The 108,004-nt window shown below is 52.0% G+C and overlaps 30 protein-coding genes across 30 annotated transcripts; 17 read left to right on the forward strand and 13 right to left on the reverse strand.

Annotated features, from left to right (window-relative positions):
* Nucleotides 1–1,562: 1,562 nt before the first annotated feature.
* On the forward strand, nt 1,563–2,246 carry TM234 (Transmembrane protein 234; the record flags this gene model as incomplete). The annotated part of the gene is made up of 3 exons (XM_014693900.1): nt 1,563–1,848; nt 2,028–2,120; nt 2,182–2,246. The coding sequence occupies 3 exons, from the start codon at nt 1,563–1,565 to the stop codon at nt 2,244–2,246; spliced, it is 444 nt and encodes a 147-aa protein (XP_014549386.1).
* A 619-nt stretch (nt 2,247–2,865) lies between these two features.
* G6M90_00g011370 (uncharacterized protein) lies at nt 2,866–3,839 on the reverse strand (the record flags this gene model as incomplete). The annotated part of the gene is made up of 4 exons (XM_014693899.1): nt 2,866–2,997; nt 3,077–3,242; nt 3,334–3,571; nt 3,725–3,839. The coding sequence occupies 4 exons, from the start codon at nt 3,837–3,839 to the stop codon at nt 2,866–2,868; spliced, it is 651 nt and encodes a 216-aa protein (XP_014549385.1).
* Nucleotides 3,840–8,372: 4,533 nt separating this feature from the next.
* Nucleotides 8,373–9,524, reverse strand: LST8 (Target of rapamycin complex subunit; the record flags this gene model as incomplete). Its single annotated transcript, XM_014693898.1, has 4 exons — nt 8,373–8,792; nt 8,866–9,361; nt 9,427–9,448; nt 9,503–9,524. The coding sequence occupies 4 exons, from the start codon at nt 9,522–9,524 to the stop codon at nt 8,373–8,375; spliced, it is 960 nt and encodes a 319-aa protein (XP_014549384.1).
* Nucleotides 9,525–10,471: 947 nt separating this feature from the next.
* Nucleotides 10,472–10,925, forward strand: G6M90_00g011390 (uncharacterized protein; the record flags this gene model as incomplete). Its single annotated transcript, XM_014693897.1, has 2 exons — nt 10,472–10,569; nt 10,670–10,925. The coding sequence occupies 2 exons, from the start codon at nt 10,472–10,474 to the stop codon at nt 10,923–10,925; spliced, it is 354 nt and encodes a 117-aa protein (XP_014549383.1).
* Nucleotides 10,926–13,028: 2,103 nt separating this feature from the next.
* G6M90_00g011400 (uncharacterized protein) lies at nt 13,029–15,115 on the reverse strand (the record flags this gene model as incomplete). The annotated part of the gene is made up of 4 exons (XM_014693896.2): nt 13,029–14,469; nt 14,529–14,713; nt 14,806–15,014; nt 15,088–15,115. 4 exons carry the CDS (start codon nt 15,113–15,115, stop codon nt 13,029–13,031), a joined length of 1,863 nt encoding a protein of 620 aa, XP_014549382.2.
* A 3,051-nt stretch (nt 15,116–18,166) lies between these two features.
* G6M90_00g011410 (uncharacterized protein) lies at nt 18,167–19,567 on the forward strand (the record flags this gene model as incomplete). Its single annotated transcript, XM_014693895.1, has 1 exon — nt 18,167–19,567. One exon carries the CDS (start codon nt 18,167–18,169, stop codon nt 19,565–19,567), a length of 1,401 nt encoding a protein of 466 aa, XP_014549381.1.
* A 261-nt stretch (nt 19,568–19,828) lies between these two features.
* Nucleotides 19,829–21,589, reverse strand: G6M90_00g011420 (uncharacterized protein; the record flags this gene model as incomplete). Its single annotated transcript, XM_014693894.1, has 4 exons — nt 19,829–19,985; nt 20,055–21,185; nt 21,241–21,357; nt 21,414–21,589. The coding sequence occupies 4 exons, from the start codon at nt 21,587–21,589 to the stop codon at nt 19,829–19,831; spliced, it is 1,581 nt and encodes a 526-aa protein (XP_014549380.1).
* Nucleotides 21,590–22,447: 858 nt separating this feature from the next.
* On the reverse strand, nt 22,448–23,461 carry apdF_2 (Aspyridones efflux protein; the record flags this gene model as incomplete). The annotated part of the gene is made up of 3 exons (XM_014693893.1): nt 22,448–22,718; nt 22,774–23,262; nt 23,346–23,461. The coding sequence occupies 3 exons, from the start codon at nt 23,459–23,461 to the stop codon at nt 22,448–22,450; spliced, it is 876 nt and encodes a 291-aa protein (XP_014549379.1).
* Nucleotides 23,462–25,354: 1,893 nt separating this feature from the next.
* cyp51 (Lanosterol 14-alpha demethylase) lies at nt 25,355–26,894 on the forward strand (the record flags this gene model as incomplete). The annotated part of the gene is made up of 3 exons (XM_014693892.1): nt 25,355–25,660; nt 25,711–26,289; nt 26,346–26,894. The coding sequence occupies 3 exons, from the start codon at nt 25,355–25,357 to the stop codon at nt 26,892–26,894; spliced, it is 1,434 nt and encodes a 477-aa protein (XP_014549378.1).
* A 1,510-nt stretch (nt 26,895–28,404) lies between these two features.
* hpm3 (Non-reducing polyketide synthase) lies at nt 28,405–29,484 on the reverse strand (the record flags this gene model as incomplete). Its single annotated transcript, XM_014693891.1, has 1 exon — nt 28,405–29,484. One exon carries the CDS (start codon nt 29,482–29,484, stop codon nt 28,405–28,407), a length of 1,080 nt encoding a protein of 359 aa, XP_014549377.1.
* Nucleotides 29,485–30,923: 1,439 nt separating this feature from the next.
* Nucleotides 30,924–32,371, forward strand: G6M90_00g011460 (uncharacterized protein; the record flags this gene model as incomplete). Its single annotated transcript, XM_066129709.1, has 3 exons — nt 30,924–31,515; nt 31,584–32,202; nt 32,278–32,371. The coding sequence occupies 3 exons, from the start codon at nt 30,924–30,926 to the stop codon at nt 32,369–32,371; spliced, it is 1,305 nt and encodes a 434-aa protein (XP_065985679.1).
* Nucleotides 32,372–33,790: 1,419 nt separating this feature from the next.
* Nucleotides 33,791–35,570, forward strand: paxM (FAD-dependent monooxygenase; the record flags this gene model as incomplete). The annotated part of the gene is made up of 5 exons (XM_066129710.1): nt 33,791–34,492; nt 34,746–34,866; nt 34,961–35,056; nt 35,145–35,175; nt 35,240–35,570. 5 exons carry the CDS (start codon nt 33,791–33,793, stop codon nt 35,568–35,570), a joined length of 1,281 nt encoding a protein of 426 aa, XP_065985981.1.
* Nucleotides 35,571–37,510: 1,940 nt separating this feature from the next.
* G6M90_00g011480 (uncharacterized protein) lies at nt 37,511–40,114 on the forward strand (the record flags this gene model as incomplete). The annotated part of the gene is made up of 1 exon (XM_014693888.1): nt 37,511–40,114. One exon carries the CDS (start codon nt 37,511–37,513, stop codon nt 40,112–40,114), a length of 2,604 nt encoding a protein of 867 aa, XP_014549374.1.
* Nucleotides 40,115–45,283: 5,169 nt separating this feature from the next.
* On the forward strand, nt 45,284–45,727 carry G6M90_00g011490 (uncharacterized protein; the record flags this gene model as incomplete). Its single annotated transcript, XM_066129711.1, has 1 exon — nt 45,284–45,727. One exon carries the CDS (start codon nt 45,284–45,286, stop codon nt 45,725–45,727), a length of 444 nt encoding a protein of 147 aa, XP_065985832.1.
* A 331-nt stretch (nt 45,728–46,058) lies between these two features.
* On the forward strand, nt 46,059–58,134 carry rdc5 (Reducing polyketide synthase; the record flags this gene model as incomplete). The annotated part of the gene is made up of 7 exons (XM_014693887.1): nt 46,059–46,253; nt 46,325–46,585; nt 46,658–51,802; nt 51,861–52,025; nt 52,080–54,279; nt 54,376–55,337; nt 55,408–58,134. 7 exons carry the CDS (start codon nt 46,059–46,061, stop codon nt 58,132–58,134), a joined length of 11,655 nt encoding a protein of 3,884 aa, XP_014549373.1.
* A 1,347-nt stretch (nt 58,135–59,481) lies between these two features.
* patH (Cytochrome P450 monooxygenase) lies at nt 59,482–61,254 on the forward strand (the record flags this gene model as incomplete). Its single annotated transcript, XM_066129712.1, has 4 exons — nt 59,482–59,575; nt 59,628–59,691; nt 59,755–60,134; nt 60,191–61,254. The coding sequence occupies 4 exons, from the start codon at nt 59,482–59,484 to the stop codon at nt 61,252–61,254; spliced, it is 1,602 nt and encodes a 533-aa protein (XP_065986031.1).
* Nucleotides 61,255–62,369: 1,115 nt separating this feature from the next.
* Nucleotides 62,370–64,227, forward strand: G6M90_00g011520 (uncharacterized protein; the record flags this gene model as incomplete). The annotated part of the gene is made up of 3 exons (XM_014693885.1): nt 62,370–62,552; nt 62,651–63,397; nt 63,493–64,227. The coding sequence occupies 3 exons, from the start codon at nt 62,370–62,372 to the stop codon at nt 64,225–64,227; spliced, it is 1,665 nt and encodes a 554-aa protein (XP_014549371.1).
* An 818-nt stretch (nt 64,228–65,045) lies between these two features.
* Nucleotides 65,046–67,053, reverse strand: GLN1 (Glutamine synthetase; the record flags this gene model as incomplete). Its single annotated transcript, XM_014693884.2, has 7 exons — nt 65,046–65,375; nt 65,432–65,541; nt 65,600–65,769; nt 65,836–66,170; nt 66,722–66,814; nt 66,889–66,924; nt 67,051–67,053. 7 exons carry the CDS (start codon nt 67,051–67,053, stop codon nt 65,046–65,048), a joined length of 1,077 nt encoding a protein of 358 aa, XP_014549370.2.
* A 5,428-nt stretch (nt 67,054–72,481) lies between these two features.
* G6M90_00g011540 (uncharacterized protein) lies at nt 72,482–73,736 on the reverse strand (the record flags this gene model as incomplete). The annotated part of the gene is made up of 3 exons (XM_014693883.1): nt 72,482–73,350; nt 73,389–73,494; nt 73,551–73,736. 3 exons carry the CDS (start codon nt 73,734–73,736, stop codon nt 72,482–72,484), a joined length of 1,161 nt encoding a protein of 386 aa, XP_014549369.1.
* An 890-nt stretch (nt 73,737–74,626) lies between these two features.
* Rrp7a (Ribosomal RNA-processing protein) lies at nt 74,627–75,568 on the forward strand (the record flags this gene model as incomplete). The annotated part of the gene is made up of 1 exon (XM_014693882.1): nt 74,627–75,568. One exon carries the CDS (start codon nt 74,627–74,629, stop codon nt 75,566–75,568), a length of 942 nt encoding a protein of 313 aa, XP_014549368.1.
* Nucleotides 75,569–76,496: 928 nt separating this feature from the next.
* On the forward strand, nt 76,497–78,726 carry G6M90_00g011560 (uncharacterized protein; the record flags this gene model as incomplete). The annotated part of the gene is made up of 2 exons (XM_014693881.1): nt 76,497–76,679; nt 76,735–78,726. 2 exons carry the CDS (start codon nt 76,497–76,499, stop codon nt 78,724–78,726), a joined length of 2,175 nt encoding a protein of 724 aa, XP_014549367.1.
* A 374-nt stretch (nt 78,727–79,100) lies between these two features.
* On the reverse strand, nt 79,101–81,004 carry G6M90_00g011570 (uncharacterized protein; the record flags this gene model as incomplete). The annotated part of the gene is made up of 4 exons (XM_066129713.1): nt 79,101–80,118; nt 80,196–80,485; nt 80,532–80,707; nt 80,803–81,004. 4 exons carry the CDS (start codon nt 81,002–81,004, stop codon nt 79,101–79,103), a joined length of 1,686 nt encoding a protein of 561 aa, XP_065986058.1.
* A 1,332-nt stretch (nt 81,005–82,336) lies between these two features.
* Nucleotides 82,337–84,136, reverse strand: DIP5_1 (Dicarboxylic amino acid permease; the record flags this gene model as incomplete). Its single annotated transcript, XM_014693879.1, has 3 exons — nt 82,337–82,932; nt 82,997–83,441; nt 83,510–84,136. The coding sequence occupies 3 exons, from the start codon at nt 84,134–84,136 to the stop codon at nt 82,337–82,339; spliced, it is 1,668 nt and encodes a 555-aa protein (XP_014549365.1).
* A 1,691-nt stretch (nt 84,137–85,827) lies between these two features.
* On the forward strand, nt 85,828–87,227 carry G6M90_00g011590 (uncharacterized protein; the record flags this gene model as incomplete). The annotated part of the gene is made up of 2 exons (XM_014693878.2): nt 85,828–86,003; nt 86,168–87,227. The coding sequence occupies 2 exons, from the start codon at nt 85,828–85,830 to the stop codon at nt 87,225–87,227; spliced, it is 1,236 nt and encodes a 411-aa protein (XP_014549364.2).
* Nucleotides 87,228–89,406: 2,179 nt separating this feature from the next.
* Nucleotides 89,407–90,288, reverse strand: tcmP (Tetracenomycin polyketide synthesis O-methyltransferase TcmP; the record flags this gene model as incomplete). The annotated part of the gene is made up of 1 exon (XM_014693877.1): nt 89,407–90,288. One exon carries the CDS (start codon nt 90,286–90,288, stop codon nt 89,407–89,409), a length of 882 nt encoding a protein of 293 aa, XP_014549363.1.
* Nucleotides 90,289–91,195: 907 nt separating this feature from the next.
* G6M90_00g011610 (uncharacterized protein) lies at nt 91,196–93,147 on the forward strand (the record flags this gene model as incomplete). Its single annotated transcript, XM_014693876.1, has 6 exons — nt 91,196–91,583; nt 91,658–91,840; nt 91,920–92,254; nt 92,327–92,732; nt 92,788–92,889; nt 92,957–93,147. 6 exons carry the CDS (start codon nt 91,196–91,198, stop codon nt 93,145–93,147), a joined length of 1,605 nt encoding a protein of 534 aa, XP_014549362.1.
* A 723-nt stretch (nt 93,148–93,870) lies between these two features.
* On the reverse strand, nt 93,871–95,684 carry SUFS (Cysteine desulfurase; the record flags this gene model as incomplete). Its single annotated transcript, XM_014693875.1, has 3 exons — nt 93,871–94,293; nt 94,528–95,351; nt 95,432–95,684. The coding sequence occupies 3 exons, from the start codon at nt 95,682–95,684 to the stop codon at nt 93,871–93,873; spliced, it is 1,500 nt and encodes a 499-aa protein (XP_014549361.1).
* Nucleotides 95,685–96,856: 1,172 nt separating this feature from the next.
* On the forward strand, nt 96,857–98,364 carry RVS167 (Regulator of cytoskeleton and endocytosis; the record flags this gene model as incomplete). Its single annotated transcript, XM_066129714.1, has 3 exons — nt 96,857–96,892; nt 97,057–98,272; nt 98,342–98,364. 3 exons carry the CDS (start codon nt 96,857–96,859, stop codon nt 98,362–98,364), a joined length of 1,275 nt encoding a protein of 424 aa, XP_065985584.1.
* A 1,155-nt stretch (nt 98,365–99,519) lies between these two features.
* Nucleotides 99,520–100,134, forward strand: G6M90_00g011640 (uncharacterized protein; the record flags this gene model as incomplete). The annotated part of the gene is made up of 2 exons (XM_014693873.1): nt 99,520–99,813; nt 99,883–100,134. 2 exons carry the CDS (start codon nt 99,520–99,522, stop codon nt 100,132–100,134), a joined length of 546 nt encoding a protein of 181 aa, XP_014549359.1.
* Nucleotides 100,135–100,393: 259 nt separating this feature from the next.
* On the reverse strand, nt 100,394–101,903 carry atnC_1 (MFS efflux pump atnC; the record flags this gene model as incomplete). Its single annotated transcript, XM_014693872.1, has 3 exons — nt 100,394–101,279; nt 101,333–101,579; nt 101,660–101,903. The coding sequence occupies 3 exons, from the start codon at nt 101,901–101,903 to the stop codon at nt 100,394–100,396; spliced, it is 1,377 nt and encodes a 458-aa protein (XP_014549358.1).
* Nucleotides 101,904–108,004: the final 6,101 nt, after the last annotated feature.

Genomic DNA, 108,004 nt, shown 5'->3' on the forward strand with positions numbered 1-108,004 from the left:
ACGGTGTTTTAGATATATTTTTTTCTCGGGACATGGTGAGGTAGGCCACGCCTCGTCTATCAGCATTAAAGTATTGACGGTTCATTTGGCCCCATCCGCCAATCATCTTGCACCGCGGGGGGGAACCAGTCGTGCACTCTCGGAGTTTTACCTCGTGAATTGTCATTTGCGAGACAACCCGCCCTTGTTGTAGCCGGTTCGCTTAAATCCGAACAAAAAAAAAAAAAAAAAGAGGCACCGGAAACAATCTCACCCCGCGTACGTACGTAGTACCTGCTTGCGAGGCGCCAGGTCTCGCCAGGCTGTCGAAGCTAAATCGGTGATGCAGACGCCCGGGATGGTAGCGAACGACCACGGCGCGGGGAATGTGAAATTATCGCCGACTGACATGGATCCAAGGTTGCCGAACGACGTCTGCTTGCGAATGTTTCTTTTTTCCCTTTGCCCCGGGTATGTTTGCCGGATCTCCTCCGTGACGAGTTTCTTTGCTCGCCAACAACATACAAAGAAACGCTACGGAGTATGGAGTAGAGGCTCTAGATCCGTCCCTGATACCCACATCTGGGGGAGTGACATATCGCCGGCTTGTCGATCCAATCGTGGCGGCCCGGTTGGAAATTTCGCCCAATTTCGTTGCACGGGAACTTTTTTTCTTTCTCCTGTGTTAGCATGTACTAGTATTCCCAATGCCTTGGATGCAGGCCGACCCCCCCCTGGTCTGGCATTTGGCAAGGTCTCAAAACCAAGGAGCCAGTTAAAGCCATCGGGGCGAGCTCCGAGTCTGGCTGGGAAGTTGGGATGAACGACGCATCTCGACGCCCTTGTCCTCGGTAGTCCGTACCCTTTTTTTTTTTTTTTCGTTGCAGGCAGTTGGGAGCCCGAGGCATCGTTACACAAGTAGAGACAAGAAAAGAAGCGTGGCAGGCATGGCCTCACGAGGCTCGACGTGACACACCGCATGCGCACCTTGCATCGCATTTCAGCAGGACCACGTTTTTTCTGTCGTGCGTCTTACATACATCCAGGTACGTCTCTCGTCTCCGGAATAATGGGGACATGTCATAGCCATGGCATGGCCTTGCTCGATGCCATTGAACGGTTGTAAGTGACTAGTCATGACGCTGTTTCTCACGCCTCGGCGGTATTACGCATTATTCATCCAGGGCCAGTCTTGCCGTCGGTTGAGACAAGCCCGCATTAGCAATCGTCACCATCAAGACAAGTTTGCCGCTGGCTTCTTTCTTTCTTTCTTTCTTTTTTTCCTTGAAGAGATCCCATCCCCCAGCACAGTGGGGCCTGCCAATTCCCACCCGTCCAATAGTAGATCGTAATGTTGCGTCAACGCCCCCCCGCGGGGCAAAATCCAACACACCCCCCCGTCAAGAACCCAATTCCGCCATTCTCCGAATTTAACCTCACGTCAACAAAAACCACAAAGACGCATCGCCCTGCTCGCTGCCCGTCCACTAGCCCTATCGATAGACTGCTCCCTCACCCGTCAAATCAGACGCCATCCCGACTCTCTCGCTCCCGCATACACAACGTCCCCCCCTCCACCCACAATGCAGGACGACAAGCCCCCCGTCATCAACTACGTCGTCAGCTTCATCCTCGTCGGGCTCGCCTGGGGCCTCACGACGCCCTTCATCCGCCGCGCCGCGCGCGCCCACCACCCGCCTCCGCATCCCACGCTGCACCTGGACTCCGTCAAGAACCACTGGCTGCGGAGCAGGCTGTACGGCGCATTCTTCGCCGTCGCCGACCTCTTGCGGAACCCGAGATACGCCCTTCCCCTGCTCTTGAACTTGACCGGCAGCATATGGTTCTTCCTCCTCATTGGACACGCCGGTATGCCATTGATTCTTCCGCATTGCCCTCTGGTCCTTTTTCTCCGTTCCTGCCCGCCACGTAGTTTACCCCTTTTTTTTTTACTTTACTCTTCCTTTTTTCTTCTTTTTGCCACACGACAATTCATGTATACCCGCTCTCAACGACCAGTATCGGAACTAAACATCACGTGTTTGTAGAGCTGAGCTTGACGGTTCCTATTGTCAACACCATGGCCTTTCTTTTCACTGTTCTAGGCGAATGGTATGTCGAGGGCAAAGTCATTAGCAGAGGTGAGACGACTATCCCCTTTTATTGCTATTCAAAAGACGCTCATTCACTCACCACATATAGACACGGGCGTGGGAATGGTACTTTCCCTTGTTGGAATTGCGCTATGTGTTCAGAGTAAATCTTGACAAAATCCAACTCGTCTTTTTTCCCTCATAAAAACCAACAGACACAAAAAGAAAGAAGTGGTGATCCCATCTGTAAACCATATGCCATGATGCCAACTTGCCTGAATCCTCTTGTAAATACCTCATGTGATTGCCCAATTTCACGTTGCAGACCTAGGCCACTATGCAAAACAATCCAACACAAATAAAGTAAATCTAAATCAGAAAGAAGCCCATTTATTTCTCCAAAAATAATCCCTCTTGCCCTCCATATTAGGCAATATAAATAAGAACATTGTAGGCAGTGCTCCACGCTCCCTCTATATGTAATTTGACATAAAAATCCGCTCCCGTAAAATCCAACACTCATCTGGGAATGGCCAGCATCCCTTTGTCTTGACCCAATTCTCGCTTTATAACCCACCAATGCCATGCACCGATCCACTGAAAATCAAAATCAAAAAAGCGTTGAACTTTTGATGGCGCTGTCATGCCCGTTTTTCGTGGTGGAATGGTCATCTTCTCAGGCGGTCTTGCTCGCTTTTGATTATCTTTTTTTTCGCCACGACCTTTTCAGCATATAACCCGTCCCAGCCGTATTAAAGCTTGCAATTGTTGAGTTGGTCATTCCGCATTCACGTTATCGTTGTGGTGCCCTCAGCCAGCGCAGGACACTGCTCAAACTCGGGTCCTCGGCGGTCCAGCGTCCGCAGGCGTAGTCTGAAGCTGCCAGTTCATTGTATACGCTTTCGTCAGTGATTGAAGCGAGCTCCTATGGACGAGTCAGAATATCTCCTCCTAAACATATGCTCCTCAACCCCGGAGTGGCGGGTAGAACCATCGATACATACAGCGCGTAGCTCGTTATCACAAGCATCCAACTGATGCTGGATAGTTGCACGGGGTTGTTGGCTTTGAAGAATTGCGTCTCGATATGACAAGCAACGCTGAGCGGCACTTTGCCTCATATAGATCTTTTGTCCCTGGTGTCGCCTTGAGAAAGCATCTAGAAGAACCCTGCTCTTCGAATTAGTGACCATAACTTGGAATGATAAACATTGACTTGACTCTTGGTGAGACTCGTCTATTGAGGTGATGGGGAGCTTACTGCTTCAGCTCTGCCTTCATTTGCTCTTCTTGCCCCCCGTTGACTAGGGGCACCCCGGTGTCAGCGGCACATTCGAGGATGTGATGGCCGTCGATGGCACATTGCCGTAGGGTTGCCCATCCATCCAAGAAGTAGTCGTCCGCATATCTAGGACTAGACGGTGCATCTGTAATGCAGTGCTGCAACGTGCGGAAATCATCCAGAAGCTCCGCCACTCGGGCTGTGCGACATTCGTTGACTGTAAAAGTTTTGGTGTCAGTGGAACGTTGAGCATTCATGGTTTGTCTTGATTTGACATGCAGAGCCCCCTGGCAGTTGAAATGTGTCATTCCAAAGCAAGGCAACAAGAATTCTGTAACGTTGTTGGGAGCAGGTCATGATTCAAACTTACATCCATCCATGATGTCGTAGTTGGTATATGCCAAAGATGCTGGGTCGCCTTGGTATAGAAATGATGCGTCATAAGCAGAGGCCAGAGTACCAAAGTTGGGGTTATGGGAGGACATGATGGCAATTATATAATGATGCGGTGAATGTAGGATGTTCTTTGAGTCAAGCTCTGGCGATCCTGAAACGAATCCAACAAAGCGTTGAACCAGTCGGCCTTTTATGAGTCTCAGGAGGCTTAGAGATTCACAGGACAAGGAGAAGAAAGCAATGACTATCGTCGCGAATTACAAGACAAGGCCGAATGTAGAGCCTGTTCAAGCCAAGTCCCATTCTAGCGGAGGAGCTGGCTTTCTAGGTTCCGCCCCCCCGGGAACCAAGCCGCCTTGTGCATCATGATCGTCCCGTGGCCATGTTCAAGGATCCCTTTTGGGTTGCCATCCAACGGGAAAGCTTGGACCTCACCCAAAGTCTCGGTGCCTGCCGTCCGGATCGGCTAGTGATCATGGTCCCTGTCGATTGATGGCGTATCATGGGTCTTGGTAGGACGGTGGGGCCAAAATGGCGGCCCTGAGCATCCATGAAGATCCAAACGTCCACAGCCGCGACGAGAACAGAAGGAGAGGCAGTGGCAGACACGTCTGGCAGGCAGGAAGGTCAGCTTGCACAAGGCGGCCTGGGAACCAATGGTGCTCAAGGCCCTGACAATGATGCACTTGACATTTTCAATCAAGTCGTCGGATACGGTCGATGCAAGCAGTTGCAAGCTCAAAGCTGGATCAGAAACCCAGTCCTATTTCAGTCCAGCTACTGCCCGTCAGCCTTGCCGTCCAACGAGATGCTGGAGTTGGCCCTACCAGGCTGCGTCGTCCCCAGTTTCTCCTGCGGCCCCTATCCCTTTTGTTCCATTGTGCCTAAGCGTCGATGTCCGGTTTGTTGCCAATTAGTGGTCATACGTGACTGGTACGGCCACGATGGATACACATGATGAGTGGCGACTCGGACTGGTAAATGGCAGCAAATCGTCTGTAGTTGATCGAGGTGGGACAGCGACAAGGGATGCATGTTTATGTCGTAGTGTGAGCATCTGGCGGCAACACCGGGGGCACAACCACCCCTGGGACGGAGCATGGAAGCCATGTTCGGCCATGCTCGTTTTGTGATGTGGTCGACTTGCCGCTGACCAATGTCGTCCCGGCTCCAGGGCCAGGTGCGGTGGATGTGAAGAAACAACTTCAGATTTCAGACAGCCATTTTTCGCAAAACGTCTCTTTCCTTCCCCAACCGTCTTGCCACCACCATGCGGAGGGCCAACAGGGGGTCGTGTCCCCCGCGGCAGCGCAAAGGCGAATGCGCCAGTGGGGGCGATGCACGGCGATGTCGAGTAGCCCTACGGAACACAAGACGGATCGGGGGCTCAACTGACGTGCGATTTGTTAAAAAAAGGGGCATGGTGAGCATGGAATGGGTGACTGACTGACTGGTGCCTCGCCAATGTGAAAACGTGTCTGCTTCACAAGAGTCAAGTTTATGTGGAGAAGAGTACGAAGAGGTCAACCAGTTTCAATGTTTTCAAATGTCAAGTACGGAGTACCTTCAGCTGCTGTTTGACAGGCACATGCATGTGCAAGCTTTGCCCAAGTTGGCCAATTTGGCGAAGCTAAACACGGCAAGACCGTCCGACTGCCAATGATAAGTGTGACACACAGCGAGGGAAGGAACGTCTAAGCCATTGCCGAATCCAGTCAAAACTTGGCGGCACAGACAGCAATCAATACCTTCAACGCCAGGGTTTAAACGACGTTTTTTTGCTTTTGCCTTTTTCTTTGACGGATGTAAATATCCTTGGAGTGCAATTTTGCGCCGCAGCCATTGTCCTTGCGATATCCAACTCTATCACCATTACCTCAAAGACCTGAATAAATGGCGGCTCTCGTCGTTGCTTGTTCATCCCCCTGGATTATATCAATATGATTCCTTCTCACCGCAGCCTCAACCGATGCCGACGCTGAAGAATACTCCAGACCGTTCTCAATACTCATGTGGACATTCATTTCGCCTTTTACATTTTATATTTGATACGGAAATTAAACCGATCAGGGCCTCTTCATGATTCGCCCCAAACCGCCACTCCCGCCCCTAGCCAACGTTAGTCGTTTCTTGACCAGCAGCCGCGCCGTCTCTAGGGAAAATGGCTCCATCAATATCCGATTGGCCATTTCGTCTGGTATCTTGCCCTACCAAGGCCTCGCCTTTCCGGCGGCCAAAGTGCCGTGGAACCTGATTACCGACCCGGCCGTGAAGGCATGGTATGTCACTCGGGAATGCACGATCCAGTACGGAGGTGGACCCGTGAATGGCAGCCCCCAGTCGTTTGAAATCAGCTCTCTTGACCTGAATTGACTCTTGAGGGACTTGCATGGACATGCGTGGTGACATGTTGTAGTTAGAGTCGGGCTGATCTCACTCGGACTCTCGTCGTTTGTATCTGATGGAACCATAAAGCTGCTGCCTATTTCCCTTTCTATTCTGGCCAACACAGGAAGTCACCGATTCGACGCTGCGTTTGAGGCAAGGCGGGTATCGCATCTAATCTAAAGCGACGTGCATAACCTAGGCGGCCCTGCGGTCACAACTATCCAACGTTTCATGAGACCCTACAAGGATGAGCCTAGCAGTATTGTCTGCGGGTTGAAAGAAAACCTCCTAAGTGAGCGACTGTACTCTGTAAACAGTCTCTGGACACATGTCGAATTCTTTTGTATTGTGCCACAACTACGTTCCTAGTTGTTGGGACACATCAGTTATTTGAGACTCACAGCATGAATATACTTTTTTTCATTGAATCATATACATCTAGCATCATACTTGGCTGTACAGGTTCATGATTACGAATTACACTGTTTGAGTGATTGAAACACCAAAATTTACGGGCAATAGTTCTTTCCCATGACTTTGTCCAAGAACCCTAAACCGGAAGCCGAAGATCCCAAGATGGCAACAAAGTTATCATAGTTTGTAGGGGTTTTGTCCGGCATAGCTCACACAAAATATGCTTCAAGTCAGATGTAATCTCGATGGAACGGCATCGCATCCTACATGTAGCCTTTATTGAACCACCTCTTACTTGGGCCAACATCTCTCAAATTCCCTTGTTGGCATTCAATTATCGCGCTGTTACGCAACTCTGACCTCAACGACTTGAATAACAAAAAGACCGTGTGTAAAACTGCGCCGAAATATTTCAGGTACAGGAGGATCCGAAGATAGAGTAGTTTACGGGGGCCATATGTCTTCTGTCAACTCTTACCCGCCACCAGGCTCGCCCCAGACCACGTCGCCTACCGCACCCGGCTGAAACAATTGCTCCATGATTATAATGGAGATGCAATACTGAAGCTCACTCAGCGTGGCAAGTCACTGGAAACAAGCTCTAACAAGTGTAGCAGACGTAGTATGTAGCAGACGTAGTATCTTGGGTTCCTCTCTCTGCTCACTCGGTTGAAAGCAAGGCCTAGCTGTCACAAAAGCAGTCACCAGCTGAGAGGACCAGCATCTCTCATCCAATACAACCATGCAATAAATGGTGTTTTCTTTAATCCTACGTCCGGGTTTTCCAGACATGGTATCATATATCATTTTCGAGCCAGGGGGCAAGTGCATTTAGCCACAAAAAAGAAGATGTATAACATGCCAGTGTACACTTGCAATTTTTTTTCCTCAGATGAACATACGCTGTGGCCGAATTACCGGTAGTATTTTTCATGTGCGCCAACTGATGATGATGCATGACACGTCCCGAGGTCATCAATGACGGCGAAACATGCTCACCACGTTACACGCCAAACACCCACGACTCAGCTTGCGTCGAAGCGTGTAACTGAGCTGAGCAATGGGAATTGATCCGTCGAAATAAAGTGCATTCGTGCTCAGGGGACACGGTCAAGGGGCCAATCGATCTACGACTACGTCACGTGTTGCAACCCAATGGCATGCCCAAATCTACCTTGATAGATCTGGTTCTAGGGCCTTCGCCGTTTCAGGACTTGGAAACATGGATAGTTTTCATCGTGTCCAAAGGGGCTCTCCCGATAGTCGTTCGAAGGCCGTCGGTAGTCTCACGCAACTAGTTGCATCACAGCCAACCTTTACAATTGCCGTCCCCGGAATCCGTTTGGGGATAGAATCATGGTGCTTCACGGTTTGGCTACTTCATGTCAGTCAGGAGACTCGCTTCCATGCTTCCAGCCTAGTCGGACATATGTTACGCTGGCCGGCTCCTCTCTGGCCTACATGAAGCAGTGGCGAACGCTCTACGCAAACTTCAAGTCGGCAAACCCGCCTGCTACGTTATGTCGTGTATTCTAGACAGCCATGCATGCTTTGTTCGACGAGTTCACGAATGCGACCTATCGTGGGGTCGATCGCTGTGCGGGATTAAACAACTCGGCTAGCATGATATCTGGATGTCAATTAAAAAAATCAAGGGATATAAAAAATAAACACTATTCACCCAGCCCGACAACGCCCTGCCCATGAAAACCTTCGCTTATCGAAGTGTGGGTATAAAATTCAACGACCAACCTCCCCCAGGTCCTAAAACAAGTGCACGACGGCTACCATCGGGTTTCCTATGCGCGCGTGTAGGTCGTCTACCGAGTCTCCGAGTAATCATTCAGCGCAACGCAAACAGCGCCTCGGTGATGTCCGTTATACTGGCGGATGATCTGCTGGCTGTGTACCTCCCACAGCCGAGCGTAGTGATCAGAGCACGCCGTCACCAAGTATGCCGAATCGGCACTGAACGCACAGTCCCATACCCACCGCTGGTGTCCCGTAAGCGTTGCCTCGAGCGGAAATGGTTTCGGGTCCTTTTCCCCTTCGTCGCAGGGCTTGGTATTGTTGACCTCCCAAATCTTAGCTGTGTGGTCGGCACTACAAGTAGCCAGTTTCTTGACGTCTGGTGAGAGGAGAATGCGGGTTATGTATTCCTTGTGTGCGCTGAAGTGAGTCACGGGCATTATTTGCGTTTGGTCGTATGTTTGCTTGAGCGTCCATACAAAGACATTTCCCTGTGAATAGTCCATGGTTAGCTTGTTTGCGCTGCCAACGAGTCGACATCTTGAGACGCGTCCAAAAACGAACCAAGGTGTTTGCTGCGCAAAGAAGAGTGCCGTCACTGGCAACGGTGACGCTTGACACGGGAACATCTTCCTCTGGGACCAATTCATGGGCGCACGTATTTTCGGCCAGGTCCCATATCCTCACGGCGCCGGCCCTGTCACAGCTGATAATTTCGCCCTGGTTCGGGTGAATGACGACGTCGTTTGCAGGGTGGCCGTGGTTGTAGCTGCGCTGAATGGTGCCCGTTCTCGTTTCCCAAATCTTGACTGTGCCGTCTTCGGAGCTCGTCACCATCCATTTACCCTCGCAGTGGAAGGCGACGCCCGTAATGTTGCCCGTGTGGCCTTCAAATGTGAGGAGCGGGTTGGGGTTTGTGGACTTGATATCGTATAGCTTGACCGTGTGGTGGCCGGCAGCCGCGAGGAAGCGCTTGTCGGGCGAGATGCAGAGTCGGTTGACCTGGGAGTCGGGGTGCTGGATGGTGCGCGAACAAATGCCAGAGAGGGCTTCCCAGAACCTGTTGGAGTGTTAGCAGGCGCCCAAGACCATGCCCATGCTCGCGGGCTTGGGATGAGTGCGAACCGAATGGTGTGGTCATATCCCGCTGAAAGATGATTAGCACGCGACGACGCCTCTGATGGACAAGGGTTTAACATACCCGTGCAGAGGATGACAGACATGATGGCGACTGCAGAGTGAACAGGGTTCACTTTGCGCCCGACGGAGTGGTGATGAAGGGGCAGAGTCGCCTGCCTGGCTGTTGCTCGACGGTGATCAGGGTGGGAACATTGAAATGTGGTTAAGCTTGGACGGGAAGGTCTGCCGTTTAAAGATTGGAGGTGGTGAGTGACAATGACCGATGACGGATCCACTTGGCCTCGGTGCTGCCCCACTGTGCTCGCTGGGCAGAGAGACGGCTTTGTCGGGCTGGCCATCACTCTGATGCTTGCACGGAGCTAATTGTGCAAGTGTACAACTCTAATGTATTCACAACGACGCCAATTGGCATGGACTAACCGTAGCTCCAAGCTTCCATAATCCCCAGCGTCATGAGCACCCCGAGGCCTTCATAAAATAAGTGTGGTTCCTCCCCTGGGCGTGTATAAGTTGTATAAGTTGAAGTATAACAGACCCCGGACCACACTATCCACTCGACCAGACCCGGCGGCTTGTCGTGTCATCTTTTAGAGCGCTGCCGGCGATGTCATCTGCCTCAAAAAGCCGTCGATACATCTTCAGCTCCAACACTGAACGCGGCACTTACCATCGGGCCCTGCGAAAGCCCTCTGCGGAAGAATTTGTCTATCAAATCCACCAGTGAGGCTTCGAAAACTGCTGACACTGGCTCGGGCTATGCCCGTGCTCCGCTCAGACGACCCTGTCAAATCTGACAGATCTATTTCGCAAGCTGCCGAGATGGCTGAAGACCTTATTTTCGACTTCGCTGAGTATCTCGAAATGGTCCCCAGTGTTGCAGGCCGGCACGGCCAACACGGCAAAACGACGAGCATCGCCATGCCTATAAGTATCTCGGGTGAATCCCCCCATTCACAAAACAACACCCATCCATTCTCGAGAACCATCATCATCCCATAGTAAACACCACCATACAAAACACTCAGACACCATGGTCAACTTCATCTCCCTCGCCGTCCTTGCCATGGCCAGCGTTGCCGTCGCCGCGCCGCCTCCCCCCAACGGCAGCGTGTGGTGGCACACTTGCGGGTGAGTACGCTTTTCACCATACCCCCAGGCACCCGCACAAAATTCTTTCCTTGTAGTGGTTTGAGACAGACGGAAAACTAAATGAAAACCCAACCGGTAGAAACTGCAAGTGTGGCCACTCGGGAGCCTATGAAAACTTCAAAGGCGACACGGGCTGCCTGCGATTCGACCCTAACCAGGACATTAGAGCCGCTGGCCTCACGCGCCACGGACGCCTTCAAACGACTTGCAGTCTCTTTACAAGCGACAACTGCTCTGGAAAGGTTGTCCAGAGCATCGGAGTCGCAGGCGGTACATATGCCTGCACTGCCTTTAACCAGAATACGAAGAGCATTCGATGCTACTACGACGTCTGAGTTGCGTCGGGCTGTTGTGGCCAAAGACCTTCTGGATTCTTTGACCAATGCGGATCGTCTTGTATATAGGCCATATTTAGGTACCTAGGTAGTTAGAAGGATCTCTGCTGCGCGAGGTAGTGCGAATATTAAGCCACATTCAAGTCCATGCAATGATACTTGAACTTGGTTCTTGTGTCGGTCTCTTGGGATACAGCTTACAGCCATAACACGTGAAAAATATCCAAGCAACGTATTGTAATGTTAGTCGGGGCTAAGTCGCTTTTCTCACCTGGCTCCTCCATGTGACTACCTAGGTAGACTGTAGCACCTACATGATTCCAACCATCAACTTCCACCAGCTTCATACACCACTCCCCTTTAATCTACAAATCGTACCCAGAGGGGCTTAGGGACTTATGGATCATACAAGGAACGTAGAACGAGATTGTTGTGTCTGATGTGACCCCATTGCCTACCTAGGTCCATGTACTACAGCCAGACTGAGCATCCACGTATCCGTACAACAACTCGGCCCTAACCATCTCGCCACCGTAACTTGATTCTAGACCCAGTCACTGGCCATGTATCGATACACGTCCAAATATCTCAATACAGGTTGTTATTGTGAACTCCCCCGAGAATCTCTCCTAGTACCAGATCCCTTCGCATTCTCCCCCGACTCGGCCTCCCTATCCCGCCCGTCTCTCTCTATTCCACCATTTTCAACCCGCCACCAACGCTCACCCTCCTAATATCCAGGCCTTTCAAATCATGCACCTGTTTCCAGCGCCATACGCCGTTCCGCATCTCTCGCACATCGTCCACGGGGATGAACAACACCAACGTACCAAGACATTACTCACAGCTAGACCTACCACCATCGTCAGCAGCCCATCAACTAAAGATTTTTTTTTCCCAAAGCACCAGAAAAAGAAATGCAAATTTAGAATATAAAAAAGGAAGACCTGGCGGGGCAGTGCGGGAGAATACTCACGACGACCTCATGCTGCACGTAGCACACGAAACCAGAACATACTGCTCCGCAAACGCCTCGACCGAGTTGATCGTAAAAGCCATGACAGCAACGTGACTAGACATGAAAAAAAACCGACTATTCCTACCAACAAGAACGGATAAAATAAAAAGAAATACTGTATTATAAGAAGCAACCGTTCATACAGACTACACCGCAAACTACCACTCATACACAATTCTATCTAAACAGTCCGGGCTTCAAAGACACCCGATAAACGCAATGGCTGCCTGGCTAAAAATAACGCAGATAAGGGAAGCCAAGACGAGAGTGACACATAATTCGAAAGTCGGGAATCGGCGTGACACGATATCCAATTGAGCCGACGACTGCGCCCTCTGGACTCCAATCCTTGGAACGGGTACTACGCTCGTAAAGCCAGCGCTTACCTGCTTCCCCCCTTGAATGGAAATGCAGAAGGAAGAAAAACGAGTTCATGTCTAGTCTACAGGGTGTTACGAGTGGAATGCAAACCCAAAGGCTAGGGAAGGGCCTTCGGCTGCGCTAGCTCTGTGTTCCCAAACCTTCCTCGATGCAGTAAAATATACATCCAGACAAGGTACATATCCGAAAAGATGGTCATCACGCATCATGATATCTGTGCGGCCAAAGTATCGGGAAACGCCTTCTCACCATGGACTAGAGAGGAGATATGCTGTGGTCGCCATGGGAAGAAACCATGCATCTCCCAATGTTACACCATCGGTAGGAGCGTAGATTTGCAATGTAACGTTCTAGACGGGCAGAACAATGAAACATTATTAACATGATATACTCTTTAGCAACAAAAGACGCCATGGATGAGTGCAAACCGTCTGGTATCGATTATATCCTGCCTATGAGAAATTAAAAAACAAATTCCAATAGACTAAACGTCTTGAAGCAGCCTGTCGCGCAGTTCTGAACGCCATAGCAATTTCCGTACCGATTCATTTCTCATATAATGTCCGTTGCAGAGCCGAATTCGACAAAAGCCATAATCCTGACAAGAAGCAAATGCCACTAAAAGAAGAAAAGAGAACCTTAGACTAAGGAGGAAAGAAGGACTGTCTACAATACTTGTTCGCAGCGGTATATTATGGCAGCCATCACAATGAAGGTGCAGTGGCAATCAAGGCAGACATGACTGCGATGCCACCAAGTGCAGCGTAACCAACCGCCTCAGCGACTCGTCGAAAACGTTTCGCCGGGCGCTGGTCAGCGGAATCCATCGATGAAGACTCAACTCGAGGCACGTCTGGGGGCTGCGTTGCGCTGTTCAATGCAAACTCCGTCGGTCTCGTGGAGGGCTCGGCAATGGTCTGTGACGAGCTTGGCTCAGTTTCGTTTGGTAGAAGCTCGGATATTGCGTCAGACTTTCTCTTGGACGAACGCTGAACACTTCTAGGCGCCGATTCCGAGTATTCTGGGCTTGAATCCGAGACTGGCTTGTCTTTCCTACCCCCAGTAGCGAAGTTCACCGTCTCCGGAGGCTGTACATCTTCCACTAACTCTGCTCCTCTTTTACTCAATTCATATGTGTACGCAGAAGTATCATCCAGGTAATCCTCCTTCGGTGGCATTTCGACGAGCTCACCAACAGGCGTTCGCAAGAACTTTTCGCCGGAAGCTAGCAGCGCTGAGGTGGCCGAATCTCTCGTGCAGCTCTCCAGCAGTCCCGTGGTGAGGACATTGCCATGCTTCGGATATGGCGTCGAGCTTTCCATCGCGATGTCTAACTGCTGGAAGCTGGTTGGAAAGTCGTTTTCTTTATTTTCTTCTGGACCGAAGCAGACTCGACGGTTATGCTCGCGGGCTTCGAAGTATTCTGCCTTCCCAGACTTTGCCCCGAGCGATTCCGTGGAAATATTCTGACCGAGGTGTGGCGACTGGTAAGAAGACGAAGGGATCGCGTCAAAAAGAGATGGCAGATGAACATCGCCAGGCTGAGAAGTTTGAGTGATAACAAGGGGAGGTAGAGTATCAGATTCTCGACCAGATGAAGTCTGCAGGTGAGACGTGGCATCACCCAGGACTTCGATTAATTTACCTCGTCCATCCGCTTCGGGGATTGGAGGACTTGCATCCACGTGCAATGCGTCAGAGCATTTCCAACTATCTTTTTCATCCCAATCTGAATTTCCAACTTCTTCACCTGCTGCAATGCTTTCGGCTGAATCCTCATCATGGGACTCAAAATCGGACGAGGAATCAGATTCTTGGCTAAATGTGTCCTCATTGCCCTCAAGCTCCTCAGCCTCGACAGACCAGCGAACGGAGGGCTGTCGGTTTTGCAACTCGTCCGGCTCCTTATCCTCTGGGGTAGACATCTCAGGCACCTCCATAGTAACCTCGGGGTCGGCATCCGGCAGATCAGTATGCTCTTCGCCTGTAAGGTCAATAGCCCCAATGCCTTGAGGACCATCGAGAGTCATGCCGGCTTTTTGGAGGAGCGAGACACTAGTCTCAATCGCTTCATCGATATCACTAGTTTCATCCTCGCCGTCGGACGAATCCGGAACTTTGAACACCACAGGTCGTTCTTTGGGACTGCTTTGGTGTTAGATAAACACAGCGTCAACGTAAGAGGAAGAAGAGAGAAGCCATACTCTTGTGAACCATGGCAAAGCGATACCCTCATCTCGCAAGGCGGGAAGGTTTCTGACCCTTTTTGAATGGGGATGCCAAATCGAATTCTGTCGTTTTGATGAAGCCGTCGAAACTGCATCTTGTTGATGGACTTGTCATTTATATAAGTCCCGTGCAGAGAACCAACATCGACGAGGGCAACAGACTATGGCGGTTGTCAATTTGATTACTTTCCCAAAACAACTCTTGAGCCACATGGACCGATGCCAGTAGTAGGAAAAAACGAGACCAACTTACGTTGTTAGCCGGAAGATACACAATTTTGGCATGGTTTCGAGACATGACGGCTGAGTCGAACCAGCCGTTCTTTGCACCTGCAGCCAATCTGGCATCTCGCTTGGTACTGCGGCCAATAAAAATCTTGGGGTTATCCTTGGTGAGGAAAATATGACGGTCGCAAAATTTGGATTTCAATTTCGGATCAACGGCTTTGAGGATGACCTGGACTGCAATATTAAACGTCGTTAGTATATTCACGTGGAGCTGGCTTGTTCGGTGATGGTAGTGTGAACTACTAGCCTTCGTCCTTGTATTTCGGCACCGTCATGATGGCTGTTCTGATACTGCTGCCTCGATAAACGCGAGTTTAGATATTCTGTAGAGGGTGTTACTTGGCCAGAACGACGGGACCAAAGACAAATAATCGATCGAGGCCAAAGCTTGTTGCTTCACGATGACCAAAAGACGCAATACCCGAAATCTACACGATGGGCATGCCGGAGACAAGCGGGCCCCGCCTTCATGCAGAACAGTCGTGGACGATGACAGGTCGAGGTTGAAGTGGGAGGAGAGAACACGACCAAGAACGATAAGAGATTCAAGGAAAGGAAAGAGAAATCCTGCCTTTTCAACGTCCGGGGTGAGGATGTTCAGAACAAAACGGATGACAGCGAGAAGAGGGGCAGAGAAGGCAGAGCCGGAATATTGAGGCGACTCTGGGCCACGTCTGACGAAGGTCTGAGGGAGGTCTGAGGCAGGTCTAAGGAGGGCGGGGCAGGAAGACGGGCAGTAGTGGTAGACGTGCTGTGACTGACTAGGGCCCCGGGCCTGGCGGGGTGATGTTAGCGGCTAACAAGGGCTGGCTAGCCTTGTGTTGAACATCAGGCAGACGGACTGTCAACTGGTTAATGCTGCCTGGCCAGCTGCCAGAAACTTTACAAGTACGATTGACGCCGCGGCCTTATCAAAGCTATGGTGGGGCCGAATGGCGACACAAGTACTACTTGAAAGTACTCTGGGTACTGTGAACGGCGAGTGCATGTGAGCAGCTGACGAACCTGTGAAGTTATCAACTCGCGTACGGAGTATATTGCGCAACATCAAGAGCAACCTCGATGCATGAATAAAATTTGCATTGCTCTCAAAAGAGGTGATGCGTCCTGCTTTATTGTACCAGGTCCTTCCCCCCAGTCTGGAGTAGGTGTGTTACAGATGTACATCAGCACAGTGCAAGGACATCACTGGCATGGACTGGTCCAGACCGGTTCGGCATATTGGCTCGCGAAGAGCTAAAATCACGCCGTGCATCTCGAGGCTGATGGAAGCAATTGATTCCTTCATGACGAAACTGCCAGTTGCTCACAGTCGTCCTCTGGTCCATATAGCCTCGTAGCCGCGAGCCCCGAGCCAAGTCCCCGATGCAGTGATGAAGTTGCACATGAGACTGTGCGATGTGCCATGGCCCATGCTTGCTTGCTGTCCATCCTTCACATCGCACACCCTGACACGGTCGAGCTGGTATCTACACATGGACGGCGGTCGCCTTTGGGCAAGCCACCTTGTTGTCCGCACAGCCGAATGATGCTTGACCACTCAAGGCGGGCACAGAGGCGGCTGGGTGGATAGGCCAGCCTTGACTTGGTTCTCCAAGGAATGGCAACAGGGACTAGGAAGAGCCTCTCGTTTTATGCGCAGGAAGGGGTGGGAAAATTATTGGTTTGCCTGTGACTCACATGTATCCTATCCGTCAGTAGACTGGGCATTTCTCTTATCCTCCTAAAAGACAGGGAGAGTAAAGAGCTCTCAGTCTCTTTCAATATCTTACCACCACCAATAAACGCATGCAACACCTTCCCAACTACTTCGGGAACGAAGGAATCACCACTATTGCACGATGGTCACTGGATCTCCACAAATGTCTTGTCGGGTGACAAGCCAAGCAGCCTTAGCTCCAAAACAAGGTGGCTCGTCGTGCTGTTCAATCCGTCTACTCCCTAAGTACTCTGTCAAATGCTGATAAGACTGGCACTACAAGCTCTCTGGTACATGGGCCCATGGAAATTCCAGATTGGTTTCCCGGGTTTAGTTTCAGTTTTGTATTTGACACACCACGAACTTCCATTTCTCTGGTGGGGGCGGGGGGCTTTGAGCGCGTAAAGTGGATTTCCACTATGACGTAAGTCTCGAGTGCTCGTTCACCCAGCCGCATTTCTCGTAAAATGGACGCATGGGCAGCACAAAGTGCCAAGTAGAAACATTCCCCGAACAGAAATAGAAGAAGCGCTGAGGTGGTGTGCATGTCTGGTGCGCTTGTGCGCTTGCTGCAATGGCCCTGACAGCCGGTATGTACGGTAGGGTGGCAAAGCGAGTGGCCATGGCATTGAATGTAGATTGCATAACTCCGTAGATTCCTCAAGTGCGTGTTGTTCATGTTGCACAGATCTGGCCGGGTCGGGTGCTCGCTTTCACAATGAATGCTAGCCAGGTCTCAGACAGCATCAATGAGTTGTGCCCTTGCTTAACTCCCCTGCTTTATGCACACACTGCCCATCTACGGAGTACATACTACCTAGGTAGGTACTAGTCATTCAAGTGGTCTGTCTGGTGCTTGCACATCCGCCCACATTCGGCCAGTCAGCCAACATGACCATCGCATGCCACACCATTTGACAAGTCCAGATGCCCACATCGCAGCCCGGCCTGTTGTGGTCGTCAGCCCGCAACCGCGGAGTAATCTGTTAGGCCTCAGCAGCCTGCTAGCTTTAGCTCCAAATCAATGTCGCTTGGGCCGACGCGTTCGGGGTCTCTTGGGTCCCATGCCCCGGCCCGCCGTGCCCTCCATGCCCACTCAAAGCGCCACCCGCGCATCATTTGGCCTTCGCCTCTTGCCTCTTCTCCATGACCTGATGTGATCTATCTCAACTTACCGCCTTTCACAGCTTTTCTTTGCTTCCCACCATTCAGCTCAGCGCCCGTCTTGCTCCTTGAGCCTTGCTACCCGACACCGAAACTTGTCAAGGCACTGTTGGCCTTGTTGCAACCCCTTGTCTCCTATATCCTTTCCGTGTCCCTATGGATCGTGACCCTCGACCAGTTTTTGCAAACACATATAAAATTTACGGCACCCATCGACTACGCAACGCACTCAACGCACCGTCTTGACCCGAACAGGTTTTCATTCGATAGTCGAAAACTCGTTGAAACGGCCTGTCTCAAGGGCCGCGATAGGCAAAAGAACTCCTCATTCGCAGCTCGAAGATTCCGCACTCCATCTCCAATTGAAAAGGGACACACCTACCAGTCTAGCTGCCCCATCGCTGAACTCTCCTCCCAGCCACTTCAACTGGGCCATTCGAGGTCCCAACAAGCCGTCCCCATGATGAACCACGCCAGAGTCAAGGCTCTCAAGGGCAACGGCAAGACCACCTCGAAAAAGGCCATCAAATCCGGTCGCGCTTCAGGCAACATTACACCCAGAAGCTCTCCCCTGCCCTCTCTCCTGACGTCACCAACACACTCCGCGACGCACAGCCGTGTGACCTCCGATGTCAGCGACAGTGAGGATGAGGGTGACTTCGAGTTCGACGACACCATGTCCAGTGTTCACTCGGGGGGGTCCGGAGCAGCCACTCCTGACGAAGGCGGCACAAGTACATTCGATGCCCAAGCCTTGATTGAAGGTTTACAGGACAAGAAGCACAATAATAACGAGGTCCGCGAACAGTTTCTCGAAACCTACCTCAGAACCCTGCGCAATAGATACAGTGCTGATACTCACCTGTGGCTGGATCCTGCCGCTCCCGAGCTTGTCGAGGTGTTCCTCAAGGACGCGGATCGCGCCCCGACCGCTCGCGAGAGACTGCTCAACCTGCAGGCCTTCTGCCTAACTGTGGGGACAACTGATGACCTGGAGATTTTTGAAGGCGCCGAACGAACCCTGAAGCAGATCCTTGTGGACGATGATGACGATCAGTGCAAGACATACGCGATTTATGCCCTCGGTATGAGTGTGCTCTATGCTGGTGGCCTGGAAGAATCCGCTCTAGAAGTCATGCAGTACCTCCTTGACATTGTCCACAGCGACGGAGAAAGCATCGAATCACACGACAATGCCGCTGTTGTATCCGCCGCTATAGTAGGTTGGTCATTCGTTGCCGGCCACGTCAGCGACTTCTCGGATTATGCCGACACTGCCATGGACGCCTTTGTCGACCAACTCGACAGCTCCGACACGGAAATCCAGTGCAATGCAGGACAAGCCATCGCACTTATTTTTGAGTCCTCCCGACACCACGAACAGGAAACCGGCGAGCCGTTCCAGCTCCCATACGACCCGCAGCGCTTGATTGGTCGCATTAGTGAACTTGCCAAGCTCAGCAGCAAGTCTGTATCGCGCAAGGCCCGTCGCGACTTGCGCGAGGGTCTCATTAGCGTTGTCACGTCTCTCGAACGAGGGGTCGGCCCTTACTACTCTACTGCGCTCTATCTCCCAGAGAAGGACTCCTACGTCCCGCCATCACAGCGGACCGAAGATGGCCAAGCAGAGTATGGCTACAGATGCCGTCTCCGACTTGGAAACCACAGCACACGAATTGACACTTGGTCGCTCTTGTCGCGAGTCAACATGATGAAAATTCTTTTCAGGGGTGGTTTGCAACATCACGTTTTCACCAATCCCGTTGTCATGGAGTGTCTAGAAGATGCGCACTGGGGAGAGGAACAAGCTGCTGCTGCTGACTACGGCGGCGGCGGCAAGCCCTCCAAGGGACGCAAACGATGAGCCGACGACCAAGAATACGCAAGGATGACGAAAGTATAGTGAAATGCTTTTTTCTTATTTCAAAATGAGTTCATGAACGATGTTCATTGGGATACCACTACAACAGTTTTATAATTGGGTTGGCGTTTTGAGGCGGGTGTTGGTAAGCAAAAGCTGTGGACGGCGACCCCCCCCTCCCGAGTACAAGTAGGGAGGTAATAGTTTGGGTATAGTACACGATAGAGTAGAATCAATATCATTGCATTGCAACTCTCGACCCAGCTATCGACCAGGGGAAATGCCCAACGGGTTATCAAAAAAATCAGCATGGTCATACTTGGCCTTGATCAGCTTCAACCTATCCGCATTATGCCCATAGTACGACGGCAGTGGATCTGTCGAGATACTGGCATCCATATATCCGGCATACGACGCAGGACTATCACCGTCAGTCGTCAAAGAAACCGAGTTCAAAGTACCCTGAAAAATATTGGCGGGAAGCACTCACCCGGTCAGAGGTCTGAGATAGCCCTCCAAGTCCTCCTTCCACTCCGCCAACCTCTTATGCTTCTCCGCGTCCTCGGATCCCGTCAATATGAACTCCAGATGAGCATACGCTTCCCCTCTCCATGCAAACGCCGCCTCGTCCTCCCCCTTTCGACTAATGTTCCACGCATGCCACTCTCCCCAGCCGGCCGCCTCATCTGGCAACTCCGTCAGCCTGTCCACCAGACTCTGGACCACCTCCCTGCCCAGCTTCTTGCTCTTCTGCATGAAGAAGCTCTTACTCATTCTTCTGAACCTGGGCCAGGGCTGGGCCTGCGGGGAGTTTGGATCCTGACGAGTCTCGTTCCATGTGAATTGCGGATACTTGTCGACCTGGGTGAATGGCTGCTGGAGGACGTTCATCGCCGGTGGCGCGTATTTGGACACCTCTGTGTCGGGGATACACTCGCTCACAATGAACCCAAACATGCGGGCGTTGATGGAATTACACCCCCCTGAGATGTGGACTTCCGGTTTCCCAATTGCCAGCAGCCCGGATGAGTTCATGAGAGCCTTTGCGTGATCGAGCGTGCACCCGAGACACCAGCCCTGTATTTCAGTGCGGTTCTTGTACACATGGACAGAGGACGTGAATGCCGGGTCGGTCCTAGGGGCCCAGTCAAAGAAGCGAGTTGCCAGATCGACACGGGAGTCCGGCTCGTGCCATTTGATCTGGACCATGGACGAACGAGGGAACTGCGAGACCTTGAGGGTCCATTCGACGACGATGCCGTACGAGCCTCCGCCTCCGCCGCGGACGGCCCAGAACAGGTCGCTGTTTTCTGCGGGCGAGGCATTGACGAGACTGCCGTTGGCAAGGACCACCTCTGCAGCCACGACGTGGTCCACGCCCAAGCCCAAGGTGCGCATCTGCATGTTGAAGCCGCCGGCGCCTAGGAACCCGGACAGCCCGACGGTAGGACAAATGCCGCCCGGCCAGTCGCGCCCATGGAGGTTGAGAGCAGTGTACAAGGCCCCAAGACGGATTCCGGCGCCGACCCTTGCGGTTGTCTTGTCGGCCGAGACGTCGACGAAGTCGATGTGCGTGATATCAATGACGAGGGCGCCGCCGAGGGCAGAATATGCCATGAAGCTGTCGCCGTTGGCAAACGCTGGAGATTTTTTCCAGAATAGGAACCATCACTTACTGGTGACCTCCCGCCCTTGGAACAGCTTTCACACGCGACCGCCGCGCACACCGAATAAGAGGCGCAACCTGTGAGGCGTGGCTCGCGTACGCAATCAGCGCAGGCATCTGGTCAAACCTACAACAATCAGCCTGGACGCCATACCTAGACTCAGCATCGCCACAATAACTCACTGGATCGACTCTCCCATCCGAGCATCCGTATACGTCGATTGCTCTGGTCCGACGACGCGCTTGTCCGCTCCCTCGCCCAGCACCTCGGCGACGCATGTTCGCAGGTCCCGGCCCTGCCACTGGCTTCCAGCAGCCAAACTTGCACACAGAGCAAGACACACCAGCATTGCCCTCATGGTGCAAATGTCGAATGGGAATACTATCTTGAGGTCGTTGTATTGCTCAATGCGTGGGCGCTTGCCAACTGATTGTTCACGATTGTAAAAAATCAAGATACCTGCACGAGTCAATGTTTCCCAAAAAACTATGATTCACAAACGCAAGCGGCACAACTTGGAATATGACATCTTGCCATTTTAACATCTTTAAGAGAAAGATATTTTGGATCGCCGATATCTTGGAAAACAGGGAAACGGTATTCATGTGCCGATCCCGCATACGGTCGGAGCCCACATTGGCAAAATGCGCCCGACATCCGGCGGAGGGCGGCAACGCCCATATATTGCATACAGCCATTTGAGTATCACAGAGTCGCACAATGCAAAAGTCCTTCCTCACAATCCATCATCAGAGCACCGAATTGGAAACATAAGGAGATTCTCTTGACACCGGTGTTGTTCTAGAATGCATCGCAGCTGAAGCATCCCGAATGCTTATACTCCGTACTGGTGTCCAATATCGAAGTCTCTTTGCCGGTTAGTTACAAAATAGTAAATCAACATGATTCTTTCAGAAACTAAAACGGGCAGAAAATGAAATCAGCTTTGCAGACATGTTTGACTTGTTCTAAAGTCAGTGATTAATAGATGCAAAACGAAGGGCGGTAATGCCTGGCCATTTATGAAAAATGCATGCTAGTATTAATACCAATGGTAAAGAATATGTCGCAGAACCTTGCCTAGGAGACGAATCCAGCTACGGAACTCGACAATCTAAAACTTCGCCCACCAACGAGATTCCCATCGCAGCCTCACGCACTAAATGGCGGCAGCACCTATGAGAGATACAAGTGCAGCAAATCCTTGAACCACTCTCTAACCAGCTAAGTTTAGAAGGGCAACACTTAAAGGGGCGCCACCAAGGGCGCCGACTGCGCAGCAGGCCATCATTACACCAATCCGAAGACCGATATGTCCCATGTCCGGGGTCGTTTGTGCCACACAAGCAGAGCCCATTGGTACAAGACCACCTGAGAAGATACCAAATAAAACAGCGAATGCAGTCAGTTCTGCCGCAGTATGCACCTGTATCCACCACAGTGTCATCACCCCAACGATGATACTCTCCCAAAACAGGACATTGAAGCTAGGTTGAATCAGCTATGTTTGGCACGAGGACTCCACGCCCATGCTGCACTCACCAGCCAAAGAAGTCGGCAAGCAGGCCTGAACCAATTCTTCCAATAATGGAGCCCAAGTATGTGTATGCAACCAGGTTATACGCCACGTTTTCTGAGACCTCTTTTTCCCTGGCGTAGACTACGAGGAAGTTGAACGGAATTAGAACACCGGTATTCAGAATGACCAAAGACCAGGTCAGTGCGAGAAACCGCCACTCGAGAACGGCTGCTCGAATACTCCGTTGAGATGGTCGAACTTCATCGCCAGACTCATCATGACCGGCAGCTCCTTTTCTTTCTCGAATGAGCAAGCAACCAAGAAAGAGCAGAGGAGCCGCGAGGCCTCCAATCACCAGAAAGATAGCACCATGTGGTAGCATGTTATTCAGTTTAGGTATATATGTCGACCAAAGAGCCCCCCCAACAGCGGACCCCGATGCGGCTAAACCCAAAGCCAAAGGCCTCTTTTCGTTGAACCACTCCGTGATGGCACCGGTGGCCGGGTAATATCTATCCATGCAACATTTCGAATTAGCGACCGGTTTCTGTGCGGGCTCGCAAGGAGTCAAACAGACAAACGGGCAGACACTTACAGCAACGCAGTTCCCGTGCCAAAAAAGATGCCTTGAGTGACGAAGAAGTGCGGGAACTTGGTAGAGAACCCAGAACCTAGCAAGGACGTAGAAACGAGCACCGCACCCGTGATCATTGGCCAACGCGCTCCCTACTTGTCAAACATTGGCCCAGATATAAGGCCGCCGCAGAAGGCAATGCACATCTAAACAAATGTGAGCACATTGGAGTCGGATGTTCTCCATCAAATGGAAACAGGAAATACCTGGATGCTTCCAATCTATGAAACCTGTTCAGCCGTAGCATGTCTCCACGGATAGGATCCGAACACACCGTCAGTGTAGATGTCTTGAAAACTCCCAAAAGCGTTTAAAAGCCCTGCGACGTCAGGCACACCCTCTACATCTGAAACCGCAGGAAATTAAGACTCACCGAATACAAAAAAGTAGACGATGAAGCCACCCACAACGACAAGCCAGGCCCTCAAACCGCCATCAGGGACAACGATGTGGGATTTTCCGCTATATGTTATGCTCTCGCTGCCATCGACACTGGACGTTGAATCTGGGACGTCGGGCATCCATCTCCGGTCGCTTTGGGACCATTTCATCCGCGGCCAGCATGAATATGCGACATCAATCGTTATAACTGTTGGTAGCTTAGGTTCAGAGTCATCAGTGGCTCCATCAGAAGCTGACAGCGCAGCGCTTGGGTGGTAGAAGAAATTGCCACGATCCGATGTGTAGTATCCCGATTTGAGTCGCTCGTAGGCTATACGTGGGGGTGAATATGTTGATTCGTGCCAGGCGAGGGATACACGAGGCGGTCGTCTGACGTCCAGTTTCAGGGCATGGAAGGAAAACATACCAGGCTGACAAGTGCACGGGGGTGCACACAGAAGCAGCTTGCGATGATGGGAAGCAAAATAAAATGCTATTAAAAAAATACAGATTTTTGATATTTTATTGTAGAAAAGGAACCTTTCCCTCCATTTTTGCGACTCTCGGAGAAATCTATGCAAAGGGAAGTACAGAGAAACAAGCGGCGACGGAGGCAACGGCGTATAAGCGAAGATTGAAGCCGTCCTCAGCCAAAGAAGGCGCGAAGCAGTCGAGTGATGGGCCCCCCTTTGGTCTTGCCTTGTAAAATTGAAACATGAGCCCACCGGAAATGTGTAAAGCCAATTGACACTGAAGGCATGTATGTATTGAAAACATTACATAGTTATATCGAGTTATGTTCTACAATCGAGGTGCTGCACATGCGATATTCCTGCCGCGGGTCATGAAGCCCGATTTCAAAACACACGAGCGAAGATGAGGCCAGGGTAAACTACAGCTCGGGTCGGTCTTTTAATTTTAAATTTCATTTCATAATCGTCAGCGAAACTTTCCTTCTCGCAGATCTCTCAATAACTAAGCGGGAGCTGATGTGGCACGCAAGCTACTCTACATCGAGAGACAACCGGAGGTATTGAGCATGCCTAATTATGGCAAATGGTGATGATAATGTTGATTGTCTCAATTAAAAGGTCCGATTGGTCTCATTTTGAGGTTACATATGTGCAAATCATCGGCTTTCATTTCTGACTTGGTTGAAGCTCAAACGCCTTGATGCAAAGTCGTCATCCCACACGTCGCCGTCCGCGCCACCACGGAAAGTCGGTGGTAACACTTGGGCTCATATAGACACACCCAAGGAACGTGAAACGCTTGAGTGGACGATTTGGCAACTCAAATTACCATATGTTACTCGATTTAGGGCTGCTGTACTCGACCAGACCATGACATCAAGTGACGGTGCAAGCCGCGGAGCGGAAGTGGGCGGAATAGGCCTCGTGAAGTCGGAGGTCTGTGGTGTCTTGTGAGCACAGCATAATGAATCAAAGTTTTATACTTAAAGCGGTTCTTCTAACATGTCCTTCATTTTTTTTAAAAAAAAAGACAGAGCCCAGGGGGAATTTGAGAACGAAACGCTTGTCTCGTACGACAGCCATCGCAACCTACGAAGGCTGTTACATACCACGGCCATGGCACTCTTCACCACAATCGTCATCTTGCTTGCTGCTACTGCTGCAGCAGTTTTGACCTTACTTAGACGACGTTCGCCTATTTCATTGCCTGGGTATAAGGGCGAGGGATCCCTTGCATTTTTACATGACGCCAAAGCCTTTGCAACGAAGCCCATTGCACTCATACAGAAAGCCACGAGACAGTGTGGTGATGTATTCAGTATCCAGGTTCTTTCAGTGTACAATGTCTGGCTCCGTGGCAACCAACTTAACAGGGTGTATCTCGAGACGCGAGAAGATGTCTGGTCGTTTGTTGGCGGCATGGTGAGAAGTGCAGCGGCGTCAATTCTGACCAGAACACTGACTACCATCAGGGGTTGTTCCTAAATAAAATAATCGACAGCGGCTACTGGGATCATTACCGAGTCCTTTTATCCTCACTTAGTCGCTACGTAAGCTCCGGTCCGGCACAAAGATATGCTGCAACAGTGTCTGTGGAAGAGACGCAGAAAGCTGCCGCCGAGTGGTCATTGTGGGATGGCTTCGAGCTATTCGACTCGGTTTCTTATCTTGTGCACAAGATCATCGTTAGGTCGCTTATGGGAGAAGACTTTTACGAGCACAATGCTGCCGAACTGTTCAATCTCCTGCATTCCATGGAAGCTGATATTGGCAGTTTGCTGTCTTTCATCTTGCCCGACTGGGTTCCTCACCCACCTGCGCGACGCTTACTGAAGGCGCGAAACCGCTTCAAGGAAATCTTCATGGAGCGACTCCGAGAGAGAGACAGGCAAGAGAGAAGTGACGTTCGGCCTCTACAGGATTACGTTGCGTTCACCATGGAAGACGGCGCGACAGTGCCATTGAAGTATCTTATGCCCAGCCATCACACCATGCTCATGTTTGCTGCTCATACAAGCACTGCTGCTAGCATTTCATGGAATATAATTGCCGTAAGCAGGAAGGACAAGTCACATAATCACCAAGCCATTTGACTAATATAACTCAGCTTCTGCGCCACCCCAACGTCATGAAACAGGTGACAAGCGAGTTGCGCTCGATGCCCGAGGGACAAGAGTCGCTTCTCTTCCAAGCGTGCATCAAAGAAACGTCAAGATACTACTGCGGAATGAAGCTCCTACGGTTAGCTCGCGAGAATGTATGCATTCCTGGGTCCAACGTGAACATCCCCAAGGGAGCAGTAGTGTCTATAAGTCCATATCTCACCCACCTTGACCCAGAGAACTACTCTGAGCCGGAAGTTTGGAACCCTCAGCGATGGATCAACAACAAGCGAGAAATTGTGCAAATAGACAATAAAACGGATGGTGTGAAATATCTTCCATTCGGCGGCGGCAGCCACAAGTGTGTAGGAGAGAAAATGGCCATGATAATGGTGGTAAGGACGGTGGCGACACTCCTACGAGAATATGACTTTGCTTGGGAAACAGAGGACATCCCGGACAAGACTGACTTTTCAAATCTCAACTTTGACAAGGTTGGAACGCCCTGGCTTCGAGGTGGCGTACGGGTTCGGATGAGGAAAGCTACTAGATGACATGACGGTATGAGCGCCTGGTGATCTGTGATCCTGTTTTGTTACTTAACATATTAGGCGACATGGTTCACAAAGTCTGTTTTTGTAGGCCAATTAGTGCCGCACCATAGAATGAGCTGAATGAATATTTTCCCCCCTCCGCAACTTACATGCATCTCGGTCTTGCAAACGACAGAGAATCTAGCTTGCCAAGGTTCCCGCGGATCAAGTGCCATACTATTCGGTACTGTCATACATCATACTAGCACACACGAGATGTCAGATGAAGTTATACTCTGCCTTGACCTTGTGTTCTCTATGTATCTTACGGCCCCTTTCCAGCGAGTGGACAGCGTACATAACGCTACCATTTACAGAAACTCACAATACCTTGCTTAATGCAGAGCACAACCCCCCATGACAAGTATCGAAGGTTTCTAGAAAATTACAATGTATGCACTGCTGACAACGTCACTCGCCTTCCTTCACCATCTCACGCCCCCAGCGCGAACCGCAATGTCGGAAGCACGACCTTCGTCACAACGTAGCTTGTTTCCGCACATAACACATAGCCTATATCTGAGACCGAGAACTATGACGCAAAGCCAAATCCAATGGGATCGGACTGTCGGTGTGCCGCGGCCGCAGATTTGTGCCACGGCATCTCTCCGACTCATGTCGGGGGCCAAAAGACGCTGATCCGGGCTACTGGGAAGGGAAAGGGAAGGGGTGTCGCACCTAGAAGGCGTATTTGCCAACTACTTTGATGGGGAACCTGTGAGTTCCTAGCAAGACTTGGGTATTTAAAAAGAATAGCATTACGTGATTATGTGTGGCCGAGTTACGTCCAGTCTGCTCGACTGCAAACTGAGTCGCGGGTGGGCAGATCCAAGTCGCCACATCACTTTGCATCTTCGTCAATCCACGGAGAGGATAGACAGTCGTCACACAGGAGGCCTTAGACCCACCTCTACGAGGCGTGTACATCATTTCTTTTCTGTTGTTCTCTAAGTGGCTGCTTGCCTGCGGACGTCGACCGTGGATCCCCGATGCGGTGGTTGTCGAGGACTAGGAGGCACATCTGCGAGCTGGCAAACACATGAAACGGTGTGGTGTGCCCGGGGACATGGTGCTGCAGGTGGTTGCGTCATCTTGGGCTGAAGGAAGTCATGGGAAGCGTAGAGGCAGCAACTTAATTTGAACTACACTTTACTTGTGCCAAAGATGAAGCTAAGCTATCGGATGGAGAAGGCTGAATAATGAGGAGGTTGGCTTGAAAGGAACGAACTCTCTGAATGCCATGGCTATATACTGTAACCGCTCCGCCGTTGGACGTACGACAGTTGTAAGAGACATTTGATGCCGACGCCAGCGTATGCTCAAACAGTAAATTAAAGGGAGGGGGAACATTGAGATATATTCCAAGTTCATGCCCGTCCATGCTGTCTATGGCTAGAAGACTTCAGGATTCCGTTCGCGAAACATATTGATCCGTGGCCATTTCCCGTCATGTTGCCTCGGGGGTATCAAGCTACTCAACGTCTTCAATGCACTCTCGCAGGATCGAGCTCAGTTCCCCAATAAATTGTGGCTTAAATGCAGCGTCGTGGTCTCCGCTGAACGGGATGGACTGGAAGCTTCGGAACTGCGACGGATTCCACCGCATATTCTGCTCTCTCATGACAGTCTCAATCAGCTGTGCACCCGAATTTCCTTTATATTCCTCTGCGACGTCGATAGGCCCTGCAGTGCATTTGATAAGAACAGCGTCAAAATCGGACTTGGTGCCGGGGGTAAAGAGGTCGCCGGGCTGGACACTGGAAATGAGATCAAGACCTCGATGGATATGGGTTTTGATGTGCCGCAAAAATTCTTCCATGGCGGGCGGCTCGTCGCAATCAGAGCCACAGTCTGAATCGCAACCAGAATCATCAGTCAAGAAGTCGTCGGAAAGCGGAGACCCTGGAGACGTGAAGGGGCTGTTGGTGTCGAAGATGCTGGCTGCGCTGGATCGAGCACTCGATATCGTCGGGCTTGAAGGACTTTTCCAGACACTGGAATGCCGAGATTGGGTCGCAATGTAGTCGTCCATTCCGCAGTTGCTCGTAATGGCGGCCGAGACAGGAAAGTCGTCGGCGCAATCACCGTCATCGGACTGTAGCCCACCAGCTGAAATTGTGCGGTCAAAGGTGGTTTTGGCAAATTCCCAATGTTCCTCTGTGCTCTTGAACTTTGGGAAAACTTCCGGGTTGGCAGAATCAATCATGATGACTTTGTAGACCTCTTCTCCTCGAGCTTCCAGCATTTGCGCGATGAACATGGCAATCATGCCACCCATGGACCATCCACCCAAAAGATATGGTCCTTCAGGCTGAATATCACGAATGCCGTCGAGATAAAAGGCAGCCAGGCCTTTGAGGCTGGTGGGATACTTGAGGATATCGCCGCCGGGGCAGTGTAGAGGACTTGTGATGCCGTATACCGGTCTGTCGTCGTCGCTAAGGGAATCAAGATGAAGAAAGGGAAGAGCCACTCCAGAAATCGCGTGAACGAGAAAAAGGGGGGTCAGGTCAGACATATCATCACCTTGGATCAAAGTAATGACTTCCATGACTGCGTTGAGTATAGCAGTGAACACGCGGTGCTTTTCAATAAGAATAGAAAACTGTTCAAAAAATGGATGTGGGAATCTCGGTCTTTGCTAAATGAGGTCAAATTATTGTCAATATGAGGAAATCCCTTTGTGTGATAAATTTCCGGTGAACAACGGGCAATCCAGGCCCGTTGATACGAAACAAAACTTTTAGCGGGAAACCAATGACCTGCGAGAGAAGTCTACTTCCTGGAGATCTAGAAGGGCATGAGATCAACTCTGAACAAGAAGCAAAGAACGCAATCAACGACTCTAAACCCGTGAATGAAACGTGGCGTTCTGGAATCCAGTACTTCCATTCCCGCTTCCCAAGCCTCAAACTTTATAATATCTGTGTCAATTCGTCTCCGCGAGCATAGGGACGAATGCCGAGGGCGGTAAAGAGCGAGTTCAAGCACGTATCTAGAAATGAGGAGGCGATGAAAGCCGATCTCGTTGTTGATGGCGTGTCAAGCTATCTGGCTACTTGGGAGAGCTTGCGCCCCGAATGGGGAATAACCCTCGGCACAGCCGTCTGGGATTGCTCCGGTTGCAATGCTCTGTCTTTGCCTCTTGTTCGGGTTACCTCCATGGACAGCTAGTGTTAAGAAAAGGGTCCTCATGAATGAGTGATGCGTCTTAGCCATGATGGCGGATGACTCCCTAGACAAGCCTCCAGAGCACGTTTTCAAGTCGGAGGCATACTGGCCGTCCACGGGACAAGTTTCAAACTGAACCAGCTCCACATCTATTTCGGTAAATTTGCGTCATGGTAAATCACTGTGGCAAAGATCAAGGGCTCACGGGGGTGAGTTGAGTACTCGTGCGGTCAAGGTGGCGCATCATCATGGCACGAACAGGGAGGCAAGACGTGCAAACCCCGTTCTCAATCAATACAGCCGGCAAATATCAAACGGCCCGTACTATTCTTACTCGATTGGGAATACCCCCGGTGTTACAGATCAACGTCCTGGATATTGTCTTGTCCTTCCGCCAGCTCGCGGAGGCGCCGGCGATATGGCGCTTACTACCGGAGAGCTGGCCGGGCAAGAGAGGAGTACAAGAAGACGGCGAATTTCCGTCAGAACAATCTTGAGTTTCCTCGAGTGGCAATTAAACCCACGAAACCGAAAAAAGAGGGCGCGATTGAACCGTGGTATCTGTCTCTATTTCCATCAGCCCACGTGTTAGGGGTACGCCTGATCTCGACATCCATCATCAACTGACCAGTAAGATAACAAAGAAGTAAGTTCCTGCGTTCAACTAGTGTCAGTTGTGCATTACTTCCATGTGGAGCTGTTCGACGAACATTCTGTCGCATGGAATGTGGTGGCAACGGAATCCCTCTGTCGATACCCGCCACGCGCCATGCCACGAGCTAAACATTTCGTTGACTTTCTAGGTAGGCATCAGTAACAATGCCATACAAGGCCATTTTGGCGTCTTGCCTACTGCTGCTTAGAACTGCCTACGCAGTGCCTGCGGCCGTTCCTCCCAACGGTGTCGATGAAGCTCGATGGGGTCCTGGCGGACGATGGAGTGACAGGCCTGATTCTTGGAACCCCCGTGGAGGGCAATATGACTTGCCACTTGACTGGGATCCTCTCGGTTTCGCTTCCAGGATTGGTGTTGGATCGCCCAGATTCGACTACAAAGTCTTTGTCGACTGGACCTGGGTCAGCAACATTGTGACTACGCCCAAGTGTTATGGCCAGTGGAATCCGAGTCTTTGTCTGCACCCTCAGCAACCCTACTGGGATCCTCGCAATTCCACCACGTTCAAAAATTTGACAAGCGAGTACGCTGATCGCTCATGGAGGCCCAACCACTTTTTCATGCAAGACCCCATGAGCATCGAGTATGGCTCAGATTTGTTGCATATTGGGCCTGTGACTGGAGAAGCTGTCCTGCAGTTAACAGACCTCCAATTCAACGTCTCGGCCAAATACGGAACCCCATTCCCTTTCACAGGTATTTTCGGCATGTCACCGGTCTTTCGTGGTGATGACGGTAAGATGAAGCCTGACATCAGCTGTCGAGGTAAGCTGGGCCGCGTTTGCTGACACTCTCGCCACCAGTTGACTATCAGTCCGCCTACTATCAGCAATGGAAGAATGGCCACTGGAGAACGGCACATACCGGGTTCGTATACTGTCATGAAGAATCTCGCAAGCCTGTTTGCAACGGACATGATGGTATCCAGACCATGGGCGGCATCCGTCGCGATCTCATCAAGAACCAAAAGATCTGGTGGTACGATGTGAGGCTGTACCCCGATGTCAACACCCTAGACTTTGTGTATAACCCGCCCGTGTACAACTACTGGGGCATCGAACTTGCAGGCCTCAAGATTGGCACCGAAGTCCAGAAGATTGAGCCTACATCAAACAGCTCTGGCAAGGGTGCCATTTTCGACCACGCCGCCTACGGTCGTGGCACTCCATTGACTCCAAACGCCTACGCCAGACTGGCCCAGATCACGGGTGGAAAGCCCGTGGAACTCAAGGAGCCTCCCAACAATGGAGAGCAGAAATTCTTCTCCGTCGACTGCTCCAAGCTCAAGTCGTTCCCCAGCATCAAGTACAAGTTCACGGGCAGTAGCCGAGAATGGGCCGTCACCCCCGAAATGTATGTCGAGAAGATGAAGGACGGTTCTTGCGTGCTCAACGTCCGAACTCTTGCCAGTGGTGACAAGTTGTGAGTCCTAACCCAATCACTTCGCGTTCGCAATGGAACAATCGACGAGAGCTGACCGAGTTATTCCGTCCACAGCATCGGGAACTTTGGCGAGACGTTTGCTAAGGAGAAGTACATTATTCTTGACTTCGAGAAGAACCGAGTTGGCATCGCAGATATGCAATGGTGAGCCCACATATATTGTAAACAAAGAGCGTTTTAACTGATCAATCCCAAGGCCATCCTTCTAATAGCATCGACTTATCCGCCTCGTAGGGCGTGACTCCGCGTGGGTGACGCGCTCTCAGGAACAGCCACGACTGGTCGGGGTAATGATGACTTGATTTTTGCAAAGGCGGAAACAATATTTGGCAAGGCATAAAGTAACGCGTTTATATTCTTCAGTACGGCATTCCAATTGACCTGCCGCAAATTAGGTGATGATTGTCAGATCAGAGTAGTAGTACTGTTATCATATGAACTCTGGTTGGTTTCTTAGGGTCACCATATCCTTGTCGGCGCTTGTACCAAAAGGGTAATACAGGGTAGTAGCATCACTTGTCCCGACTCCCAAGTCTCGACGGACTATTTTTTCGCCTCCTTTTATTCATTCTCTTGTATATTCAAATAGACAAAGAAGCCGAAAGGGAGAACTTGACAGATCCTTTTCCAATCACAAAAATTAAAAAAAAAAATTCACGTATATGCCGTGTCTCTACCGTGGCCTGTCTGCTGTTTGTAAACGAGCGACAGCGTATTCTCCCGTATTAGACTTTTCCGCGTCGTAATGAGGAGAGGGTTGTAATGTTTGATCTAAACCATTCAGATATGCAACTACTTTTTAATATTAATAATGCACCTTAGATTTACAAAGTGTTTAGACTCCATGCAGTTGTCAACAACATGTGGAAGAAAGAAAAAAGGTAACGTCTGCCCACCTAAGTACCAGGCCGCATCTGTTGGATCTACACGGAGGATTCCGATGAAGCGAATTGTGTATATATATGTACACTGTAATTCGTTCTGTTTACATCATTTCCTGCCCTGTCTTGAATGACCCATGAATGACCCTTTCAGCTTGTTATTGCACGAGCTGGCCTCCCTACGGATACATTCGCAGTCCTGGGTATTTCGTTTAGCTACTGTGACCTTGATATTGAGACCTTCCTCCCAACGAGCTGCGCACATATTGCACCACGCCATGATGGAATACAGCGTGTATTCGGCTCCGTGAAGGCCCGCATACTACTTGCATGATCTCACATCATTCGTCAGAATGTCTGGTCTGTCCGTTTTCTCCGCCTGCGAGTCCGAAGAATGGTCTAGTATCCGCCGTATTTCATGCCCGTACCTCCGCCGTCCATCGGCCAAACCGCAAGTTGGATGACCAAGTCGTACGATACCTAGCAGTCCACGAGTTTGCGATATGCTACAAATAGGCTTTGGAGGTTCATACTTTGAGGAAAAACAAAGTGGCATATGCACATCCGGTTCATTCTTCCGAAATCTCCAATAATAATAAATAGTGTCAGGCTTTCTTTAGCCCTCACATTATTCTGATTCTTAATCACCAACTCGTCTTGTACACAGTTTCATCTACTTCTCAATCATGTCCAAGGTGGATGCTGAAGTCATCATTGTTGGAGCCGGTATCGGCGGCCTCACACTCGCTGCAATCTGCAAACGGCTGGGCATCACTTACAAAGTTCTGGAGAGGACCGAGGTTTTGCAGCCTGTTGGCGCTGGAATTTCTCTGGCCCCTAATGCTCTTCGCGTCCTTGATCAGATTGGTGTCTATGAAGAACTTCAGGAGACTGCTCAGAAGCTGCAAAAGCTGCAAATCTGGCGCAATGCTACCCAGTGGAATAGCTTGAGTTTAGAGAAACTTGAGCCAACTTATGGCTACCCAATCCTGTCTGCTGAGAGACACAACTTCCACAGACTTCTTTACAAGGCGGCTGGCGAAGAAGAGAATGTCATCCTGGGCTCCAAGGTTGTCGATATAGTTGACACTCCCGGCGAGCCCGTTCGTGTCGTCGTCGAAGGAGAGAAAGAGTATCGTGGCAACCTTGTTGTTGGTGCAGATGGCATCCGATCAGCTGTCCGACGAGCCCTCTTGCGCAACACTGGTCAGGAAGCGTCGGCGAATACCATCCAGTTCACTGGACGTGTGCATTTTTCCGGAATAACCAGCCCACTACCTAACTGTGGTCCTAAGGAGCTGGGTATTGCCAATTGGATGCTTTACGATCAAGCAATCCTGACCACCTGGCCATGCAAGGACAACAGACAGTGGTATATTGGGGTCAAGGTGAGTTCAAAGTATTATTTCTTGAACATCAGGGGGCTGCCTATCCCAACCCGCCGGTTCATGCGGCAATGGAGAGGAAGGCGAAGAGTCATGGCAGAACCTCCGTTCGTTTCCTCAGGTTCGGAGGTGATATCAAACTCCGGATCTAAAGATAGGCAACATGGATCGAAAATGCCACATGGGAACCTGTCTCAGTTCACTAGACATGAAACATAGGGATCTACATCCTTTGCTGACTTGAACCCTGTTTCAGAAAGCGGAGGGAGACGTCGATACAAATCGCTCGGTATGGGATTCGATCACGCCCGCAGACATCAAGAAAGTCTATGGCCGAGCTTTCCATCCATTCGCGGAGGAGGGTCAGTTTGGAAGCAGTAAGAACATCCTCAATGTTCCAGCGTATGCCTCTTTCGCCGAGAGGTTGCGCAGCAAAAAGGATTCCACCCTACTAGAGCTGACCACATGTAGTCATCGACAAATCGGAGAGGGTTGTTGCCAGTAACGTTTTCCAGGAAGTGGAATTCCCATCCATGTACAATGGAAGAGTGGCACTTTTAGGTGATGGTAAGTGGGGAGGTTTTCATCATAGCCCTGCTGGACACGGTTTGTTGAAAGATGTGCGGTTGCTGACAGGTTGTTTGAACGATTATAGCCGCCCATAGCATGACGAGCTTCTTTGGACAGTGAGTTCCCTATCCCACCCCCACTCTACTATCCGAGGAAGCTGATAATGTCATCGTGAAATAGAGGCGGTTGTCAAGCCATTGAAGATGCCGCTGTGTTAGGCAACTTGTTGGCTGAGAATCGTAGCACTCTCGTTGAAGACTCTGAACTGATTCTTTCTACGTACGCAAGGATCAGAGAGCCTCGAACCAAAGACTTGTCAAGGTTTAGTGATAACTTTGCTCTACTGCATACAGCAAGATTGCCGTACGGCACCGGCCCATTCGTGAGATGGCTGCTTTACACCCTTGTGCCCACATGGTTTTGGATCAACTATCTTGGCTGGCTGTACAAGTACCAGCCAACTGTAACTGCTTTAGGTACGCCGTCTGCCCACGGAAAGAAGAACGCGTGAATAAAAAAGGACGCTCCGAATCTGAGATGTGCGCTAGGGGGCGGCAATGGTAAGCTTAACGCATGAACTGCTGCAGGAACTGTCCAGGCTTCTAGAATGTAGTAGCTGGTGTGTGGCTTCCCGGTGGTCCCCTTGGCGTCCATAAGCTCCCGGTGTGTGGCTGGAATTCTTATTGTATTTATCTAGTATCAGGAATTGGCTCCTCCTCATGTTTATCCTTGGCTAGACTTAATTTGTTTTGTCAGTCTTACTACTCCTCGTTGTCTCTGCTATTCTGGGCATAGAGTGCGTGCTTCAAAGTGAAAGCCATTCGGCTTGCCATCTTCGTCCACGGCTGAGTGGTGTGTAGTGATGTTTGGCAACGAAGGGAGTATACTGGAAGCTGTCAGCATCAAATGGATGCTGCGCCATGAGATTATGGCTTTCAGTGAACTCTCGTAGCGGGAGAGCGGGAGGCCCTATGAAGTGGTGGAATTCCAAGAGTCGGTTATCTCTGGCCCGCCCTCATTGTCATTAGCGTTCTGGTATAGTTATGCAGTAGTCATACATACACCAACTGCGGTTTGCCATGATGTCATTGTATCTTGAAAAAGGCTGAAGCTGCCTGGGTCTTCCCGCATAAGGCGGTAAGGCTGCCGTCGTCCTGTTTGGAGCGGCTCTTCGGGTGCCCAACAGGCAGCTCCGACAGGAAGTAGGCTTAATTGACAGCCGAATCCTATCAATCCTATCAGCTTGACGCTGTTTGACTAGACGCTATAGGGAAAAACATGAGACCATGAGGACTATCCAGGGACCAACAAATGGAGATGGATGATGGGTCCGGCCTGGATGTCGAATCCTGTTCAAACAAACGCCTTGGCCATCCTGAGACTCGAAACACGCCGGCAGAATACCCACTTACCACGCGGCAGATCGACCATCTATCACCTAGCGCCGCCTTTGCAAGCTCGTAATCAATGTCCATGGGCCGTAGGTGTGAACGCCTCGGAGGTGATGGTACAGGAAAGGCTGAGCCGGGAACTCCTGAGTACATCCCCCCATGTTTCAACGGAGTATTTGTCTGGTGGGGCAGGAAGCTGGGCCGCACCTTCCCTCTCCCCCCCTGTGCGTCTTGACTCTTGAACCTACCCATGCCTCCAACTCTCAATTGTTTGACACACCCCTCTTTCAACACCTCTCCACGTCCCTTAACTTGGTAGACAAATCCACCAGCACCCAATCCATCATGACGTCTATACCTGCTTGACACTAGTTCCACTTTGTCTCACCGGGAGTGCAGACCCTGATTCCTGGGACTTCGTTGCTCATAACAGCATGGCAACTGCCAAGACAAGCTCGACAGGGTCCCAAGAAGCGCCTATTTCGGGGATGGGCATGTTGGCACGATTTCCGGCCTGGCATTTTACCTCCCCGAGAACACGGCAGACACAAGGATCGGCCTCCCTCATGGCCATGAGTTGACACAATCCTACCTAGCTGACTATGCAGGCGGGCGTGTGTCTTGCATATGCTCCATGGATAGTCAGACGTTGTAGTAGAGCAACGCAGTCTGAAGCTGAAGCACAACAAGTACTTGAATATCCATGGTCCCCATTGATATCATTCTTGAGCTTCTCGTCATGGTACTCTCAGAAATCCCAAGAGCAGCGAGGACCTCACCCCTCATTGTCTTTCGCTGCTGTTCAAATATTTTCATTTCCCTGCTTCCCTTGTGCCTTCAAGCTGAATTGTCTGGATAGCAGGTCCGAACTTGGCTTTTCCATTAGTATTATAACCAGACTTTAAAACACCTTGCCACTTGCTTGGCTATATTGCACGCCTCGAGCACCTTTATGAGCAAAGACTGTTTCATTCGATACCCACCATCTCCCTGCCTGTCACAACCCCATGATCATCACCAGTTGCCGACTACTGTTTACGATAATCATCAACGCTGCATCATGGCTTCTAAACACCCATTGAGACGTTCGTGTGCATTTTGCCGCGCACGCAAGATCAAGTGCTCCAATGAGACGATTTGCGAAGCATGTCGAAGACAAGGAGCTGACTGTATATATGACTTCGAACCACCTCGCCCCAAGTCTCGAACAATCAGCCAAGATGGCCCTCGATCAGATCCTGCAGCGCGAGTTGATGGGCTCTCTGGCCTACAGAGATCCTCTACTGGCGGCACACCGGCAAATGGAAGCCCTACTGGCACCTTCTCCGAGGAGCCAATGCCCATAGACGACGTTGATAACATTGCTCTAGTGTTGGAACAAAAGTTTTATGAGAACTTTTCTACAGATACCGGCCAACGATCCAATCCATGGCAGGAGAGGATTGCAGCCTATCACCGCTCTATCCAAAACTCCGTTAGAGAACGCCCCGAGACCATGACCGCCAAGTTCAACCCCAAAAATGTCAAGTACACTGGTATCCTAAACTTATTAACACACGATCTTGTCGGCCTGATTACAGACCAATTCGGCTCTCTCGGTTGCCATCACGTTGAAGATGGCGGGGCCAGATTTTTCCTTTCTGGGTTGATTAGTGACGAGACCCAGACAATGTTCGACGACGCTCCCTTCAGTGGGAACCCGCTCTCAGAGTATGGTCAGCGACAGCAGACGCAGCTAATAGATGTCTGGTTCTCTGTACATCCATTATCATTCCTTGTTTCCAAAACCCTACTTTTAAGAGAACTCCGTGATGGAACTCATGATGAAACCCTCCTTGCCACAATGTTGGCTGACGCCAACTTCAGCATTGGTGACGAGGTTGCCATGGCCCGTGGCCACGTTCTGCTTCGATGGGCCACGGCTCAGCTGCGAACAAGACCTCTTCGATCCAACCAGTTCTCCTCAGCTGGCGCCGCCCAGTACAGCGGGATCTCGACACGAATCTTTAGTGGTATTTCAACAGCTCAAACCTTGATGCTTTTGGCTTGGAATGCCTTATGCTCATTCCAGATTCGCCGTGCTACCTGCTACATCGGCCTTGCAGGCAGGATTACCAACGAGATTAAAGAGCAAATATCCAGCACCGCGGCCCCTATGACTTCAAGCCGAATCAATGGGATTGATGTATTTGACGTTGAGAAAGAGATTGTGGCCTATCTTTACTGGACGACTCATTCATTGAGCCTTTGGGCGTTTATTCAAATGGGCAACGGTTATTTTTCTGGTCTTCTCCCTACCTCCTTAACTTCCATCTTCCTCCCTGTGACGGAAGCATCGTCAGTCATTATTCAACTAGATATGGTGTCGGAAAATTTCAGCACATTACAGAAACAGAAATCTGTCATTCGCGAAATGTGGCCGCTCGCCCACATTGCCAGCGTCATTGCCTACATTTTTGCCCTTTACCCGCACGACACAGACACGTCCGGGTCCCCGAAAACAAATTTTTGGCAAGAGGCACCACTACTTGCACTGCAACGCATTCAGCAGGGCAAACCTTCGCAGGATGTGGGAGCAGTGTGCCGCGAGATAAACAGAGTCTTGATGGAGAGCATTCACATTCTCAACAGGCAGGTAACAGAGGTCTCGTCGAGAAGTTTGGTTCTACTTGTCTACCATACCATGGCTATCCACTTTCTGTTCCCAATGTTGCCACAGGGCCAAGCTGAAGAAGCGGTTTCAGCCGAGATGGTGGACAGATTGTGTGCCTCTAGCCAAGAGGTATTACAGATTTTCACGGTGATTTCAGAGCAGCCCCAAGACTTGTTTAGCCTCACACCATCACTAAGATCCTCATTTCCCGACCTATTTTGTCTTGCATTAGACACCTGTGCGCGGGCGCTCAATCTTATTCACACCAAGAAAAAGATGGGGGCGTTGCTCATGGATCTGTCAATGATGCACACTTCCGATACCAGGCTGCAATTGTTGGCAAAGAAGCTATATACAACCAGTCAGAATGACTTCTTGAACCAGGGTAGGTCCCTGAGATTGGTGCGGAAGCGCCTGAGGGCTTGTGTAAGAGCATTTGGCGGATCTCGGTCCGGGTCTGCATCTTCCGGAGCCTCATCTCCAGATGACGGCAGCAGGTCTGGGAACTCCCTGCCACAGTCTCCTCTTCATCATAGTCCCCCAATCATTGCGGGTCATGAATCAGACCGCATGTCTACAGCAACAACTGCCGTCATCGACTCGACGTCTTCATTCATCTCGCCCATGGACACATCCACGATTCCTCAATCTATGCATTCATCACTGCCTTCTTCCGACTCGGGTAGGAGCTCCATTCTGTACAGACTAGTTGATGATCTTCATAAACCCGATTGGGACGCCGCGGACGAGCTGTTCCACACTGTCCTTGACCCGGGCGCTCTCGGTGCGCCTGTGGGAGACCATCTCAGCGTCTCTGACTTTGTTGACATGCAAAATGCCTGGTATCCGCAGATTCCCGGGTTCATGGATTTTGATATCTCTGGATCGATGTCTGGAGTGCAATGGGAGTGGCCAGAACTAGGGGTCGAGACGGCAGCGGCAACGGCCGGGGCCGACATGGATTCTGCCTTGTATTATTTTGACAACACACCTAACAAGAGGCCATGCTGAAGGCATTGCACCGAAACCGTCTTTCGACACTCAACATGGTCTGGCATACTGGGGTTTCCCCTAGGAGCTTATCTTTGCGATTGGTCTTGACGGCCAATTCAGCCCCCCCAGTGGTGGGCCAAGAAAATGAGCATCCTGCTTTGGAGGTACGGCCCCCAACGTTTCGAGACACATACGGCTTCTCTCATACATCGACTACAGACTTCATCAGTACCACGAGTGCCCTTTGCACATGAAGACGAACTAAAAATATTGGAGACTGCTTTGATTTACTCCTTCTGGATCTGACGGTGTCGAAGCAGTGCTTGTTATGCGAGAGACGACTCGCCCGCATTCTACTTTTACACGGCCACTTGGCACGAGCACTACCCTGATTTATTAGCTCATTGCCTAACAGTAGCACTATTACTTCTTCTTACTCATGGGCATACTTATGGAAGAGAGAGCGAGGGAAATTCATCTTTCCCACATTTGAGAGACTGTATTCTTTTTTCTTTTAAATTTTTGCCTTTTGTTCAGTTTTATTATTTTAATCGGCGGTAAACAAATTCTGTGCTATTATCAGATTTTGGGTGATATTGTTTACTAGACTCCTGAGTCTGCTGCCAGGGCTACATCGTTCTGTTTACTTTTTCTTTGCCATGCTCACATAGACCGAGGTATGCAATGATGCGCCGTTCTTATAGAGATAATATGAATATAAAGTTGAACTAGGCAGGTGCGTCATCTTTACGTCTAGTCATGATAGAATTAACGACCCTGAAAATAGTTGTCTTGAAACAGTCCATTTGTTCTCTGTTCTAGTGCGAGACCATTTGCGAGACTACAACGCAACCGCATGAATCACACGAACCGGCGTCACAAAATTTTCAAGTGAAGATCCATGCCAAACCCGAAATTCTAGGGGCTGGTGATGCAGGGAGGTCATCACGGATGGATTTGTGTCATTATTGGTCAACAAGTATTCTTGCGACTGCGCCGCCGAACGGGTACCGAAATGACGATGGCCCAAGGTAGGAATATCTTGAGAGATGTTTCCAAAATAGAAGCATCGTGCATTATGTGACGTTTATCCCCGCTTCATCCATCATTGTGGATGGCTGGTGAAGGAGGATGGTGGTGTTGGTACAATTGTACAGGTTTGCAGTGAAGCCACAAATCAACATCGGAGGTGACCGAAAACTAGACTAGGAGAGAAACTTTTGGTCATCCGCATGCCTTAGATGAATCATGACGCCAAGGGTCGGAGGTGTGTGCATGGTTCACTAATCAAGCAGCTGGTGCGGGTACTGGAGAATCGCGATGTTGTGAACACGAAACACCAAGGATTTTCAGCAGAGGCCCGTTGGGCGTCCGTCAGCTCATCAGGAGGCACTTGTAGAGGATTCAACTCCATGCGAATTATAAGCATTCGATCCGATGAGTTATAATTTGCATTTCTTGGGGTTGTCGCTTCACCAGTGCTTGGGGAGTAAGTTATTGCAAGATCCTTAGAGTTACCAAATCTCAAACTTTGGGCTAACAGGACGTTCCGATAGGGCCAGGTTTGTGATTATTGTGAACAAGCTGGTCCTGGTGATTGGTACATGCCCTGCCCCAGATCGATTACATGGCCGCTTTTGGGGACAGAGATGCCAAGCGCAATCGCGGGCGCGGCGAGCGAAACACTCGCTATTCCTTTTATCCTTATTCCTTTAGTTGTCATGGCAGGCTACCGGTATTATTAGATCTCAGTATGGCTCAGGAAACAGAATTTTTAATACTTACGGCAGAGACTCGAGATGACTCGTTCTTTATTGTCTAAAGCGCTGTTTTATGCTTGGGCTTCTTGGCCGGCCCTCGACGAATGTGAGTACTTGGGACAGCGCTTTCATATACAGTAATATATTGAAGTTGACGACTTTGGTAGAATAGAGTAGGAGATGAACAACAGTTAACTAGATCAGGTGCCTACCTATTATACTCAATATCCTAATATATTGTAGTATATTAGTCTATACTTTCTACTTGTGAAAGACGTTTTGCCAAAGGCTCCAATGAATATGATGCAAGGAAACGCAACTTGTCTGCTTAATCTCCGAGGATGCCCTGGTGCTCTACAGTTCTAAAGCCGATTAACCAGGCTCTCAAAATTAAATGATAAGCTTGGTGGAGGCGCGGCACTTCCCATGTCACACGGTAAGACCAAGTTTATAACAATGATACCTACGTCACATTCACGACTCATGATCGTGATGCGCCTCATGTTGAACTACCGCCAGTTGGTCTCTTTTCGTCTCCTCTCACGCATTTCAAGCCCTGTATGCATCACCTTCTTTTCAGCAGAACTTGAAACAGCGACAAATCCTTCACTGGAGCTGGGGGAATCGGTCTGTCAGCACCATTGGCTTGGCGGCGACACACCATCTTGGGTGCACTTGGATGCCCTCGCCCGATACACCCTGGTTCGTGAGTAAACACACTCCATGTTTGCGGGCCGCACCATGCGATTGTCATGCGCAACATCAGAAAGGAGCCCCAGGCTATTTTCGGAGAGGCCTGTCCTTCTCTTGATGGGCCGGCCGCCGAGCAAGGATTGATTAGTACCACCTGCAGATAATGAACCACGGGACCTGAACCTAAGCGGAGGCGGATGACTATTTTCTGACTACAGGTCCATGCTCCATCTGTGTTCCCGAGGACCTAGCTGAGGCTGGCACAGCCAAACAGCCTTGTGTCATGGTGCTGCGTTTCTTGCGCCCGGGTGGCGGCGGCAGAGGCTCGTCGTGCGACTTCGGACGATTTACCCGAACTCAGTCAAGCTTTCTAGGGCGGTTATGGAAGTGCGAACAATATAGCCTCAGGTTAGGCCCAAAGATGGTGTCAAAAGTTGCATCGGAAGCGGTCATCAATGCATACTTTGTTCAACTGTGAAGCCACGAGGGTGTCTCTTGCTGTAACTCGTATCAGATCTCAAGAAAAATAAAGGAGCATGCCAATATTGCACAAGTATTTCCCCGTTTACCACGACAGAGAGTGGTCCAGAGCTAGTGTTCTCTGTGGGATGGAGATGGTCTAGCTGACAACTATTACAGTCTTGTCTACTTTTGTAAGGATTGACAGGGCCAAAATGTATGTTTTCTTGTTGCCATTCTTTAATGCAATGCAAGGGTACTGACTACAACGATAGTGTGTTCCTGCACCATGTTGCTGTTTCATGTCTTGACTGCTGCCAGTCTGTCTACCTAGTAAGTTAACTATCCCCCGTGCTGTACCTGCGGTATTGGCCTGCACGGCTGGCCCCCAATGTTGCCGTCGGGCAAATGGCCTGCTGTTTGCCCGCGGATGGGCTTGTCAGAGGAACGTACTGAGCATTGTCGTCTGCCCCAAAGCGACATGTGTCGGGGGGTCTTTTGTGGCACGAATTCTTGGGTAAACACCAGTGGTGGGCTGCAACTGGTAGTTATAGTAAACAGAAAGACACAGACTGAGGAAGCGCCAGTATGGTTTTTATAGTGAAAGAAACCACCCAATAGATAAGCCCTGTCATGGCAGAGGATGCTTTCGCTGAGATATGGTATGCCAAAGGGAGGAGATGGAGCTATATGCCTTACAATGCTGGCCGTTTCGCCTGTACAAGGCTGTATTGAAGCTCTGCATATACCGCTCCGTAGAAGGACTGGAAATGTATGCTTGCATTTACCTTGAGTATACGACAAGAACTGTTGATGATACTTAAATTGGCTCTATCATACAGAAGCTACGACTTGCCAAACGAATTCGACCAAAATGTTCATAAATCGGAGTAGGAACGAACAGTGTCATCTCCCCTTTGCCAACATCAGGCTTGAGGCCGCCAAATTCTCACAAATCAACTCAAGGGGTGAGGCTCTGGATGGTCCACGACAGGGCCCCTTGCACATCGGTGTTTCAGAACCCCTGAGCTGTGTTTGTACCCCATGGGGGGTTTGAGTGAAATCTATTTCGAGGAGCATCTACAAGTTCAACGCCCCTCCACGTGTGGTAATACACGTGGAGGACAGGATACGGCACGCAAGGATGTCCAACCGCAGGATAGATAAGATTCTGCGGCATGTGAAGAGCAGTGCAAAGGTATAAAAAGAAAGCTGGAGTATTTCTCCAAGCCGTTTTTTGCACAAGTTTACTTCTACTGCGGCCAATTGTGGTTTGTTTCATTCAAGTATTCGCCAGTGGCAACTCCCAAGCTGTGCTGGCGAGGTGTTTCCGCGTCTAAGAGACTGATGGCATTTCGAAAGCCTCGAAGGATTGTTTCGTCTTCATGCATGTCGAGGGCCAACAAGTTGCAAAGCTGTTTGGCATGCGTTCGAATCTGTATTAAGCTCCGCAGCCCCCAGTTCGGCTCAGGATGGCGTTCGAAGCGGCTTATCCGAGTTCGCACCAACACTTTATCCAGTCAGGTTATCGAACGAGTCCGGGCCAATTGAAACAAAAAGTTTACAACGGCCCTGGGAGTATTGTGGGTTGCCTAGGGTGTTGCATAATATTCCTACTTGTTAGCAGGGCTGACGATGACTGACAAGTGTCTCTGGATCACCGGGCGAATGCGACAAACTGCCCCCACGGTCATCAGAGTCCACATCGGCTTGCCCCGTTAGCTCCAAGGGCACCATGAACACGATGTCCGGTTTCAAAAGATGGTTGAATGTTTAGTGAAGCCGGTAGGGGGCTAAGCTGAGCGGGGGTAGCAAAGACGTGAGCACATAGGGCGAGTTGCAATGCTACACAATTGAGGGAAACACATGGAAACTGCAAGTAGATTATAACTAAGGTTGTCAGCAAACTGAATAAGAACGAAACTAAAAAGATGCGCAACGGCTCAAGTTGGGTGTGGCTTCGCCCCCTGTCTGCGTGCCTGAAGCTAGGAGCTTGAGAGAACCCTGTCGAACTTGCGTGTTGGACCCCTGCATAACTCGAGATACTTAGGGCCTCAAGTCACTGTGGTATCAGCAAGTACCTCTCTTTTCACACCGGTTTGACTTGTCAAACTCAGCAATTAGTTACGCCTCTCTTATCAAGACAGCCACTCCGTCACTATACCAGATGCCGCTCGTAAAGGACCCGATTTAGGCGACTTCCTTCCTACGAGGCTAAAGGGGCACCTGCAGTAACTGTAACACATCTGCCTGAAATCAAGTGGCTAGCAGACACATGGCTAAAGACCCTGGCTCTCTGCCTCGTGGCTACCCGGGTTATGGCATGGGCAACCAAACAGGCGTAGTTCCTGTTATGGACGGTCCAGGGTGCTCATGGGCCCATGAAAGCCTGTCGATAGCTTTTACTATACGAAAACTCCAGAATCCCATTCCGGAGCCGTCCGGTGACGGCCGCCGGAATAGTGAGGATGCTCCGGATGGTGCCGGAGCTATCACTCTGAAACCAAGGCAGCTCCGGCTCCGGGATGCACCGGCAATGAATGACAACAAGAGCAATAGAGTAGAACTAAGATGGAATATGTCGTGGGTCATGCAGTTGTTGGCAAGTTCTTATACAAGAGATGGTCCCAACTACATTGTTTTGAGGTTTCTCGATACTCCAGCTCGCATCTTCTCAGTCTTCTATTCAACAGCTCAGCTCAGTTCCTTGCGGTTTTAGAAGATTGCTAGTTGTCGGCTTTGTACCGTTACATAACCCTTGAACACGTAGGGTAATATTGATGCCCCTTTTGGTTTGTAAGAACCAAGGTTTTGAGCATTTCATTTTCAGCAAGGGCATATTTTGAAGTTCCGAACCCTAACAGACGACCCAGGAAGCATAACGCTCTTTCTTATCAAAGAACTAGACTTTTAGTCCCATTCATCTTCAAAACCCAAGGAGATTTATACAACTCGCCAGCCTTTTTGTCCTCGAGCAACTTTGTTCAAGTCTAAACACAATCGCGAATTTATACTAGTTTAATAAGCTCAACTCACTCACCGGATCAACAATGGCTTCCAGAATCCATGGACGAGCTGATGACCCAAGCGTTATAGTCGGTCTTGCCTGCCGTGTACCTGGAGCCAACACTCCCAGCAAGCTCTGGCAGAGCATTGCGGAACAGCGTGATGTCCAGCAGAAGATGCCCGAGGACAGGCTGAAGGTGGATAGTTTTTTCCACCCTGAGCCCACCCACAAGGGCACGGTATGTGAAGTCCAATAATGAGCGACGCCCTGGCGTTGAAGAATCGGTATACTAACACGCTTGGTCAACAGACGAATGCCCGTTTCGGGTACTTTCTCGACCAAGATATCGGAAACTTTGATGCGGGTTTCTTTGGCATCTCTGGAAAGGAGGCCGAGGCCATGGACCCCCAGCAGCGTCTGCTTCTCGAAGTAGTCTATGAAGCCCTCGAGAATGCTGGAATCACTCTTCAGGAGATTCGAGGCTCGTTGACGTCCGTGTTTTGCGGAAGTTTTACCAATGACTATAATGCCATGTTGACCAAGGATTTGGAATACTATCCCAAGTACACTGTACGTCTTGCTCTTCGACCCCCTATTTGATCTCCGAGGCTTCAACTTCTGACCCCCTGTTTGTTCATATAGGTGACTGGCACCGGCGACGCTATCCTATCCAACAGGATTTCCTACTTTTACGATCTTCACGGCACCAGTGTCACCATTGATACCGCTTGCTCTTCGTCCCTTGTCTGCTTCCATCTCGGTAGCCAGACCCTGCAAAATGGCGAAGCCGACATCTCCATAGTTGTTGGGTCCTCGTTGCACTACGACAGCAACGTCTTTGTTACCATGACCGACCTCGGTATGCTTTCCACCAACGGCCGCTGTGCGGCGTTTGATGCTTCCGGAAGTGGCTACGTCCGAGGTGAAGGCATCGCCTGCGCTATTCTCAAGCGCAAGTCTGATGCCATCGCCAACGGTGACAGCATTCGCGCTGTTGTTCGTGCTACCGGGTCCAACCACGATGGTAAGAAGAATGGCATCACTCTTCCCAACTCTGTTGCCCAGGAGCAGTTGATCCGATCAACATATGAGCGAGCCGGATTGAACCCCAGCCACACTCAGTATTTTGAAGCTCATGGCACTGGCACCGCTGCCGGAGACCCTATCGAGGCCCGAGCAATCGGTGCCGTCTTCGCCCCCGGCCGCGATGAGCCATTGTTTGTCGGTTCTGTCAAGACAAATATTGGCCATCTTGAAGGTGCCTCTGGTCTTGCTGGTGTAATCAAGACCACGATGGCACTGGAGAACAATTACATCCCCCCAAACATGCACTTCAAGACGCCAAACCCCAACATCGAGTTTGAGAAGTGGAAGATTACTGTGCCAACGAAGCTTGTTGAGTGGAAGGTTCCCGATGGTGTTCCCCGGCGAGCCAGCATCAACTCCTTTGGCTACGGTGGTACCAACGCCCATGTTGTTTTGGAGGAGTATACTCAGGACGAGCAAATACCTGCTCCTATTCCTCCTGAGCCTGTTGCCAACGGCGTGCACTCTCGCCCTTACCTTGTTCCACTTACATCTCACTCCCCCAAAGCAGGCGAGATGTCGGAGGAGACTCTCAAGGCCTACCTCAACAACACCGAGGACGCCACCATTGCCGACCTTGCCTACAGCTTGTCGACTCGTCGGACATTGCACCAGCAGCGTTCGTTTGTTGTTGCGAACGACAAGGCCGGCCTCGTCGACCAGCTCTCCTCTCCGCGCCCAGCTGCTCCTTGGGCCATTGCTAAGAATCCAGTTCCCAGGCTCGGCTTCATCTTCACAGGCCAGGGTGCTCAGTGGTTTGCCATGGGCAGACAACTCATCGAAGAGTGTCCCCATTTTCGCCAGAGTCTGCAGCGATGCGACGCCATTCTCAAAAGCCTCCCTGATGCCCCTGAGTGGTCTATTGTCGCTGAGCTCAACAAGACCAAGGAGACAACTTTACTAGGAGAGACGTTGTACTCTCAGACCATCTGCACCGCTCTCCAGCTCGCCATCGTTGACCTGATTGCATGCTGGGGAATCAAGCCCTCTGCTGTCATTGGCCACTCTTCTGGCGAAATGGGCGCTGCGTATTCTGCCGGCATCCTTTCCTTCGAGAGCGCTCTCATCGCAGCCTACTACCGCGGGCGATATATGTCCTCTAGTCGCAGCGACGGTGTTCCTGGTGGCATGATGGCTGTTGGTCTTCCCGAGAACAAGTGTCTCGAGGAGCTCAAACCTTATGCTGGCCGTCTCACCATTGCTGCTGTCAACAGCCCGTCCACCATGACTGTTTCCGGGGACCAAGACGCTATCCTTGAGCTCAAGGAGAAGCTCACGGAGAAGAAGGTCTTTGTTCGACAAATTGCTGTCAAGCAGGCCTTTCACTCTCACCACATGTTTCCTCTGGCGCCGGCATATGAAAATGCTCTGAAGAACAACCCTGCCTTCAAGACCAATACCCCAACGTGCCGCATGTTCTCTAGTGTTAGTTGTCGCCGGGCTGACCACGAGAAGATGGGGGCTTCTTACTGGGCTGCCAACATGGTTCAAGCCGTTCGATTCTCTGATGCCCTGACCGGCATTCTCCTCGACGAAGAAGATGAGCAGAATGTGGACATTTTGGTTGAAATTGGCCCTCATCCTGCCCTCAAGGGTCCGGCTCGCCAGACCGTCCAGTCTCTCAAGCTGGATCTTCCCTATGTCGCCTCCCTGACCCGCGGTGTGCCAGACTTCGAGGGCCTTCTGAACATGGCCGGTACTCTCTTCTCTCTCGGCTACCCCGTTGATATCGTCGCCGCCAACCAGAATCTCAGTCAAACCTCGAAAGGGGCTTTAGTCTCTACTCCTACCGGCACCAAGCTTCATGATCTCCCGACGTATACTTGGGAGCACCGTCGGTACTGGTCCGAGACTCGTTACATCAAGGAGCATCGCCAGCGAGAGTTCCGCCATGCGACTCTGGGCCATAGGGTCGCCGGCTCCGTCGTGCGACATCCTCTGTTTCGCAACTATCTCCGACTCAGCGAGCTGCCGTGGCTCAATGAGCACGTGGTTGAGAACAAGGTCGTCTTTCCTGGCGCCGGCTACATCAGCATGGCGATCGAGGCAGCCATTCGCACTGACCGGGTTGAGAGCGTGAAAATGATTCACCTCAAGGATATTGTTGTCAAGAACGCTCTTCTGATTCCTTCTACCGACGAGGGCGTCGAAGTACTTCTTCAACTCAAGCCCGTCACTCTGTCCGCCAAGAGCCACTCGGATACGTGGTACGAGTTCAACGTCTTCTCTTACGATGAAAACTCAAACTGCACTAGCCACTGCCATGGTCTCGTCAGCGTTGAAAGGGGGGACGCTGCTCCTATCAATTACACTTGTCGCTATCCCGAGGGCACCAACTTGAATGAGCTTCGCAAGAAGACGTACCGGTCCATGCCTGCCGGCACATTCTACAAGAACATGGCAGAGCTTGGCCTTGCCTATGGTGACAAGTTCCGTCTTCTCAAGGGCAGCATCGAGAGCGGCGTTGGCTTCGCCGTTTCTGACCTCGTCTTCGACCCCGGCCATCTTCCCTCGGAGGCGGGCGACGAGACGGTTCTGCACCCAACCCTGCTCGACTCCTTCTTCCACGTCATCTTCCATGCTGTTGAGAACCGTCTGGGACGTCCTCTGGACGAGCCCTATGTTCCGTCCTTCTTCCGAGCTCTCAGGATTTCTGGCAACTTCTTCGACGGGAGATACTCTACGGCCGTGAAGAAGTTTCAGGTTGCGTCATTCACAAAGCTGCCCTCTCCTCGTGTCGCCATCAACGACATGATTATGCAGAATGACAGGGGGGAGCTGATGATGGAGATTGCCGGGCTCGAGGTGACTTCTCTGGGGCGCGAAGATCCCAATGGCCAAGGACCGCGAACACTCTTCTACCGTCAGCGTTGGCAGCCATTTTTTGACATGATGACAAACGTCGAGGGCAAACCTGTCTCTGATGTTGTTGATGTCTTTGCTCACCAGTATCCCAACACCAAGATGTTGCACATCACTTCCGATCTCGACAAGACACGAGACTTTATTCAGCATTTGGGATGTGGCAAAGGAGAGCGAAGACGGTTCAAGCAGCTAGACGTCTGGTCACTCCAGGGAAATGAGTTTGGAGAGGAAGCCGAAAGGCTGTCCAAGGAATGCCGCGGTCTGGTCAACGTGGTAGAGCCGGCTCTCGACTCTTATGACCTTATAATTGTCAGCGAGACAGGTGTAAATGCAGTTTCATTTATGAATGGCACTGGATGCATCTTGTTCGACGGACAAAAGGGCGTCGTCACCGCGGAATTGCAAGAGCTCTTCTCCAGCCCTTTCTGTACCGCTCTTCGCAAGGCTGTTGAGCCATTCACTCTCAACTCTGAGTTGTCCGTGGTCATGCCAACATGCAAGCCTTCTGCGCGAACTTCCCTCATTCTCAAGGAGCTCGAGTCTGCTCACGGTGGTGACCTCATCTTCACCAGCTTTCCCGAGCTGGCGCACCAGGGCACCGCGTTATTGGCCAAGGATGTCGTCGTCCTTGCAGGATTGGACGAGTCCATCTCCGACAAAGCTGCCTTCAAGGGGGCGCAGGCTCTTCTCACTTCTCTCGAGAAGAATGTCATCTGGCCAACCGAAGGTGCTACTCTCGAAGCCAACCGCCCAGACAATGCCATGTTCATCGGGCTTGTCCGTGCCGCGCGATCTGAGAACGACACTCTTCGCGCGGTGAATTTTGATTTCGGCATCGACTCTCCCGCACAGACTGTCGCTGCCAATATCGTCCGTTTGCTCGACGGCAGAATCACAGAGGACGAGTTGACGGAACGAAACGGCATTGTATACATTCCCCGCGTGGAGGCAGACGACGAGCGCAACTGCAAGCTCAGGAACGGCCCTGACCAAGAACCCCGTCTTGAGCCCTTTGGTACTGCTCAGACTCGTACGCCTCTTGCTCTACGAATCGGCAAGGTTGGTCTGCTCGAGACCCTGTACTTTGGTGAGGATACCCAGGTCATGGACACCAAGATCAACGACAATGAGATCGAGGTTGAGACCAAAGCTTCGTCCATCAACTTTCGTGACGTGGCTGCCAGCATGGGCATTATTGAGGATTCCAACCTCGGTGACGAATGTGCCGGCATCTGCACCAAAGTCGGCGCCAATGTCAGGGGCTTTCAAGTTGGCGATAGAGTTGTTGCTCTCCGTCCCGGCCAGGGCGCTCACCGCAGTCTTGTCCGAAACCCAGCGTCTTGGTGCTACAAGTTGCCCGACAACATGTCTTATGCTGACGCTGCTGCGATGCCGCTGATCCTTGGTACTGCTTGGTTTGCTTTGGATCATACTGCTCGCCTGGCCAAGGGCGAGTCTGTCCTTATCCACGCCGCGGCCGGTGGTGTAGGCCAGATGGCAATCCAGATCGCTCAGCGCGCGGGTGCCCATATCTACGCTACTGTAGGGTCTCCTGCCAAGAGGCGGCTTCTCAAGGACGTCTATGGTCTCAAGGAGGAACAGATGTTCTCTTCTCGTGATGCCTCGTTTGCCGAGGGCGTGATGGAGGCCACTGGTGGCAAGGGGGTTGATGTCGTCCTCAACAGCTTGGCCGGTCCTCTGCTCCATGCCTCTTGGGCCTGTCTTGCTCCCTTTGGGCGATTCCTCGAGATTGGGAAGCGCGATATCCACGAGAACACCAAGATTGCCATGGACCCCTTCCGACGCAATGTATTGTTCGCTTCAATCGACCTTGTGGTAAGTTTCTTCTGCTTTCCCTTCTTCCTTGGAGCGACCAAAGATTAACATGCCGTAGACCATGTTTGAAAAGAATGAGGCTCTCGGCGAGAGGCTTTTCAAGGAGTGTTTTGCCCTTCTTGCCAATGGCGAGATCCGCACGCCCGCTACAATCAAGCAAGTCCCGTATTCTGACGTTGTAAAAGGCTTTCGATTGTTGCAGATGGGAAAGCACACTGGCAAGGTAATTGCTGTAGCTCAAATTTGTTTTAGACAAATGTACTAACAACCTTTGCAGATTGTTCTTGTACCCCATGCAGAAGACATGGTCCCGGTTATGCGCGGCGGATACCGTGATGTCAAGCTATTCAGCTCTTCAAAGACTTACCTCTTGGTCGGTGGTCTTGGAGGTCTAGGTCGCACTCTCTCTCAGTGGATGGTCCGTAAGGGAGCCAGAAAGCTTGCCTTTTTGTCCCGTTCCGGTGCCGACAAAGCCGAAGCCAAGGCCACCATTGACTGGCTTATTGAACGTGGTGTTGATGCCACCGTATACCGTGGTGATGTCTCCAAGTTTACTGATGTCCGGAGTTGTGTTGACCAGATTGGATCTTTGCTAGGAGGCATCTTCCAAGCCGCCATGGTTTTGCAGGATAAACCTCTGGAAACCATGACATACGAACAGTGGCAGCATTGCTGCCAGCCCAAGGTTGAGGGAACCAAGAACCTGCACGAAGCAACTCTTGGAAACAAACTGGACTTCTTCGTCTGTTTCTCTTCCGTTGCAGCTGTTGTTGGCTCCAAGGGCCAGGCCAACTACTCGGCCGCCAATTGCTACCTCGATGCCCTCATGCGACACCGTCGTGAGCTTGGCCTCAGCGGGACTACGATGAACGTCGGCGCAGTTACTGGTGTTGGAGTTGTCGCTGAGAACGAGGAGCTGCAGAAGATCATGCTCAGAATGGGCATGGACACCATCAATGAGGAAGAACTCCTCTACCAGCTCGAAGAAGCTGTTCTTGCTGACAAGCCTGGTCGCCCTGTCACTGCTCGCGGCTGCAACGGGCACCAAATCATCACCGGCGTCGGACTCATCTCACCGGATGTATACTGGGCTAGCAAGCCAATGATGAAGAACCTCTACACTAACCACGATTTTGGTGCCGAGGGAGCCGGACAGAGCTCCAAGAACCTCCTTGCTCTCCTCGGCGAGGAACCCGATATTGAGAAAAAGACTGAGATCCTTCTTGACGGATTCTTGGAGAAGATTGCTAGCGTTCTTGCTACTCCCCGCGACTCAATCCTGCCAAGCAACCCATTGTCTGCTTATGGTCTCGATTCCATTGTTGCTGTTGAGTTCCGAAAGTGGTTCCGAAAGGAGGTCCAGGCTGATATTGCGCTCTTCGACATATTAGGTGCTACTTCTATCAACGCCCTGGTGTCCAAGACTGCTCGTATGGTCACCACTATCTCCGCGAGCAAACATACCGCTGGCGATAAGCCTGAGAAGAAGTCTGCTGTGGAGTCTGAAAGCACCAAGGAGGATAGCAACGTCTCTGCCATGGCTACGGGACAGCTCATAAAATCCCAGCATAGCGGCGTTGTTCCCCTGTCTACTTTCCAGTCCCGTCTCTGGTTTGTCCATAGTTTCCTAGAGGACAAGTCCTTTCTCAACCTGCCCATTGTTCTCCGAATAAGGGGCAAGCCCGACTACCCAACTCTCCAGAAGGCCGTCCAGGAGATGGCCGTCAGGAACCCTGCTTTGCGGACTGCATATTTCGAGGGAGATGACTTTGCCGTCCAAGAGCCCCTGGAAGATTTTGAGCTCGGCGTTGACTTTCGTGATTTGACCAAGGAAGTGGACACCGAAAAGGCTCTAGAGGAGTTTGTCAAGTATAATCGCAAGATTGAGATGAATGTTGAAGAAGGTGAAGTTGCTACTTATTCCCTTGCCAAGCTCAGTGAGGAGGAATGGGCTGTGGTTGGCATGATCCATCACATTTCCATTGATCGTGCCAGTTTGTTTCCGATAATGTCACAGTTTGTCGGCATCTATGACGCTCTGCGAACCGGTAATGATCTTGCCACTGTTTCTGCTCCCGAGTTCAACTACATTGACTTCACGCTATGGCACAATGCCCGTCTGGCGTCTAATCTTATGAAACCTGACCTTGACTGGTGGAGGACAACTCTCAAGGGCATCCCTCAGTCTAGCAAGCTTCTCCCTTTTTCCAAGGGGGAGCGCCCAGCAAGAAGTGATCCTCTCCGCCAGAAAGTCAGGGCAAACCTCAACGCCAAGTTATTTGCTCGTATGAAGCGAATTGCTTCACAGTCAAATGGAACTCCATTCCACTTCGTTTTGGCTGCTTTCAGGGCCTTCCTTTACAGATACACCGAAGATAAGGATCTTGTGCTTCTCATGGTTGACGGAAACCGACCTCATCCCGATACTGATCCCCTGATGGGGTTCTTTGTCAATCTTGCTCCTGTGAGATGTAATGGTAAGTGATTATGCCTGAGCAGTGACTTGAGCATGTTACTCTTCTGAAGCGGGTTTGAGGATTGGTAGTTGAAAACACGCTGACCATGACGTGTAGATGACTGTGATGTTCCGTTCGATCAATTGTTCCAGGCTACCAAGACTCGTGCTCTAGACGCCATGGCTCACAGCGGTGTTCCCTTTGATACCATAGTCGACATTATGAATGTCAAGAAGACGAGCAGCCACATGCCTGTGGGCCAAATCGCCGTCAACTACCAGATTCACGGCCCTGTCCCGACTTACACTACCTGCGACTTTGTTGTTGAAAACGTCGAATCGGACGACATTCCCACCGCCGCCGATATTCAACTTGAAGCCATTGAGACTTCTGAGCACAGCATGGACCTCAAGATTGAGTATGCAACCGCTCTATATGACAATCCCGACATGGAGCGATTCCTCGACAATTTCAACACCTTCCTCGAAAGCTGTATCAAGGACCACCGTCAACCCGTTGACGAAATCAGCATGTGTGGACCGCTCGAAATCGAATTTCTCAAGAAGAACTATTGGAATATGGAGACTAAAGAGAATCAGTGGGGGGAGCAGAGCGTACTTGATGTAATTACTGAGATGGCAAGACAACACCCTCAAACTGCAGCGATAAAAACTTCTGACTGCCGCAGCATGACATACAGACAGCTGATCGAAAGCGCGGAGAGCGTAGCCTCTGAGCTCCTCAATGCCGGCGCACAGCCCGGTGACAAAATCGGACTGATCGCTTTGCCCGGTCTTGAGGCCGTGACGGGCATGCTCGCCGCCCTCATGACGGGATCGTGCTATGTCGCGCTCGACACCGATTTCGCCCACGACCGTCTATCGTTTATGCTTTCCGATTCAGGCGCTGGGATTCTCTTAACTGGCCCAGGCCAAGACGGCCTTGTGGCTGAGCTATTGTCCAAGATGGTGATGGCCCCCAAGGTCATTAGGATCGAAGACGCTGCAGCCGCGGGCAGAACCGTTGCTCACCGGCGAGCACGACACCCCGATGACCCTTTTTATATGATCTATACCTCTGTGAGTTTTGATTCATATGAAACACGGCCACTCTTGCTGTCCCTTCGTAAACCATCTAACTATATACCAGGGAAGCACCGGCACCCCGAAAGGAGTCGTGCTGAGGGAGTCCAATACTCAAGCCATGTTGGCAACATTGAACAAAGACTATGCCTTTTCACACGAGGACAACTTCCTCGCACATACAACTACGTCATTTGATCTCTCAATTGTTCAGATATTCGGTGGCCTAACAGCAGGCGCAACTGTCTCGGTTGCTTCATGGGAAACACGCAAAGACCCCGTCGCGCTGGCTGACTTCATGATGAGAGAGGGCGTTAGTGTCACATACTTCACCCCGACTCAATTTGCACTTCTCATGGAGTTCAACGGCGAGGCTCTTCGGAAATGTTCCAAATACAGAGTCGCCTACTTTGCTGGTGAGCGGTTGCCCGTCCGTGTTGCCAAGGCATTCTACGATCTTGGAACGCCTGCCACTCTCTACAACACTTGGTCTCCTTCCGAACTCGTTGTGCAGACGTCCATAAGCAAGATTGATTATCCTGGTGAGGGCATTGTTAGTCTCCCTATTGGATATCCCATGGACAACTGCCGCCACTACCTCCTTGATATCAAAGGCAACCCCGTCCCGGCTGGTCAGATTGGAGAACTGGTTGTAGGCGGTGTTCAGGTCGGTGCCGGATACTTGAATAGACCCGACGTCAACGCACAATCATTTGTTGAGGATCCATTTGCATCCGAAGACGACCGAAACAGGGGATGGAATAGGATGTTCAAGACAGGAGACCGCGGCCGCTTCCGACCTGATGGCCAACTGGAGTTTCACGGCCGGATTGCAGGAGACAAGCAAATCAAGCTCCGGGGGTTTAGGATCGACCTTGGTGAGTTGGAACAGGTCATCTTCAAGGAGTCCCAGTCTTTGAAGAAGGCCGGCGCCCTTGTTGACATTGCAGTCGTGGCTCGCACCGTCGACTCTGATGAGCAGCAACTCATTGCCTACCTCGTTCCTAAAGCTAGCATCACCAACGAGGCTGACAAGATCGCCATTGTTTCTCACTTGCACCGCAAGATTAAGCCGCATCTCAACTACTACATGCTTCCCAACGGATACCAGTTTCTGGCCAAGCTTCCGGTTACCCTGGGCGGCAAGGTTGATCGCAGAAACCTTTTGGAGCGACGGCTACAACTATTGTTTCCGTCGAGCATCACCACACAGCCTGGCAACACCGTCTCAGGTGAACCCACTGAAGATCTGGAGGGAACCATTCTTGCCCTTTTCAGAACTACTCTCGGCGGAGAAATCGAGTTGAACGATTCATTCTTCGAGAGGGGTGGCAACAGTATCCTCCTCGTTCGACTGCAAGCCAAAGTGAAGAAGCAGTTCAAGATTGCTCCCCCCTTGCCCGCTCTGATACGGGAACCAACTGCGGCCGCCGTCTGCGCATACCTGAGGCGCGCAAAAGGTGGCGATGGCACCGATAAGGGTGGGCTTGCGAGTGTCATCAGCTGGAATGTCGAGACCAATCTACCCAACACCAGCCAGTACATACCACGATACGGCATCCCCCGCATCGACCGCGATGAACTCAAGTCCATTCTCCTGACGGGGGCAGAATCGTTCGTTGGAATCCACCTTCTTGCGGAGATTCTCCGAACCAAACGAGACGCCACGGTTCATGTCCTCGGCTCCATGGAGAAGCTGGAGCCGCAGGTCCTCATTGATCTCTTTCAGAAACTCGACCTGCTCCAGGACAGTCTGACCCTGGACGATATCAACAGCCGTGTCAAGTTTGTCCCGGGATCATTGAACCAGTCCAACTTTGGTCTGTCACGATCTGCTTTCAGGGAACTCGGTCAGACGGTGCAATCCATCTATCACCTCGGAGGTCACGTCTCGTTACTCAAAACATATACTTCTCTGAAGCCCAGCAACGTTACCCCCATATTCGATATTATCAAACTGTCGGGCCTTGGGTCCCATCTCTCCGACATCAACTACCTGTCCACCTGGTCCGTTGCCCATCTTCAGACTTGGTCTGCATCCAAGCGAACGCGCGAGGAGTACGCCACTGGGGAAGAAGACAGTAGTCACTTCTCGCCGCCTACCGAAGACGAGTCCGGCTACTTCAAGACCCGATGGGTTGCGGAGAACCTGCTGACCAAGGCTGCTCGTCGAGGATTTCCAGTCACCATCACCCGGGCTTCGGGTGTCACCGCCGCCGTCCGGGGTCCCGGCGTTCCCGACCCAGGTGACGAGTTCATCATGCGCATCGTCGTGGGCATGATTGAGTCGGGCATGGTGCCGCAGATTGGCCGTGCCGACCAGCCAAGCTTCGCCGTCGACGTCGTGCCCGTGGACTGGCTTGCCTCGAGCCTTTTCGCGCTGACGTCCGAGAAGCAAGCTCTCTCCCGTGTTGCCCCGTCCGAGGTGTGCTCTGCTCCTCGGATCTATCACATTACCAACCCGTTGCCGCTGCGCCTCAAAGACTTGCCCCGGATTATTGCGGAGCTCCGTTCGGAACAAACACGGCCTCGTATGGTGTCGCTTGATGAATGGCTCGACAGTATGGAGTCGGCGGAGGGCGAGAATGCAGCCGGCCAGGTTGTGAGAAGCACGGTGCTCAAGCAGTATCTTTCTACGGGTGGTGTCATGTTTAGTCTGGATAGCCGGAGGACGATGGATATCCTGGATGGTCTTCACCCCGGCGTGGCTGCTGGTTGTCCAGCTGTTGATGCTGAGTTTTTGAGGGCGTTGCTTGAAAGATTAAAGGGGGCTGACGACGTATTCAGCGGCTAAATGGATGCTCTTGCGGCGGATTGGCATGTAAATGTGAAGCAGTATGCACCAGACTAATATTCTTTCTTTTGTTGGGTTTTTGTTATTAGGACGCACTTTTTTTATGATTATATACTCTTCTAGAATAATTAATAAACTGAGCTGAGCCAAATGTTGCTACTGAGGATACGTGAGAAGTAATTTTCTTGGGAATGCCACGGAAAGACTGAGGTGTCATGACTGAATCGTATCGACACAAATGCCACCGGCGTCTCTGTTGTTTTTCAAGTCACATTTCCAGATCCACGCCACAAAGCCATAATTTTGAACTATACATGACCGTATAACGTAATGATGAACATTTCGTCAACGTATGCTGCGGTCTTCCATCATCTTGAGCTACCATGACAAGATGAGTATGTTCTAGCCAACACGTTCTAGACCTCAATCACAACTCGTCAAGTCCAATGCCACGACTAACACCAGACAGTATTGGAACCAACATTGAATTGACATTCACATGCTGTGCAGGCTGCTTACTGGCACCAGACCAGACCTTTAGTGGATTAGTGGGTGCTTTAGCGCTATTTTCCCCCCGCACAACGCCGGGGCTGCGCCGGGGCTCCACTATCGCCGCTCCGGTCCGCGGAATTGAAGGACATGGAGATGAATTGTCTACATAGGTACATGTAGTCACATATGCATGTCTGGTACCTTCCAGCTTTACTACTTTAATAAGACATGGAGTCCTTAAATGCCGTGCTACCATAATTGCACGCCCCATGCAACTTAAATTGGCTTGTACTCATCGGTTCAAATGACCTTCAATTATTATTATTGGTTGAACGTATTTTTGTGGATGATCGCGATCCCGCCTTTTTGGTGTTGACGGCTACGGGCACCTCGACACCACAAGTAATATCGCGAGATGCATGTAGCGCCGCAAGCGGAAACCCTCTGCATGCGGCCACCGGAGGGGAAAATAAAAAAGAATCTGTAGTAAATGATGTAAGTCTACTAGCTTCAAAATGCTCACATTCATCAGTGGCAGACGCAGCGTTGCTTACACCTATGACAAGGGCTCACGCTGGCATCGGACCTAGTTTGTCATAGTGACACAAAAGCAGACGCGTGCAGAATATGCATCGCCAAGTGCCGATGCATTACTGGTTCGGTTGGTTCATATGACTTGAAGCAAGCCATCTGCAATCGTATGCATGCTTGTACATATGTAGCTTATTACGAATTTACATCTGTCATTTCAGCTACATACAGTCCATTTAAAACATCCGACACCCCGCACCAGATCAAACACAAACAGATGACTTGAATCATCTCAGAAAAATACTGTGCGAAGAATCTACCGCGATGTCCATGCTAGTTGCCCTCGGGTTGCTCACTGCGCTGCTTGTTGCGTATCTCGTGACATCGGTAGGAAGACGAGGCTCGAAACTCCCACCGGGTTCGTGGATTGGATTCTCCGTGCAAATTGACTCGAGCTGACGTTTGATCAGGGCCACCGACGCTCCCCATTATTGGAAACTTGCATCAAATTCCGACCACGTTCACGCACTTGAAGTGGGTTGACTTACTTGATCCCGGGCACTCGGAAGCCATAAACTGACTTGCACCCATCTCCAGGTTTGCAGAATGGGCAAAGCAGTATGGTGAAATTTTTTCACTCAAAATGGGCCCTGCGACCTGCGTTGTCCTCACGTCGCCGCGTCTCGTCAAGCAACTTGTAGATAAAAAGTCGAATCTTTACAGCCATCGACCGGTTTCTCATATCGGCTACGATATTATTTCTCAAGGCGACCACATCCTTCTCATGCAGTATTCGGGTAAATGGCGAGCATGTCGCAGATTAATTCACCAATTCTTCATGGAGAGCATGGTGGTCAACAATCACCTTGCCCTCGTGGACGCCGAGGCTGTCCAGATGGTTCGCGACTTTGTCGAGGAACCAGAGAATTATATGCAACACCCAAAACGGTTCAGCAACAGCACCATCATGAGTCTCGGCAAGTTCTTGTTATCCCTCGACGCAATGCCACAAAGATGTGCTAACACGGCCAAGTCTTTGGAACACGAACGCCCGACATAAATGCCACCCACATGAAGAGGCTCTACCGCCTCATGGAGGCTTGGTCCAACCTGCAAGAATTCGGCAGTACCCCTCCCGTAGATATCTTCCCTCTGATAAAGTATCTCCCTGAGAGATTGTTTGGCAACTGGCGTACTCGAGCACAACACGTGAGCAAACAAATGAACAGTCTTCATCAAGAGTGGCTCAACAAGGTCGTGGAGAGGCGAAAGTCCCAAGGACCCCGCGACTGCTTTCTCGACCGCGCGCTCGATCAAGAGGACAGCGGCAAGCTTCCTCTCGATCGACACGCACTTTACTTTCTGGCGGGCACACTCATGGAGGGCGGTTCGGACACCACCGGCTCAGTCCTCGTCACCTTCCTCCACGCCATGACGAAATGGCCCAACGTCATGAAGAAGGCCCAGGACGAGATTGACAGCGTAGTAGGGGAGGACAGATCGCCCACATGGGGAGACTATGCACAACTGCCCTATGTCGCCGCTTGCGTCAAGGAGACGCTGCGCTGGCGCCCGGTCATTCCTCTCGGCTTTCCGCACGTCGTGGGCGAAGACGATGCAATCGACGGCATGGCGATTCCAAAAGGGAGCCAAATCATCATCAACGCCTGGGGCATGCAGCATGATCCAGAGCGATTCGCCGATCCAGACACTTTCAACCCCGAACGCTACGTGGGCGTCCCGCAGCTGGCGTCGGAGCTGGCGAATGGTGACTGGGAGAAGCGCGACCATTATGCCTACGGGAGCGGCAGAAGGCTGTGCCCGGGGATTCACCTCGCGGAGCGCAGCTTATTTATTGCCATGGCAAAGCTGCTCTGGGCGCTGAATATCGAGGCTGGTGTCGACGCGGAAGGCCGCGTGATGGATGCTGATGTCAGTGCCGAGGGAGCCTACGCGTCCGGGCTGTTGGTCTGCCCCAAGACGTTTCCTTGCAGGATTACTCCCAGATCTCAGGCTCGCAAAGACACTATTATGAGAGAGTTCGGCGTGGCTACAGCCGAGGTTTTTGCGAAATATAGCGACGATAAGGAGTGGTGATGGGGGGCAGTGAGACTGGCATGGCCTTTTGGGGAAACAATGAAGAATACATTGTTGGGCGTTCTTTCCTAATAGACGGCTTCTGCTCCTTGGTGTGAGAGCATTAGCAGAACAAACAGAGCCTTTGCTGCCATGGGCTGTAATCGATATGGATGGTGTCCGAAAACGCATCCGCCTCGTTCTTTTGGAGGAGAAAACCGCAGTTGAGATTCTCTTCAAATCAGCCCGAGTCTCTCGGTCAAGACCGCAGGGGTTCAAAGGTTCGGATGGATGAGTACAGAAGCAGTTGGGCACTTATATATATATAGTCCACCGTAGCACAGCAGCGTCTGTATGCGTGATGCTCTGTAGTTGCTGTCTATAATGTCAACTATCAGGATAGTTTAGCGTCTACTTGGCCACGGGGACATGTATCTTGCCACAGACTGCAGTTGCGTCCATCCTGGATCTAGATTAGATTCGTCTCTTTGGTGTCAAAACTCAGGAACTGGAGTTGCGCTGTGGCCAAATATTGACCACTTGGGAGCCAATTTAACTTAGCTAGTATATGCTAAGATGCTTCCGCCAACGCCACCAGAAGTGATAATTGAAGCTATACCAGAGGAGCTGAACGCCGCAAATCGACAAGCCACCACATCTGGGCATCAACTGCCGACCCGCGGGATAATGTTGGGCCACGGATGGGCCTCGACAACGCCCCTAGTTGAGGGGGTTTTCTAAAAAAGGCATCGATTTCTCACGGGGCAAAGATGCAGATGCTCAGGCGAGTTGACTGGTTCGTCCACTTGTGTCACGTCAGCACCGGTCCATAATATACGGAGTGTCGGAACTGATAACGCGCCACATTCAGTAGACGCAGGCCTCACTGCAGGTCCACCAATGGATTGACGGCACGGTTTAATGGGCCAGCCAAGGCCGATTTTTGGCACCAGTTGACGGATTGTGGCTTTGTTGCATGGTGATGTTATGCCAAGGTTGGCGTCAACGGAACCTGCAGAGCGGGGGATATTTAACCAACGCAGGAACACCACGAGTTGCTCACGACGTAACCATTTCCGCAGACATCGGACCCTGTAACCAATCATTGTTTCGATACATAAAGACACTCGGCAGCAATGGTTGTTCTCAAGGCAGAGTCCGAATGGGGCTATGCGCCGCCTCCCCAGACCCCATATAGCATCATCAGCAACATCCCCGGATGGGACATGTTAAAGGGCATCCGTGATGGGGACATGGCTCCATTGGCCAAAGTCGTACACATTTATCCTCGGTTGTCGCCGACTCACTATGTCCGCACAGTATGCGACCTCCCCTCCTCGTCTCTATAAACTCCCCAACTGGAATGCTAGACAACGTTTGGGCATTGCTAATTCGAGCCCGTGAACCATGTAACTAGCTTGCAGGAGGCGTCGCAAAGGCCGTCGGCCTCGAGGGCAAAGGATGCATGGTATACCTCGACCCCGTCATGTGGAAATACACAGCCAGCCATGTCTCGCACCAGCAGCGCCGGCAGTTTGCCATCTCCCCCAACAAGTTGATCTTCAAGGCCGTCGACGTGGCCGGCCACCGCCTCTACGCCGTGCTATTCGAGCCGGAGCACACCAAGGCGCTGATGCTCAGCTGGGGCACGCCGGGCATCGGCCTCTCCATCAGAGGAGCCGAGCAGCTCCTGGACAAGATTGACACCCTGACCGAGGTGCCCTTTGAGAATGCAGATGCTCCCCCCAAGCCGACCTGGACGCCAGAGGGCCCCTCGCACGAGCTGCTGAGACGGCGCATCGTGGAGCTGCTTCAACATGGCGCCATCGATCCGCAAAAGGTCCAGTGTCGATCCAACGACGTTTTCCTCTATCCAAGTGGCATGGGGGCTGTTTTTACGGCCAAGAACCTGCTGCAGGAGTATCGCCCCGGCTTCGTCAATGTCGAGCTGGGCATCGTGTTCCACAATACTCATGAGCTCCTGCACGAGGAAAGCCCGGGGGGTTGGAAGCATGCCCCCAAAGTCGATAAGCAGGGGATCGATGACTTGGAAGCGTGGCTTGAGAGCCAAAAGAGCAAAGGAAGCGGTGCGACGTTTGTAATTGTTGAGTATCCGGGCAATCCAACCCTCGACACCCCCGATTTGCCGCGTCTAAAGCAACTTGTAAGTCGCCCGGTTCTACTTTTTTTTTCTTTTTTGCCAAAGTCTCCTACTTCATGTCCAACTCTAGACTTACAATCCCTTCCCCCCCTATCTAGTCCGAAAAATATGGCTTCGTCTTTATCGTCGACGACACCCTAAGCTCCTTCGGCAACGTCGATGTCCTCGCGCAGAGCGACCTACTCCTCACCTCTCTCACCAAGTCCTTCAGCGGCAGGTCCGACGTGCTCGGCGGATCCATCGTGCTCAATCCCCTCTCGCCTCACTACGCCGAACTATCTAAGCGATTCGCCGCTTCTCACCACAACCAGCTGTTCGCCGCGGATGCCGAGGTGCTCCTGTCCAACTCCCAAGACTACTTCGAGCGGACGTCGCGCCTCAACGATAACGCCCGTGCCATGGCTGAATTTCTCGGCAAAACCATCGGCCAACCCGACTCGCCGGTCGTCAACGTCCAGTACCCAAGCCTGCTGCCGAGCAAGGCCAACTACGACGCCTTCAAGCGCCGCAGCACGCCGGAGCTTCCGACCCCGGGGTACGGGTGTCTCTTGACGGTGGAATTCGACAGTGTCGAGACGGCCAGGGCCTTCTACGATCGCTGCGGCTTCTACCCGTCTCCCCATCTTGGCGGGCACGTCACAATCATGCTTGCGTATAACATGTTCATGTTTGGCAAGGACAAGGATGAGGCTGCGGCGTTGCGGCCATGCGGCGTCAAGGAGGAGAGTGTCCGGATATCAGCGGGCTTGGAAGATGCGCAGGACTTGTTGGATACGCTTCAGGACGCTCTCAATGTAGCTATCGAGGTGAAGAAGGGGAGCAAGACTCAGTAGGTGGGTTAAGGGCCAGACAGCTACATGTCGTTGGAGCCTTTACAAACACCGACAGGCAATTTACCAATAGCGCAACGAGAAACAAGGCGCCATTTATCTTAGTCTTGATGCACAAAGGCGTGATCCGACAACAATGTAGTTATTGGCACGTATATTCAGACTACCGGTCTGGCGCAGCCGTTGGATAACAACTGCTTTTTGTTTTCTTACTGAAAAAGAGCAATTGGTATACTGAAAATAGCATGGCTATAAAATACTGCCATTTCTTACCTTGTTTCAAGGAATCCATCAAGTCTCGGGACTAATTGCTCAGTGCTGACGGAATCCTTGCTCATTTCCCACACGCAAATCATAAAGGTGACGTTCAAGTGAATTTTATAATGAGCAGCTAGAAAGAATAGAGCATTGAAAGAACAAGGCACTTCCTTACTTATTCCCGTATCCCGTTATCAAACCCAATACATCAGCTACCATTACTCACATCATCGTTTTGGCAGCGTCCTGTGCGTGCATCAAGCCAACTCAATAGCCCTTCCAGGATACCATATGGCAGCTCGTCTACCAGTCATTCATTCACGTCAAAATCTCAGCCTAGCATTTCAACCTACGCGACAAACAATTCACCACGGCAACACCATGTCAACACCATGTCAACACAATAAAAGTAACATGTTTCCAGTGTCTGTTGCACTGTGTAATATATATTCACTAACTACTAAAATCCTTCCATAGTGTATCTCATCCAAAACGCCATGGCAATGAAACCGAAACCATTAATGCTAGTCTAGTGGTAAAAGGGTAAAAACAAAACAAGCTTCTCACAACTTGCCGAATATTGAGGTCATGAGGACCCTGGTGACACGGTAAGGATCGGCGTTGGAGGCAGGTCGGCGATCTTCAAAGTAACCATAGCCCTTGGCGGCAGTTTCCCGTGGGATACGGATAGAGCAGCCACGGTTGGCGACGCCCCAGGAGAACTGATCAATGGAGCCAGTCTCGTGGCTTCCGGTGAGACGCTGCTCATTGTCCTCTCCGTACTCCTTGATACACTCGGCGTGGTGAGGCTCGAGCTTCTTGAGAGCATCCTCAATATGCTTCATTCCACCCTCGGCACGCATCTCTTTCGTCGAGAAGTTACTATGCATACCCTACAGCAAGTTAGCCACAAGCAAAACAACTTGTGTTTTCCCTCGGGGATTCTTACAGCTCCGTTCCAATTTCCCTTCATAGGCTTGGGATGGAATGAAACCTTGACGCCATAGTCTTCCGCGACGCGAGCGAGCATAAATCGAGAAACCCAGAGTTCATCGCCCACTGGAGGTCTGATTAGCATCCATGGCACAACATTGAACAGACAAATGGGTGTACTTACTGTTGATGCCAACGCATGGACCGACTTGGTACTCCCACTGACCGGGCATCACCTCAGCATTGGTGCCCGAGATGTGGATTCCAGCGTAGAGGCAGGCCTTGTAGTGTGAGTCGACAATGTCTCGCATAACAACCTTGCCGCTGCCAACACCGCAGTAGTAAGGACCCTGGCTATAAGGCTGTTAGTGTGCATGTCCTTCAAAAGCTACTAGTTTTCACAAGCGCGGTGCAACATACGGAGCAGGGAAGCCGCCAATGGGCCAGCCGAAAGGGCGGTCATCGTGATCTAGGAGGGTATACTCCTGCTCGAGGCCGAACCAGGGGTCGTGGTCGGCATAAGCCTCCATAGCCTTGTTGCACTCATAACGGAAGTTGAACTTGTTGGGAGTGCCGTCGGCGTTCCAGCACTCAGCCAGGACGATGATGTTGGGAGAGCCGCGGAAGGGGTCGGGGAAGATGGCGCAGGGACGCAGGTAGACGTCAGAGTTCTCGCCGGGGGCCTGATCGGTGGAGGAGCCGTCAAAGTTCCAGACAGGGAGGTCTTCAGGCTTGTACTCCTTCTCATCGAGGGTCTATCGCGATCGGGCACGGTTAGCTTCTGCGATTCTGTACTCGGCATGACTTGATGCGATCTGCAATATGCTGTACGTCATAGGGTATCACACATGGGCTGGGGCAGTCCACACGCCGCCGCACACGGCACCGAGGGCCCCCGAAGCCCGGACACCGATTGGTCCGCTCGGCCGGTGCCAGTGGGGATAATCTCGGGGTGACGCTGATGCGGGGTGGCTTTCTTATTCTGAGCGTGGCTGAGGGGCGCAGAGTCGCCTGCCTCGCCGCAGCGCCAGGCGTGTGGCTCAGCTCAGACTCTAGAGTCAACAAAGCGCCCCCCGTCTCGGCCTCGTGTGACCCGGAAACAGCCACTCGCAGCGCCAGGATTCCACGCCGCCGCCCAGAGAAAAGTAGAATGTGCAAAATGCTGACGGAACAAGTCGGGACCTGGCAAGCCACAAGGGCATTTGCGTCGTGTGCAGGCAAAATTGCAGGCAGGGGTTGGCCAGAGATAAGGGAGGCGGAGGATAGTTGTCATTGATTGACTGGGGTCGCTGGGGCTCGAACTCACCCTCGATTTTGATCGAGTCTCGCCGTTAGCATCGACCCAGACGTATTCGGCCATGATGGAGCCCTTTTGGTCGAGCTTGAGGTATTTGTTGAGCTGGAAAAGGCAGAGCGGTCAGCATATTTGCAGTTCGGTTTCGAGGCCGAAAGAAGAAGAAGAAGAAAACGTACAGTCTCCGTTCGGGAGGACAAAACTTCTCGATTCGCCTGGTAATAGCAGCGCAGTTAGCAATCTGGAGTGGTTGTTTTGTGCCTGCATGCAGGGTTTCTGGCAGCGCTCCTATTGGACGAAAGCGAGGCAGCGCAACGGCAGCACTTTGAAGATAGACTTACCATAGTTGCGGTGTTTTGTGGGTAGTGTGTAAAGAAGCAGAGCAACAACGGACAAAAAAAACCGATTCAATGCCTTTGTGTAGCAAAGAGCATATACAGCTGGGTATCAGGGGGAGCTGCAAACACAACCAGATGTGGGATGAATTAATTCGGACGGGTGTTCCTGAAATCGTCAAAACCTGGGGCGGCGAGTCTTTTATGTATCCAGGCGCAACGAGCCACCGAACCAAGGCGAGCGAGCGTCCAGAGGTCGGTATCGCAGGAAACCATTTCAAGCACTCCGTAATGCAAAAAAGTCTTATCCACACCCCCTCCCCTCAAAAGGACTAGGCAGGTCGCGGGGGGCGCCAATTGACCACGAAGCGCCTGCAACGGCGAGGGACTTGCGACGAGGTATAGATAAGGAAAGATACAAAGACGCAGTGGCTTGGTCGCTGGTTCCGGTGCTGGGCCGTGAGTGGGCGCCGCCGTGTGTTCGCCGCAACAAGCCCCAAAGAGTCCACCAATTTGGGTCGTGTCATTGGCCTTTGTCGACAATTGGGAGGCCCCACGACGGGGGGAGGCCTGGGACGCGCCTGGGACACACCCGGAGCCTGCCCTTCGGAGAGGGCGACGGGACTAGCTGTGTCGTGTGTGTACTGTTGGGATCGGAGTACTTGGAGTACTTTGCGCTGGGGTACAGTACCTCGGTTCTTGCCCTGCGAACGGAGGGGCAGTGGGGACTCGTCAAGTTCCGTCAAAGACTCAGTGGCGCGCTGGCTGCAATCGTCCAGCCCTGGGCGCGCTCACAGCCCTGAAAGCCCTGAAAAGCCCTGAAACGCTTCGCGACGTGGCGTGCTGCCCAGCAAGAGACGGACATGGAACATCGATGTCGACTTGAACATGTCAACTGGTCGATGGACCTCTGGGACTGTGCTCTGCCCGTCTGCGGCTTCGGCCATCAGATGGATAGATAGTCTGGGGAAACGGCCTCGGGTTATCAGGAGAATACAAGTGGCCAGTCAAAGCCATCGCTGACCAGTCGTGCTGACGCTATTACAATTGATATTGTGCCAAGCGGGATGACAGTGTACGGTATGTGCAACGCATCATTGATGCTCCAAACCGTTCATGGTCAAATCGTGAAGCCAAGGCCCTGGCAGCAGTCATTGATTCGTCTCCAACAAAGGCGCGACACTCTCTTCGCTCTATGACTCGTAACAGGCCTATGACACACGCTTGCACGCCCTTCCACGGTACTATTTGCCAACAGTTTGCCAGGGTTCGCCTGCTGTTCACTATCTCTCTTGGCGGTCCGACGTTTGTGTGGCCTGGCCAGAGAAGGGCTTCCAGAGGACCAGAGTGCTACATACATCATGTCGATATGTACAGGACTGACACTGCAGGGCATTCGCGGGTAGCGACGGCGCGCGTAAACCAAGGGTCCAGACGCATCTCGAGAAACATTGAAGAGACATGGACGGGAACCTGGGCCATGGCACAAATAACATCGACGACGTAGGCCAAGCTGATCCGTGCAAATGCGCTGCTATCCGTCAGGCTACATGTTGCACGTTATGACTGATAGGTTTCCCATTTACACTTAAAAGCAAACTTGCATACATGCCGCCTGCATCAAGGTTATGGTGGTAACCATTGGTGTGCGGCCCGGGCTTGCTGTGTGTTGCAGTGACCAGACAGCAGACAGCCCCCGAGGACACTGCTTGAAAGGGGGCTGGACTGGACCTTGTGTGTCATTGACCCGACAAGATTGACCAGACGTCACCTATTGACCGTATTACACCGACCGTTGAAGCGACTTCCATTTTGCCTGCCCAGACACAGTACAGTGGCGATGTACCTCGCTTACAGTTTTGGGCGGCCGGTACATGCACGTGCTTTTTTGCTGGCGTTTAAAGCAAATGGCGGGGTGGCGTTGGACCGCCGTTTTCCTCTCAGTTGCTCTTTTTCCCTGTGCCAAGAATCAGACTGGCCCCAAGGTGTCACATCGATGGGCACTATTGATGCAGTGCTCTGGCCATCATGAAGCAATTTTGTTCCTTTGCAATTTGTCTTACGCTCAAATGCAACATGGCCAAAGGGACTTGAGTCGTCGAATGCCTTCAGTCGTCATTGTTGGGGTATGACAAAACAGACCAGTTGACATCGGGAAAAGAATCGACATTGAATACCCACGCGCCCCGCTCAGTCTACTGTGGTCACTCACGCTGACATCAACAATGGATGCGCCTCAAACCGGTTTTCCATAGTTTTCCAGATTAATCCAATTCAAACACTGCACGGCAATCGTCATGCCTACCGAATTCGAGCGGGCGTGACCTCACTTGCAGACTTTACAAGGGACCCTGTATTTTCGTAATTAATACACTGCCGAAGCACTGCTGTGAAATGTCAACTGGTAAATCGCCGCTGGCCCTTGCCTCGTTTGGTCGTTTCTGGACGGCCGCTTTCCAGGCACCCGGCCGTGTAGCATCGTCAAATATAAGTGGAGTCGACCGGACATGAAATGGCCGAGTTGGCCAGGTGAACCAGCGGCACCTGTGGCGGTGGTGGGCGCTGAACGAGCGCCTGGAGGCTGACCTTGCGGACGTTTGGAAGGAGCATGCCGTCTGGCCACAGTAATTGACGCCCAACTCGACGCCTGGTGAGGCTGTGCGCTCCGTTTTGGACTTGGATTGGTCGGCAACACCTTGCAATGCTATTTTTGACATTACTCCGCCCGTAAACGAGCCGTGATGCGATCAATTGATCCCTCGATACGAAGCCCCCCAAACCTTCGCTTGTCTTGGGAGGCTGGGCATTGTGGCGCGCGGCCTCACCGTTTGAACCTTCCCGATGTCTTGGCTGTCACCAGACGGTGCACATGTGCCCTTCTTTCGTCACGGCGGCCGACGACCATCATCATCAATCTTCAAGTCGAACGCGAACACTATTTCTGGCAACGTCAAGTGCTCCGTACAGTAACGCTCCTCTCCCACACCCTCTCTCGCTGCAACCTGCGCCGACTCGGCACCCCTCGGAATGATTGCGGCAGGCACCGAATGTTCCTTTTTGTTACCTTGCATCAACAACACCCGTCTCAAAGCCTGGCTCGTCTCCGGACACAAGTGCCCCAGCCCGGCCAGCAAAAGCCGGGGGTTGCAGGAACCTTGGCAATTTCCATCTCCGGGGCGGAACAGACACCGTCTTGGCTCAGAACGGCGGCACACGACACTCGACTCTTCAATGTTTGGCTCTGGGCGCTCCCGCACATGTCATTCTTCATCGGGCATGTGAGAGCAGATGCCACAAGTTAATAATTGACCCTTTCGCTCCATTCCTGCCGCTTAGCCCAGCAGCCGCATTTGAGTTTTCCTACGCACCACATGCAGGGCTAAAACCACACCATGAGACACCGTTACGGCCGTCAGCCTGCGCAATCTGGGGAGGCGCGCCCCAGACCTACGTTCCTATGCCATCAGCCTTGCAACCGCGCTCCTTCAGGTCCCCCAACAAAATCCAATCACGTAACTTGCACACCGAGCCTATCCAATCTCGGCTTGTCGGAAACAACCACGCCTGTCCTTACTTACTTTGGGAATTTTTTCTTGTCTCTCTTCCCAACCGGCCCTTTGGCTCCATTGTCGTCGCCGCTAAACCCCAGCCCGGCCAGGCCCCTGGTTTCCCCCCAAGCATGTCAAGTCAACACTTGTGCACCTTATCGTCGAACGCTGATTCGCCAAAAAGCACCAGACATCATCTCCATGTCCCCGCATACATACAAAAAAGGCTTGCACTTTCGCGAGCTTAAGCGTTTGATATTGTCTGTGTGCTTTGTAGAATTTTGGCGCGATTTTTTAGCTGTGTGCAGGAACCCTACGAAATCACTCGACATGGTACTAGTCGATCCAAAACGGATCTTTTCGGAGCATCGCGGGTTGACGAAAACAACCTTATGGGGAATTTTTAATTTTCATGTTTTTTTAACACTGAATCTTGGTCCTATTTCCGCTCATGCGTACTGTGACCCGATCGTGGGTTTCACATCACCACACAAGTCACTCTCCATGCAGCGCGACTCAGGAAGCCAGATGTTCTCCTTTTCTTCTTTGGTTTGAACCACTGATGCCCTGCATTTGTTGCGGCTTTTTTTTCGGCGATGCATCGTGTTGTGATGTGTGACGCCACGAATATACATACATGGCATAGCTTCTTGTCTTGTCTCGGCATCAAGAGCCCGATTGACGGCCACCCTTTGAGGTGAAATAAATCGCTCGAAACAGTGACATTGCTACGATGAGATTCCTTGCACATACGTATCTCCTAGTTTCTAAATTACCCGACAAGTCCTAGAGCGCTGGACGGGATCTTCAAACGCTTGTGGTGGTGCTTGTAGATTCGCCGACCAGCCGTGCCTTGCGCATTCCCGATCTGCGCAAAGCGAAAAGGCAAGAGCAGACACAATTGATACGCCCCCCCGCATACATACAATAATATCGCACCCCTCCATATGGGTCAGACCCTGTTTCCTGCCCGCCCCAGAGAACGCTAGCCCCTCCCCTTTTACGCTTTTTTGGCGTAGATCCATTCATCCTATCCGTATTACAACACAGAATGACAGCTCCTGATTTCCAGACACGTCAATTGGCAAACGCGTCCGTCCCCAATCTTTGACGATGGAGGGAGGTTGTAATCAGAAGCAATCTAAGAGGAGGATGATTCTTCACCCAGTGCTATTTTCTCCCCTTCCCCCAATTTTTCTCTCCTTGGCTCTCCCTGGCTCTCCCGATCCCGGACCGAGGGATCTCGAGGAGCTAACGTGCGACCAGAAACTTTGCGGAGCCTTGGGGATCCTCCGGCTGGCTACTGATAAAGTCTATTTTACCTGTGATGTGATTTGTTCACCTTATTTTTCGGTAGTCAGCAGCGTGCGTGAAGTTTCTAACATGTGCTTCACTGCCAAACTCGGTAGTCTGGCGGGCATACAATGGAGCTCGTGTGTCAGGCAACAAGTATCTCGGCCCGGGCTGTCGGTTAATCTTCGATCAGGCGGCTACTAGGTCGTTCTGTCTCGAGGGAGGAATAGATCAAGTTGGTTCTCTAAGAAGGGGGTGTCTGTCTAAAGTTGTCATCCAAAGGATTCGGCAGAATTGGGCTGAAGAGATGAGCAGCGGCGGGCAAAATCGTTCAAATTCAAGCTCGACCTTATCAGTTGCTTCCGATGTTCGGAACACACCCACCCGCCCTTGTGAGTCGAAGTATAAACTTCCCCAGATTCCAGATCTGCTCGGCCACCACCTGCTGTACCATAAACGCTGTAGTACTCGCATGCATCCGAACATCCCACGCTGTCCTGCCACGAGTCTTCTAGATGAACATGGCTTCCTAGTATAGACGCGCACCCGTATGTAAAGGTGGACTTCGTCAACATGTAACCTTCTGATGTTCCATCTCAAGGACTCAATATCGACTCGGCAGGTACCCCCCAGTACCAGCTAGCCACGCCCATAGCCCCCACGCTCATGATGGCTGCCATGAGAAAGTTGACGTCGTTGTTATCCAAGAGATCCCATCCGCTCTCAATGACCCTTGACGGCCGTTGGTCCCCGAAGCTGGGCTTTCGATGCTTATTCCTGAGGTTGTACTTGGCATCGTCCTCATCTTGGTCGTCAATGGCCGAGCCATCTTGCTTATCTGCTCCAGCCTTGCCTCCATCTCCACCGTCCACAGCAGCTTCTGGTGCAGCACGGCTAGTTGCAGACACCAGCACGCGGTTACCACCCTCACCCTCGACAATCTTGCCAGATCGCACATCCCTGACTGATCGTTGGAACATGCCTCCGAGGAAGCTGTCGAGGACACTCCCTAATGCACCCCAGATTACGAGGCCACCCATAAACACCCGTCTCTGGGCTAGGGTCCAAGGCGCGCCGCCGCCGAGGGTTGGTGCCGTTCCAGGAGTACATGCAGGTAGGAATACCATTGAAGCGGCCACTATGACCATGGACCCAAAGAGGCCGGCCACCAGGCCAAGTAGCGTGACACCTCCGTTTGTTCCCCGGGGTACCTTTCGTAGCGTCAAAGACGTTATCAATCTCGGTTGGCTCTTGGACAGGATGCCAAGTTCTGAGCTGAATGTATCAGCGGCCACAGCCGCGTAGTTGGCAATGATGCCCACAACCAAGAGGTCGCCGCCCCATGAATAGCACATGCTGCCTTTGGGGTTGGGGGTATTCGGGTCGGCGTATGCCGCTGCTCTGGCTCGAAGTTGATATCCGTGGGCGACCGCAAATATCGACGCCATTAACGAATTTGCAAACACTATACACCCGCGTATTAGTAACTCCTGTACTCTATACTAGGAACGCGGCGCATCACCATGCCTTGGACGTGTGTTCTTGGGCCTTCTCCGCCCGAGCTGCCCTTGGAGTGCAAAGTCAACGTAGCTTTGACATTTTCTTTGATCTGCCAATCGCGTTAGCACTCGGAGCCGTGCGGCCACCAGGCAAGCCAGTCCATACATGTGTCACCCGTGTGCCTGCCAGGAAGAACACGCACAGCAGCGCAAAGGGCAGATTCCACGGATGATACGCATGGGCAATCGCCGTGAGCGTCGCGGCGAAAAGACCAGCGGGCGTAAGAGAATTCTTGCTCCAGGCTCGAAGAATAAGGGCGAGAGTCGCCGGTATTGCGATAATTGCCTTCATGGCTAGCAGCGACGGTGCAGCAGGTCCGGTCAAGCTGGTGATGTTGGCGATTGCTGGAGCTGCCAGAGACGGTGGGTTTGAGCTTTGGCCTGTCAAGGTGTGCGCGGCTGACGTCAAAAAAGACGTCAAGTGTTCCGGACTAGCGCCGGAGAGCTATGGCTGCCCTGCACGATCATAGGGCTGGCTGATCGTGAGAAAACAACAGCTCGAGTATCCGCCAAAGGAGAAGGGAAAAAAGTCTAAATATGAGGCAAATCACGTACATAATGCTAATGCAAAGACTTTTATTTTCTACGCATTATTTAGGCCATATCGCTAATTTCAAGACTGGTTGCGCTTACATTCATCTCCGTGTAGTACTAGTCAAAGTTCAATGAACACTTCAGCTTCCGTACTACGGCACCATCGTAATGCCGGGCTTGCGTTGTACGGATTACGCTAACATATTAGACATTTGATTCGGAAGGTTTCCAGAAACTTGGTATTTTTTTAACTTGATGTTAACCTACTCTCGATGGTTTGTCGTTTGACAGAAGTCCTCGCACTGTATGTTTCGATTCTTGGTCGAGCTGATTGACTCCAGCACCTCATTACGGCAGTATAACACAGCAATAGAAACATCTCGGTATCTAAAAAATTCTATCTCGTCTGACTAAAATGGAATTCAAAATCTGACAAAATCACATCTGTTTACTCTTCAAATGTGACTTTGGAACGATCTCCTGTACAGTGGAAGCAGCAGAGCTGGGTAATCGATAAGATGTGGGGCCCGATTTTTTTTCTTCCTGCCAGACTACGAGATCATGTCGGGTTTTCATCTGCATCTGCTGCAAAATCACATCCTAGCCGTCAATTCCTGATCTTGAGAGCTATACACCCGGCTTCTTATGATGGCTTCCGGTGACATACCAAGCGACCAGTTCGCAGTTCTGCCGATTCGCATGCCTCCTATGCCTTCCTTCCCTCATAGCGCTGTCCACGAAGTTCGCATTCGCCGAAATACGCCAAAGATCCCTACCGCAAACGACTCCCGGAGTCTTTTTTTGAAGAACATTCCAGCCGATAGCACTGAGCCTCACTTCAGAGCAGTATTCACAAATCTCGTAGGCGCTGGCCGCTTCGAGACCATTTTCTTCCACGATGAAGCCACAACTGCCTTGCCTGTTGGCCCAGCTCAAGCAACAAAGATGCAAGGCTTTGCAAGGAAACGAAAGATGAAGGACGTCGAAGCTGAAGAGAGGGAACTGGAAGAAAAAGCCTCCCAATTACCGCAGATATGGACAAGACAATTGCACAGGAGTAGTTGCACGGCAGTGGTTTTACTTGCCGATGAGAGGAGCGTCCGTTTAGTGCTCAAGGCGATCGCAAAAGTTCAAAAGAGCAAAAAATATCCTGTTTGGGGGGAAAATATGGCAGACGAAGTTCCAGAGCTAGGATCGTCGTGGGTATCAGAGCATCTACAACTCTCACGAGTTGATAAATCTGCCACACAAGCGGCCGTCCACGCCTTCTTCAACGCATACAACCGTAAGGAGAAGGAGGCTATTGAATTGGCCAAAAGGCTTCGGAATGAGCCGGATGAGGATGGCTTCGTCACGGTTACAAAAGGTGGAAGGGCGGCGCCTGCTAGCCGTGGCGAAGCTGAAGAGGCTAAGCAGCGAATGCTAGACAAGGCTGCCAAGAAGAAATCTGAGTTGAAGAACTTTTACCGCTTCCAGCTTCGTGAGGAGCGCAAGAAGCAACAAGCAGCTCTTCTTCGACGATTTGAAGAAGACCGACGAAAAGTGAACGCTATGCGAGAGAAACGTGGCAAGTTCAAGCCGGAGACCTGAAATGCTTCAGTGTCATCAGGCCAAATTCCACCAACGTATGTGCAGTTCTTTTTTTTTTATCCTGTTATATTATCCATTTCCTAGCATGATGACGCCGCGGGGCCATCAAAGCGCTAAAAACGACCTGAACAACTCAGATCTGTTATTTGGCGGATGCCGAAAACAACCGCGTTATAAACAATCTTCTCAACCTCGTCTGAAGTTGATATCGTTCCACTGTGTACTATTGAAATAAGATGATGGCAACGTATCAGCAAACTGACACTCATTATAGGATCTCAAGTCGTGTTCCGAGCTGCGTTGGAAGCTTTACACGTGCATACCCGGGGTTTCAAGCCTGTGGTCCCCGTTAATCGTACACCAGTTGTCTGTGTGCTACCACTGCTTTTGAGTCAATCCACATTGATTATTCGTATGTGCAGTCGAAAAGCTTCATGAGACATTGGCATAGAGTCTGCACAGCTTCACAATCCCACGACCCCTGCTAGACCAACGAACGTAGTGTTTCAGGGATCATCCAGAGTCCAAGGTACAGAAAGTTGGAGTCGCTACGTCACTTCAGAAATGGTGCATATATGGGATCAAATAAATAAAAATATATAGATAGGCATATTTACAAGACCATGAATCAATTGCATTGCTCAATTGAATAATGCGCCTAATCCTCCTCACTGTAGGTCCAAGTATTGCAGACTCCAAAGTATCTTTCTTAGTGATGAGGTGGTTAGTAAGCACGGCTCACTCCTTTTGTTTACTTCCATGTCCCCCACATAGCAACCAAACACAACTTCGTCGCACGGGACCCTTTTTGGAGACATTGAATCTGTCTTGCATCACAGCCACCTGAAGAAACGGTCTTGCAAAGCCTGTCTGTAACATCATGGTATTTGGGAATTGAATTGACAATTATTTTCCCAGAACAGCTGCCATGATCGACGCCGAAAACCTCCGTACAGCGTCGCTGTACATCAACCACCAGCTTCTCTCACGAGGATTGCTGCGTGATGGCGACACAATCGACTTTGCAGGCGCAGGAAAATGTGCCGAGGATGGTGCAGCCCTTTCGGGGCGCATTATTAGCATTTTGAATGATTTGATCATTCGACGCGACGTATGCTGTACTTCTGGCCTCAATACACATACTGGTAAGCTAACAGCTGGTACAGCGCGATGCCGAACACCGAGAATCTCTTTCCACTGCCATGCGCGCCTTGCGTGCCGAAAACTTGAAGCTCACAAGTGATACCGCTCGTTTGACCGAAAAGCACGCAGAGGCACAACGCAAGGCCGACATTGCAACAGCAACAGAGACGATGCTGAAGACGCAGCTCAAGTCGGCAGAGGCCAACGCCAGGGCACTGAAAGAAGACGTGGCGCGAATGAAGTCACTCGTCGCTCAGACTCGTGCCTCGTGTGCCACAGAAATTCGGAGGCGCGACCGACAGATAGACACCTTGAAGAAACAGTTGGGAGAAGCTGGCCGTTCGCGAGGCTCTAGGGGCAATCCGGCGGTGACAGTAATCACAGTGACTGGCGAGACTGGCCAAGAAAGGGACAGGACGACTCTTGATGGGAGCCTGGTCGGCCGTGACAACGAGCTGCAAAGCGAAACGAATACAACGCTTTCCAACTTGGCGCAGCACCTGACCGAAGAGAATGACACATTACTCTGCGTGATGCAGCGAGCTATGGCACAACTACGTGACATGAGCGGCTGCACAGAGGAGAGCAAGGGAGATGGCGAGGTTAACAAGCGGCCGAGCTGCGAAGAGATTGCAGCTGAGCTGGACTCGATCATGGGTCATATGAGAACGATATTGACTAATCCGTCATTCGTGCCCATTGAGGAAGTCATGGTTAGAGAAGACGAGATCAGCCGGCTCAAGACTGGATGGGTCAAGATGGAAACCCGGTGGAAGGACGCAGTGCATCTAATTGACGGATGGCGAAAGAGAATGGCTGCTAGTGGCAAATCTGTCTGTGACGAGGAACTGCAGATGGGTTTGCGATTAAGCCCCGTCCGTGTCAACGATGTCGAGGAAACAAGAGACGCCGTCATGGGACTATCCGTTGTCAAGGAAGAGGAGGAGGAGGAAGCAGAGCGTTTCATGCGCTCCCCTTGCCCAGCCGATCGCGTTGGCAATCGCCCAATATTCGAAGCTCCTGGCGAAGGATACGACAGGGTAGAGGAGGGCTATGAAAGCGAAATGACGGATTATGAAGACGACGCCCCGGCTGATGAGCGTGTCGCAACTACAGCCAATAACGGCATGTCAAATGGCTTTGAGCCGGAGCCAGATGGCCAGCGCTTGGATGAGTCGTCGGAATCCATACCTTTGCCTGAGCCTCCACAGCTAAGTCCTCTTCGCAATTCAAGTTCGGCTGGGAATCGCGGTTTTCGGAATAGCGAGGAGATGCAGTCACTTCCCAGCGAACCGAGTGGAGTTGGGGACGAGACGGGCCAGAATAGAATGTCGCAGGCAAAGTCAATGAGGTCGTTGCCAGTCCGGCCCAGGTCACTCGCACGACAGTCCATGCTGCCTAGCAAGATCCAAAGATTGGTAGAGCGTCCTCGATCTCCTTCAAGAACGTCATTGGACGATGCGCTACTTCCAAAACGGGATGCTGAGACTGTGCAGCGGGACGAAATTGAGATTCCTGGGGAGCTTTCCTCGGCCAAAGAAGAGCCCAGGGAAACAGGCATATGCCCGACAACTTCGGCACAGCGACGAGTCGAAAGCCGCGTTGCATCTCAACCAATCCTACCGCGTACTGATGAGCCTGGGCCACAGCAGAGTCCTCTAACAATATCGAACATCGCCGCGAAGCTGGCAGCGTCTGAGAAGGAGGCAGATGCTGCTCGTGTACGGGCCAAATTGCGCGCGGCGCGGAACTCGACAAGAGGCGTGTCAAGGCCGACTATTGCAAAATCAACCAAGAGCGATGTAGCAGTGGCTGATGTGCAAATGCAAGCGAGCACTGAACGCGAAGTGGCAATGGATGGCGACCCTGTGAAGCAGCCTCGGGCACCGTCAGGAGAGACTGACAAGCCGGAGAAGAGGAAACGAGATCGCAAGGTCGGCAAGGCGGCGTCAAGGAGACGAAGTACACTTAGTCCACGGGAATTGGAAACACTTATTTCGGGCACTGCGGAATGAAGCACTTACATCGGAGTTGGTCTATGATATCCAGCATGGGTTGCTTGGGGGGGCTGCGGAATATGAGCGAATTGATTGGCAAGGCATGCGTTTTGCCTTTGTGCTCAGCGCACATATGCCAACCATTACATGATGATATGGAATGCTATTTTCACAATACGAGCCGTTGCGGCATTTTTTGACGTGATTCGGGAGGCAGCATGACACAAATTGCATCTCACATACCACATCCTTTGTGACATTGGCAAGTAATGGTCTATATGTACGCAGTTACTATGGACAACATTTCAAAAATTACACGCCGAGACGCAGCTTCTGGTTATCCTCATCATCCACCGCACCGAACAATGCGCTTCTTCTTGGACTGATTCGGATCAATTGTAGCCTGGCGGCGCGGTGCCGTTTCCTAGCGGTCCATCGGGTTGAGGGAACTTTGGATCGGTAGTGAAGGGCTTCTTGCTGCTAAGCGAATCGACGCGGCCAAGCAAGAACTCCAAGTGACGAAAAGCAGCACTAGGAGCATACTGCGGTACCATGTGTCCGGACAGGGAGACGCCAACATAGGTGAGACCACGCTCTGTGTGAGTAGTCCCAAAGACACCTGCGCCGGCAATGGTTCCAAGCTCACCGGTCGTGTGATACGGAACATAGAAGGGCTCGACGGGCGGCTTTTGAAAGCCAAGCTGGCCGCCAAAGGTCATGTTTTGGATAGCCATGAGCGTGCCGTTGGCCAGCAGAATAAAGTCGAGGGCGCCGTGGCCAATGATGACGTTTTTGGTCTTGTCGATGACATTGCCGAGGACGGTGGTGCTGGAAGGCGGGGACTTGTCGTGATCGACAAAGACGGGCCCGCCGCAGGATGCCCATTTCCTGTCCAGGGGCGCGTTGATGGCCTTTTTCACGTCCTGGCGGTCGAAGTAGATGGAGGCGCCCTTGGGCAGGTAGTCGAAGCTGCCGGGGAAGCCGAGGACGTCCCACAGCAGAGGGCAGGTTGTGGCTACCTGGTAGATGTCGAAGCAGGGGTTCAAGTCTGTGATGGCCTGCTGGATGGTATTGGCAAGCAAGTAGTCGTCGCACTCTGGTCGAGGCTTGCCGGTGTTGGGGTCGATGCCGGGGAGAGGGTTCGGGAGGTGGCCCGGCGGCGGGTAGCTGAGGTGCTTGCTGCGGGCGTCGGCGTATCCGCACTTGCTGTCGATGTCGTGGATCTGCTTGGTGAAGGAGTCGTTGAACGGGAACAGGCTGTGGTGGTAGTCGACAAAGGGTACGAGGGTGAGTTCGGTGACGCGGTCGTCGGTGATGGAAGGGTCGTAGATGAGCATGCCCTTCATGTTGAAGTGCTTGGTGTCGTTGGCATTGATCATGGCGTTGGCAATGTACGGGCAGTACATGCCGCTTGGAGATTGTTAGATGCATATACATGCTAGATTCCCTGAACATGGGAAAGGCACTGGATGTGGGTGTTTTCTTACGCATATGACTCGCCCGTGATGTACACCTTGTACCCTTGCATGGAAAAGGTGTCGATGAAGTTCTTAAAGAAACCCATGAACTGACGGGCAACGTCTTCCTCGTCCTGGGCCGTGACGGTGCCGGTCGAGAAGCCCGTGTTGATGGGCTGCTCAACCCAGAGCACGTTGGTGAGATGGTGCCACCCCCATGGGTTGGCAACGGGTCTATAAGTGCCGTATTGCCACAGGAAGGGGCCGTTTTCCTGGATGAAGCCTTCGAGAGACGAGCAGCCTGGCTGTGTGTAGTGTATCTAGAATCAGCCTCGGAACGCGGGGGGGAGAAACACGACTACTTACGCCGCCGTTGAGCCAAATGACAATCTCCTTGTCGGCGTCGGGGTTCGGGGACGGCTGGAACCAAAAGTAGAACTTGTCCGGGCCGTTCACGTCTTGCGAGATGGACATTTGGCCGGCATACGCCTCGCCAATGTCAAAGTCGACATCGGGAATGGCCGTTCCGTTGACTCTGTACTCTGATTCGCCGCTCAGATTAGCATTTCCTTTGTTTTTCCCATGGACGCCGTCCATCCATTGATCGGACGGGGCTTAGAGGCGACTCTTGGCATACTCTGGGTGTCGGCATTGTCAAACTTGTTGGCAACGGGGCCGTCTCGCGTCCACTTGTCAAAGGGCACGCCTGGGTGCGCTCTGGCTCGGGGAGGGACGTTGGTGTTTCTCCCGTTTGGGTTTCGGGGGGCTTGGCCGCCGGCGCGGGCGGAGACACCGGCTGCCACGGAGGTGATGATGGAAGCGGCGAGTACCCAGCGCATCTTGCAAGATTGCCTGCCCTTGGTTTTTAAAAATTGCCCAAAGCTGACAATTGTCAAGTACGGGGGAGGGAATGAGTTGGAAGGCGGCCAGTCTTTCTTACTTATACTACGGCGAGGGCCCGGGCCTGGACTGTCTGAGACCGGACCACAAGCCGGCGGGTACAATTGGCATGATTGAGAACTTGAGCCAACCCCAGCCGCGCCCAGCTATGGACGGCGATATGCCTCGCTGTGGGGGGGATTGGACACAAGGCTGATATCATGGTAGGTTGCTGGGCTCGCAATAGGTCCTCGAGCTGATCATCTTCGGTCTTTCCTGTTCGGGGATGGGGAACTTGTGTAACGCGGATGACTCTGCTTGCCGTCGTGTTCGGCATTGACCGAGGGCGATGCTAGCGGCAGATGGGCAATTCCCGTTATGCCAATCTTATCTTCTGTTGCTTTTATTCAATTGGCCGGCACCCGTGTTTGATTGCAATTCCCATCGGATCACGGATGGCCTTTTGGGATTCTTCCAGAAAACAATGTTCCTCGATTACACGATGGCCCTGGCAGCCTGGTAGACCCTAGGGGCTCCCCGTTAGGTACGACGCAACTAGTAGTTCTCTTAGCGTGGGCTGAATGCGGATTGATGCCACGACGATCATCTTCAACGTCCAAGCCTCCGAGGAGGTGTTGGCCGGCCCACTTTCTGTGTTTGCGCATTCTTCAGCACGATTAGCTCGCGTTTTTGTTGCACGGCGAGATGATTGGCACTAATCAGTCGGGCACGATTCCCACAGTTTACGTGAATTCTTTCTCAAGGCGAAAACGAGGCAGCCGTCTCGGAAACCACCGAGTCCGCAATTTCGGGCCCCACAGCCTTGTCAGCTCAGCTCTCGGATACGTCATGCCGTTCTGACTTCCTATTTAGGCAGGTCGATATCCTGGTCGGGCCGCAGCTCCGCAGCTCTTCATCTTTGTTGATAGTGCAGACAGAGGCACAGCCTGGGCACAGCCTAAGCCTCTAGGAACGATTGCCGCTGCAGCTTTTGATGTACATGTACGTACTGCGATTCACCAAGCAGTCATGGTTACCTATGTGCGACCGCCAGTCCCCAAGACTTCATGTGTAGTTGGAACTTGGAAGTCGTCGCTGATTGTGCCTATCTATATACTGCATAGAGAGAAACCTAGGAGCGCTTGCACAAAATATTACGTGTCCCACGCCACCTTGCCATGTATATTATGCACTCGCAAGAGCGTGTGATGAAGACGGACGCCACGCCTACAATGCCGTCAATCACAAAGCATGGAGCTACAGATGTAGATCAACTACCATACTCGGGACCATTACGCCCACAGAATGTTCAGCTTGGCCCATCCCTTGGCGGGTGGCTCGACAGGCTCTGGGTTCTGGCTGGCCACGTCCAGGAATCCCCGAATCGGCATGTCGTGCAGCGACACCAGCGTTGTCTTGCGCCAGTACTTGTATCCAAAGTAGAGAATGAGAATGAGAGGGATGTTAAAGTAGGATGATACGAAGCCCTGAGCGCTCCAATGACCGTCGATGAAGACGAAGAATCCGCCGGTGATCAGGAGAATGGTAAACGACACCAGGGCAGTCCATGCCGCATACGGCTGGAGAGGGCCTTTCCAGGGAAGCTCGTCTCGACTGATGCCCTGCGCTTTGCAGCCGTAGTAGAAGCGGAGGTATACAATCTCAATGTTGATCCAGTGCACAAACGAGGCCGCCGAGACAAGGGCCTGCATCCAACCAAAGACGACTGACGCCGCGGACGAGAGCGTCAGATAGCCCAGCACCATGAGCGATCCCACCGCGGCCACAGAAAGCCACGGAGTGCCGAAGCGGTTGGTACGCTTGAAGAAGCTGGGCGCATGTCCCTCGAGAGCAAGGCCATAGAGGGTTCGCGTCCCCACGAGCATGGCTACAAAGACGTGTGTAAGTCGTTTCCACCCGTTGCAATATCACGGAGCAGCCGTGGGACTTACCAGAGTTGGCGGCACTCCAGGCACTCGTCACGACCACGGCGTTGATAATGGACGGCACAGCCTTGATGCCGGCGTTGGTGGCGGCAATGGCAAACGGCGAGGCACCAGCATCGCCGGAGCGCGCCGTCAAGGCCGGGTCGGCCGACGAGACGATGAGCCCGATGCAGAAGACGGTGAGCATGTAAAACACCATGATTCTCCAGAAGACGCGCCTGGCCGCGCGGGGGATGTTGCGCCGGGGGTTCTGCGTTTCCGCCCCGGCGACGGAGATGTTCTCGACGTTGGAGAAGGCGTACGCCGCGCTGACCAGGACGCGCCAGAAGCCGACGAACCGGCCCCAGGAGCCGGGGATGCCGGCGTACTGGACAAACGGCCCCGGGCTCCTCCAGAAGCGAAAGCCAATGGGCTCGCCGTGCGGTCCTGCGCCGGCCGTGATGCAGATGCTCTGCGGCGGCAAATCGTCAGCAGTCAGCCATCAAGGGAAACATATCAACCGGCAGTCCACACACGAACCATGACGTTGACGCCGACGATGAGGGCGATCTTCAGCAGGGCAAGGACAAACTCGAGCTCGCCGTAGACGCCAATGAGCAGCAGGTTGCTCGCGATCAAGAGGCCGCCGAGGAGGGTAATCCACACGGCGTGGTTGACGTGCGTCCAGTAGTCGATGATGACGGCGCACGCGACCATTTCGGCCGGCAGCAGGATCGCGTTCGCATAGGTGCTGTTCCAGCCTTGGGCAAAGGCCAGGGCCGGGTCGACGAACCACTCGGCGTGGCGGACGACGCCGCCCGACAGAGGGACGAGGGCGCTCAGCTCGGCGATGGACACGACGACGGCGCACATGAGCACGCCTACGATGGCGTACGACAGGAGCAGGCCTAGCGGCCCTCCGTTGGCGAGAGCCCGGCCCGTCGCGAGGAAGAGTCCCGTGCCGATGGTGCCGGCGAGGGCGATCATCTGGATGTGCCGCTGCTTCAGGCCGCGTTTCGCGTGCGCCAGCTCTTCAAAGGCCCGGTGGACTTTGACATCTTGGCCAAAGGCGCCCAGGGCGCGGGTTTCGTCGTCGGCGGCGGGTGGCGCGGCGTCTATTGTTAAATCGCTCTCTCTCCTCTCGGCGTCACGGCCGTGGTGACGCATCGTCAAGTGCCGGCGCCAAAGGGGCGGAGGCTGCTGTTGCGTCGACTGGGCCGGAGGACAAGGCTGTACGACAAGGACGGATTCAAAATGCAAAGCGGTACAAGGTTGAGGATGGCCAGAGAGTACGAAATCACACGACGACGACTTCCATCGGAGCAGTCATGACACGGGTGACGCGCTGGATTGATCCGGAGTACTAGTGCATTCGGATATGTATGTCGCTGTATTGGGCCAAGGGAGTTATGTGGTGTCTTGATCGGGAACAAATGAGTTGCCGACAACGGCGAGCCCAACGGGCCATGGTTGCTAAAGACTCAACGCTTGACTCACAGTCAGTGGCAGAATATCGCCATTTGCCCAACAGGTAGTTATTCACTGCCATACTGTGGATAGTATGGTACGGAACACGACGGCCAAGTACCCGATCTGGTCAAATGCTTTTTGCCGCCCACTGCTGAGTGTTGTAGGGAACAAGGCAAAGGATGGAATGGGCACAGCAGCGACAGCGCCGCTGGAGAGAAAAAGGAAACAAATGAATAAAATCCAAAGGACTTGTTGTGGAGTATCAAAGCGCCCGTCATATTGCATGTCTTGTCGCCGGTCAGAAAGCCCGGTCGCAACCATGATGCGTAGATTTGTACACAAGAGTCTTGTGACAAGACTCTTGAGCTGCGGCAGCGGAACGCCACAAATTGCGGCGATACGGATTCGACCCTGTCAAGGTGGTAACACCTTCTTTATCACTTCTTGTGTGTAGGCGGTGAAAAAATGCCGTTAAATTGCTTCTACGGTGTTACTCCGCGGACGTTTATGGCTTGCTGATAGGGAAGAGGCGGGTGGCCCTTGTGCCAGCCACTTTTTCAACCAGGAACACCCACGTGCACCCTGGCACTGCAAGTTGGAGCATTGAAAGGGAATTGGTCCCTCGGGAGGCCCCGAGTAACCCGAGAAATCCGGTGCCAGGCCCAGGGACAGCCAGGATGGGAAAAGGTTCCACCAATACATTCAAGGGGCGGTGGAACTCGTGGGAAAGGGCTGACGGCTATTTATTGGGTCGGGGTGGAAACTGTCTGGTTGGATAGTCCCAGAGGCGGAATAGGACATCCAAGTCAGTCACGAAAAAGGGGGGTGAGAGAGGAGAGAGGAGACGAGGATTCATCATCAGAAGTCGGGTGTAGTTGAAGAGAGTAATGATGCGCCGCTCGGTGTTGCTCGACAACTCACCCGGCGCCGGATGCTCGCACCGAGACTAGTTGGCACTCATCACTCCTTCTTGTTAAATGAGAAAGACATCCATGGTTCATGGTTGATCCAAGCCTCAAGGGCACATCCGTCGGCCAACCAAGACAAGTTGCAACATAACCCAGGAGATGACAACACAACCCGGGCAACTAACAAGACTAGCATGCATGCATGCAAACAATGGCTCGGGGAGGATAGTTTCGCAACAAGACCTCGATTCGAACACCTTCTCAGCTGGTGCCAACTTGTTCTTCTCGTACAAAACTTGCCTCCACTATCATGTGTGCGCATGTGTGCCGAGGTGGTTGTAAGTTGCAACTCGCGATTGACTCTTCACACAACCTGCTCAACTCGACAAAACTCGACTTGGCAAAGGACATGCATGTGCGTGCCATGTGTCCCCTCTTTCCCCGGAGAGCTGAGCGCCACTTGCGCAAGGTTTCCCCAACATGCCCAACTCTGACGAGGGGATCGAGCTGCCACAACAGGGCAAGCGAGAGTCGAGATCTCTATTGGATCGAGCACATGTCCCGGGCGGCGTTTTGGCCGTCAATACGAAACGGACGGACGACGCCACAATCTGGGGTCTGGGGTCTAGCTCGGCCCCAACGTCAGCCAAGTCCGTGTAAGTGTCCATGATGCCAGGAACATCAACGTCCAACATTGAACGTTGACGCCCCGCCGTCGTCGATCCATGGGCCATTTCAATAAGTCGACTCGGACCTGTGTGCCTTCACAGCCCCGAGTGCTGCGGCTTGAACAAGACGCCCGTGAGAACCATGTGAGAAGCCGTGGCGTTCAGTCTCCCGGGTATAAAGAGGCAGCCTTGGGATCTGCAGCTTTCGAAATTGAAACACCCAGAGTATCAGCACCCTCATCCTTCTGCCTCCCTGACCAACTCGAGTTCCCCCCTGAAGAGCCAAATCACAAACTGCCCACCACAATGAAGTTCCTCGCCCTGACTACCCTGGCCTCCGGCGCCTACGCCGGCGTCCTCGTCCAGCGTGACCTGGCCACCATCCAAGCGGCCATGACGTCTGCCGGCCAGGGCATCGACGGCTTGGGCACCGCCATCAAGGGCTTCTCCGGCGACCCGGCCCCCGTCCTGGCCGCTTCAAACACGCTCATCCAGGCGCTCAAGGACGGCAAGGCCAAGGTCGACCCCTCGAGCGACCTGACTCTCGCCGATGCGCTTGGCCTCCAGGCCCCAGCCGGCGACCTTCAGAAGAAGGGCGACGCCCTCCTGGCCGATCTCAAGACTGCCGTGCCCACCATTGAAAAGGCCGGCATGTGCGAGGTCACCTTCACCCAGACCAGCGACATCAACACCGCCGCCAAGGCCCTGATCGACAGCGTCGTGTCCAAGGTCCCTACCGCCGCTCAGGGCATTGCCCAGGGCATCGTGGCCGGTCTCCTCAAGGACCTCCAGGACGCTCAGGATGCCGTCGGCCCGGCCAACTGCAAGAACTCGGCCACGCCGCCCGCGAGCTCCTCTGCCGCTCCTCCGGCGACCTCTGCCGCTCCCCCATCTTCGTCGGCCGCTCCCCCGGCGACGTCTGAAGCTCCTCCCGCGACGACGCAGGCTCCTCCATCTTCGTCTGCCGCTCCTCCGGCGACAACGGAAGCCCCCCCGGCCACGACGGAAGCTCCTCCCGCAACGACGGGAGCTCCTCCGGTGACGAGTGCTGCTCCCCCGGCCAGTGATACGTGCCCGGCTGCTTCTACCGTCACCGTCACCGCCATCGACAGCAAGCACTGCACGCCTACGCCTACCTGCACCAAGAAGCCTCCCGTCACCGTCACCACCACCAAGAAGGCCTGCCCGACCAAGACCAAGCTGCCGTGGTAAAGAGGGGGCCCCTTTTCGCGCTCTCTGGGATTGTGCTCCTCGGAGAATGTACCTAGCCAAAATCTGTTTTATTTATATAGCCTCGGTACAAAATTATTATTAGATACGCTGTAGCATCTCAATGCCTCGTAAATCGTCATATTCGCATCTCTCATCTTGACTTGTGTTGAAGTGTCTGAATCGCATTCAAGCCAGTGATGGAAAATATCTCGGGCCTATATCTTGTGTGTACTAGACAAATATAGTGACATAGACGACTGGTTTCAGAACCACGGATACCTAGTGGTGGCAAACAAGGCCCGAGAGTCGGCGCCGTGATTGTGTAGTCTTCTTGAATCCGGCGGAGCGTAGAGATGTAGCGCGCCTTGCTACAAGGCAGGTTGGGAATGGAAAGATAATTTCACCACGTTGGTCTGTGGAAATGCCGAGAAACAAGGTATGTATGGTGCGCAGCTCAAGACGGCCAAGATGACAAACTTTAGCAGGCAAAGTTTCTCAACGGGAGTAAGTAAATAGCCTGTATGTACACCATGTGAATACAATAAAGAATTTATGCATAGCTAGGGTTTATTCTCTTGCTGATGTGTGTAATCGATGACATGGTAGGGCAAGACGTCGTGTAGCTGGCGGCCTCCTTATATTTCGTGTACACCCCTTGCATTGCATTGCATTGCATTGCATTACAGATGCGGAATTCACATCAAAAGGTGAGCCTTTCAGCTAATCACTGCACGCGAAACGTATTCGTGCTCCTGCACATGCTCATGCTCAAAGCTCTTTGGTATCCTCTCCCTCAGAAAGCCGAGAGGCCAACAATATGCTGGCGACGCACCACCTACATTCACATCTTTACTGGAAATATCCCTCCGTTTCCCGTCTTTGTTGGATTTGGGAAATGGCCGTCATTCTATTGAATTCCTGTCCTTGTCAAGCCCCAAGCTTGCAGGCGAGTCCTGTATTGCTTTTTTTTTTTTAACCTGCGCAGGTATAACTGCCCCATCTCAAGCACAAGGTATTTTGATGGATGTAGACTCGTGCATATGCCATGCTAGACAGAGACTACTGCTTCACATCAGGCTCCGATGAATCATATATGCAGCAGGGCGTCAAGTTGCTGTTGGACGTGGTTCCGGATTTCGACATGTTGGTTGAGGCTGAGTGATGTGATTGTGTGTGTCTCATCAATGTGAATGTCGCGACGTGCTTGCTCATCTCAGCCAAGGGTATTTCAGCTGAGCATGGCACATTCAGCCGTCACTTTCTTCCTCCGCCGGCTTCATCGGCTATCCAAAAAGCCCATGCATCGAACCCGTCAGCCCACGCTTCATCGGTTGGCAATCGGGCTCGGCGTTGGGCCCGAGCCAATCTGGTGGTACTCCGGGTTACACATCAAGCGAGATGCTCGAGGCATCAATTAATGCTCGGTATGATTACTATAGCACTGTGTGTTGGTCTACAACACAAGGTTGTGCGTCATGTTGCTATTCAACAACTGTATATTTGAGCAATGTGTCTCATCCCCTATATGAATCGTCTCCTCCCCCATCCTACGTCCTGGGTAAAAGGTGCAATGCAGTATGATGGCCAGATCAAACTCCAGTGACAAAATGGGAGCTTCGTCAAATCATTCGTCAATCACAAATTCAACCCAAAACCTGGAGGAGCTCGCGTCGCAAACGCACGAGCAATGTACTGGTCCTGTACAAAGGTCAGTATCTGAAAGGTGCCGTCTCTTTATTTACACGGCTATATGATTCGCTCTGTATTCTCATCGTGTGTATAGCTTTGCAGAACCAAAGGAGCAGCATCAAGGACTCATCCTTCCGTCACGTCCGTTGTCAATGTTGACACTGTACGTGTATGAAACACGACCAAGCATGTTGACGGTAACGGAGCGATTGTATCAGAGGTATAGGCTAAAGCAGGCCATTTGGGTGTGAAGGGGCGTGCCTTGACCGCATGGAATGACATTGTTTTACTGGCAAAGTCGGAAGGCATCGTGTGCTAGCTTAGAAACTGGAGTTGTGATGTAGTTTCTAATGCTCACGCACAACCGTGTCCATTGATCTCGTGAACTGCAGCGTATCTCGATTCCATGTGAATTCGGAGAAGCAAGTAGCTCTTGGTGTGCTAAACAAAGCCGGCGCCAGCCTCGCCAAGATGTAGACTACCATTTTATTTAGAACTGGAATCTCGTCAATTGCATTGGGCTCCTCAGGATCGGAATCCAAGAAGCGACAAAGGCCGAGAGACGCAACCACCAAGCCAAATGCTCATGGCCAGGCATGTCCCACATACGAACCAAGGTCAACAGCTCCAAGCCGGGATGCAACTCCTGCAGGCTTCTGGGGTCGTCAATGGCCCAGTTAAAGGTAAAGTTCCAGTGTCCCTTGAGCCAGAGAAAGGCATTTAGTAAAAATCGAGATGACCTCGGCATGCTGTCGAAAATCATCTGGCCGGAGCCGAAGCGGTCCATCAGCCGCTTGATCAAGAGTTGGCCGTCCTCGGGCGACAAGTACATTGTCAGGCCTTCGAAGATGACGAGCGTAGGGTTTCCTATCGGCAACTTGGCCAGCCATTCCGGCTCGACGACGGAGGACGCGAGCATTTCGTACGTGTACCCGTCGGTCTTGGACGCCGGCTCTGGTATCTCGATGCGGCGCCGCAGGTCGATTACGTCTGGAAAGTCGACATCGATCCATGTCACCCCGTCGCCACACTTGTCGCACAGGCGCAAGGCGCGCGTGTCCAGGCCGCAGGCAAGATGGACGACGGTTGCGCGCTCATTGTTGGCCAAGAAGTCGGCGGCCCATTCGTCCAAGAGACGGGCGCGCAAGACGATGAATGGCAGTCCCGATAGCACTCCCCTCATTCGATGGCGTGTTTCGGCCATCTTGTCCAGAATTCGTGCCATGACGTCTGCGGACCAGCGATCAGCGAGGAGCGGCCTGGGCGAGTAGAAGTCTTGCCATCTCCCATACAGGGTAATTAGAAGCGTTTCTTGCGCACCCGTGAGGCGTATGGGGTCCATGTCGTTTTCGGGGGGTGGCTCGGAAGCCATTTGGGGACAATTGTGCGTCTTGCAGACGGATGGATGTATGTTGGGCAAATGTGTAGTGATGACGCTCGCGGTGGACGATGATGATGATGATATCGTGGGGCCTGGCGTGATGAATGATGTATGGAGTCGGATGGCACCGAGCAACGACAAGTTACTACGGAGTATCAATGGAATAATACTAACTGGATGGAGTTACTCATGGTATAGCAACCGGGGTATCACTAGGACAAGATATACATCCATAGCTACGTCCTGGCTGCGCCATGCTTTGCGTGTGATGATGCCCGCTCCAGGAACGAAATGCTAGACTTCCATTTCAAACATGGAATAATGTCAATTGATGAGGGAAACAAAAAACAAGTTAATTAATGACAATGTACGCATTCACATGTCAACTTGCACGTATTACTGCGGGGCCCTTCCCAATATGGGCTGCAAACACGGCACGAAACGAGGTAAAGAGCAACTTGACTTGTCTCCATGTCAAGTCGCGCCTGCCTTATGCAAGACTCTGGCCCTTGATATGCTGTATTTTTGCTCCAATCAAGTATCTAACACATTGATTAATGAGCACGATGATTTTTTCTCGGGCTCCTGTGTCGAGTATCGCAGAGTTACTTCATGCCGCGTGCCCATGGCGTTGACCACAGGGCCACCTTGGAATATTCTCATGCAGTCGTACAAATCGCTCTCACCCTGGACGGCATGATGCATTGCATTGCGTGCCGTGCCGTCCGAGGATTATATATTATCCAGACTGCAAATCTCCTTGGCCGCACCGCCTTGAACCTCCTTTATCGGCATACATGCGTCCATGACAGTCACTCACGATCTCCTTCATCTTGCCCCTTTCGGCGCGACATCTCCAACTATTCTGTAAACTAACAAAATCTAGACATTGTCCAAAATGCAGCTCACAAACGCCCGACTGCTTGCCAGCATATGCGGCGTCTCCGCACACGTCCTGGTATTCCGTGTGGGTGAATGGGATCTTGCTTCTCCGTCCATCTTCGTCTTCCATGCCCTCTTGGTTGTAACAGCTTTATTTGCATCTCGTGTTCAACTACTCGGACTTTCCGTATCTGAACTAATGACTTGTCTGGGATACTACGTCGCAGGACTATACGCCAGCATGATGATGTACCGCGCATATCTCCATCGCCTCTGCAAGTATCCCGGTCCGGTCCTCGCCTCGCTCACAAATTTTTACATCACCGCTCGATCGGTGAGCAAGTTTCAGCTCTTCAAAGAGGTTCAAAAGCTACATCTGCAGTACGGTGACTATGTACGCCTGGGTAAGCCGCAAACAAGAGGGGGAAAATGAAGCTTGGTCTGGCACCCTCGACTTACACCATCTTTACACCCAAAGGTCCGTCTGAGCTCTCCATTGCCGATCCCAAGGCAGTCGAGGCCATATACGGGAGCAAGTCACCAACTACCAAAGGCCCATGGTACACTCTGCTTGAACCACGCACGCCCGTCTTCATGGTACGCGACAAGCGGGAGCATGCCCGCAGGCGCAAGACGTGGGATCTGGCCTTTACAACGAAAGGTACGTGTCAAGTGAGACCCAATAGCCATAAACACTGGTTAATTCTGACAATTCTATGCGCCGTCTCATAACCCAACAGCTCTTCACGGCTACGACTTTCGCATCACAAAGGCAATCACCGAGCTACTCCAAGTCGTCGACAGACACCAAGAGCAACCAATTAACATGACCACGTGGTTCAGCTTCTTCGCCTTTGACGTAATGGAGGATCTGGCATTTAACAAGACCTCCCACATGCTACGTCACGGCCGGGAATCATACATCTTCAAGACTATGCGCGGGGACATGTACAGCATTGCCTTCTTCAGCCATCTGCCCTGGCTAATGCCCTTTCTGAAGCGAACTCCCGTCTTGAACAGCAACTACCTCAAGTTTTGGCGTTGGATTCAGAACCAGATCGACGAGAGGATCAAGGTACGTTGGCCGAGACACTCACGCAGCAGGCCCGGGGTCAGGAGCAACAGCGTGTTTTGACATCAAGACCAGAATACACCAGACTGGCCCGACATATTCTCATTTCTTCTGGCCGACTTCAACCGGGGCAGCAAGACGCAGCAGGAACGGTGGGACTTGCACGGCGATGCGCAGCTCATCGTCATTGCGGGCAGTGAATCCGTCTCTACCACCATTACACACGTCTTTTTCCACCTGGCCCACGATGCACATCTCGCCCACGCACTCCAGAGAGAGCTCGACATGCTGCCCGGTTTGGCACATGACAATCTACTAAAGATCCCCTTACTAGATGCCGTCATCCACGAGACAATGCGCCTGCATCCCGCAGTTCCTTCGGGGACGCAGCGCGTGACGCCTCCAGAGGGGTTGACTATCGGCGAGAGACATATTCCTGGAAACACCATTGTTCAGGTTCCCTCCTACACCGTCTTCAGAGGTTCCTCGTCCCCCCTTTGTGCCCCGAGCCGTGTTCGCTCTGACCCGACTCACAGATGCCCGCTGCTTTGTACAGCCAAACGACTTTATCCCCGAGCGCTGGACCACGCGGCCAGACTTGATCCTCGACAAGTCTGTATTTATACCATTTAACATAGGTACGGCTCGATCCCCCTCTTCAAAGGCTAGATTCACTCCCATCGGCTAACACAAAGCGAAAAAAAGGCACGAGTGCGTGTGTTGGCAAAAGACTGGCGCTCATGGAGATTCGCCGCGTGGTAGCCGAACTTTTCTGGCGGTACGATGTTGGCATCGCGCCCGGCCACACAAAGGAGGCCTTTCTAGAGGGGAAGCAGGACACGTTTACGCTGATGTCGCCTCCGCTGCCGCTCGTCTTCACCCCGCGAAGCCGGTGAGGGAAAAAGGACTACACCAGAGTCCAGACCCCTCGTGGGTTTACCGCACTGCTTGTATGTATCCCAGTGTACGAGGTCCTGTTCTTAGCATGCTCCCAAAGCGGGCTTATAAGCAACATGTCGACCTGTCTTTCCCCTTCTCTCCCAACGGCTTCCACCGGCGTCAAACACCATCCCACGCCAAATATCTCACGTAAAGTAAACGACATTATAGCTCTGCCAGGCCCCAATCCTACTTCCATGGCTTTGTACCCCGTCCCCGAGGCGTCTGACGACGTCGTGCCATCGGGAAACGGCGAAATTGGTAGGCAACATGGTGAAGGTCCTAGTTATCGCCCAGGGCGTCTCGTCAGCCATACCGGGAGAAACATGCACTCTTGCCACCGGCAGAGGGATACAAGACTGCAGAGGACACTGCAACATCACGGACTGCAACACGCTATCAGATCCAGTATGCATCGACTCGCAATATTGTTTGAGGGCTTCCTATATCATGCCTCTCCGACATAAACGACAGACAATTTGCCATCTGTGATAAGAATATCCCATGTACCGTATCCCATAATTTCGCAAAAAGAGGTATCGTGTTATACAATGCTGTTACAAGGCATCACTGCCGAGAGTCATCCTGCTCAACTCCAAATAATCCCGCTTTTAATCATCTCGTACACACTTTGACCACTTTGACCGCCCAACGATAATCCACCAGCGTAAACCCTGCCTTTAATGCTGGCTCCACTGGATGGTATTGAGATCGATACCCTCCTGTACCAACTCCCAAAGGGGACTCAACTCTCGCAAAAAGCTGACTCGCTCTTGAACAGCCTTGAGAACATAGTCAATTTCTGCCTCGGTCGTGAAGCGACCAATACCAAATCGAATGCTGCTATGCGCACTTTCGTCGCTGTTGCCAAGGGCTCGGAGGACGTAGCTAGGTTCGAGGGACGCCGAAGTGCACGCACTGCCTGAAGACAGGGCAATGTCCTTCAGAGCCATGAGGAGAGACTCGCCCTCGACATAGGCAAAGGAGACGTTGACACAGCCAGGGTAAAAGGCATTTTCGTCGCCGTTCTGTTGGGTGTGTTCCAAGGAAAGCAGACCATGGAGAAGTCGGTCGGATAAAGTCTTGATTCGTTTCGAATCATACTATAAAAAGCATCAGCTTTACTTGCTCATCCGTCTTGAGCGTGTGGATCGGTATGATTTTGAGAGTACGAAAAAAAAGAGAAAACGCAAATCAGACAGGGTGCTTCACTCAACACAAACGGCCTTGTCACGGGCCATTCAGAAAGCCATGCATGTAGAGCAGATCATCATATAAAGCGCATAGGGAGAGGAGGGCAAGGTAGGAAAGGAAAGTTGTATAAAAAAAAAACTTACCGCCATCTCTTCTTTGGCGATGCGGCAAGCCTCGCCAAAGCCGACAACCAGTGGCGGTGCGAGGGTGCCGCTTCGGAGACCACGCTCCTGGCCACCACCAGTGATGAGAGGGTCCAATCTGACCCTTGGCCTTCTTCGGACGTAGCAAGCTCCAATGCCCTTGGGCCCGTAAATTTTATGTGACGAAATCGACATCAGGTCAATGTTCATAGCATTGACGTCTAGAGGAATCTTTCCCACGGCCTGGGCGGCATCAGTGTGGAAAAAGACCTTCTTGGAACGGCAGAGCTTGCCAATCTCTTCTATGGGCTGGATAACGCCAATCTCGTTGTTGACAGCCATGATACTGACAAGGGCGGTTTCGGGCTTCATAGCGGCCTCGAGGTCGTCCATTTTGATCAGTCCGTTGTTCTGGACGGGCAGGTAAGTGATTTCAAAGCCCTCGTCCTGCAAGTGCCTGCAACTATCCAGGACGCACTTGTGCTCTGTCTGTGTTGTGATGATATGATTCTTTTTGCCAGAGCGACCAAAGAATCTGGCAACGCCCTTGATGCTCATGTTATTACTCTCGGTGGCGCCCGAAGTGAAAATAATTTCCTTGGGGTCAGCGCCGATGAGCGAAGCGATGTGCTCACGAGCAGCCTCAACAGCCTTCTCACTCTCCCAGCCGTAGGCGTGCGTCCGGGAATGGGGATTCCCGTAGACGCCGACATAGAAGGGAATCATGGCGTCGAGGACGCGGGGATCAACTGGCGTGGTTGCCTGCATATCCAAGTAGATTGGTCGTTGTCCTTCTTCCATGACAGCAGCTTGCTTTAGAACCTCTGCAAGGCAAAAAATTGTTAGTCTATCAAATTGCGCGCCTAGGAGATGGCGAACGAGGCCACATCAGGGGCGCACATACCAGCCATAGGGCTGACCTTGGCATCCGCAGGAGCGCCCATGGGCGGAGGGGGAATGTCGACGAAGTCCTTTTTATCCAGCTTGATGGCGGTTTCGACGCGGGCCTGGTCCTGCTTGGACTCGGTCACATATCCCCGTCTGGCAGGCGTCGTTCTCGCGGCCACCAGGGCAGCACGAGGCAGAGCTCGCAACGGGGCGGTAGCTGTAGCCTTGCGGCTCGCCGACCGTAGCGCGCAAGATGCTATACTGGACATGATTGCGATGAATGTGTTGTGTGCAGTGGCATGGGCGAGACAGGAAGCCAAAGCCCGACGAGCGGAGAGGAGAGGCGAGAGTATTTCAGGTGCAGCCCGTCCAAATCTCCATCCAGAAATTTGTCATGGCAGAGCTTCGGCTCGGGTACTCGGTGATAAGCATCCTCAGGGGGGCTCTGATTGGTCAAAATTGACCGGGGGCAGGGCGGCCACCTGCAAAAATGTGCAAAAAGCCGCCCCATGGCGTCGACGGCTTGACCAAAGAGTGCAGAGATGAATGGCGAAAAATAATGGGGATACAGCACCAAGGACTCGGTAGTATTATGAGGGGAAAGACTGTGACGTCGGCGATCCATGTGCAGCAACGATAAAACTATGCATGGTGCATCAGAAGCAAATATTTGGGAAGAGGCAAAAGGCGGTGCAACGATGGACTGGCCGTCGAGCGAGACACGCGAGACACATGATTGAAGTCACTCAGTATGCGCACTGTGAAGGTCAAGCCAACATGGTGATGACCGACGAGCACAAAACCCGCGGCTTCTACTCTGTAGTCTGTACATCCGGGAGCAAACTCGGGTTCCGGCAAGATAAATTGAATCTTGGGACGGCTACACTCCCCACGCACACTCTGCGAGTCCCAGGTGCTCCGTGTTAGAGGGACACAGAACCGGCCGGAGGGGCTTGGAGACCGACACCTAGCGGCAGGGCGGGCATGTTGATGCACCTCGGGCGCAACATGACATTTGGATCTCTGGTCAGCATCAGTGTGTTGGACGGTTGACCGCTGCTGAGCTAGAGCTGCAGGGGACATCTGTAACTGAAGCGACATTGATGGATGGATGATCGCCTGGCTGCTGATGCCTCCCCGCCAGACTCCTTCCGCGTTCCAACACGGAGTGTTTCTCCGCACGCACAACGCAAGCAGCCAAGTGCAGCTGACTGGCAGCTCCCTGCGCCACAACCACCGGCACAGCCACCGCAAAGTCGTCACCAAGTCATGGTCCTGCCCTGCTCTGGCCTGGCTGCGCCGACAGACGTCAATGTTCTTTAATTCCTCTTCAAAGCCAACGCGCCCGTCGTCTTCCCGGCTCCCGCCATAGAGCGCGCCTGCGACTTCTTGTCGTGGTTTACCATCCCCGTATCGAGCATAGGGTTCGCATTGTTCCATCATGAGTTTCAAGGGCTTTTCCAAGAGCCTTACTCGGGTACGTTTCTGCTGAGAGGTCTCGTCAGCAATGCTGCCCCTCATCCATCTCCATCTCGGCCCCTCCAGCCAAGAACATCATCATGTCAGCCCGAGGAGGCCAAAGTCCATCACCCACGCCGTCATGGGCTGTTTTTTTGCTGACGGGTATCTCTCAATGTACAGGCGCCTCAACAATTCAAACACAAGTTCAATATTGGCGAACACACCAAAGATGCCGTCTACATCGACGCCGAACGCCGTTTCCAAGAGCTCGAGACGGAGACCAAGAAGCTCCACGATGAGTCAAAAAAATACTTCGAAGCCATCAACGGCATGCTAAACCACCAGATCGAATTCAGCAAAGCCATGACGGAAATCTACAAGCCCATTTCCGGCCGCATGTCAGACCCCGACAGCATCAAACCCGAGGGAAATCCAGAAGGAATCCGCGCTTGCGAGGAGTACGAGGCCATTGTCAAAGAGTTGCAGGAGACACTTGCTCCGGAACTGGAAATGATTGAGACTAGGGTCATCCGACCAGCTACCGAACTGCTAGACGTCATCAAAGTCATTCGAAAGACAGCGGTGAAGCGAGAACACAAGAAACTGGACTACGACCGGCATCGCGCCGCCCTCAAGAAGTTGCAGGACAAGAAGGAGCGCAGCCCAAAGGATGAGAAGGCCTTGTGGAAAGCAGAAGGCGATTGCGAGCAAGCGACGCAAGACTACGAATACTTCAATGACCTTCTCAAGGATGAATTGCCAAAGCTCTTCACCCTGGAACAAGAGTTCATTCAGCCACTGTTCCAATCCTTCTACTACATGCAGCTCAACATATTCTACACACTTCATGAGCGAATGCAGCGCTGTGATATTGGCTACTTTGACCTGACCCGCGAAATCGAGGAGGCGTTTGAGGAAAAGCGTGGAGACATCCAAGAACAAGCCGAGGCCTTGTCAATCTGCCGATTCAAAACCACTGGACGTCCCCGGCCCATTAGATACGGAGCCCGCCCAGCTCTCGAAGGCGGCAAGCAACCAGGTCTGCTGACAGCTGGGCCTTCCACCTCAAGCGGTGGTACCAGCCCCAAGATTAGTGCCTCCGGCCGACCTGCCAGCGATTCCGAAGCCGCACCTCCGCCATATTCCCCCGGAAACAAGACTGCCTTGTCAACGATCGCGGCGGCCAAGGCAAAGCCTCCACCACCTAAACCCAAGCCAAAGCGCTTAACAGCTGCACCTGCGGCAGAGACCGTGACAGCCATGTACGATTATTCGGCTCAAGCGGAGGGGGATTTGAGTTTCCGAGCTGGTGATGTTATTGAGATTATGTCCAGGACACAGAATGAGAATGAGTGGTGGACGGGGCGTCTTAATGGAAAGGAGGGACAGTTCCCTGGTAAGCTAAGCTGTAACATGATCCTCCTTCTTTTTGCGCATCTTCTAACCTCGACGGTGGAATGTTTAGGCAACTATGTCCAGCTCGGCTAATTTCGCGTACTCACCTTCATGTTGCGGGTATTCTACAGGCTGTGGCTTCTTCGTTGGTTATCGGCCCTTGGGTCAAAGAAGATTTCGGTGCATGGTGTATAGACTGGGGCAGGTCCATAGGGTGCTGGAGTAATCGAAAAGGGGGGGAATAATAAAAATTACCACTTGGATTACCAATTCTTGAGGGCTGAACAGAGCCAAGGAGTCGCAATATAATGGTGTCGGGCTTTATCGCCATCGCATTGTCACAGCCACCCAAAAAAAAAACCACGAGAAGCTTGATTTCTGTCCATCTAAAAATTTGGGTATAGGTGTATGAGACTGCTGCAAGCAAGCACCCATCGCCGGTGTCTGGAGAGCGACACTCGAATAAAGAAAGCCGAAGACCCCATTGGGACAAAGGTTTGATGGACGGCAAGCTGGTTTCTCGACACCCGGTGACGCCTGGTAATGTTCATGCTCAGTCAGATATCCTAAACGGACATCTAGAGGTCAATGGCACATGGCTTCTGGTAGATCACCAGCCACGTGGGCCGATCTCTCCGGGCCCAAGATACGACCAGTTGAGATGGATATTGCGGCACACATGCCAAAAGTTGCAGTTTCCCTGAATTCTCGGCAACAGCTCCCGACGCGTCACGGTCAAAATTGCACAGAGCAAATTGAATCCACCAGCTCGCGACGCTGGGAAAGTGCGCTGGGAAAGTGGTGACGTCACTCTGAAGGTGCCCCACCAACCCACCAACCCACCAACTCACTTCTAGGTCACTTGGTTCACTTCTCCTGCCGAACGACGGTTTTTCGTGCACCCTGCGAGGAGACAATGACATCACAGGCAGCTACACCATTGGTTCTGTTCTATTCGGTTCTACATAACCAGAAGGGGCATTTCATCGGTCTAATGGGGCCTTCCTTGGTGGAGCCTGTTTGCTACTGCTCGAAAGTGGGATTGCGCTTGCTTTCACAAACCTAGCTTGTTACCGGTCGTGTCTATAAGAACCAGCTCCAACCGCATCGTGAATTCAGATCTGTTTTCATTTTACTCCATCCACAAAGCTTTTACTCTTCACTGCTTCTTTGCCCAAAAGATCTTGAATCCTTCAACTTGTGTCTTACCTCGTCTTCATCAACTCTTGTCAACTCACTATCATCAACATGTCTGACAAGGCACCTTCCACCCTCCAGTCCTACGTGGACTCTGCTACCGGAGCTGTCCAGAGTGCTCTTGGAAGCCTGACTGGAAACACAGGCGACCAGGCCAAGGGCGACGCCAAGAAAGATGACGCCAAAGTTGAGCATGAAGCTTCACAGGCATCTGTCAAGGTCCCTGGAGCCACTGTGTCCAGTGACGGAGGCGTCAGCAAGGACCACCCTGATCGTGCCGCAGGCAACTGGAATCAGACCGTTGGCTCGGCCAAGGAGGCTGTTGGTGGCTTGGTTGGCAGCGAGGTAAGTTGACGCAGATAGGGTGGCCACATGTGTTGTTGAGCTTGCGTGACGACTAACGACGTCGTCCAGAATTTGAAGTCCGCCGGTCGTGAACAGAACCTCGAGGGTCAACAACAGGAGGCCAAAGGCCAGCTCAACGACTTGGGCTCTGGCATGGCCGCTCGTGCTCAGGGTACCGTCGGAGGCGCCATTTCTAACATCACTGGTGACAAGGAGGGGCAGGCTCATTACGACCAGATGCGAGCTGACGGCAAGGCTCAACAGCGAGGCGTGGAGCACGATCTCGAGAAGCGGGCCGAGGCCGAGCAAAAGAAGGAATGAGGAATGTGAGCTTGGCTTTTGCCAGGCGAGGTGGCATGACGGTGGTGGAATTGATACCCTACAGAGACCATGATTGGTCCGATAGTTTACTAATACAGTTTTTGCTAAATGACTTTCCCTCGTCATTGATCATGGCTCATGAGATGAACTTTCTGAATCAATCAAAGCCAATGTATGCCCGCATATTCGCCGAGAGTTCGTCAATGACCACCCATATGCATGTATAGTTCAACTTACAACACCTTAAGTCAGGTTCTGTCTAGTTTTTCAGAGGCTCCAAAACCACATCAGCTTTCTCGGGCGTGGCTTTCTCCTTTGATGTGCCAGCCATCCACGATGTAATAAAGATGGCACCTGCAAGGACCACTCCCAGAACGAACGGGTACCCGATCCACGATGTCAATGCCACGTCGAATAACGCACCCATGGCTACAGTACAACACAAAAAGCCAATGATTTCCCCGAGAGCAAGTATGCCGAAAAGCAGTCCAGTACTCTTCTCGCCAAGGGCCGAAACCATCATGGATCTACAGAGTGTCGGGATACCAGAGCCAAGCGCAGAAAGCACAACGCCAGCAATAATGAATCCTTGGCTGAGGACCAAGACGAAAAATGCCGAGCCTGCCAAAAAGCACAATGCACTTGCTCTCAAAAAGATGCCGTCGCGATATCGGTGAGAATATGTTGTTTTCTTGTTGCAAATATACGCAGCTCCGGGGAGGAGAAGGAGGAGAGTAACCAGGGTGATCATGCTGCGGAGGGAGACTAGGAGAGCTGATTTAGACAGTTGCCAATGGAACTGTACCGGCATAAACCGGAATAGTATTCCAGATAGGGTTGCTGCCATTGGCAACGAGAGCACCGCACCAGGGACCAGGAAGACTGCTGGACGGCTGAATATCGCGAAAATGGTTCGTTTGGTGGTTACCGGCGAGCCACCGTCAAGATCCTCTTTGACGCCGTCTGTCTTGCGACAAAGAGTCTCGGGACTCAATAGGGCGAGGAGAATACCGCCGACGGCAACGAGAGCGAGAGAAACGTACAGCAGAAGCCATATAGACGATTCGATCAGACGCGCGGACAGGAACGGCCCAGCGAGCTCGGCGGCAAGAACCGCTCCAACCACCCATTGAAACCACGAAGCCCTGCCCCAAGTCAGCCGGTGAATGCGGAACACGATGCTGCGCAGCTTTCTTACCTCTGCGACCTGGGAGCCACGTCGGCAACCATGGTGAAGACGATTGCTTCGGCCATTCTCTGCCCTCCGCCGAGGAGGAAGAAGACGCCCATAGCCCACATGGCTTCGAGCGGCATCGCCTCCCACCTCCAGCAGACGAGCATTGCGTACCCCTGGGAGAGGAAGAGGCTGAGGAGGCTTGCCGCGAGGACAGGCACGCGCCCGACTCGATCGGCGAGGATTCCGAGCGGAAACGCAACCAGCGCGCCTGAAGCAAAACCTATTAGCGAGACCAGTACTATTTCAACCACACGTGGAGGTGAATCCCTGGGAGGGAGAGATACATACTTCCAATGGTTACAGAGACTGAGATGCCAATGTTGATCCGGTTCAAGATCCTCTGCACCGCGGCATCCCTACACTTCTCCTCGGGCAATAGCTCCTGCGTCACGAGGCCGAAGTGCTTCTTACACGCGATGTCCTGCATCAGCTTCAGGCTGGGCAGGTCGCTCAGCGACAGGCCGAGCTGCGTGACGAAGAGCGTGACGCAGAGGAACGGAAGAAGGTAGGCTACCGGGATCGTGGGGCGCATTTTTGAAAAGTTCTTTCAGGCCGTTGGCATGCTCGGCAGATACTCTCTACTTTCGGTCAGACTAGGACAATGCAGGACACGGTTGTACGGTTGGAATCATCAAGGGGTAGCAAACTTGCGGTTTACACGCCCAACTGTCGTCAGTTGGCAGTCACACACGGCACTCTAGCGAGGTGCGACGTCGAATCTTGCGTATTGGTCGAGTTCGTCCAGCGATGCAGGGGAATACTCGATGATGTGTTTCTAGAGGGAACCCAGCCGGAGAAATGGTGTTGATGGGCATTCAACGAGCGATGCAGAACGTGTTTGCAGAGTGTCAACGGACCGAGTTCACTGGTATTGTCGCATCATTGGCAAGTGCAGCAATAGGTATTTGCCCGCGTCAATTGCCATTCAGCACGGCCAAATAGTTTTATACTACATACATTAGCTATTCATCGTGGGCTTTTTTTTTCTTGCCCAAGAGCAAGGCCACTTGGTGGTCAAGCCGCGCTCCTCATCTCCTTTGCCCTTCAGCTACAAGCCCTATGGCGACGAAAAACTTTTCAGATGCCAATGGCAGGATTACAATTTACCGTTGCGGCTCACAGCCATGCCGTGACAAGATGTATGTACTACTTGTCGTCGTTGACGGTCTCCAGGCAATTCGCAGCCGCGGTTGCGCGTGGGCTACCCTATTCACCAAGGTCCCATCTCGGCCACACATGATTCGTTCGTGTACGCTGCCATGGTCCTTGTTTGGAGAAGACGTTTGAGAATACAATGTCTCGAACCAAACCACGTAGAGAGCATACGACTAAACAGCCAATCGAAGAGATTTTAGAATTCCTGGCCGTTGGTTCGCCCGCGCAATGGATGCCGGTGCATGTTTTTTAAGGTTTACTTCTGCCCACTTAGGCAGACCACGGACGATGCATCGGCCCACGTGGACGAGAGGCCAAGAACGGTAGCAAAGGTGGTTGGGAGCTAAAAACCCATGAAACAGGTCCGTGTATGATAATAGTACTATTGTATTGCGGCTGTACTGACGTGTTGATTATATACAACGGCTGTTATATGGCACCAAGGTGGGTATCGAGCGCTTGTTTTTGCCTGTAAAGATGTCAATACGTGGTGGGTACGGATGTATGTATGTACATTCATATGCAGGGAGGACGATGGCAGAGGCCGCAGGGAGACAAGCCGGGGTTCGTTTCGGTCTGAATACTTCTGCATGTCGTCTTGATGTTCCGTGCAACTGTCGAGATGTATGTACCCATCATCAGGTGGGTGGCAAGACTTTCTAGAGCATGAATCGAAGCCAAACTGTTTGGTATGCCGGGTCAACCACCTGTTTCAAAATGCACCATGACCGGCTGCACATGATACCGGCTTGAACATCATGTTTCCTCGATGGTGGGCACTTTGCTGTAATGCATCCTCTGTATTGGATGCTGCTCTTGTGCAAGTTCATGCGTCGCAAGGAGCCTGCGTAGCCGAAACAGACTGCTTGCCAGGATACGCTGCAAAACATCATGGGTTGAAATGCCTGCCATCCTGACTGGCAGAGAGGGCCGAAGCCGCATAATACTCGTGTTCCAATCGCGCACCTGCAATATCCTGTCAAAACGAAATTGGGTACGGAGCAATACATCATACATACATACTCCGTACATACTACACCAGCTTGCCTGGTGGCATCTGAGACAGTGTAGACCTGGCCAAGCAATGATTTGTCCCGGCCCGATCCGGCAAAATTAACTGTCTCTCCCTTCATGTGTACCGAGTAGACGCACGTAATAATGCCAATTGGGCCATGTTGCCGAAAACAAATACATAGTAATCCCGCCAAGGCAGTGCAAGGTGTCATCCTCGTCATAAACACCAAAGAACTCATTGAACCCCGGAGCATATCGGACGGCCCCCAACTGCCAAGTGTTACGAACATATACTACCACCATCTGCCTAAGCTGACACGGGCTCATGCTCCAAATGCTCCAAATCCGCCCTTATGTTTGTGCTGACACACTGGCCGCCACACACTCACAGGATTTGTGTGCATGTATGTAGTAGTACTCCCACTCCGTATGTCTGGCGAGATCCTTGACCAGCCTGACATGAAAACAACAACGTGTCGAGCTCGTCTCCAGACCAGACCAGGAGCGGGACCAAGCGAGGCGGTGGATCTAGTCAATCCATCTGTTCAGACGTCTCTCTCCCCAGTCAGCCGATCTCTGGTGCGGAATGAAAGATGACTGCTGCTGTGGCTTATCCGCGGACCGTGTTTCACTTTGCGGCCCTGGTCCACAGAGCCTTTACCCTGTGAGAAAGAAAGAGCAAAAAAGAAAAAAGAGAAGAAAAGGAAAAGAAAACGAAAAAAAGAAGACAAGGAAAAAAAATTAATTGAGCAAACGTGTTTGTTTGTCTTTCGTGATTTCTCATTGCCCAAAACGCATCACTCCCAGAACAAGACATCCCTCATATCCCTTTAAAGCAGCACTCCGCGTCCAACAAACACCGGAACTAGCACTCACGACGGGCGTCGGCATCGGCGGTCTGCATCACCCTACGTTTGGCAGTACCTGTGGCGTTTCACAGAAACGGCAGCCTTTTCGCCCTGCCTTCGGGAAGATTTCGCCTTGCTGATGGGCAACTGACGCGGCAGCCAGTGTACTCCGTCATACAGCGTCGAAAAGTTGGTGCTGCGACGACTGTTGGTAAGCCCGACACGTCTCACTTGTCGAACACCATTGTCGTACAGCGTCGAATCCTTCAAGTCAATCTGACCTGGCTGCCTGAGTCGAGCCGACGCTATCTGGAAAACAGCACAGCCCGTCACAGGTAGTAGTACCCCGGCCGAAGACGCATACCTAGACAGATGTACTCCGTATTAGACCAAAAATAACCATGACTGTGACGCAAATTTTGGGCGCGGTTAGTCATATTGCAAACTGGAGCCTGGCCGATATGATCCGTGAAGGAGCGGAGGGAGTTGTCCACCCGGCTTCTACTACGCCATGCTATTGACAGTATAAGTCGGCCATCCGAGCACCGACGCTGATCTCAAAGGCCTGGCGTCAGCTTCAGCGGCACTAGGGCACCGCTTTCAAACTCCTCCCGCTGGTGCGTTCGGCACTATGACCGGATTCATCTTCAATGTTCTGCCGTCAGCGTAAGCTCCGTGGGCTGCTGCCTCAACTAACGTGCGTAACTCTTGGGCCTGATTGCGACAATCAAGCCCTTTTTGAGCATCACGAATATCCGCACAGACTGCCCTATGAGCCCGGCGAGTAGACAGAGCAATCAGTCTGCCGAAGGTGCAACAAGATCGCCCTTTGTTGACCCGCGTTTGTTAGCACTCTGCTTACTGCTGGATTCTAATCCTAATCAGGTTCGAGCCATGCGGACTGTCCCGTGTCCTTGACGGACAGCAGTGCGGAATCATGTACTACAGCCTCTTCCCTCATGGTCAGAAGCGCCACAGCACCTAGCCCAAGCTGCACTGCGATCCTGCAACAACGTGGTGGTCGCAAACTCACCCTCCAGTTCTTGCCGGACTCGTTTCAGGATTGACGAGGTGGTTGGCCATCGTACTTCCTTCCCCTTCTCTAACCACCCAATGACGAAAAATCAAATAATCCTTGTTGCCTCTTCGATGGCAGCTGATTTCTCCTTTCGGACGGCTAATGGATGGCCCAAGGGCCCAAGCAACTTTGAGACATCTGAACACACCTATTGCGCTAGTACATGTTGCTTTCCATTCAAAAAGAGGGCTGAAGGAGCCCCCAAGAGTTCGAGAGGGCGGAAAAGTCCAACTTCGGAAACAGCCAGTCCTTGTGCATTCTCGGGGCCAGATGTGAGGCTGCATGGGAAGTTGAGAACAAACGCTCCCACAGAACAAAACGACGGCCGGCTGTTGGTCATTGGGCGCGGGGAGAAATATACGTAGTCGGATGCCGCGTATGATAGCCGAGCTAGCAAGCATAGAACGTGCTTGGGGGCTGGTCGCCAAGTCGGAGGAGTTGAGAGGGCGCAATTGCGTCTGTGATAGTACTCTAATCTCCAGTCTTCTTGAGTAATAATACCTTGCATTGTCCGTTGAAGATCATGTCCTATCCGGACTGATGGGATGGGACAGGCTTCAAGTGACAGCAAGTGTGGATGGGGACGGACAGGATCCAGGGCTCACATGTTTGTTCGCAGCATTATTGATTGCCCGGCGCAATGCAATAACCCCAGACTGCGCATGGCAATGGAGACCTTTGGCCACAGCCACAGGCTTCGCCCCCAGTCGTCGACGAGTCGCCTGCAGAGTTGGCGCCCGTTATCTTGTCCTGGCAGCCGCAGACTCGAATGATCGGCCAGTCTGTGCAAAGACATTGCTCACCCACTCCGTTTGCAACAACCGTGGGGCGGCCAAGGCCACGGGTAGGCCACGACGGCCAACAAAGAGCAGGAATCATGGTGTCGAGCTGAGACATGGGGCACAGGAAATCGTACCAAGATCATGAATGATTTGGGGCAGTACGGAGTACCACGGGCCCAGTGAACTCTTGCGCTCCGTTGGCCGTCATACCGTGTAGTTGGCCAGCCATGTCTGTGATGCTGGTTTAATCAGCACCAGGTATTTTCTTTCCAATACACGTCACAAATGTCAATATTGATTGAAAGACAAGTTGGCTCGTAGCTTACCGCCACAAAAACCAGTTGTCGTGATAGCACCACTGAACAGAATCCAGCGCAAATTACTCCAAGTTCGGAAATATGACTGTGGGTTGCTCCACGGGCGTGCGACGTAGTCTTCATGGGCAAGAGGGGACATGCCTGGGATATCAGGACTAGTAGTACTCCTACTAGTATTGACTGCATGGGTAAACTCCGTAATTATGGCGTTGCTCGGCACGCGCCTACATATTAAGCTTGTCTGGGAAGCACCAGCCCTTTGCCTGTAGCTGGTAGTTACTTACTCCGCAGTCTAGAGGAAAACGAGAATTGCCCGTAAGACCACTTTGGAGCTGAAGTTTGCTTACGCGCGGCTTGTTGCATGTAAATATGTACTGTGCTGTTCTCTCTACTCCCGTGTTCCGTAGAGGCTACAAGGTCGCCATGTCCTTGCTGGTTTGGCCCGTAACTGGGAATGTCACATGTATCCCAGCCAGGCTTCCATCCAGGGAGTTGGTAGGTATGTATGTACGATGGCAAGGATCCTGGGCATTTCGCGAGATGCGATCGGTTGCGAACAGTAATTTCGCCAGCTGGCTGGCCAATGCACAAAAGAATGTCCCAGCAGCCTGGTAGTCATTGTTGGTTGGATCGCGGGCAAAGGAAGGCGTGCGTGAGTGATATCATAAGATTCCACTTTTCGTGGAAACCACTCAAACAAGACGGCAAGCGCAGGTGCGGATGTCCTTGAGCAGGCAGCCGAAGCAGAAGGTTGTTTGTATTGAAGCTTTACTATGCCCAAATAAGATCGAGAACGAGCCAGCAGATCGTCAAAGAGCGCCATATGTACTGTGGCGATGAAGGTAAGACGCCCGATATTCGCGACGACATGACGCCTGAACTTGGCTCGGTTGAAATTGAAAGCTGAGCGAGTAGTCTGACGTCCGGATCGGTTGACCTTTGGGGTAATGTTGCTCATTGTATGATCGACGAGGAAGGAACACATCCAGGTACTTGGGAAATTAAATACGGAGAACTTAAATGCTCCGTATATAGGAACGAATCCAACAAGCTCGCTCGAGCACCTAGTTTGCCCAGGTCGATAGCATGTTCGGGTTTTGAAATGCCAGAATCCACCATACAGGGAGCAGGAGCACACATCTGTATGTACGAATGGAGCCTGACTTGTCTTCCATAAATGCCCCTAGTTACAGTGCCATGTCCATGGGTAGCTAGCCAGGAATAGAAGAAGCCTTGTCTGTTAGTTGGTAGCAAGCCTGGTTCCGAGCAAGACGGCAACGCGACTTGCATGGAAGTCGAAGCAATGGATACGGTATTTGTCCATGTCCACCGGATGCATGTAGCGTTTATTTGGTGGCACACTGTACACGCAGATGCCGTGTATGGGTAAGATTGCTACTTCGTACATGGCATCCTTGGCTCGGCTCCGTCTCAAAGCA

This window comes from Metarhizium brunneum, chromosome 1, assembly GCF_013426205.1.
Source record: "Metarhizium brunneum chromosome 1, complete sequence".
NCBI classification, from domain to species: Eukaryota; Fungi; Ascomycota; class Sordariomycetes; order Hypocreales; family Clavicipitaceae; genus Metarhizium; species Metarhizium brunneum.